Source organism: Camellia sinensis, chromosome 2 (genome assembly GCF_055761805.1).
Source record: "Camellia sinensis isolate YWXY chromosome 2, ASM5576180v1, whole genome shotgun sequence".
NCBI lineage: Eukaryota > Viridiplantae > Streptophyta > Magnoliopsida > Ericales > Theaceae > Camellia > Camellia sinensis.
In genome coordinates, this window is record NC_138962.1 from 37,089,443 (window position 1) to 37,233,621 (window position 144,179).

General features: G+C 36.1%; 1 protein-coding gene, 1 long non-coding RNA gene and 1 other non-coding gene across 5 annotated transcripts in view; all 3 read left to right on the forward strand.

Moving 5' to 3' along the window:
• Window positions 1-22,578: 22,578 nt before the first annotated feature.
• Window positions 22,579-32,256, forward strand: LOC114309064 (nucleobase-ascorbate transporter 4-like). 3 transcript variants are annotated; one of them, XM_082914106.1, is made up of 14 exons: window positions 22,579-22,675; window positions 24,684-24,781; window positions 24,896-25,072; window positions 25,174-25,274; window positions 25,374-25,449; window positions 26,327-26,386; window positions 27,027-27,223; window positions 28,732-28,828; window positions 29,163-29,249; window positions 29,345-29,403; window positions 29,889-29,980; window positions 30,078-30,155; window positions 31,311-31,471; window positions 31,588-32,256. In XM_082914106.1, exons 1-14 carry the CDS (start codon window positions 22,594-22,596, stop codon window positions 31,804-31,806), a joined length of 1,584 nt encoding a protein of 527 aa, XP_082770232.1. In that variant the 5' UTR covers window positions 22,579-22,593; the 3' UTR covers window positions 31,807-32,256. The 3 variants fall into 3 exon arrangements, with proteins under 3 accessions (XP_082770232.1, XP_082770231.1, XP_082770230.1); XM_082914105.1 differs by having other exon boundaries at window positions 22,650-22,679; window positions 24,896-25,051; XM_082914104.1 differs by having other exon boundaries at window positions 22,661-22,679.
• A 7,154-nt stretch (window positions 32,257-39,410) lies between these two features.
• Window positions 39,411-108,691, forward strand: LOC114281097 (cyclin-D4-1). The gene is made up of 5 exons (XR_014360279.1): window positions 39,411-39,694; window positions 39,791-39,878; window positions 106,743-107,033; window positions 107,118-107,230; window positions 108,160-108,691. It is a non-coding gene; the product is annotated as a cyclin-D4-1 (transcript).
• A 35,027-nt stretch (window positions 108,692-143,718) lies between these two features.
• Window positions 143,719-144,179, forward strand: part of LOC145819526 (uncharacterized) — a 698-nt gene continuing 237 nt past the window's right edge. Inside the window, exons 1-2 of the long non-coding RNA XR_014360280.1 lie at window positions 143,719-143,936; window positions 144,044-144,096. This is a non-coding gene — a long non-coding RNA (uncharacterized LOC145819526). The remainder of the gene's footprint in view (window positions 143,937-144,043; window positions 144,097-144,179) is intronic.

Below are 144,179 nucleotides of genomic sequence, written 5' to 3' on the forward strand. Positions count from 1 at the left end.
GATTATTTTATATAGTTTTAAAAATTACATCCCGCTCTTTCAAGTTTGACTCATTTTATTAAAATATTATTAAGTCAATTAATAATTTTTAATGATATCAGAAATATATTTTAATTAGTAACAAAAAAAAATAAAGAAATGTAGTTTAATTAACAATTCAAATAATTTTATTACTGTGCAAGATAATAGTTAAAAAAAATTATTTTTATTAATTTTTTTAGATAAAAAAATATAAAAAATATTATTTATAATTTTTAAAATTATATAAAATATTTCATATTTAAAAAAAATCTATAGAAATATATTTGTACCATTTGTGTTTTGGTTGTCCAATACAATTCCACTGGCAAAAATACTCCAAAAAAAAAAAAAAAAGACAAATGGAAATGCTTAAGAGCTCGAAACTCCTCAGGCTCGAATGGCCCGAAATCAAAACGACGTCATTTTGAATTTTTTTTTTTTTTCCCTCTTTTATCTGTGAAACGCAACAAAGAAAAGGAGGGAGAAAGAGAGAAAAGAGAGAAGAAAGAGAGAGAAAGGGAGAAAGAGAGAAAGGGAGCCGATCTTTCTCTTCCACTTCGTCGCCGTCGATGTCGCCGCCGTCGCCTCCGTCACCTCTTTGTCTTCCACTTTGTCGCCACCCCGTGTGTGTGTGTGTGTTTTTCATCGATTTAACTTCCAGATCTGTATATGTGTGTAGGGCGGAGGGGGTTTGATTTGTGGGTGACTTTTGATTTTCGAAATGATTTGTGTATGTGTGTGTTGATGATGCTTTTGATTTTCCAGATGATATGTGTGTGTGTTGATGGTGGTGGTGGTGATGATGATGCAGATTTGTATATGATGATTTGTTGGTTATTGATGATGATGATGTATTGATGATGTGTTGATGATGATGATGCTGTCTTTGTGTTGATGATGATATGCTATCTTCTTCTTCTTCTTCTTTCTTCTCTTCTGTCTTCTTTCTTCTTCTATTCTATGAGTCAGAAAGGATGAAAACAAAAAAAAAAAAAATATCCAAAACAACATCATTTTAAAATTTTAGACCACTCAAACCGCACAAAATTCAAGCAATCAAACGGGATTTAGTGACAAAAATACTCCATATGCTGCTGAGCCTAATGGCTAATCATTGTCAAAATACTGTGAATCTTTGTTATTTCCAGCCAAATCAAATGTCTAATCGTAGAGAATCTTGACAGTTTTTTAAGTCAAAATAACCAACAAGACTTTGGAGTATTTTTTTTGAAACGGGGGGCGGTGCTGAAAATTTTATTATACGCATTTTATATCATATTTAATTTTAAGGTATGTTGTTTTTTTTATTAGAATATTTATCTATAAATTTTAATTTATGAATTTATACTTTTAAAAATTTTAATTAAAATATTTTTGATTTTTAAGCTCTATTAAATTTTTAATAGTCGAAATTACCTTTTAAATAATGATTGTTTATTATTTAAGATTATATATAAAGAAATATGATGATTTGATATTTATTTTGGTTTTTAAAATTTTAAAATATTAATTTTTAAATTAAAAAAACTAAAAAAAATTTATGTGCCAAAAAAAAAAACACCAAATTATTTTTTTGTGCAAAACTAGGTATTTTGTGTTTATAAAAGAGTAAGATAATGAAACATTGATGTGCGAAATTGAAAAAAAAAAAAAAAACTTTAAAAATAAAAATATTTATGATGTTCTCGGTTTTAAAATTGATAATATTTTCGATTTTATTAGATAATTGAATCAAATCAATAAGTAGAAAAATAAAAACGTTTAATCTCATGGTTTTTTTTTTATTTTTTTATCATTTAGTGATACAATTATCTGGAACATTACTATACAAAATTGATAATATTCTTAGTTATAAAAATTGAAAAAAACTGATAATATTATCAGTTTTACTAAATAGGACTTATTGGTTCAAAAAATCTTTAATATGACTTAAGCTACCATAACATTTGTAAATAAGACTTTTAAGTAATTAACAATTTTTTATTTATGATTGTTTTTTTAATAATGACTTTATTTTAATTATGAGTTATAAGATTTTTGATTATATCTCCTGTATTGTCTGGTTATGATTTTTTTTTAATTATAACTTAAAAAGTATAAAATTATATCATTTTATTATTTAATTATAAGATGTATACGGTACATATTTTTTAAGATGTATGTACAATATAACAATTGAAAAATAGATAATACAATATTTTTAAAAAAAATTACAAAAAACATGAAAATTTTAATTCTTTTCAACGTTATTTGATTCTTGATGAATATTTGAACTCATAATCCCATGTGCATATTCAAAGTTATTACTATTAAAGTAAGAAATGTTTCTATCAAATCAATTAAGAATATAATAGTAAAAAAATTACATATTAATGAAAATAAAAAATAATTACGAATTTATGAAAATACAAGGTAATACCAGTGAGAATTATGTTGCAAATGATGACCACCTCTTTTGGCAATTAGATTAAAAGTTAATTTATTAACTTTTTAGTTTTTTTGGTCACATTATCAATTTATTTCTTTTCAAAAAAATAAAAATAAAATTTAAAATTTGACTTTTAATTCATTTTTGAAAATAGGTCGATTTTCGCTTGGATAGGACGATCACTGACTTATTCATAAATTTAAAATTATTTTTCAAATTGTGAATCGATTATTGTTTCTTTATTATGAGAATATTGCACTGAAATAATTGCCTCCCATGTGATTTTTCATGTATCTTGACGAGTTATATTATTTTTTAAATATGGTGAAAATTATTTTCTATGTGAATATCCGTTTTGATCCACCTTTTTTATTTTTTTAAAATAAATTTTTAATCCATTTATAAGTTTCAATTTTAAAAAAAAGGTTGGGGTTGTTTGGGCTCATGGGCTCACTACCACTCCGTTTCGATGATCTTAACTATTTATTTTGTAAGGTCTTCTGTATATATATCATTTATGAAAAAAATTAAATCGATTCGATAATCGTATCATTTTTATTTTATTATATTTTTCTTTGAAAAAAAAGACGACAAATATATTTTTAAAAATAATTTTTTTTTTTTTGTTGGAGACGAACGAAATAGAATTAAAAGACTATAATTATTAAATTAATTAAATTTTTTAAGGAGTTGTTTGGAGTGTCCTAAATAAGTGTACTTTTTGTCTTTTTGGACTAAAAAGTTGAGGAAAAAAATATGAATGTTTGGGTTAATTTTTTGACTTTTTATGAAAAAATATGTATTAAAAAATTATATAAAAAAATGTATAAGAGAAGTTATTGATGGGCGTACAGCAGTCTGGCAGAGCAGTGGCATATTGGACATAGGAAATTATTGTCTACTTCTCGGGCTTAAATTGGCGGTGTTGTCTGGCCCTTGGGGGCCATCACGGGTCACGTTTTGCTAATCGGAACCGTTAAATGTGTAAAATTTGTCGAGTACTATATGTTTATACAAAATCATGATGATCGAATATCGATAACTATCTGATCGTATTAGTTTTTTGTCAACTATTAACTATAACACCATCTATTTTTTATACAAAACTAATTTGATCATATAGTTAGCGATATCCGATTAACATAATGTTTTATAAATATATAGTACTTGACGAGTTCTACACATTGAACGGTTCAGATTATCAAAAAGAGATCTGTAATGGCCCCCACTAGCCCAATATTACCCTCCAGTTTAATGAATAGATATATATATATATATATATTTTTTTTTTTTTACCCCATTGACGACTCAATAAAGTACACTGCCATCACGGGTACCACTAGTCATGTCTTTGTATGGTAATATTGTGTAAATTAATATTTTTATATTTTTAATTGATGAATAATAATAACTTTTTAATTTTTTGAATAATTTTTTAATTTTTTAAATTTTTCATGGGTTGCCAAATTTGGCCGTACAAAATAAATTATTCGAATAATTACACCGGGGGAGACTCAATTCTAAAAGAAAAAAAATTATAAGCACCAAAAGGAATGACAAAACTGGATAATATCATGAGCGTTGAGTTTTATTATTTATTACTTTTCTAATGAGAGCTGTATTTAATTTATTAAGGGCCTCTTTGGTAATCATTCTATTTTCAGTTTTCAATTTATATTTATAAAAATTTAAAAAATTTGTTTGATAATTTTTTTAGTTTATGAAAGGTTGTCTTAATTTATAAATTTGGGAAAAAAAACATAAACTCAAAAAATTAGTTTACATTTTCAATTTTCAATTTTTTTTTTCAATTAACTTTTTTTCAAATAATTTATTTTCAATTTTTTTTTTCAAATAAATTTTTTTCAATTAATTTTTTTTTCAAACATATTTTTTTTCCCAATTAATTTTTTTTTTCAATTATTTTTTTAATTAATTTTTTTTCAAATAATTTTTTTTCAGTTATTTTTGTTCAATTAATTTTTTTTTCAAATAAATTTTTTTCAATTAATCTCTTTTTCCAAATATTTTTTTCCAATTAATTTTTTTTTCAATTATTTTTTTAATTAATTTTTTTTCAAATAAATTTTTTTCAATTAATTTTTTTTAATTATAATGTGTGTGATCTCATTGTCATAAATAACAAAAATAAATATAAATATTTTAAGTCCGAACAAATATATTTTTTACTTTATACTTTTAAAATTTTTTACGTATTTTATTTAAACCAAACGTATTTATAATTTATATTTTTTTAAAGATAAATAAAAATTAATTTATAATAATTTTATAAATATAAATAAAAAACGTAAACGTTATCAAAAATACTTAAGAAATTAAGCAAATCCTTCGCTGAAGCAAGCAAGCGAAGGATGGACAAATCTCCATGTCCAAATTCCAAATTTATGCCCATGTTCCCTTCTCCTCTCTCTCCACTGCACACTATATGGGCATATCAAGTGCAACTGAGACTTGACAGAGAGAGAGAGACCAAAACGATCATGCAAAAAGTCACCAAAACGGTTGCGCAAAAAGTCAGAAACACAGTAATGGTAGATAATCTAAATAATCTATCAAATATTTTCTTAAATTTCTCACGTAACGATCATGCAAAAAGTCACCAAAACGATTGCGCCAAAAAAGGAAGACGTATAATTTCTCACAAAGAATAATGACAGAGACTCTAAATAATTTATTATATATTTTATTAAATTTTGAGTGGTGATTTGTCCCATTAATTTTTGGATTACTAATAGCTCTAATGAGTTTAAAAAAAAAAAAACAAACTCAAGCCAAAATATCACATCACTTTGGTGGGGTCACTGTGCCACATCATTAGTGATGCTCTAGAGCTCCCAATTTAGTGCTCTAAAACATTATTCTTAAATTTTTTATATGAGTGTGAGATTTACACATATGTAGATTTGTATGGATTTTACACTCATATAAGAGATTTGATAAAATATTTATACTGTATTTAGTTGAGGAATGTGAGAAGAGATTTGGAAAGAAAAATAAGAAGGGTAGGTAAAATATAAATAAAATATGCCTAAATTTCATCTAATTTCATATATTTTTTTCTTTTTTCTTTTCAAATTCTTTTATAAATCCCCTAATCAAAAACAACCTTAGTAAATTATTTGAAATACCTACAGTATCATTTTCCTCACAGAAAAACCTGTATTTGTGTTGGGTTGAGGAAGTCACGTTTATTGCTGATGTTAGGTTGCTTTCCAAAGAATATACAGAGAGAGACCCATTCGCAAAGATATTAGCCTTCCCAACTGCTTAGAAAACAAAATATAATTGGTCGTTGGGGAGCCTCTTTTAGTCCCAACGTCCCTCGCCTAATCTTCCATTTCCACATCTCCATCATCATCATCATCATCACCCCCCCCCCCCTCTCTCTCTCTCTCTATATATATATCATCTCCATCATTTCCAAATATATTCGTTCATATCTCTCTCTCTCTCTCTCTCCTTCTGCTAACAGATATGTCTTCCTTAACAGATATGTCTTCCTTTTTTGACTATGTTTCTGACTTTTTGCGCGATCGTTTTGGTGACTTTTTGCATGATCGTCTTGGTGGTGGGGGATGGAGAGGGGGAGTGGGAGGGGGAAGAGGGGGAGGGGGAGTGGGAGTGGGAGTGGGAGGGGGAAGAGGGGGATGGGGTGGTGGAGTGGGAGTGGGAGTGGGAGTGGGAGTGGGAGTGGGATGTGGATGTGGGTGTGGATGTGGATGTGGAGGTGGAGTGGGAGTGGGAGTGGGATGTGGATGTGGATGTGGATGTAGAGTGGGAGTGGGAGTGGGAGTGGGATGTGGATGTGGATGTGGATGTGGATGTGGAGTGGGAGTGGGAGTGGGAGTGGGAGTGGGATGTGGATGTGGATGTGGATGTGGATGTGGATGTGGATGTGGATGTAGAGTGGGAGTGGGAGTGGGAGTGGGAGTGGGATGTGGATGTGGAGGTGGAGTGGGAGTGGGAGTGGGAGTGGGAGTGGGATGTGGATGTGGATGTGGATGTGGATGTGGAGTGGGAGTGGGAGTGGGAGTGGGAGTGGGAGGAGGGGGAGGTGGAGTGGGAGTGGGAGTTGGAGTGGGAGGAGGGGGAGGTGAAGTGGGCGTGGGAGTGGGAGTGGGAGTGGGAGTGGGAGTGGGATGTGGAGGGGAACAACTTCCTTGTGTCGACTACTGTGTTAACAGCAATCCCTCATGGCGTGCGTCTCTCTCTCTCTCTCTCTCTCTCTCTCTCTCTCTCTCTCTATATATATATATATTCTATGTATCTTATTCTTCTAAGCATTTCTCCGTCTTTTTTTTTTTTTTTGTTTGCTGAATTATTATCATGTTCTCATTGTCCTTTGTCTATCTGCTGATCATGTTAATGTCGCATTTTCTGTATATTCAAGGGCATTTGTACACACACATATATTTATATATATATATATATATATGTAAATGTGTATATATATATACACGGTGACGGAGTCAAAAATTTAGTGAAGAGATGGTACAAATTAATGACAATATTGATTTTGTTTTTTTTCTTATAATAAACAACAATGAGATATTACTAAACGTAAATATTAAGAGTTTATTTGGATTGATGTGAATTTTAAATTAAAGGATTTGAAGTTAAATTTTATACAAATATTGTGGAGTAACTATTTTAGATAGATTGAAAAATTAAAAAAGAAGATAAGTTGAGATAGAAATTCTATTTTTTAGTAGAGAAAATTTATAAAACACACCGCAAAAAAAAAAAAAAAAAGTCTATCATATGTCACAATAATGATCTTTGTGGTAAGTTATGACACATTACTATGAGTATTTGGGAAGTGGCTATTTTAGAGGCCTTTTGATTTTTTGGCTATTTTAGAGGCTTTTGATTTTATGATATTTTAGTAAGTTATTTTAATTTTTGTGTTGGAAATATATGATGGATTTTTATTTAGGTTGTGTATTAAAAAATGTGTTTGAAATGATATTTAAGGCTGAAATGACAAATTTGTCCCTAATTTCACTTTTTCCAAAATAGGTCTGAAGGGCAAATTTTTTCATTTACTTTCCGAAATGATGGGGCTGTCACTACTTGTGCCTGACAGTGTAGGCTGCGCCCACTGCTGAGCTATATATATATATATATTTTTTTAAATCAATGGGTTTGGGGGCATTAAAAGGCTTTTTTTATATTTGAGGCTAAAATAGCATATGGCCAAGGTTTCCAAACACCGCCATTATAGTGTTGGATATAAAAATTAGTTATAATTTCTTTTGATTGTTATTTTGGTTATGATTAAAGAAATATTTGATTATACATCAAGTAATGATTAGTAATCACTCATTCTGACATTAGTTATGACTTATTGTAATTTTTTTTTTCTTTTTGTTTGTTATAATTGAAGATGTGTTGTTTGGTTATAATTTATATAGTAGTTATTTTAGTTATGAAGAAAAATAATTTGGTTATGCAAATTTATAATATCAATATCATAAAGTCATAACTAATAGATGATACATTCCTTTTGAAGGTATATAATAGAATGACTCATTTTAGTAGGTTCATTATAATTAGAAAGAAAATTTATAATAAAGAGACTGTTATAATTTTAAGAAGGGATATTATTATAATTTTATAGAAGATATATATGATATAATCTACATATATAGGGATACCAATATAATTATCAAAATTTGAAGGGAGGGGAGGGGATGTGCCCTCGGGCATACACTACCTCCGCCTGTATATATCTATATATATAATTGCCCTGCCTTTTCTCTCTCTAAGGGGTGATTTGGGATGTTTTAAATAAGCGTATTTTTTGATTTTTTATTAAAAAAAAATATGTTAAAAAGTAGAAAAAGTAGATAAAAAAATAGAGAAAAAATATTAATAAATGTGACCTAAATAAATATATGTATGCAAAAATAAATAAATAAATAAACTTTTTTCGTGCATACCAAACATCTACTTAATTGCTCTGCTTACATTCGTGTTTTGTTGATGACAAATTCATGTGCCATGATAATTTCTTGGCTTGTGGGTCCGTTGTGTGAACCGATCGTCCCCTCTAGTTTTCTCTTCTCATTGAGTTTTTTCCTGGAATGTTTTTGGTTACATTTGTGCCAAACAAACTCTTGGGATGTGGGCTAATTTTTTAATTTTTTGACTATTTTAGTTTGGAGGTAAAAAATGTGGTGTGAGAAGGACTTTTTGACTTTTTTAACTTTTTGTGAGAGAAATAATATAATGATTATAGGTTGAATGTGATGTTTTATTTTATTGAATTAAAAAAATTATTTTATTTTTTTGTAGCTAAAATATCTCTAAACCTAACCCAACCCAACCCTTCTACCCTAACGAAGCGTAAGTTTTGCTCTGCTGGGTTTAAAAGATGAAAAAAAGAAAGAAAAAAACAAGGGGGCTTCTGCTAAAGCAAAGTTAGTTAATGACTTAAACTAGTGCAAATAAGAACAGTAATATGTTACTTGAAAAGTGGCCCGTTCTGGTACGTAGAGCGGGAATGTGATACACTGCCTGCCATAAAATGTACTACTATAGACTTGTATTGATTACACATCTTATTATATAAAGGAAATGGACATTTTAGTGAGACAGCTTGTGGCTCATCTTAAAAAGTGAGTTATAATTCACTTTTTAGATTATAGTCTACTTTTTCTTTTACAAAAAAATTACTTATAGATATCTTTTAACTAAAAAAATGATTATAACTATCTTTCCAAAATAGCTGTGTGAGAGCCCTAAAGTCTCATCCTAATTTTCTTAATTTATTTAATTTAAAAAAATTCATTAGTTAGATTTTATTTGATAATCCCACATTAAAAAAAAAAAAAAAAAAAATGACATGTTTTACTTATATAAAGGAAATCTTATACTCTTATCCTATTTAGTGAGGAGCCTTATGAGAGTTGCAATATCTAATACTAATTTTCTTGATTTTTTTTAATTTTAAACAATTAAGAAAATAATTAAGAAAATCTCTATTGGTTAGCTTTTATTTTATAATCCCACATCTGAAAAAGAAAAAAAAAATGAGTTGTTTTACTCATATAAAGTAAATCTTATACTCTCATTCCATTTAGTGAAGAGTTTTGTGAGACTTTCAATATCTCATATTAATTTTCTTGATTTTCTTAATTTTAAACAATCAAGAAAATCTCCATTGGCTATCTTTTATTTGATAATTTCACATTGGAAAAAGAATGAAAAAAATGAGTTATTTTGCTCATATAAATTAAATCTTATACTCCCATCCCATGTAATATTGTAGTGTTGTACATGTTTCAATTCAATACAGTTTAAATTTTAAAAATTTTAATTAATTAATTATGACTTAACTGATTAGCCTAAATCATTTTTGATTTGATTGATTTGTTGGTTTATTTGCGATTTTAGCAATTTTATCAAAATATATTGATTAGGTTTGTTTGATTCGAATAAACTAAAGATTGATCTGATTAAATATTGAAAAACTGAGATTACTTGATTAGAAATAAACTTTTCGTCCAAATAATTGTTAACTTTTATTTTATAATTCCACATCAGAAAAAGAAGGAAAAAAAAAAGTGAGTTGCTTTACGTATATAAAGTGAATCTTAATAGTGTAGTATTGTGTATACTTCAATTCAAGACAGTTTAAATTTTAAAATTAAAATAACATTTAAAATTTTTAATTAACTAATTTTTATATAAGTTGGTTAGTCATTTGACTTAATCGATTAAGCTAAACCATTTTGGATTTGATCGATTCGTCGGTTTAATCGCGATTTCTCATATTGATTTTATTAATTTTAAACAATTAAAAAAATTTCTATTGGCTAACTTCCATTTAACCATATAAAAATAAAACTTTAATTAGTTTATGATTTATTTTATAATCCCATATCGGAAGATGAAAAACAAAGCAAAATTTGTTTCACTATCTATCTATATATTATATAAGGAAAATTGGGTTCTAGGGAGAAGCCTTCTAAGAACTCCAAACTCTTATTATAAAATTATTGAATTTTCTTAATTTTAAACAATTAAGAAAATTCATGCTAGTTAGCTTCCATTTACCCTTTATTTTACAATCTCACATCGGAAAAAGAAAGAAAAAGTGAATTGTTTCACTTACATAAGGTGAATCTTATGCTTTCATTTACATAAGCAAAAAAAGATTTTTAGTGAGAAACCCTATAATCAATATCTCATACTCATTTTTTTTTTATTTTCTTAATTTTAAACAATTAAAAAAATCTTCGTTGGCTAACTTCCATTTAACTTTTATTTTACAATCCTATAAATAGTTTTGATTTTGAAAATAATTTTGTATGAGATTTTGAAACTCTCATAATATTTAACTTTAAAATAATTACAATTCTACATCAAGAAAAGAAATAAAAACTGAGTTGTTTCACTTATATAAAGTGAATTTTATACTCTCATTTAATATTATAGTATTGTGCATGTTTCAGTTCAAGATGGTTTAAATTTTAAATCAAATTTTAAAGGTTTTAATTAATTAATTTTGTTGTAAATTGGTTAGTCTTTTGACCTAGCCGATTAAGCTGAATCGTTTTCAGTTTGACTGGTTTACTGGTTTAACCATAGTTTTAGCTGTTTTATTAAAATATATTACTTAGATTTGTTTGATTTGAAATAAATTAAGATTGACCTTATTAAATATGAACGACTGAGATTGCTTAATTAAAAATGAACCTCCTATCTAAACAACTGTTAACTTTTATTTTACAATCCACATCAGGAAAAGAAGAAAAAAGTGAGTTGTTTTACCATAAGGCCTTATGCTCTCATTTAATATTGTAGTGTTGTGTATGTTTTAGTTGAAGTCAGTTTAAATTTTAAAATTAAAATAAAATTTAAAAATTTTAATTAATTAATTTTTGTATAAGTTGGTTGGTACTTTGACCTAGCAGATAGGGTGAACCATTTTTTTGGTTTGACTGATTCGTTGGTTTAACTGCGATTTTAGCGGTTTTATTGAAATATATTGGTTAAATTTGTTTTATTCGAAATAAATTAAAGATTGGCCTAATTAAGATTAAACGGTTAAGATTGTTTGATTCGAAATAAATTTCATGCCCGAATAATTGTTAACTTTTAAACAATTAAGAAAATCCCTATTGAGTAACTTTCATTAAACTTTTATTTTATAATCCCATATCGAGAAAGAGTGAAAAAGTGAATTGTTTTACTTACATAAAGTGAATCTTATAGTCCCATTTATATAAGCAAAATGAGATTTTTGATGAGAAACTTTATGATCAACATCTCATACTACTTTTTTTTTATTTTTTTAATTTTAAACAATTAAGAAAATTCTGATTGGCTAACTTCCATTCAACTTTTATTTTACAAAATATAAAAAAATTAAATATTATTATCATATTTTTATTAAATAATATATTATTTTATCTCGTATATAGCACGAGTGATATGCTAGTTTAATATAATTCTAAATGAATTGTTTTTTAACAATTAGGCATCTAATTAAATGTATTTTTATTTATTTATTTTTCTTCAAATTAGTTGTGTAGCAAAACATTTTTACAAGCATTATGATCCTTTTTTTTCCCTATCAAAACTTATCTAACTTTAGATTTTCGTTCATTATATTTCATTTCTTCCCTTCGTAACGAAATATTTATGTTGTATATATTTGGGTAAGGATTTAGAAAAGAAAAGTGAAAAGAAAAAAATAAGTGAAATGTGAATAAAATATAATTACAGTCCACCTATATTTTACACATCTTTTTTCTTTGTCTTTCCAAATCCTTTTTCAAATTCATGAACCAAATACATCCTTAAAGAAATATATTGGAACGAACTTTTAGGATGCCTTTGGATCACTAAATTTGAGTTTTAGAATGAAAGTATATCATGTTTTACAACCTACATATCAAAATATAATTTGGCAAGGTATTAGTATTTTCTAAATCTAGTAACACAAGCCTTACTATATCTGCCTCTAATTTGTGGCAATTAGTTTTGCCAATTCATTTTGAGTGGATGTGTATGTTTTATGAGTTGTATCGAAGTCCAGCAACGGAAAATTTTGGATTCTAACATCTTCTAACTTAATGCAGCTGTGGCCATACATCGGGTTTTCAGCACTCTGGTAATGCTTGGGAGATCATAATATACTTTGATGGTCCTGCATGCTATTTTAAGGAGAATAACAAGTCTGTATATATTTTGAAACAACCCACACCCCCCCCCCCCCCCCCCCCCCCCCCCAAAACCAAAAAAAATAAAAAAATAAATAAATAAATCAATGATAAATTTCGTAAATTTTAATTATTAAGACTATAAACTTCTCCATATATATATAATTATTTTTTAAAGATATAACTGATTTGTAATTTTACCTTATTTTAAAAGAAAACTACAATGGCGCGGAATATAAGGCAAATTATTACTAGTGAACAGTTAGCAAGTGAAAACTTCGGACTATTTTAAAAATATGATTAAAAGCTGTTTTTTAACTTTTTGTTAAGAGAAGAAAGTTGGCTAGAAGCTGGGAAGTGAGTTAAAAATTGGGGAATGACTTTTAACCCACTTCTCAAAATAATCCTTTATTTACAAACATTTTTTAAAGGACCTCTTGCCTTTTTATTTTTTTATTCTCTACTCATACTTTTTTTCTATCAAAATTTTCTCTCTTTCTCTCTCCTTCCTTATTTTTATTTTTTATAGTTTTATTTTGATAAAATATGTGTAACTTTTAAAATATACACACCGTAACTCACATCAACAAATGCAATGTAAAACTCATATAAGGCATTTTACAACTTAATGTCCTAAAACATATTAGCCCCATTTTGTATAGTTATGAAAAGGTGATTATAGATTATACCTTAACAGATTCTGAATTATAAATTTAAACATAAGCTATTAACCTGTTTGGTACGGCTGTAGGAATATAGATTTAATCACTAGAGTAGTGTTTGGTTGAATAAACTGTACAATAGCTTTTTTGCTGTGTAATGTCCTTTTTTGTCCTTATAAGATATAAAAATTGTGATTTCATTTACAATACTTTTTTCTCTCGTTATTTTCTTTTCTCTTCTTTTTTTTTTTGTGTTAATCTTTTCTTTCTTTTTGTTAATTTTGTTTAATTTATTAATTCATTACAATTAATATCCATGTATTTATATTAATGTTGTGATGTCATTACATGTTATTTTTCTTTATATTAATTTCAATTAGTTATTTAATAGAAGTTATAATATTCATATTCATTTTTTTATTTCATTTAATATAAGATATTTCATTTTGTATTTCATTTCTTTTCTTCAATTTTAATTTAAAAAAAAAATCGTGATTTTGTTTTTATTAATTTTTTTTCATTACAATTAATAATATAACAATTGTTATTTTTTTAATTTATTATTTTTTTCATTACAAACCCTAGCTACCACGCGCCGGTGGCTAGGGTTTCACATCGCAGATCGCGATTGCGATGACGGCGATGAGATCTGGTTCGTCACTATTAGGCTATCTTGCGAAGCCGGCAAGATCACGGAAGGTTGATCGCGAAGAGAAAAGAAGGTGGGCAATGACAAAGAGAAAGAGAGGAGGCGGCGATGGCGATCGTGGTTAGGTTTTCAGATCGTGATCACGCCATCGATCGCTGTGGTGACGGGAGATGGCGACGGAGCAGATCATGCCCTAGCCACCGCCTCTAGTTTGTGAGAGAGAGAGAGAAAGAGAGAGAGCTCTGGCTTGTTTGCTGAAAATCTTCTGTCGGAAATTGCCTCATCGCCGAAAATTGCCTCTCTGCTCTCTCTCAAGTGAACAGTATTTGAGATATGGGGTTTATATAACTGGGTTTTTTATAATAGTTGAGATTGACAAGGGGCATTTAAGTAATTTTGCCTCTCAATTTTTAGCTTTACGCTTAAGTTGAATCCGAAAAGCACCCCTTTTGCCACTCAGCCAAAAATTACTTTTTTGGCTTAATTTAAGCTACAAAAAGTGATTTTAAGCTCTACCAAAAGTGATTTTAAGCTCTACCAAATATACCAAAACAACTCAGAATAATTTAAAAGCTGAGTTAAGCTAAAATTAAGCTCTACGAAATAGGCACATTGTAAATTTGTGGCCTATGTTGTTTTGCTTGACTTAGAATCAACGTGCTCTAGCTAGGGATACCACATTTTTACTCCATTAAAAAAATTATTTAGACCAAAAAAAAAAAAGGATGAATCATGGAAGGAAAAGAAACAAGCTAGCTAAATGTATATTACTTAAAATGGTATTATGTATTTTATGGATTGAGTCCATTTTCGGGTACTTATAGCAGTTGTTAAAATAAGAAAAATAATATAGGTCTCAAATTTTTTACCAAACAAATAATTAAATGTCTCAAATGATCAAAATTTTTATCCCATACCCATGTAAGACATTTGATTATTTATTTGATAGAAAATTCCTAACATTACCCGTTAAAGTAATGTACCACTATTAATGCATTGACAACGTTATATTATACCTATTGTTTTGGCGATAATAGATCAATTTTATTTTAAAGGGGAATTTATTGTGCAGTAGAACATGGGGAAGTTAATGGTAACTTTCACAAAATTCTAATAGCAATGGCATGTAAAAACTATGTATTAAAAGGGTTATATATATATATATATATTGCTTTGGCGATAAAGTCTACATTATTCTTTGTTTAATGGACCTTTTTTTAACCCTTTTTGGTTTTATTTTCCTCGCACACTTTTTTCTATCAAATTGGGTGCAGGCGCACGCATTCTCTCTTTTCTTATGTATAACTTTTAAAATAGAGAAATGCTTTAGATCACTAATTAGTGGTGGCTCTAATGATGTGACAGTGGGTCACAGTGTGTTTGTGTCTTGTTTTTTTTTTTTTTTTTTTCAATTGCCACCTCACTAGTGGTGGGATTAGTGATGACAAATTAGTGGTCTATAGCATTGTTCTTTAAAATGTAACACTGATTTTTATAAAATTAGTACTATTGAGTAGATATTGATGATAGCTTTAAAACGAGATTAATGTTAATTATATTTAATAAAAAATTATATTATTTTGAAAAAATTACATAATTAAAAAGACGTGTATGGTTGAAATTGTGTAACAAAAAAAAAAATTATAATACGAATAATAAAATTATCTAAAATTAGTTAAATATAAAACATAATTTTCAATCTCAAAGTGAAAAAAAATGAGAATGTAGAGATCAAAAACAATACAGCTGTGTTGGGTGCAAGTAACACAGATGTTATACAAGCTAATAAATTTTTTGTTCATAACCAATGTGTCATGCAATAAAAAAAATTTAAAATATAAAACATTACCCACTTCAATAATGTAATAAGTATCACATTAACAAACAATAATTTTTTAATAAAATTATTTAATTTATATAGTATTAGAAAATGGCTACATGGTTGCACCCTCTAAATTATTGCAAGTGCTTAAAATGACTCCATTGGATGACTCTTTTGTATTGAAATAGGTCATTTTATGGCTTGTTTTTGGCAACTCAGCTAAAAGTCATTTTTTTGGATTATATCACCTATTTTATATTTATACATTTTTACAAAAAAAGTTTAAAAAAATCAAAAAATCAGGGTTTAACTTATTTTTCAAAACAAGCCTATATCAAAGTTGAAAAGAAAAGAGAAAAGAAGAAAAAAGAGAGAAAAAAATAAAGGAGAGGTTATTAAGAGGAAGACTAGGCCAAAAAGAGAAGAGAAAGTAACAATCATCATATTTTTTGTTTGTCAAATTATGGAATAATCTACTTTACGAAAACTTTTTTTTTTTTTTAATATATATATTTTTATATTTTAAAAACCCTCTATTTCTACTTATCATTCTAGCATTACTCTAGCTCTTTCAACTTGTTCTACATTGTGTAATTCCACGTCACTCATAAGCACAAAGGTAATCCCAAATATGCTTTTGTTAACTATCCTACAATAGTCTTCATTTTCAAATCCTAATATGCTCTTTTTTAAGTCTATTATTTAGATATTTGATTCAACAAATCGTAATTTTCATATTTAAGATATTTTATAAACAATTTCACATTTACAAATATTTTTTTGAACGTTTAGTAATTTGGTGATGTGAACATTGATGTGTGAATTTTGACATTGAAACATTGTTAATATGAATATTATTATTAGAGATAATTTGATAATTATGTTACTCATAAGACTTATTAGAATATAATAAAATAATTTAGATTAATTGAAATATAAGTAGATGAAGAAGAATTTATGAATAAATGTCCATATTTTTAGCATGTTGTAATATTTATTTTCCAAAAAAGAAATGAAATAAAAGTAAAAAGACCCATATACATATTCATCAATTTTTTTTTTTTTGTGGTAAATGATAAATTATTATTTTCATTATTATTACAAATCTCTATTCATTTTCTTTTTATTTTTTTAACCTTTAAAAAAAAAAATAGCATAGTCCACTTTATTTTCTAAACTTTTTTCTTTTTTCTTTCTATTTCCCTTAATTCAAGATCTATATTAATATAGGTATATGAAAAAGGGAACAAGGACTAACAAGTGAAAAAGTTCCTCGAGTTAGCTAATAAGTTGCCTTCAACAATTTATTTATCTACTAAGCAAAAGGGTGAAAATATTAAGAAATAAAAGTTGTTTATTATTAATTTATTGGGTAGAAATAATTATATAATAATATGTGAGAGGTTAAAATTGGCACCATATGTGAAACTAGCTACAATTGGCGTATCTCATTAAGAAGTTAGTGGTTCAAAACTTTTCTACTTGCGTGTGAGTTTTGTTGTATTAATTATTGTTATATTTGATTCATGGTTGAATCAGATTAAAAAAAGAAGCAAGACATGTGGAATAGTTGAATAGGTCCATATGCAAAACTAAGTCAGAAATGACTTGTTTAACAAATATTCTATTGATGATGACTTCACTATTCAATTACTTCTCTTTTAGCACTAGTTTGGGATACTCAAAAAAAATTAAAAAGTTAAAAAAATTATTAAATTTTTTTAAAAGTTATCATTATTTATCAAAAAAATAATAATAATTTTACACACAAATTATAACAACATAGTCTGAACCGTTCCACAGACTGTTGTTGAGTTGTTGAAATGATTTTGAAAAATTATACTTGCTGGGTGCACAAACAACACAGTGCTGTTCGGCCAGTGGGGGCCCATCACGGGTCCCGTTTTGATAATCTAAACCGTTTAATATGTAGAACTTGTCAAGTATTATATGTTTGTAAAAAATTACGTTGATCGGATATCTCTAACTGCATGATTAAATCAGTTTTGTATAAAACAAATGATGGTGTTACAGTTAACGGTCGAAAAAGAACTAATCCGATCAGATAGTTATCAATATCCGATCAATGTGATTTGTTACAGGCATATAGTACTCGACGAGTTTTACACATTGACGGTTCAAATTATCAAAACGGGACCTGTGATGGCCTCCACGGACCGAACAGCACAGTCCAATGCAATTTTCGAAAAGTAGGCAACCATTTCTAATCATCAATTCACTCTCCTAAACGGTACGACTTACTGTCCTTATCTTCTCATATACACTACTTTATACAAAATTTTAATACATATTTTCTCGTAAAAAGTCAAAAAGTTAACCCAAACAACCATATTTTTTCTCTCAACTTTTTAGTTCAAAAAGTCAAAAAGTGCACTTATTTAGGACATCCCAATCAATCTCTTGGTAAAAGTATTTATAATATAAAAAATTACAATCAAATAATTATATATACATCAGTCCAATAATTAGCACCATAATAGAAGGGGGGAAAAAAAAAACCAGTTGGACAAAGTTTCATAATAGGAGAAGAATTATCGATCTTTATCTTTAATAAGTTGAATTTTTAGATAGAAGTGTACAACCATAATTAACTGAGTTAACCCAATTAGGTTCCAATTATCAGTTAGTTGTATCCAATTTTTATTTTTTATTTTTATTTTATTTCCTTGACCAAAATTTGGTTTAAAATTAACTGACGTTATAAAATGAAGTTGTAGGTTCAACTCAAATAAAAAAGAGTTTAATATCTTTTTGAAGTGCTTATTTTTTCAATTATAATGAAGAGAATTTCAATTCAATTGTAATATTTATGAAGTTGCTCATAATATATAACCACTTAACTAAGGGGAGAATCATCAATGAAATTCAACATCATCAAATCTATAGAGTACAAAAAAAAGCACAAATAAAAAAAACAAAGTGCATGATGGGATATTTTTCATTGAATTTAATGTATTTTTTTTTATTAAAATTAATACATTTTTTCTAATATTTTTACTTATTTTCGAAATATTTTCTTAGCTCAATCCTAATATTAACCAATGTCTCAAGACATTTATTAATATGTGCCTAAATTTTTATACAATTCATATCACATTAAAAAAAATATTATTAAATACTTGTAACTAAGTTCATGTTAAAATTATTATGCATTATCTTTTTTTTATTATTTTGGGCTACATTATAAATGCACTTTCTGATTTACTTAAAATACAGATTATTCTATATAATTTTAAAAATTATATCTTGCACTTTCAAGTTTGACTCATTTTATTAAAAAATTATTAAGTTAATTAATAATTTTTAATAATAACAGAAATTTTTTTAATTAGCAACAAAAAAAAAGGAAAGAAATATAGTTTAATTAACAATTCAAATAATTTTATTACTGTGCAAGATAGTAGTTTAAAATTTTTATTTTATTTTTATTAATTTTATTAAATAAAAAATTATAATAAAAAATTATTTTTAATTTTTAAAATTACATAAAATAATTCATATTTAAAATAAATCTATAAATATATTTGCACCGTTTGTGTGGTGTGGTCTGAGATTGTGTTTTGGTCGTTCAATACAATTTCAAAGACAAAAATACTCAAATAAAAAAAAAAAAGAAAAAAAAAAAACTCTATATGCTGCTGAGCCTGATGGCTAATCATTGTCAAAATACAGCGAATCTCTGTGATTTCCAGACAAATCATATGTCTAATCTTTAGAGAATCTTGACAGTTTTTTAAGCCAAAATGACCAACAAGATTTTGGATTAGCTTTTTTTTTTTTTTTTTTTTTTTTTTTTTTTTTTTTTGAAAAGGAAGGGCGGTGATTATTTGATTGTGAAAATTTTATTATACACATGTTAAAAAAATATTAAGAATTTTAAATGTTTTGTTAAATATCTTATGAGAGTGTTTGAAAAGCTGAGTTTGAGGTTAAAATAGTTTAAAATAAAAAATAAAAAATAACCAAAAAACTCCTAAACCAAAGGTTAAAAAGAAAATAGTCGGGTTTTTAGGCTGTCACAGTGACAGTGTGATAGGTTGATAAATTATAATTTTGTCCCTTTAGATTAATTTTGAAAAATGTGAGGTTAGGAATAAATTTGTTATTTTAACTTCAAACATCATTTCAATATATTTTTTAATACACCAATTCAAATAAAAATCCATCTCATCTTCCCAAACACAAAAACTAAAATAGCCAAAAAGAGTCTAAAATAGCTATTTCCCAAACACCCAATATATGGTATGGGACTCATATCATGTAAGTCTCATGTGATTCCACATCTGTGTGAAATATTTGGTAAAATATTTGAGATATCTATTATTACTCTACATTTTATATCACAGGCATCTTTAAGGTATGTTTTATTATTTTTATTTATGACTAATTTTTTTAATTATAATTTTATTTTAATTATGACTCATAAGATTTTTGATTATATACATATATTGTTTGGTTACGATTTTTTTATAATTATAACTTAAAAAATATGAAATTATGTTATTTTATTCTTTAATTATAAAGTGTATACGGTTCACATCATTTGAGAGGTATATATACGATATAACAATTGAAAAATATATATTAAAATATTTTTAAAAATTACAAAAATACATGAAAATATATATTAAATTTTTAATTCTTTTTAACGTTATTTAATTCGTGATGAATATTTGAACTCATAATCCCATGTCATTTATTAACGTTAAAAAATATTACAAATTAATGAAAATAAAAAATAATTACAAATTTATTAAAATACAAGGTAATACCAGTGAGAATTATGTTGCAAATGACGACCGTCTCTTTTGGCAATTAGGTTAAAAGTCAATTTATTAACTTTTTTAATTTTTTGGGTCATGTCATTTCTCTATCTTTTTTGTACATTTTTTCAAAAAATAAAAACTAAAAATAAAAATAAAAAAACTGACTGTTAATATATTTTCTAAAATAGATCACTGACTTATTCATAAATTTAAAATTATTTTTCACGTTGTGAATCGATTATTATTTTTCATTATGAGAATATTGCACCGAAATAATTGCCTCCCATGTGATTTTCTGTGTATCTTAACGAGTCACATTATTATTTTTAAAATATGGTGAAAATGATTTTCTATGTGAATGTCCGTTTTGATCAAACATTTATTTTTTTTAAATAAATTTTTAATCCATTTATAAGTTTCAATTTAAAAAACAAGGTTGGGGTTGTTTGGGTTTATAGGGCTCACAACGGATGTGTTTTGATGATCTTAATTATTTATTTTGTAAGGTCTTCTATATATATCATTTATGAAAAAAATTAAATCGATTCGATAATTGTATCATTTTTATTTTATCATATGTATCTGTGAAAAAAAAAAGACAACAATTGTATTTTTGGAGAAATTTGGTCAAAACCCTCTCATAATAAAATTTTAATGCATTAAGGATAAGCACAAAATTTTTTTATTGAAAAGTCCAACAAATATTACTATTATTAAAATATTAAATTTTAAAATAATATAACTTTTAATGTAAATGTCGGTTTTTAATAAAATTAATATTTTTAGAATTTTCTCATCATGATCTATCAAATAAGATTCCTGTTGACTATGAAATTCTTTTTTTTGAAAAATTATTACCGTTGAAATTGATGTAAACAGTAACATATCACTCTGTTTGACAATAACATGTTACTCTATTTGACAATAATACTTTGGCAATATTGTCTAAGAAAGAAAAAGAAAAAAAAAAAAAAGATATTTTACTTTGTCTTTACTCAATTATGCATTTTTTCCTCAGTGAGTTTATAAAAATAAATAAATTGGATTGCTCTATTCACCAAACAAGGGTCTAATTGAGGAGTTTTGGCTAAATTTCTTTTTTGGAAATAGACTTCTTTTTTTTTTGGTTGGAGACAAACAAAATAAAATAAAAAACTATAATTATTAAATTAAATGAAATTTTTTTCATGAATAATAGACAAAGAGATTACAAAATAAATGATTCGAATAATTGAATTGGGAGAGACTCAATTCTAAAAGGGAAAAAAAAAATGAACACCATTAAATTAGAAAAAAAAATTATAAGCACGAAAAGGGTTGACAAAACTGGACAATATCATATGAGCGATGAGTTTTATTATTTTATATTTTTTAAATGAGAGTTTAATTTAATAGAAATATTAAGAAATTAGGCAAATCCATCTCCCAAGCAAGCAAGCCAAGGATGAACAAATCTCCTCGTCCAAATTCCAAATTTATGCCTGTGCTCCCTTCTCCTCTCTCTCTAGAGGAGAAGTTTCTTGCTAGTTTCACACAAAAACCTGTATTTATCTTTGGGGGTGAGGAAGTCACGTTTATTGCTGATGTTAGGTTGCTTTCCCAAGAATATATACAGAGACCCACTCGCAAAGATATCAGACTTCCTAACAGCTTAGAAAATAAAATCAAATTGGTCGTCTGGGAGCTTCTTTTAGTCCCAACGTCCCTCGCCTAATCTTCCATTTCCACATCTCCAACATCATCATCCTCCCTCTCTGTCTCTCCAACTTTTATTGTTCGCTCCAACACAACCACATTTCTGTGCTTATATATATAGATGGGTGATGATTGAGACTCCCTCCAATTACCACTCCCATCATCTCTACATACACGTGGCGGGTGGTGATAGGAGAAGAAGGAAAAAAAGTAAAAAAAAAAAAAAGAAAAAGTAACCGAGCAGGTGAAGAGGGGCATGGGGTGAAAAAAAAAAAGAGTCCAAGTCATTATTGTATATAAATACATATACATATATGTAGAGCGAGAGAGAGAGAGATGGCGAATATATTTGTTCCACACCCTGTCAAGGAACAACTTCCTGGTGTCGACTACTGTGTTAACAGCAATCCATCATGGCATGCGTCTCTCTCTCTCTCTCTCTCTCTCTCTCTCTCTCTCTATATATATATATATATATATATCTTATTCTTCTTAGCATTTCTCTGGTTCTTTTTTTTTTTTTTTTTTGGCTGAATTATTGTTATGTTCTCATTGTCCTTTGTCTATCTGCTGATCATGTTAATGTCGCATTTTCTGTATATTCAAGGGCATTTGTACGCACATATATGTATGTAAATGCATATATATAAATAATCGCCCTGTTTTTTCTCTATTTAAATTGCTCTGTTTACATTCGTGCTTCGTTGATGATGAATTCATCGGCCGCGATAATTTCCTGGTTTGTGGATTCGTTGTGTGAACCGATCGTTTCCCTCCAGTTTTCTCTTCTCATTGAGCTTTTTCCTGGAATGTCTTTGGTTACATTTGTGCCATCACGGTGCGCGTGGTCTCTTTTTATTACTTCGACGGATCTCGAATTCGGATTTCATGAATTCCTTTTGCGATTGATTTTGTTTCTACGACGAGGTTCATTGTCGATTCTCAACATCCTCGAGTGTTTCAATTAGATCGCTATGGAATCATGGTTTTCTCAATTTTAGTTGCTTAGCCTCTGTTTGGCTTATTAAACTTTTTTTTGACTACTATTAAGTTTTGCTCTACTGGGTTTATAAAGAAGAAAAAAAGAAAAAAAACAAAATGAAAAATGAAAAAGGGCTGCTGCTAAAGCAGAGTTTAGTTTGGGGAGGGATTTCTGGAGGCTGCTTTAGACCTTCCGAGCTGAGACAAAATAACAAAAAGTTAAAATATAATTAATAAATCATAAAATTTTTCTTTCATCAGTTTCAACAAATTTTTTCTAAATTAATTTTTTGCCAAATTTGTTACAATATCTCAACAACTTTGTTGAGCCATTGCTCATTAATTACATGATTTTTTATTATATTTTTTAGAACAAAATTGAGCCAAAATCTTTAAATTGGTTATCCACCCAGATGTCCCCCTAGATATCTTACCGAATATTTCGTGAGTGCCAGTAGCAGAAGAAAAAAAATGTCCAAAATTAACCTAACCGGTCAATCGGTCAATGGCAATTTTTTTTTATATATTTTTTTTTATATTTTTTAAAAATTATTTGGGTGGTATCTCATCAATTAAATAAAAAAAATAAAGAATAATAAATACAATAAGAAATTAATATTTTAATAAAATTGAAATAGAATAGAGAGATTGATGGAATTAGTAATAAAAAAGTGACTAGCTAAAATAACAAAAGTGAATTTGAGATTATAATTTGACTATTATAACTCAAAATTTATTAATACTGACCGAAATCCTCTTAATAACTTAAACTAGTACAAATAAGAACACTAATATGTTACTTAAAACGTGGCCGGTTCCGGTAGAATGTGATACACTACCTGCCATAAAATGTAGTACCATGGACAATGTAATTCTAAAGTAATTGTTTTTAACCATTAGACATCTAATTAAATGTGTTTTTATCTATTTATTTTTCTTCAAATTAGTCATGTAGCAAAATATTTTTACAAGCATTAGGACCCTTTTTTTTTCCTATCAAAACTTTACTAATTTAAGATTTTTGTTTATTATATTTGATTTCTTTTCCTCATAACAAAATATTTATGTTGTATTTAATTTATAGATTTGGATAAGGATTTAAAAAGAAAAAAAAAATTAAATAAGATGTGAATAAAATATAATTATAATCTACTTACACTTTACGCACCTTTTCCATTTGTCTTTTCAAATACTTTTCCAAATTCATTAACTAAATACAGTCTCAAGTAAATATAAATTTTTAGGATGCCTTTTGGATCACTAAATTTACCTTTTGAAGGATTAGTGTTTGTTAGATCTAGTAACACAAGCCTTACTGTATCTACCTCTAATTTGTGTGAATCAGTTTTGCCAATTCATTTTGAGTGGATGTATATGTTTTATGAGTTTTATCGATGTCCAGTAAAGGAAAATTTTGGATTCTAACATCTTCTAACTTAATGCAGCTGTGGCCATTCTTCTGGGTTTTCAGCACTATGTGGTAATGCTTGGGACCACTGTTATCATTCCCTCAAGCATCGTTCCTCAGATGGGTGGTGGTTATGTAATAACTTTGTGACACTTCATTGTACACTTGCATTTTTTCACTTTCTTTTCTCCTCTTGGAGTATTTCCATGGTTTCAATTTAAGGTTCTTCTCTTCTTTTCTTTGTGGCAGCGAGAGAAGGCTGAAGTGATACAAACTTTGCTATTTGTCTCGGGAGTGAACACTTTATTACAGACTTTGTTTGGAACTCGGCTTCCAGTGGTGATAGGGGCTTCGCACACATTTGTTTTTCCTATACTTTCTGTTGTGTTAGCTGATAGATACAGCGTATGTGTCGATCCTCATGATGTGAGTTTAGTCATTCTCATTCCCCTTCCTTTGAGTTCTGATTGTATTTCAATAATTGTTCATTCCTGTCCTTACATTGGGGGTGTGATTAATTTCTTCAGAGGTTTAAAAGGTCTATGAGAGGAATACAAGGAGCTCTCATGATTGCATCCATTCTCCCTATATTAGCTGGTTTTCTGGGTGTCTGGAGAATCTTTGTGAGGTAGGATTTTGCAGAAATGGCATGGTGAAAGAGCAAATTATTGTTCAATGTGTAATTCATTTTAATGACTACACTTTCAATTGTCTGATAATGCTATAGGTTACTCTCTCCTCTTTCTTCGGTTCCCCTTATTACGCTAGTTGGTCTTGGGCTCTACAGGCATGGTTTCCCACAGGTAGGAATTCTTAAGCCTTCATTATATTATTACAAAATATGGATGGTGGTTATTTAATTCAACATTTTGTTCTATTTATGTTTTAATGATAGTTTTGTGGTTGTCTCCTAGTCAGCAGCTAGACTGATTTGAGCACTGTAATCACACTGATGAGACAGGATATTTCATGTAAAACCTTAGAATTGGACCTAACCATCATAGTTGTAATTAGGGAATCCTTGTCTCATAGAAGTATTCATTGCTTGTCCAAAGGAATTCTGACAATCCATTCCTTCGGTTGAGAATAATGAAACTGGTCATGGCTAGATCTTATTGGGAGGCACAGTTGCAGATGTCTCCATAAAAATAGTTGGCCAGCCCAAGGATTGAACCCTTAGTTTCTAACTGATCAGAGATATTTTAGTCTTGTTGCATACAGATAGGGGTGTAGTAGTGAAAGTGTAAAGCATGGAAGAGGGTTTTCCATCAATTATGACCCACCTATTTTGTATTGCTGGTTATTCTATTCAACTCGACTTGTAGTAGTTAACATCATGATAGCCATCTCATTGGCCTTAAACTTTCAAGCTGGCCAAAATGATCTGATAAGTTGGATAGTTCCCAGAAAGCTAGCAAAATGATATAGAACCTCAGGTCATCTATTTAATTGAATAGTTAGGCCCAAAAAAACATAAGCAGGAGCCTTTACTGGTTGGGCTGTCAGTGCAAGTTTACTGCAAGTTGGCTTGGAGTATATTATGCCACATGTTGTAATGCCTGGAACTTGATGATATTTGTTTGCTGCTGTTACTTATATAACATTTTTTTAAATGTATTCTGTTTCATAAAGGTATTCATATGTTTACTTTGTGCTTTTCATTTTTGCTGATGGTTGTAGCTGGCGCATTGTGTTGAGATTGGGCTTCCAGAGTTGATTGTACTAATTATTTTAGCTGAGGTGAGCTGGTTCTTGATTACTGATTTATTTAATCAGACTACTATTTAATTTCCCGTAGTTTGAGATGCTATGACATATTTACATATATTTATTTATCTGAATGCTATGTTATGAGTGGATGGTTCTATTTGCTTTCCTACTCGATTGAAATTTGTGTCCAGAAAGCAATGCTGCATGAACAGGGCCTTGGACCAGGCGCACCATGGAAGTATTTTTACTTTTTCACTTTACAAAGGAAGTTTGATCAATCAATTTTTAGAAGGAAAGTGAAACATATTAACAAAACTGCCAATGGACTTGAGGTTAATGATCATTCAGTTTGGTTTATCTTTTAAGTAAAACCCTGAAGAAAGATTGGAATAGTTATGATCATGGATGGATTTTGTTTCACTGGGAACTATTCAGCTGTATGTAGTATAGATTGGCTTTCAAAATCCCCTCCTGTGCTCAATTCTCGCTGCACTTTTCAGTTTAGTGATTGGAATAAGTTCTCCCATGATTTAACCCATTTTTATAAGGGATCTGATTTGGTTTTTGGTTATAAAATTGCAGATTTATTTCAATCCTTTGTTTCTTAAGATAGACTTCAACGTGAATTTCTTGAGGCGATATTTGATTTGGGTGAATAAATATTTTGCAGTATATTCCTCACTGGTTTAAAACCAAAGGAGCCATATTTGAGCGTTTTTTCGAACGATATGCAGTCCTTTTATCGATAGCAATTATATGGCCATATGCAGCACTTCTAACTGCAGCAGGTGCATATAAAAATAGACCCCCAAATACTCAGTTTAGTTGCCGTGTCGACCGCTCTGGGCTTGTTGAAGGCGCTTCTTGGTATGATCATTCCTAAACTTGCATTTCACTTGGTCACTCTTTTAATCTTGGGCCTTGTGCATTATTCAATATATTTTTCCATGCTAATTTACATTTTGATTTTGTTTCTACTTTTCAGTTTGGTATTTTGCTTCCTAAAACCCAGTTTCACAATATGTTATGGCATGGTCAGTGTATGCTATGAAGTATTTTCAGTTATTCTAGTTGACTTTGCTTGGCTACTAAAGACTTGAAATACTCATTCAGTTCTATGAATCAGGGATGTCTAGGCATGTGTTGATGAATTTCATGTTAAGTTGTTTTGCAATGTGGGCACTAGGAATCTAACATTTAGCAAACTCCGGACTTCGTGTTTTTCAAAAAATAATAAACTCTCTTCAGTGTTAATAAGGCCTGTAAAGTAGTATTAACAAAATTTCTTGCATGATTAATTTTGTACTGATCTATCATTTGTTGCAGTAACTAAGGCCAAGTTTGGGAAGACTAAATAAGTGTACTTTTTGACTTTTTATGAAATATGGGTTAGATTTGGGTTGGGTTTGAAGTGATGTGTTAAAGAGGTGATGTGACTTAAATAAGATGATGTGACTTAAATAGGATAGTGACTTTTTGACTTTTTGAATTTTTTGGAGGATGCCAAACTTGGCCTAAATGTGTGAAGGAATAAAATTGAATAATTTCCTCTTTTTTTGTGTGTTTTTGTTATTGTGTGTGGTTTATTAATTTTTTGTTTGTTGTTTATTTTTCCTCCATGCATCTAAGTTTCTCCAAAAAAAATTTTTAAAAAAAGGGAAACAATTGGAGCAGGAGTGATGGTACCAATACTAATACAGGGTAGAAAAGCTGTTACTATGGGCATTGGCTGTGCTGTTCAATCTCAGTGTATCTACTTCTATTATGATCAAATAAGATTTGGCTGAAAATTAACTTGCTGGCTAAAGTTGTGTTATGAATATGATAATTGCCGAAACTAGCATTAAAACCCGGAAAGTGCTCTCTCTCTCTCTCTCTCTGTTCTTCTCCTTCTTCTTTTAGTACTAGAACACCTTAAGTTAGTCTTAAATTTTTAAATTTGAAGCACAATATTCTTGATTTCTTACTTTCTAATATATTTAATGGTAATTTACCAATAGGTCCTACTTTTGGGACTAATTACCCATTAACTCCTATTGATAAATTTGTCAAGTGATAAATTTATCAGTCTCTCTTATTTTTATGAATAAATTTACAGTGATAAATTTATCTACAAGGACTTGTGGGTAAATAAGTCCAGTTAATAGGATTGATTAGTAAGTGCCCCTTTATTTAACTTCCAATATTTTTCTTCATTCTGCATTTTTTCAAGGTTTTACATGCATAATTCTAACGTCAAAAAATGAATTATCTGTTTCATATCATGCTCTTGGGGGACATGAACATTATTTAAGCACTGCAAATGATTTTCCCTTGCCAACTTTGGTTTTATGCTTCACTTGTTATAAGGGCTTCTGTTACTTCTCAACATGCAGGATAAGGTTTCCATATCCATGGCAATGGGGGACTCCCACTGTAAATGCTACGGATGCTTTTATAATGATGGCTGCGGCTATGATTGCTCTTGTTGAGGTTGATTTATTCTAGTGAATTTTTGAAGTCTTTTGATTTTATATATAGCTGGTGTCTTGATTTTTATATTTTTCTAGAAGTAGAATGAGGATGCAAGGTGTTTGATAAATGGCATAGATAAATTTCTTATCTTTGTTGTGTATTTATATAACGGATGAGCTGGATTCTAATGTTAGGACTCCTTAAATGAGTTACCCCCATATTATTTCCTCATGTTCTGTCCATGTGATATGATTGTTGTTCCTTTACTTTTGGAGATGAATTTGGGATTCATATTGACCTTATTTCAATAAATGCTTCTTTTTTTTTCTTTCTTTGATTATTGTTATTGCAGTCTACCGGCACATTTAAAGCAGCATCAAGATATGGGAGTGCCACACCTCCACCACCTTCTGTTCTCAGCCGTGGTGCAGGGTGGCTGGTAACAACGGATCCTTCGATGGATTATTATTTTTTGTTTCTAGATGTCATATGTTCCACAAATCTGACTCACCACTCCTTTTTTTTGTGAGTTAGGGAATCGGATTTTTGCTGGATGGTTTGTTTGGTGCTGCAAGTGGTTCCACTGCATCAGTGTAAGAAGTTTAATCTTTGAACTGAAAAGACTGAACATTGCTTTCACTGGAGGATACTAAGATGAAGACATCTGTTACTCTAATATCTAGTTTACTCAACCTTTTCATACACCACGGATTTCAAAAAATAAAAGACAGGTGGGATAGCCATGTCTAGATCATCTGGATTGATTAGTTTGTGAAGTAGAAATTTACTCTGACCAATCTTTAGATGAATCTCACAGCTGGGTCCACTTATGAGTAGATGTCCCGATCCAAGTATCTATTTTGCCTATCCAAAAATGCTAGAGACCCACAATTTATATCCCAAAATTCACTCACAATGACGTGGCAAATGAGTTGGGCATTATATGGTTGAGTTTGTGACAAATCAAAAGTTGACATGCCATGTCATTGTGGGTCAAATTAGGGGAGGATTTTTAGGGGTCTTGAACATTTTCCTTTGTCTATTTACAGGATCTTATTATGTTCTGCAATGTCTTTAGTGAAAATGTAGGTCTTTTGGCAGTAACACGAGTTGGAAGCCGAAGAGTGATTCAAATATCAGCAGTATTCATGCTTTTCTTTTCTGTATTAGGTGTGTTTAAATCAATCTTCTAACATCCTTAATAACCACGAAAAATTGGGTATTTGTTGGTTGGGCTTATTCGTGTCATTCTTTTGTCCATAACCAGGAAAATTTGGGGCTATTCTAGCGTCTATACCATTGCCAATTTTTGGAGCTATGTACTGCATCTTGTTTGCCTACATGTGTATGTTTCCTTTCTCTTTTTAGGAGATAATACTACTGAAATTTCTTTTTGCTAATTTTTATGTTTGGCCATAATACCTTTTATGATCTAACAAGGGATTTTGACAAAGAAGCATTTCTGATTTTCAAAGGAAAACATTTGAATACTTCCAGAAAATAGAAAGAATAAATGTTTAAATAATCCAGTGCTACAATCTATTTGTGGAATGAAAATGAAGGCTTGCAACCATTGCCAAATGGGTCCTAGTCATCAGGAAACCAAATTTTATTTTCCTCCATTGGTGAAATTATTTAGCGTTAACATGTTTTTTGGCTCAATCCATCAGCAGGCAATCAAAGCTGATCAGTAGAAATCATGTTTTAAACTAACACAAATTTACTCGGTTTGACAAATTCAAACAAAACTACCACCACCATAGTTTTTTCCCCTAATCATGTATTCTGACCAGACGGACTGGACACTAACAGAATATTCTTATTCCAATCCACACATTAAGATAATGAGGCACAAACATCATATGGCATATAGGAAAAATAAAATGTATTACTTTGAATTTATGTTGCTTCACACCCTCAATCAACTACCAAAATTTTTATCACTGAATAAAGTATGACAAGCATGCTCCTACTGCACTGGGCTTTTCTGAAAGACGTGCTATTAATTTGGCCAAACATAAACTTTCCAGTTGGTCATCATCATGATAATTTGCAATTTCTAGTCAACAACTTATGACTGAGTGCTTCAAAGATGATGTAGAACAACCAAGATAATCCCTTACAGTCATCTGGATATGATATACAAGGCGAGGCAGATCAGAAAGAAAGAACTGTGTTGCCGGAATTGAGAAAAAATCATTGGGTGCTAAAGATTTAGAATGTTGTAGATGGAGTCAGAAACTTGATTATTTCACTGAAACTGTCTTGTTGGTACTGATTTCTTGAGTGATAATTGATCATCAATTCTATTGCTCAGAACAATTGAAAATTGTTGTGCAACCTTGTATTGCATTTGACAAGTTTTATGCCTTTTTTAATGTCCTTCTGGCCATTATTAGAATTTTTTAATTGCATTTTTTTTTAAAAAAAAAATTGTATATGCAAATAATTAATTGTTAATACAAATTTGGAAATTAATATGGTATCCATGGTGGTGCAGCTTCTGCTGGTCTTGGTTTGCTTCAATTCTGCAACCTCAAAAGCTTCAGAACAAAGTTCATAATAGGATTTTCAATCTTCATGGGTCTCTCAGTGCCACAGTACTTTAATGAGTACGTGGTAACTTCTGGCCGCAGTCCTGTTCACTCTAGTTCAGCATGGGTATATAGATGAAATTTAACTTCGTCTGATTAATTCGTTTTTAGTAGTTACTGAGAGAGTTTTATGTTTGGAGAAACTAAATCTGATTTTTTTTTTTTTTTAAACATGATTTGCAGTTGAACAAAACTATGCAACTGGTTTTCACATCCCCGGCCACTGTGGCAGCTATAATCGCTGTGTTCTTGGACTGCACTGTTGCTCGTAAGCATTGCTCAACTCGAACAGACAGTGGCAGGCACTGGTGGGAGAAGTTCAGGTATTTCGATAAGGATCCAAGGAGCGCAGAATTTTATTCACTACCTGGGGGCCTTACAAAGTACTTCCCATCTGTCTAGCATCTTGAGTTCTTTTTGGTGAAAAAAACAGAAGATATTACTAAAATTCATTCTCCCATTGAACTCTCAATACCAGGGAGAAAATCAAGAAAGGCAAAGTATATTGAAATATATAGAGGAGTAGAGAGAGTGAGAAACCTACTTGATCTGGATACAAATTCCGTATATTGACAACCTTTTAAGATACAGTGGTCTAAAATGAGTTCTCAACTTCTGATGATAGTAATTAGGTTTTCTATGTAAAAGATGAAGTCCTGGACAAATTTATATGAAGGAATTTAATGCTGTGAATCATTCTATTTAGTGATATTGTTCCAATTTTCTTTTGTAATTGGTTTTATGCTTTCAAATGCTCTAAATCAGAAGTGGGGTTTGGTCATTTTAAGTGTGTCCGGATGATGGAATTTGGAATGCTATGTTTAAGTGAATGAAACAGAAGTAATAATATTACCTGATGGATCTGTGCCCTATTAGTTGAACATTCATGGAGATTAGAATAAAGAGAATATATGAATTGGGTTGTCGCTAAATTGAATTTGAACAAATGAAAAATGACATATATGCTTACTTTTGGCTAGAAACTAATTGATGTGTTCAGCATTGATTGTTCAAAGCTATGTGCTCACTTTAGCACTAATCAATCAGTACTAGACCCGTTAATTTATTTCAAGTTCAGTATTGGCTTCAATAACACTGCTCCCAAACACATACAAGGTTGTTTGCATCAATGAGAGTTTCTTTTGTGGTAATTTGATTGATGAGACTGGACTTTTAAGCATTGTAGTTCCGCTATGTGTTGGAAGTGCTAGCATAGTAGCATTGCCTATGACAAATCAAGGTTTTTTTCATTAAATCACTATGGCAGTGCTAAATGAATAGAATTATTCATGAACAATTTAACTAATAACTTGTATGTTACTATATTCTTTTTTGAACGATACGTTTCTATATTCTAACTGAGCTTCTTGGAGTATAAATTACAACTTGATTAATAGAAACTGAGTTTGATCTAAAAAAAAAGTTTCACTCAATTAAAATATAGACATAAATAATAGTCATATATGTATATAATAATTAAGGATTTAGCTTTTCTTAAGTTCTCATTTCAATTTGAGAGAAAGTTTGGGCCTGATAAGTCTATTTTAAAACTGATTTTGGTAATCTAAATCGTTCACTTTTTAGAACTCATTGAGCATAATATTTATGCAAAAAATAAGATAATTGGACATTGGTAACTATATGTTTGAATAATATTGATTTTTTAAAAAAATAGGCGACAAATATAATTTTAAGAATAAACATTTATTTTTTGTAATACAAATTTGATTAAAATATACAGTTATCAACGCCCGATAATTTTTATTTTTTGCACGAATATTTCTACTTAACAAGTACTAAAGAGTCACTACAACATTTTCTTAGTTTAGTGACATTTAAAAGTGCCACAAAACAATTCTTCTAATGACATTTTTTGGTCTTGTGGCATTTTGAACAAGTGCCACTTCTATCGGTGCCACGGTAGATATGAGTGCCACGGTAGATACTTGCAAGTGTCACTGCACCATCATGGCTGAAAACTTTCAATGACATTTTAATGTCATGGTAGATATTATTTGTGGCACTATCAAGCGCCATTAAAAAAAGAGTTAGTGACACTTGTAAGTGTCATTACACCATCAAGACTAAAACCTTTCAGTGACACTTTAATGTCATGGTAGGCACTATTCGTGACGCTATCAAGTGTCATTCATGACGATAATTCGTTGTAGAACAATTTGATCCGCTCTTGCGGAGACTCGAACCGCCAACCTTCCGCACCATAAACCTTATACACCACACTCTTCCCACTACACCTCTATAGCACCACATGATTATATATGTAACATATATTATTTATATAGTACATACATCCATATTAATATAAAAGTATATGTATAAACATAATTATTTTATTGAACATAATTTATGTAAAATAAACAATTTATTACCAAAATAAAAAAAAGATCACTTTTGGTGACTAAAAATATTTTTTAGTCGCCAATTCTATACTTTTGGCTACTAATTGTTTTTTAGTTGCTAAAAAACTTAACTTTTGTCGACCAAAATCGGATTTGGTCGCCGAAGATGAACTTTCAGCTACCAAAATTTTGGTCACCAAAAAATTTTATTCCCGCCTTAGGATTTTAGTTCTCCCGGGCTAAAAATGACCACTTTTGGCGACTAAACTTATTTTTTAGTCGCCAATTGTAGACTTTTGACTACTAAAATTTTTTTTTGCACCAAAAAGCTTTACTTTTGGCTACTAAAATTTTTTTAGTTGGTAAAACCCATATAATCAGCGACCAAACTTATTTTTAGTCGCCAATTGTAGACTTTTGGCTACTAAATTTTTTTAGTTGCCAAAAAGCTTTACTTTGGGCTACTAAAAATTTTTTAGTCACTAAAACCCATATAATTAGCAACCAAACTTAGTTTTAGTCGCCAATTGTAGACTTTTGGCTACTAAAATTGTTTAGTCGCCAAAAAGTTTTACTTTTGGCAACTAATGCTGTTTTGGTCGCTGAAAGATATAGTTTCAGCGACCAAATTTTTTTGGTCAGGGAATTTAATTGCCGAATATGTTTTTTCCTGTAGTGTATATTGAGTTTAATTCATTTATTTTTAATCATTTATTGCATTTTAAAAATTTAGAAAATATATTGGCATTTTTTGTTTTTTAAAAATGTCATTATAAGCTTGGAAAGTTTTTGGCTTAGTGGCATTTCTCAAAATGCTATGAAATATTTGTTTATGACACTTTTCACCTAAGTGCCATAAAAAGTAATTTGCACTTACCTAGTGTCCTGACATTTTTTAAAAAATGTCATTGCAAATATTCATAAAAATTTTTTATAGTGACATTTTTATTGTAGTGAAGTGACACTTTTTTTTAATTGAAATGCCACTAGAGTCTTGTATGTTTGTTGCTCTATGACATTTTTCTAAAAAATGCCACCAAATATTCTTTTTGTGACATTTTTTAAAAACATGCCACTAGTATGGTATCACTAAAATATGTTTTTGTTGTAGTGTTGTGACACTTGTTCATTGAAATGTCACTAGAGCCTTTTATGTTTGTCGCTTTGTGGCATTTTTCAAAAACGTGCCACTAAATATCATTTTTGTGGCATTTTCTAAAAATATGCCACTAGTGTAGTGCCACTAAAGTATGTTTTTGTTGTAGTTTTGTGACACTTGTTCATTGAAATGTCACTAGAGCCTTTTATGTTTATCGTTTTGTGGCATTTTTCAAAAACGTGCCACTAAATATCGTTTTTTGTGGCATTTTCTAAAAATATGCCACTAGTGTAGTGCCTCTAAAGTATGTTTTTGTTGTAGTGAGTGAATGATTTGGGACACCCTATTTTTGACCGACCTTAAGACTTGAGTGTATGAAAACTTCTCGGTGATGAAATAGTAATTATTTCTGTTTTAGAGATGCTTAAGATTGATATGAGCTGCTGTATTACCTTGTTTTAGCCAAAAATATTTTTTTTTTCAAAAATGACCATTTTGTTCTTGAACTCATTTTTATCCAAAACCTAACTTTTTTATCTCACTTAGAGGTAAGGAGTCTGGATGAATTCAAATTGATGAATTTTTTTAAAATATTGACCAATTTTGTGCAAAAATGTCAATTGAGAGCTAAACAGACCTACTTAGGCAGTAGGAGGGTCCAAAAGACTAAAACCACATATTTATAAACAAAAATGATTTGGACCACTAAACAAAGACCTCTAATGCATCTTTAATTTGTCTTTTTCTTCCCTCTTTTTTGTCTCTTACTTCACTGTTTTGTTTTGTTTTTTTTTTTTCCATGGTTGGACAGCTCATTAAAGCTGTACTGTTGCAGCTCTAATTAGAGTTTCGGAACATGACCAATTTATAAAATGCATGCATGGAGGAGTGATTTGGCCGTACGCCGGGCCGCACATGGGTCGCACAGCTACACAAGTTATGCGAGTAGGCTGTGCGGCCGCACAACCTATCGGCAGTGTAGAGTGAATTTTGGATGTGAATTGATTGGGAGGTGCAAGGAGAAAGTAATGGAGAAATCCTAGGAACCCTAGGGTGTTCCATAACCTTCCTCAATGCTTATAAAATAAGACCCCTACCCCCTACTTGAGGGACCAAGCTGTTAGATAATTTTAAAGTGTTTTAAGTGACTTCTCTCTAACCCCAACCTCAAATCCGAAAATACATCATACAACTTTAATACAACAGCTCTACAACTAAAAGTAGAGCTAGGGTTTTGATGAAAGTGAATTAAATCAAAAGCCTAAACTTGAGGAAAGCTTTCAAGCAAGATTTCTCGCCTTTTTTTTTTTTTGCTCTTCAGTTTGTAATCAAACTAGCAAGTAAGTTATTCTTTTTATGAATTTTGATTTTAATTGTGTTTTTATTATTAGATCATGGTTAGGGTGTTAGTAATCATAGAGCATTATGTAGGTTAATAGGTTTGCATGTTTTTTGCTTTTGCTTTGCATGTTCTAATTAGATGTACACTTGTTGCATGTTTAGGTTAGTTTATACATGATGTGATCATGCATAATACCCAGTCTAATATTCTGCATATTTATTTTTATGTGTTAATTGCCTTGTTTGCATTAAATCATGTTAGTAGCCATTAAACCAGATTTAGGTTTGCATCAGTGTGTTTAGTAGCATGCCTAGGATCATTGTATTTTATTTATTCATATCTTACATGTTGGACACTTTGAGGTGGAATCCGGGTAAATTTCTTGATCTTTATAACATATTGCTTGTGTATTTGCATTGCTATTTTAAATAATGCAAGTTAAGTGCTTTCCGTGCTCAATTTGTTGTTTTGGATACTTTGTCATGAATATTGCTTAGTTTGGTTGTGTTTATAGCCATATGATTTAAAAACTTTCTTTTTGTTGGAAAATCATGAGTTTATGGAAAAGATATGGCTATATTCATTTATTAATAATTAAGTGGTGTTTATATTATTCAAATTATCTAGTTGATTAGGTTTAGTAGATGATTAGGCTTAATAATGAATTTTGTGGAATAATTAATTATTTTAATCTCATAAGATAAGAAATGAGTAGAGGCCAATCATGTGATTGAGCAAGAAGCCGTTCATCATATAATGACCTTCCATTCTTGTATCTAAGTTTCCGAATCTTGATTATTTGGTTATGACAGACTGGTCTTTTATTTAGTTTTCATTGTTAAAGGTTTCTTAGTTTTTTTTAAAAATTAAGGGATATTTTGAGAAGATGGTTAAAAGCTGACTTTTTGATTTTTTGATTTGATTTTTTGACTTTTTTATGTGAGAGAGAAAGTGAGTTAAAAACTGAGAAGTAGCTTTTAACCCGCTTCCCAAAATAGGCTTCAATGGCGACTTTTGAAAGTAAGTTGGTACAATATTGGATGGAAACACGCCTTATACCTAAAAAGGCATGGTGTCCACAAATGGGCCTATCAATCCCAAACTCTCTCAAATTGAAATGGCCAGCTTGATATAGTAATTTCATTGAGCCAAGCTTACAGTGCAAAAAAAGCAGTTTATTGACTTTTTGACTTATTTGAGTCATATTATCTCTCTAATTTTGTATGTCTTTTTGTAATAAGCAAAAAAAATTAATTTTTTTTACATTTCCCAAAACAACCCTAATAATTAACGAGTAGAGCTGGAATGCGTTTTTACACCAAAAATAAATAGATATAAATGAATTTAATTATGCATAAATGATAAAATCTACTAATACAATGTGCATAAAAAAATTTTCAGTGTACACTTAAGCCTCGTTTGAGAACAAATTATTTTAATAATTTTATAATTTTTTACGAAAAGATATGCATAAAAATAAAGAGAGTGATGCGACAACTTATAGTGATTTTTTGATTTTTTTTACTAAAACATGTAGTTGCCAAATGAGGCCTTAGCCAAATATGTAGTTGACATTAAGGTTAGACCCCACATAATAGAATATTTAACAAATCAAAATTTGACACTTGTCAGACATATCATTAGGTGTAATTTTTAGGGATAATAAATTAAATGTCTTAAGCATTTTATTAAAATAGAATAAGAGACTAATATTTTAAGACGAAAAGAATATAACTTATTTTATTTTTTTATCTATTACAAAAAGACGTGAAAAAAATTAAAAAAATAATATAATTCAAATAAACTAAGAAATAATAAAAATTTATTAAATACTCCCAAAATATCAACTCTCCATAAACAACTTATTTTGTGATTTCGGCACTCAAATGTAATTATTAAGAAAATCAAAGGTAGTGTATAGTAGAATTTTAGAATTATTATTTGAGAATAGAATTATATTTTGAGTTTGTGAATTTTGGAATTATAATTTAAAAAGAGAAAATTTGTTTGGTTATGAGTTTTAAAAAGAGTTTTGAATTGAGTTTTGAATTTTTAATATGACATAAAATGAGAAAATTTGTTTGGTTATGACTTTTGAAAAGGGTTTTCAAAACTTAATTGAAAAACTTATAACTCATAATCAAACACAGAACTCAAAACTCTATTAAAAATTCTATTCAAAACTCATAATCAAATTCTTTTTAAAATTCAATTCAAAAAAAAAAAATCACTTTGGTCTAAAAAATAATTTATATATTCAAAAAATATCAAAAATAAATATAAATTTTTTTTCCAAATAATAGGTGGTAATTGGCTATTCAAAAAAAAAAAAAAAATTATTGTTCCGGTCAACCGATTGGATATCCGAGTAGACGACTAGATAAATCAAAAATTTAAAAATTATCTGCTTTACCAAATATATTTTCAAAATATATTTTTAAATTACTTAAAAATTATAATTTAAAAACTCAAAACAAACATAAAATTAAAGTGTAAAAATAGAGTTAATTTTATAAAACTCTACCGAACAAGGCAAATATGTGCAAAACAAGATTGAGCAAAGCAAAGCAAACTCAAGTCAATTAATGTGTAACTGAGAATAATTTTCCCATCCCGTGAACAGTCGCTAAAGACAGTTGTTCCACCCGAAGATCGAAATATATATGTATAAAAAAAGAAACATGAATAATCATAGGCATCATCAATCATTAATCATACATACTCCACACAGAGTGGTGGTGATCAGATGTGTGGTGGTGATCAGATGAATCGCAACAGGCAGATCACAACCGTCAATATCCCCATCTCTGAGCCCACGCTACAACGTCCTCCACGTGTTCTCTCTCTCTAGGGTGAGGCAATTTAGTGAGAGAGTGTGGAGAAATTGAATAATGCTATATATACCAATTAATATATTAACTAGTGTACTAATTGATAATGTAACATAATTTAAGAGATTTTTGGTATTTATAATATGATTAATGAGTAGAATCAATAATAATATCATAACTAGTATTGGTATATTAATTAGTACACTCATTGGTACATACACACTATAAGAAATCAGAGTGTAGTAGAGAGAGGGAGAAAAGCGCTAAAAACATGTTTCTGCCCAAACCATAAGCGACATGGGTTCCTTCTTCACCAATCTCACCTCCCCACCTAAGGCGATTCTTGGTATTCACAATGTCGCCGTCACTACTCCGCCGTTAACCACCGCATCCCTGTTCGATCTCTGCCGCCACAATGTCTCACTCTCCTGATCACTCCGCCTCTAACTTCTACGCCGATGGCGATGTCTCCGATGCTGACATCGGGATCTTCGATTTGCAACCGTCCGATCACTTTCCACCGCCTGATGAAAGTTTGATCAAACGACTCATCGATTCCGAACACCATCACATGCCCCAACCTGACTATCTCTGCTGCTGCACAGACCGTTCGATCGATCTAACCACTTGCCAAGACTCCATCTACTGGATCCTCAGAGTAAAATTAAATGTTTGAAATCCAATACAGTTTCTCTATGATTGTGTGTATAGATACATTTTTTTCGATCTGTATTGATGATATTGGTGAATACAGGTGCGTGCACATTATCGTTTCAAACCCGTAACAGTGTTTCTCTCCGTCAATTACTTGGACCATTTCCTTTCTTCTCATTTCCTTCGGGGTGTTTGTTTTTGAAGGATTTTGGACCCGTTTGGTAGAGTTGTAAAAAAGTGATTATAGATTATAGCTTAACAAATTATAACTTATTGCTGTGAACATAAGTTGTTAACCTGTTTGGTGTGGCTGTGGGATTATGAATTTAAGCAGCAGAGTAGTATTTGGTTGATAAGCTGTAAAATAACTTTTTGCTGTGTAATTGTCATTTTTGCCCTTATATAATATAAAAATGATTATTTTATCATTTTTTTTCAGTTTTAATTTTTTTAAAAAAAATTATTTCATTAATAAAAGTTGATATAATTAGTATTACAAAAATCATTATTTTCATTAACAGTATCAATTGTTAATTTTGTTTAATTTATTAATTCATTACAATTAATATCAATTCATATACATGTCATTTCATTTAATAGAAGTTATTATTTTTTTGTTTTTATTAATATCAATTAGAACATTTTTTTTAATATTATTATTACAATACCAAAGATTATTTCATTAATAAAAGTTAATATAATTAGTATTACAAAAATCATTATTTTCATTAATAGTATCAACTGTTAATTTTGTTTACAAAAATCATTGTTTTCATTTTTTATTATTTTGTTTTGTTTTCATTAATATCAATTAGAACAATTTTTTTAAATATTATTATTACAATACCAAAAATTATTTCATTAATAAAAGTTAATATAATTAATATTACAAAAATCATTATTTTCATTCACAGTATTGTTGGCTCTTCTGGCTTTCGAAGGTTACTATTGTAATTGTGAGCGTGCCAGCAAGGATCAATAAATCCTTATAGAATATTAATTGCCAACCAATTATCAGACGATTGTGTTTTAGTTCTTTCAGCCTCAATGAAGAGGACTATTACTGGTGGCTTTGTTTAGGAGAATTAAATAGACAATGATTAAATGAAGAACAATTGTAGCATTTCATTAAGTAAAATGAAAGACTTACAAAGATCCAAATCAGCCTTGTAGAGGTTTACAGCAGCAAATTACTTGAAACTACTCCTATGAACGAAGTGCAGTGCAGTAATTGAAGTACAGAAATGTAAAGAACAAAAAATGTAAAAACTAGAAAGGAAATAAAGTAGAATAAAATTGGTTTTTTGGATCTGAGTCTGGGGCCACTTTCTGGGGTCTTCTCTGCAATTTATACTTCTCAATGGCAACCGTCGAAATGCAATTCTAACCGTCGAACCATTCCTCCATGATCGCTGATCATGTTGCCTTACAGTTAGTTTCACTATGCCATATCTGCAGTTAGACTTCCCTTATAATTTTGAATTTAAATATGAGTAACCGTTGATGCCATGTCACCTTGCATCTTTTTACTGATCTAGTGCTACGCAGATCTACAAAAACCAATGCTAACTGCCACGTGTGTGATCATGATTGAAGACTTGAATTGCCTTCCCGTATTGCCCTCATCTTGCCACGTGTCGAACTGTAATTAGATTACACAAAATATGTAGCCAACATTACCCCTCGCACTAATATACCCAATACTTGGTGATATTAGTGGATCAAGGAATTTTACCCACATCTTATGACATGCATGGGCTCTGCATTTTCCAGAAATGCAGCTGCCGTTCATCAATGAACATTTGTATTAAATTCTTTTCTACTCCTTGAACACTCCCACTATCTCAGTATTCGAAAAGACTAATTCAGCTCTCATGGCCAAGCAGACCTTTTCTTACCTCAATCAAGCATACGAAGAATTGTTTGATAATTGTAACGCCCCGGTGTCCCATATCGGGAATGGCGGGGGAGTTCCTGGGCTATAAAAGTAAAACCTGGACCCTTATATAGCATCGAGGCCTTTTCCCAAGTGGTGAAATCCCTATTAGAACTCCCCAGTTAAGCGTGCTTAGGCTGGAGTAGTTCTAGGATGGGTGACCCACTGGGAAGAACAAATCCGTGCGGGCGTGGCCCAAAGCAGACAATATTGATGACGTGTAAAGGGTCGGGGCGTTACAAATGGTATTAGAGCCGACTCTCCAGAGTACCGAGTGTGGGCCCCTGGCGTCTCTCGGTGTATGTGGGCGGGCTTGCGAGCTGGCAGGCTACTGCACGGGGACGTGCAGCCTTATGGGGGGTGGATTGTAAGGCCCCGGTGTCCCACATCGGGAATGGAAGGGGAGTTCCTGGGCTATAAAAGTAAAACCTGGACCCTTATATAGCATCGAGGCCTTTTCCCAAGTGGTGAAATCCCTATTAGAACTCCCCAGTTAAGCGTGCTTAGGCTGGAGTAGTTCTAGGATGGGTGACCCACTGGGAAGAACAAATCCGTGCGGGCATGGCCCAAAGCAGACAATATCGATGACGTGTAAAGGGTCGAGGCGTTACAATAATGTTGTTCATCCTCGAAAGAATCTTCATGCATTGATTAGCCACCTTTACCCACCTTCTTATATTCAAGTCATGGAATCTTTTGCAAATTATCAACCTTTGGACTACAAACCTATTATTCACAACTCCTTAACCCAAAATTTTGCAAACATGGATATTGGAAGCTCTTCTTGTGACCCAAAACCTTCTGCATGGGATGAAGCTGCTGCTTCTTCTTCTTCTGGTGCTTCTGGTTAGAGAAGCTGGCCAGAACCTGAGGAGTCTAAGTTAAGGGAACGAATCAACCATCATTTTGTCGAATTCGTTGATCCTTTAACTTTCCCTCCCTTTGCTTGAAGTTCGGTGGTTTACCCGTATGTACCCATGGACCGCCGACGCCGTTTAGAAGATAACTTACTCGTAGCATGGTACACGTTTTCCATGCCTACGAAGATAGTTCAAGCCACCCCTCGTCCAGAAGAGGCCCAAGGATACAGCCCATCATTCTTAGCTCAAAAGGCTAAACTTTGCTCTTCTGACTGGCTTGACATTGTCAACAACCCTCAATTTCCTCCTTCTTTCGAGATGGAAGCTCATGCGCCTCCTCTTCCGTAAAATCCTCACTGGATGGAGGAACTGAGACTTACTCTCTTTGAGGATTGGTTTCTCCCCTTCTATCATCCTCCATCTCCACCTACCAAACATCAATGACAGCAAGCCCATCTTCTACTTGCGGCCTTTTCACACTTGCCCTTCAATGTTCTTGAGGACGATGTTCCTCTCAAGAACTTTCGATGGGCTTGTGATGTTATGACCCGTGGTCATATCCTCAACCCTATTACCTAAGCAGAGCTTCAAATGTTTTTAGACCAGCTCCCATTACTTCTTCATTGGCACCACATTTTTGTGGCCACCACTCGATCCTTGGATCAAATCTCAGCCCGTCGAGTTCATACCCAGTATGAAGCAGAGAACCTCATCGACAAATATAATGATTTCAAGAATAAAGACTCTGCATACTGGGATGACTTGGATATGGACGAATTGAAACAAGGGTTAAAGGAAACAAAATTCGAAATGAAGGCTGAAAAGCTTTTTTTATCAAGTTAGAGCATATCAACTTCAGAAGCCCAACCTGGAGAAGATAGAAGATAAAATAAAGAAAGAACAGAAGTTCATTGCCCACAGTTGGAGCGAATTCCATGACCTTGTTATTTATTTTGTTCCTTATTTTTATGAGCTTGAATATGTAGCCAAAGAAGACCTATGATGTAATTGCTCTTATTTTAATAAAGCTAAGATGTTTTCTTTTATTTGGCATAGTCTGATTTTACCTCATTTGTCAAAGTCAAACAAACTTAGGGCTACGAAGTCAACAATTTCATCATTCGAATCTCAATTCAATCATTTCCAATGGCAATACTGAAAAACCAACCTGAACTTTTCCAACTTATGGAGTGTAATTAACAATTTTTGCTGGTTTCCTTTTAGAATCAGAGCTTCAAATTCACCAATTTTGCCTTTCGAAACTTGATTTGATCATATCCAATTCCCCAACGTATGGTTAACACAACCAAGGACTTTCAAATCAATTTTGTTTCGAACAAACAGTCTATATTTTCAAAGTATGGAAACCTCTGCTAAATACTGCACTGTTTTATTTGGAAAGATTAATTTCTTCTGTATATTATCAAACTAGCTATTGGTTTGAGACACAATTTCCAGCCATACAGTATTTCAAATTTTGCCTCGAAAGACTTTATTCTCATTAAGAAACCTAAACAAGTCTCTAATCTCTTTGAAGTAAACAAAAACTAAACATTCTTGCACCGTTAAGCATGGAATGTGCTTCGAAGCTGGCTTTCGACATTCGAAGCCGTTTGTCATTTCATTTTGACACCAAAATTTGGCTTCGAAGCCAAATATTTTATTTCGAAACTGACATCAGTATTTGAGATGTGTTTCCTTCCATAATTATCAATATAGAAACAAACTTTTCACATCTGTAACTTTAGTACTTCTTTGTGAATTTTGTTCGTGTAACACGACTAGGTGTATTTTTTCAGACACAAAAGTTTTAAAACCCTTTTATTTCGTGCTTTGAATTCACATAAACCCTCTATCTCTACTGACCTTCATTTTCCTCTACTCTCTTTCCCGACTTCGTCTTCTGAGAAAACTCTCTATCAATGGCTTCTTTTTCTTTGAAAATACCGGTCGTGGAGCATGCGAGTCCGTCTGTGACCTTGAAAAGGATTATTGATGCAGAGTGTGAGAAGTACAAGGCCGATGAGAAAAGCGTCATTGATGGACGCATCTTCATTCCTCGTCGTCATGAGTAGCAAGAGTATGTGCTTGGGCCCATCTTCAAGGAGATTCCTACTGAGCTTCCAACTCTATATCCACATCTAGAGGACCATTGTCTCCTTTACGAAGGTGGTCTTGACTAGGGAAGCTGGAGGATGAACCGCTCCCATCACTGCTGGCCCACGGTGAGACCAGAATGGCAAGAGTGGTATGATCGAGTTGTCCCTGATAGGACTCTGGATCTTCAAGAGCTTTGCCTTTTCGACGCTCTCCAATTATCTAGGTTCACTATTTCAAAGGACCCTTTCTTAATACCTGCTGCCCTTTGCTTTTGGAATTCTTTTTTTAATTTCTTTCAATTCAAAAGTGAGATGATGGCCCCTACTGTTCTTGATATCTGCCATCTATTAGGATTGTCCCCTACTGGAACCCCTATTGGTCCAAATTATCCTGACCTCAAAACCCTTTTTTCCCTCCCCTCTCTTAACTTATCCTATGTTGACTTTGTCAAGACTGAGAATAAAAGAGAGGGCCTTGTGACTGATAAGGAGTTTTTTTCTTTTATATTATATTGGCTATGCAAGTTCCTTTTCTGCACCTCTTCTCAGAAGATCATGCCTGAATTCGCCCTTCTTGCCAAAGCCCTTGTCTTACAAAGAAAGGTGGTCTTAGCTCCATATGTCTTAGGTCATGTATATAGAGCTTGTTCCCCTTTTTTGTGAGAAACCCTTGGATGCCAATCAAGGAGGTTCATTTTGGATACTTCAGCTTTGGCTTTTTGCATATTTTACTGAGTTACAATCTAAATGCCTAAAGTTTTTAGAGCCAGACCCTACTACTCATGGCATGAGGTTAGCCAATGTTTCACTCTATCCTTCCACCTTCCACCTTCCACCTTCGCTTTTTACTTTTCTTTCTTCCACCAACTCCCAGCATCCCTTTCTTCCCACAGCTTTCATCCTTTCGAACCTACCAACATTGGCCCATCCTGGTTGAAGACTTTTCTGAGTGATAGGTTCTGCTCTTCACCCCAACACAAGAACATATGGGCCTCTATTCTGATCCCTAGAGAGTTATTCATTGAGACTATGAACCCCAGAGCTTACAAATGCATTGCTGAGCCCTATTGTCCTGCTCAATTTGCTAGGCAATTTGGCTTCTCACAAGGGGTCCCAATACCTCTCTGCAGCCAGACCAATTTAAGTCTTACCAGCAGGGACTTCAAGGTTCGAAGATCCAGATTAGAAGAAGCAACTTCTAAATTCATCCAAGACTTTATTGACTTTGAGTATTTCCCTTTCATTCCTCAAAATAACATATTGAAAAGGTGCCAGAACTGGTAGGTGACCAATATGGAGGTATTTTTGGCCATTCCTCCCCAAGACCTATTAATGGTACTGGACGTGCCTCAACCCAAATCGAAAGGAGCTAGAATTGTTACTTCTTCCACTGCTCCTACTACTACAGTTCTTGCACCTGTCATTACAAAGCCTATTCCTGCTGCCTCAACTATTCCTAGAGTTACTCGAGCTGCCTCGAAGAAAGGTATGTACCCTTGTTTCTTTTCTCTTCTTCTTCTTTATAATGCTCTTAGCCTTACTTTTAGTTTTTCTTTTGGTGTAAGTGGTGCGGGTGTCTCACAGGGAGGTTCTTCCCAAAAGGTCCAAGCTTTAAACCTTCTCAGGAGCAAACAGCAACAACAAAAGAAAAGAAAGCTTTTACTTGATCCTGAAGAAAAGGCACCTGGGGTTCATGCAGCAGAAGAAAAAGAAGCAGAAAAAGAAGAGATAGGACAAAAGCAAGAGACACCCTTAAAAAGAATAAAGAAAATGACTGTCTCTCTTGCTGATTTCACTGGAGATCCCATCTACAAAGCATCTGCTAAAGCAGTGCAAGCAGAGCATTTTAAAGAGGTTATTGTATTTCAAAGGGCTGAAAAGAGGAAACAACAACAAATGCTTAGAGATGAAACTGCAGCCGCTGATGCACTCCAAAAAGAAGTTGTAAGAAAACAACAAGCTACTGGACACTATGCTCTTCGCAGCTCTCCAATCATAGCCACTACTTCTGAAACCAGTAAGTCCCTTCGTACTTCTATTCATCTTTCTCGAATTCTCAATACTGAGGCTTGACATTGTTTTGTATTTCTTCTTTTGCAGCAACAACTAATCTGCATATTCTCCCAATAAGGATGTCTTCAGTTTCGACTGAAGTTGAACAACCTCAAAATGTAGAGCCCATTCAAACAATACTCCCACTTCCTGGCCCTATATTTTTCATACCTTTCTTGAGGCCAAGTATTCCTGCATCTCTTTCTTTTGGCTTAACTCCATACTTCTCTCATTTATCTTTTAATTCCACTCAATTTACTCCCCTTTTAAGCCTTGCTGCCTCTTCTCCTCCTGAGAAAATTCTAGCTAATACATTATCTCCAATGATAGCTGATTTCCATAGAAAGGACACTGGTAGCTCTCCAATTCCTTGCTCATTATCTCTGTCTAGCTTCAGTCCCTCCTTTCTCGATTTACTGGTGGCCAAAACCATAGAAACTGCTAAGGACACTCCACATTCTCCTCCTATTCCTATGCAATCATTTCTTCCTTCTACTAGAGCTCTTTCTGCTCCTTCCATGTCAATGGATGAGGTGGATATCTTCGAAGCTAGGCTAGCTAGTCTCTTTGACATACCTTCCACCTCTCCAACAGCTAGCAATGAGACTGAGCCATTAATTCTAGCTAATTCTTTATTAGAAATTTTTTAGAGCTCTTCCTCCAGTGGTAAGATTTCCTTACCTCTAATAGACTTGGACAGCTTCCTAGAGCTGCTAACATCCTTTTCGAGGATTCCTTTCGAACCCTTACAAAGGCCTATAATAAAAAATGGCTTCCTCTAGTGCTGCAAGATTGTTGAGCAATCCGGCATGACTGTTTCAAGTCATTTATCTCAAGCACCAGCCACCATCGATCTTTACATCAACATCTATCATACTGCCAAGGCTACAGGGGATAAATTGTTGAGAGATCAGAGTTTTATCTCTAAAATACATGCTGAAGTATTAGAATTGAAAGAGCAACGTTTCTCTATCTCCCAATTTTAAGCTCAACTGTTGGAAAAAAAGACTCAACTTGAAAAAGAATTATCAGTAATCAATCAGGCTTTGGATCGAACTGCCACCAAGCTGCAGATCACTAATCAAGAGCTGGCTAATCGAAAGCAAGAGATGACCACAGCCATTCAGTTGTTCCCATCTCTCAAAAATAGAACATTTATTGTAAAAGAACAATTGAAAAACTGTACTGACTTTTGGACCAATCTATGGCTACATGTACTTAACTCATTATGAAATAAAATCCTTATTCATCATTTGAGTGTTTTCATGTTCTTTTACTTAGTATTTATTCTATTCTTTGTGTTTCCCATATGGTTGGAAAATAAGGCTTCAAATATCTGCCATTAATCCTCTTGGGATGTACATATCCATTCAAAATTTTCAAATGATATGCTCCTGAAGGCAAGACTCTATAAATTTGATATGGTCCTTCCCAATTAGGTGACCATTTTCCAAACTTGTGGCTTTTAATCCCTATTGGGAGTATTGTCTTCTATACCAAATCACCTTCATCAAAGCTAATGTACTTGACCTTCTTATTATAGTTTTTGGCTGCTTTCTTCTTTTGGAAAAGAATGCTATTTAATGCCAGAATTCTAGCTTCATCTATACTTTCTAATTCTAAGCACATACTTTGATGGTATTGCTTATGTCACGACCCGCTCCCCGTACCTAAGGGTTAAGCATCGTGATGGCAAGTAATTGAAGTTACCTCCGACCAAATCATAAAAAATTAATAAACGCAAGCGGAAGTAATATTTAAATGAGGGTACCAAAATAATCATTGGAGCTTCTATTTTTATTACAAAATATATTGACCAAAAAGGCCGATATTTACATATAAAAATATCATAAAAGTGTTGTGTGTGTCTATTCTGCAGCCCTACGTCTAAGACTTTCCAAAAGCTATTTCTGAATTACACGGTTTCCTGAAAATTGGTAAACAACTATAAGCACATGGCAGAGTGAGAAATATTATACCAAGAGTATAAGGGACACGAAATAACCATGGATAGTTAGTTAGGCCAAAACATTTACATAACTCAGTTTGGTAGATAAATCATTTAAGTGGCAGAAATTGAAGTACAGAAATTATGTAAGTAAATGACCATAACCACGGTATTGAACAGAATAGAACAGAGGTCACAGAAGTGATAGTCAGAACAGAGGTACGGATTCAAGAGGTGGCTCGTACGGATTCTAGAGGTGGCTCCCACAATAGTGTAGCACTTAGCTCCACACAGCACTTTGATCCGCACAAAACAGAGGTACGGATTCAAGAGGTGGCTCGTACGGATTCTAGAGGTGGCTCCCAAATAGTGTAACACTTAGCTCCGCACAGCACTTTGGTCCGCACAGAACAGAGGTCAATGGATCCATGACAAACAGAGGACCACGAAGTGGTCAAATAGAGACCAATGGTTATTTAAGTCCCCCAAGGCGTGGGACTACCGTGGTGGTACTTACAAAACATAATTGTATATAAGGTTATAGTCAAATATTCTTTAAAATATAAACAAACATATCCATGGATTTCCTTTTAAGCAAATAAGATTCAGAAAATAATCCACGTAACTGAAATATTTATAAAACATAACTTTTATTAATATACTAACAAAACATAACTTGTACAAAACAGATTTTGGTAAGTCAAAACATATGTAAAGTACTTTATGATGACTCAAAATATAATATAACTCACCTTAATTTTAATACCTTACTATTTCTCTCCACTACCAAAGACCATTCTGTCTTCCACTATTCTTTTCTTCATTCTCTCTCCCTTTCTTTCTCTCTTCTTTTCTTTCCTCGTTCTTTTTCTCTCTTTCCTACAAACTAATCCCTTCCTCCCTATTTATAAAAAAGTGACGCCACTAGCAAGCCAACACGTGGCCAATCCGTATCTCCTGCGGATCTGTTTCTTAATTCACATGATTTGCTTGTTATCAACTTAGATTTGTATTTATCTTATATTTAAGATAATTATATTTTGACCCAATATTTTAATATAATTATATAAATTAGTTAATTCTTAATTAAATTATACTTTATCGTATACCAACAGAAAATTAATTATTTATTTTACTACCACATCTATTAATATTATTATTATTAATAATATTATTATTATTATTATTATTATTATTATTTATATTTTGACCCCTAAACTTTTAATAATTATATTGTTTTACAAAATTACACATAATAATATATAATAAATTATATATTTTCCTAACTGTGATTAAATAATATTAGCATAAATTCTACAGAATAATTAAAAATCTGGGTTATTACAGCTTAAAATCTAACTGATCCTGGCATCCACCCTCAAGGACTTAACATTAATTTCCACAGGTAACACCGCATCATGCCCATATACTAGGGCATAAGGAGTGATTCTTGTACTTGACCATGGAGAAGTTCTATAAGCCCACAATACATCCAACAACAAGTTATGCCAATCTCTAGGATTGTCTTCCACAACTTTCTGTATTCCTTTTTTCAAAGACTTATTGGATAATTCAGTTTGACCATTGGCTTGTGCATAATAGGGGATAGAATTAATAAGGCTAATTTCAAACTCTGCCGTAAAAAATTTTACCATTTTCCCATCAAATACAGTCTCATTATCAACAGTTATAGTCTGTGGGATGCCAAATCTGTGAATCAGTTCTTTAATGAATCCAATAACTTCGATCTGATCTATAACTTTATATGGCTTAGCTTCGACCCATTTAGTGAAGTAATCAGTGGCCACTAAAATGAAACAATGATGCTTCGAAGAGGGTGGATGTTTTTTCCCTATCATGTCCATAGCCCATCCTCTAAATGGCCAAGGCTTTACAACTGCATATAGATCAGTTATGGGTACATGTCTTATTGTGCCATGCTTTTGGCATGCCTAACAGCCCCTAGCATATTCTATGCAATCTTTAAAGATGGTTGACCAATAGCAAGAATGCCTTCGAAGCAACCATCTCATCTTCACACCAGGCTGATGAGCACCACAGATGCCTTCATGAACTTCAGCCATGGCTGTCAATGTTTCCTTTGGGCCTAAGCATTCCAATAATAACCCATCTGCCCCCCTTTTGTAGAGAGCATTACTATACATTATGTATTGCATAGATTGTAATTTGATCTTCCTGCTGGCTTTCGAAGATAGGCTAGCTAGATACTGCATTATTGGATGCCTCCAATCTTGTTCTTGCTAGTCATTATAATTGACTTCTAAAATCACATTCCTTTTATTTAAGGGTGGTATTACCTTTTAATATGTTGTTTGGCTTATGTTTATTTGAGTATTATCCCTTCTCTTGAAATTCGAAACTTTCTGAGCCACATCATTAGCTTTATTATTCATAAATCTTGGAACATAAGTTACATTTGCCATCTAAAATTGAAAAAGCAAATGTAATGCAACAACATAGTATAGCAACATGTTCACACTTTGACACTTGAAAATTCCTTTCACCTGGTTAACCACCAATTGAGAATCCCCAAATATATCTACTGCATGAGCTTGTAATCCAATACGTATTTCCAGTCCCATTATTAAAGCTTCATATTCAACTTGATTATTGGAACAAGTAATTTCATCCACTCTGAAACCATGTGTAGTTTCTACCCCTCGTGGCGACTTAATCACCACACCAATTCCAGTTAGACCATTGGTTTTTGATCCATCGTACCACATTTGCCATGACTCAACACTAACCATACCAAGATCTATTATTTCTTGGCTTTCTGTTTGGCATGGATGATCTGCCAAGAAATTAGCTAAAACTTGTCCTTTTACTGTTTTTTGGGGGACGTATTCTACATGAAATTCTAATAAAGCTAATATCCATTTGCCAATTCTTCCTCTCAACATAGGTCTAGATAACATATATTTAACAAAATCTGTGGTTACAATTATTTTTACGGGGAGCAAATATTCTAGCAAGCCCGTACTCCTTTCTTCCAAGCTCTCTGTCTGTCCGATCGACCTGCGAACACAACGGCGGTGAGCTACTCGGCGGTGTGTGGCCGGAAAACCCCTTCGATGGTCAAATTAGCACACACGCTCAGGGATAGAGAGAGAGATGAGAGAGTTGAGTGTATCTCACCCAAAAAATGATCATCTCCAGCATGGGGCGCAAACACGCTTATATGCCTTCTGCGCCCCAAATTTACTTTCATTAGTCTCTCGACACGTGGTGCTGCTATCCCATCTGTCAGCATAAATCCAGCAATCGCCACCTAACCAAACTGTCAGGCTATCTTGGCGGAACCCGGCAAACCGGCGGAACCACCTCGGCTTCTTGTAACCACGCTGCGTGACATATCTGAGTGATCCCCTCGCCGAACCCCGGAATGATCGAGCTTGGTTGCATTCCGACAAGCCGAGCTTGAGGTAGGTCAAGCCGGTTAGCTGTGGGCCTCCCTGCCGAGCTAAACGCACGAACCGTGGAATCCGGACTGGCAGGCGATCATCTTGGTCGAACAACATCAAGTAGCTCAGTTTTCTACACAAACATGCCCAAGTATCTCGGTCCAATATGGTCTTATGCCTTAACCGAGCACAACCTCTCTGGACGAGCCCAAGCTACCGCGGCCCAAACGTGTTCGGCGCTCAACTTGCCCGGCCTTGCCATGGCCCATTCCGGCTCATATAATCTCCCTCTCAATTGCCCCTTAATTCCGTCTGCAAACGCGTGACCGGGATTACATGATCCGATCGGGATAGATTCTTACTTGGTCATTAACCTGCAAATCCTCAGCCGTGCTAAATGCTGTGCTCGGTGTATCAACTTGCTCGGCTGACGCCTCGACTCGCCTTCTTGTCTCTTCAACTCTAACGTCGCCGTCGTTTGGGACATGCGCTCATCATTTATTGACCCTCGAGAAGCCAACCCAGCTGTCCCTTCGTATTCAAATTTGGGTGCCTTTTCATTCCTATAAACACGCCAACTCCCTCTGTATTTTCCTCTTACTGACTCTCCTTCATTCCAGACGTCCCAGAGCTCCAGTGCCTGCCCTCCATTCCTGTTCTTCTTCGTTCGAGCCTGAAGAAGCAGCCTCTGCCTCTAAAGTGGTAAGTTATTCGAATTCTCTTTGTTGCTTTTGTTTTTATTCGGTATTGCACATTCTAGGGCATAAAATCCTTAGGTTTTAGGATATACCCCCCAAAAACCCTCTCCTGCCGCTGTTCCCTTCGCTATTCTTCAACTCCAGTGATAAACACAAGAAAATCTGGAGCGGACCGGGCTCCAGGTCTTCTTTAGATCCCAAAAATCATCTAAACCAAGCAAATTTCAAGTTTGTAAAAACCCCTATAGAAACTGAGGTAGGCAGAGGACTTGACGCTCGACCGGGCTAACATCTGGTCCGCTTGAGTGGTCGAGCTCCTAGGTTTACCTTTGTGACCGAGGTGGTCTGGCACAATACCTGACCGAGCTAAAGTCAAGCTCGTTTTGCGCAACCGCGCTCCCACTTACACTTACCCTCCTTTTCCTACAGAGTCCAAGGGGACCACACACCAATACCGAGGCTCTCAAAGACCGAGCAGCCATCAGAAACCAGTCTGTGGTAAACCACCTCAGCCGAGCTAGACCAGCCGGCTACATATGGGGCGCTACCGTTTCCTTGTCGACACTCCGGTTGCCCTGGTCGCGTTCCGAGAAGAGTACGGTATCCCGGCCGACGTACAACTAGAGCTCGATGCCATTGACACAAATCCATGGGGCAGATTAGACCAATGCCCCTTCACCATGCTATCCATCATTGAGGGCAGCCTCCGCTTCCCGGTTAACCCACTCATGACCAAATTCTTGCGACGCACCGGGCTAGCACCTACCCAAGTCTCAACCAACACTTACAGAATAATCAACGGGATCCATGAGCTGAATAACTAGCTAGGGACCAATTTAGGGTTAGCCGAGATACTCCGCCAATACACCCTAGGGCACACAGGCGACAATCTCGCCTACTACTTAAAAATTAGACCGGGCAAAGAGAAGATAGTGACCGGCACCCCGGACAAAGACTTGCACGATGACGACTTTTTCTGGGTGTCCGGCAACTATGAAACAGCCGACGTACTGGGCTGGTTCATTAGCAAGAACTTCGGTATTCTGTTAAGTCATGCTACTTGTTCGGTCAAAATAACTATCTTCACTATTCTATACTTAACATTTTTTCTGCTTTCCTTTGCAGCGATTGAAGCTCTACAAGCCCACTACCATTATCCCGACAAAGCAGCTATCAGAACCGTGCTTCGATACCGCAACCGGGATTGCCACGAGCTCCTCAGCTACACACCGACTTACAGATATTCTGCTCCACGTCGGAGTAAAGTCATAGACTTTCTTCGCGCTCCATCTACACCTCCCGATCCCACATTACCGGACGTCCCACTCATCCGGTTGACTAAGGCAGAAGAAATGGACAAAAGAAGCCGCATTAAGAACCTTATCACCGCCACCTCCACCGAGATACCGAGCATCCAAACCCACTCTCCCGCTGCCGGGCAATCCAGTGGTACCGTGGTTGCACTGGCGTCTCCCACCGCTGAGTAAGCCAGCAAAGATACCTGTCGGGCAGCCAAAAGGCCACGTGCAGACCCTTCTACCGAGCTAGTTGCGGAGCTCACCACTGAGCAACCTGCCGTGGTAGCTAACCCAACCCCACCATGGAGGCTGCAACTCAAGTACCGGGGTAAAGAGATCCCAGCGACGGCTTCTGTCAAAGGCGACAAGGAGCATCTGCTCGCCTTTGACCTTTCCAAGGCCTTGTTGCTACTGAGCGACGTGGTCGACAACAACCACGTGCCGGACATCCGTTTGGTGAAATCCTCGGTCAAGTCTATGACCAGGGTAAGAACTTTGCACATTTTGCCAAAAAATTTCCAAGTGTTTGTTCGGTTTCCTTTCTAATCAAACCTTCTTGTAGGCTATCCAGAAACAACACCTAGTCATGGAGTGCATCCACCGTCTCCGGCAGAAGGCCACCGACTCTTCCAACTAGGTGGAACACCTTCAAGCTGAGCTCTGCCGGGCAAAAGCATCACTGCAGATGGCAATCTCTGACAATTTAAGGTTGCTCGGCCAGCTTGGCGTTGCTGAGCAAGAGAGGGATGCGCTCAAGGCCAAGCTTGAGGTGTTGAAGCAAGCAAGAGAGAAGGAGCTAGAGGATGCAAATAACGCCGGCTTCAAGGAGGCCAAGGACAACTACACAAAGTAGGTCCACGCCACGCAAGACATCTACTTCAAGGCGGGCTGGAAGATTGCTTGTGAACAGCTCGGCCAAGGACCTGATACCGAAGTGTTTGCATCTCCTCCAACTGCCTTCGTACCGATCTACCTCGTGCACTACGCGAACAACGTCTTCAGCGCGCTGCAAGCCGAGGCCGAGGAAGAAGAGGCTGAAGGCGTCGAGAAGGATATGGAGGGTGACAACCGCCCAAATCTGCCCGGCCAGGAGAAAACCGGCGCCCAGGAGACCACAACCACGGTCGACCTGGAGGTCGCAACCGGGGATGAATTCATTGACCCTTCCCCTCTAGCTTAGTTTTCTTTGTCGTTTTTTTTTGTTTGAATATGTAACCGGGCTATCTGCCCCTCATCTTGTAATTATTTTCCGTATCAATGAAAAAGTTCAATTTTCATCAAATGTTTGCATGGTTTTTGAGCTAAATAACTTCAACCGGACAAAATACTTCGGCAAAACAAACCATTTTGTTTAACTCATTTGAACGAAAAATACATCTCGATTTTGAATTATAAAGTTGAGTAAATCATCAACTTAGTCAACCGGAGCGAAGCATCTCGGTTGAAGTTCAACGAAGTTAAGTAAATCATCAACTCAGTCGACCGGAATAAAACATCTCGGTTGAAAACCTTAAAGTTGAGCAAATCATCAACTCAGTCAACCGGAATAAAACATCTCGGTTGAATACCTTAAAGTTGAGCAAATCATCAACTCAGTCGACTGGAATAAAACATCTTGGTTGAAAACCTTAAAGTTGAGCAAATCATCAACTTAGTCAACCGAAATAAAAACATCTTGGTTGAAAATCTTAAAGTTGAGCAAATCATCAACTTAGTCAACTGAAATAAACACATCTTGGTTGAATACCAAAAGTAAAAAACAATAATCTGAATGCTAAATCAAAGATGGGACACTCCTATTATATTGACAAAAAGAATATTACATTCTGAAGTGTGAGGCAAAAAGTTCCTTTGCATAAAAAGAACAAAAAAGCTAAAAATAGTACAGTTTGAGGTTGGCCGCATTCCACGATCGGGGTATTCCTCTTCCCTCCAAGTCCTCCAAGTGGTATGCCCTCCTGCCCGCCATACCAGTTATCTTGTAGGGTCCTTGCCAGTTTGCCCCTAGTTTGCCTTCACCTGGCACCAGGGTGTTGCCCATGACCTTCCTCAAAACCCAGTCGCCTACTTTGAACGGTCTGGGGTGCATCGTTTTGTTGTATTTTCTTGAAAGCTCTTGCTGGTAGGCGGCAACATGGATGAGAGCCTTTTCCCGGCGTTCTTCCACTAGGTCCAATTCCAAGGTAATAGCTTCGGCGTTCAGCTCGGGCTCAAAACTTTCACTTTGGAGGGTGGGCATACCGACTTCCAAAGGGATGACCGCCTCCATGCCGTATGCCAAGGCAAAAGGAGTTTCCCTGGTGGATTGCCGTGGGGTCATTCGGTATGCCCAAAGAATGCTTGGGAGTTCCTCGGCCCATTTTCCCTTGGCTTTCTCAAGCCTTTTCTTCAACCCATCAAGAATGGTCTTGTTCGATGCTTCGGCTTGACCGTTAGACTGCGGGTAAGCCGGGGTAGAGTTGTAGAATTCAATCTTCAAATCTTCACAAAATCCTCTGAAAAGGCGGCCATCAAATTGGGTGTCGTTATCAGAGATCAGAATTTTGGGGACGCCAAACCGCGTTACCACATTCTGCCAGACAAACCGTTTGACGTCTTTCTCTTTGATTGTTGCCAAAGGCTCAGCTTCAACCCATTTGGTGAAATAGTCTGTAGCTGTAATGAAGAACTTCCGATTGCCTGGTACAGTTGGGAGTGGTCCCACTATATCTAGCCCCCACATCGCAAATGGCCAAGGGCTGGTGAGGGGAAGAAGTTCCCTGGCTGGCTGGTGGATTTGGTGGGCAAATTTCTGGCACTTCTCACATTTGCGAACATACTTCTGCACGTCTACTTGCATGCACGACCACCAATACCCTTGCGAGATAGCCCGGTAGGCGAGAGATCTGCCCCCTATGTGACTGCCGCATATGCCTTCGTGAATTTCGTACAGGAAAGCTTCCACGTTACTTGGGTGTACACACTTGAGATAGGGACCGGTGAAAGACTTCTTGTATAAAGCGCCAGATGGGGAGAGCCAAAACCACTCTGACTTCATTCGGACTTTATGTGCTTCCTTTTTGTCGCTAGGTAGGGTCCGATCTCTGAGGAAAAGGATAATTAGGTCCATCCAAGAAGGACCTAGCTCGGTGCAGAGTACTTCCGTCTGCTTGGCTTCCTTAATGCTAGGCCTCGGAAGGAATTCAATCAGGAGAGGGCTGGGAGATGTACTATCGACCATGGAAGCAAGGCCGGCTAATTCATTTGCTCGGCCGTTGTCTTCTCGACCAATTTGTTGTACCCTTATTGCTTGGAAGCGCTTGATGTGGTCCCTTACCAGGGCTTGGTACTTCATCATTCTATCGTCTTTAGCTTCGTAAACCCCAGAAACTTGGTTAACCACAAGTTAGGAATCACTATAAACCATTAGCTCGAATGCGTGCATTTGAAGCGCGCTCTTAAGCCTGGCCAAAAGCGCCTCGTACTCAGCCTCATTGTTTGATGCAGGAAATCCAAGGGTGATAGAGTGTTCAGTGGTGAGTCCGTCTGGTGAAATCAGAACTACGCCTAGCCCGGCTCCGTGGCGGTTGGAAGCCCCATCTACGAAAAGTTTCCACATTTCGCCCACAAAGAGCTTCCAACATTTTGAGGGGTCCTGGGAGGCTTGCAGGTGGATAGGTGCGTGGTCGCTCGGCTGTCCACCATTAAAGCTTGGCTGTGCGGCGTCGGGTTCAATGCTGATTGGTTCCACTTCCTCCCCTCCTGGCGATGCGGCACCGGACAGAGTAGGTTGGTCGGTAATACTCAACTCCGTTGTCGCATCGTCGGGCGGTAGCATCATACTAGCTGAAGGTTCTTCGGCGAGGCGCGCAAGTTCCGCGTCGCCAGCATCGCCTTGCTGTGTTACTTCGGTAAAATCTGCGCTCACCTTCTCTGCTGCTACTGCAAGATCCACTGGGCATACGGGATGAGTCCCGGGTGAGCATTTAGCAACAAAATCTGCCAATGTCTGGGCCTTTATGGCAGTGCGCGGCTGGAACTTGACGTCAAACTGTCCCAATTCGACCGCCCACTTAAGAATTCGACTGGAGAAGTCCGCCCGCTCGAACAAAGCTTTGAGGGGGAACTCGGTCAAAACATTGATCATATGAGCATGGAAGTAGTGCGCCAACTTCCTAGAGGCCATTATTAATGCCAGCGCAAGTTTTTCCAATGGCAAGTATCTGGACTCCGCCGGTAGTAAGGTTTTGCTTACGTAGAAGATAGGGAGGTGCTTGATTCCTTCCGACCGGACAAGCACCGCGCTAACTGCATGCTGAGAAACGACCAGATAAAGGTAAAGCTCTTCGCCGGGCTTCGGTGTTACCAACAGTGGTGCGGAAGACAGATACTCCTTAAGCTCGGCCAAAGCCCGGTCACATTCTTCATCCCATGAGAACTTTGACTTCAAAGCTTGAAAGAAAGGGCGACAGTGATCTGATGACCGATTTATGAACCTGTTAAGCACGGCGCCCATTCCAATCAGATGCTGAACGTCCTTTGCCGAGCTGGGCTGCTTTAATTCTTGTATGGCTCTGATTTGTATGGGGTCGGCCTCGATGCCTCGGTTTGTGACTAGGAAGCCTAAGAATTTTCTAGATCCCACGCCAAAGGCAGACTTAGACGCATTCAGGCGTAGCTTGTGTCGTTTGAGTATGGCGAACATCTCAGCCAAGTCGGACAAGTGGTCTACTTGATGCCGGCTTTTGACCACCATATCATCAATATAAGCCTCCATTGTCCGTCCTAGCAGAGGAGCGAACATCTTGGTCACCATCCTTTAGAAAGTTGCCCCGGCGTTCTTCAAACCAAAAGGCATGACTCGATAACAGAAGAGTCCCCTTAGAGTAGTGAAAGATGTGATTTCACGGTCGGGGCCATGCATTGCAATCTGATGATAGCCACGGTAGGCATCCAAAAAACTGAGCCTATTGTGTCCGGCCGTTAGATCGACAAGCTGGTCTATTCTGGACAGAGGAAAGCTGTCTTTAGGGCAAGCTCGGTTGAAGGTCTTGAAGTCGACGCAAACTCGCCACTTCCTATTCTTCTTAGGTACAACAACCGTGTTCGAAATCCACCGAGAGTAGTGCACTTCCTGAATAGCTCGTGCCTCAAGCAAGTTCTTCACCTCCTCTGCAACTAACTCGGTATAGTGTAGCGCCGATCTCCTCGTTCTCTGAATGACTGGCTTTGCCCCGGGAAAAATGTTGAGGTAATGGCAAATAAAACTTGGATAGATGCCGGCATGTCGTAAGGTGACCATGCGAAGACTTCGATATTTGTCATAAAAAATTCCACCATCTCGGTCCTTTCTTGGGCGGTAAGGCTTGATCCAAGCAAGAAGAACTTGTTCGGGCTGTCTGTATCAATCCGTACTTCCTCCAACTCTTCAACGGCTTTGTCCTCAGCCTTGGTGGCCACGTCGTCAAGGACTCCCCGGTCTTCTGGTTCTTCAATCATTTGGACGAAACCTTTGGCAGCTCGACTCCCGTTCACTGCCACGAAGCATTGCTTTGACATGACCTGATCGCCCCAAACTTCCTCAATTGCCCCCATAGCCGAGGGGAATTTCATCACCTGATGGTAGGTCGATGCTACGGCATGCACAGCGTGAAGCCATCCCCTTCCAAGGATCATGTTATATGTTAACGGCACTTGCAATACCCAGAACTCCACTTGCTTGACCACGGATCCCGCTTTGACCGATAGAATAATTTTTTCCAAAGGCCACTCCGGTTGCGAGTTGAAACCAACCAGTGGCGAAGTTGCCGGAGCCAAGTCTGTATCTCGGAGTTTGAGCTGTTTGAATGCGTCATAGTACATGATCTCGATCGAGCTTCCCTGGTCGATCAAGATGCGCTTGACATCGAATTCCTTGACGCAGAGGGTGACCACTAAAGCATCGTTGTGCGGCGTCTGAATGCGTTCTAAGTCCCTTGTAGAGAAATTGATTACGTCTTTCTCTTCGGTCTTTCCCCTCTTGATCGCGGGCTGGACCGACAAAACTTCCCTCATGTGTTATGCCTTCTTGATCATACCTCGAAGCTTGCATACACGTGCCAGTTCCACTATGCCGTGGATGACATTAACAACTCCTTGTGGGGGCGCCTCCAGGTTATCCGGTCCACGTGGGCCAACCAGAGCTTGATGTGCGGCCATCACACCCCCATCAATGTAAAGGTCCAAGTGTCCGGCTGCGACTAGCTCCTCCAAGTGTTGCTTCAGAGGCAAACAGTCCTCTATAGTGTCGACGCTCCCGGTGGAATGTACAGCGGTACCGCGGATTGAAGCCTTTTTGCGCATCACCTAACTTAGTAGGAAACCTGACGTAATCCTCGTCACGGATTTCACTAAGTATGCGATAGATTGGAATCTTAAAGACCGTGGTGATGCCCGTCCGAGCTTTCAACCTTCTGTTTGCATCAACTATGTCATCGCGAGGGTATTCCTCTCGGTCATTCCGCCGACCCCTACCCCGGTTCCGACGATTTGAGCCTCGGTCGGATTCCGCGGCGCGATCATTTGAATGGTCGGTCTCCTGTCCGACCGCGTGTACCTTGCTAGCCGTCCTTTTGTTTGTTGCTACCAGAATTGCCTTCGCGGTAGACGTTGCCGCATCATCCTCTACTCGGATGTGCTCGTTGATGCGCTACATTAGTTGGCCCATGGATGTCGGCTGGTGCATAGTAAGCGAGTCCCGCAATCTATGTCCGAGCGGGAGACCACGCTTATATTGTGTGATTGCTAGGTTGACCGGGCAATCCAAGATCTCGTTAAAGGTTTCCCAGTATCTGGAGTTGTACGCCTTGAGTGTGTCGCTCGGCTCCATCTTGACACTAAGAAGGTGGTCAACTTCCTTTGGCGTTCTGGTGTTTGTTTTGAAACGCGTCACAAAGGCTTCCGCCAACTACTGCCACCTTTCGATGCTCTCGTCCGGCAACCTCTCAAACCATTTCAAGCCCAGCTCGCCCAAACTTGACGGGAAGATGAGGCACATAAGAGTGTCATTCCCCCTATGTCCGGCCATGACCTGTCAGAAGTGGCTTACATGCATGTATGGATCGGTTTTTCCATCGTAGAGCGTGAACTTTGGCTGGTGGAGGCCCATGGGAAGCGGTGTTGTTTCTATCTCCAGGAAGAAAGGAGTGGCACTCAGCCTCGCCAAATCCGTGTTTGGAGGAGGGGGCACAATTAGGCAGGGTAGAGGCATTACGACCTCTTCACTGGCGCGACCCCCATAGGATAACCGCTGGAACGCCAGCACCCTCTGAGTCTCCCACCGGCGAGCCCGCTCCTTGAGGACTGCCCGCAAATCCTCTAAACAAGCGGAGCAGGAGTATCTCAACGTCGTCGCCGGATGTGAGGGTCGGTATGTGCTATCTTGCGCGCTAGACTTTTCGACGGGCCCGTCGGAATCTCCAACCTTGTAACTTCTGGTGATTGAGAGGGACAGAGTGTGCCGCTAGCTCTGATTGCCTGAACGGCGGGGTCAGGTGCGCTCACTATGGTCTCTCACTCCAGCTACACCCTTCCCTTTGACATGCTGCTTAAGATCCTCCATCTCCACCGCCATTCTCCGGATGACGGCACCTTGGTCCCTTAGCTTATGTTCCAGACGTCTGGCGTGCGATTCTCTCTGCCGCCAGTAATCGTATGGACTACAAGAATGACCAAAGCTTCTTCCATGCTTATCCTGCGCGTCTCTTGAATGTCCTCCTGGAGAAGCCTCCAGGTCCGCCAACGGAGTAATGATGGGGTGTCCTTCTCTCCATCTGGCTGACTCCGGGGTAACCCCATCGATGGCGGACAACGGAATCTCGTCATTGTTCGCCATGGACGGCGATCGAATAAGCTCAGAAGACAAGGTTTTGTCTATAAGATTCCCATAGACGGCGCCAATTGTACAAGGAGCAAATATTTCGGCAAGCCCGTACTCCTTTCTTCCAAGCTCCCTGTCTGTCCGATCGACCTGTGCACACAACGGCGGTGAGCTACCCGGCGGTGTGTGGCCGAAAAACCCCTCCGACGGTCAAATTAGCACACACGCTCAGGGATAGAGAAAGAGAGGAGAGAGTTGAGTGTATCTCACCCAAAAAATGATCATCTCCAGCATGGGGGCGCAGACACGCTTATATACCTTTTGCACCCCAAATCTACTCCCATTAGTCTCTCGACACGTGGTGTTGCTATCCCATCTGTCAGCACATATCCAGCAATCGCCACCTAACCAAACTATCAGGCTATCTTGGCAGAACCCGACAGACTGGCGAAACCACCCCGGCTTCTTGTAACCACGCTGCGCGACATATCTGAGTGATCAACTCGCCGAACCCCGGAATGACTGAGCTTTGTTGCATTCCGACAAGCCGAGCTTGAGGTAGGTCAAGCTGGTTAGCTGTGGGCCTCCCTGCCAAGCTAAACATACGAACCGTGGAATCCAGACTGGCAGGCGATCATCTTGGCCGAGCAACATCAAGTAGCCCAGTTTTCTACACAAACAAGCCCAAGTATCTCGGTCCAACATGGTCTTATGCCTTAACTGAGCACAACCTCTCTGGACGAGCCCAAGCTACCGCGGCCCAAACGTGTTCGGCGCTCAACTTGCCCGGCCTTGCCATGGCCCATTCCGGCTTATAAAATCTCACTCTCAATTATCAAGATAGTTGTAGGCAAAGGATAGTATCTTAATTTCATTGCAGCAAAAGACAATGCAAAACACAACTTTTCTACTGCTGAATATTTACATTCACAAGAATTCAGAAGCCTACTAAGGTAATAAATTGCTTGCTCTTTGCTTTCTTCATTGTCTTGGGCTAAGAAAACTCCCAGCGAATCTTTTACTGCAGCTATGTACAACTTCAAGGGCTTATCGCCCTTTGGTGGCATCAGCACTGGAGGGTTGGTCAAGTAGGCTTTGATTCCTTCGAAAGCAGTTTGATGCTCTGCTGACCACACAAATTCCTCTTCATCCTTTAACCTTAATAAGGAAGACAATACTTTAGTTTTCCCTACAGTATTAGAATTAAATCTTGAAGAAAATTAACCTGCCCAAGGAACTTTTGTACTTCTTTCTTACTTGATGAAAGTCTGGCTTCAATGATGGCTTTGGCTTTATTTTGATCAATCTGTATTCCCTTCTTGTGTACTACACAGTCCAAGAAATTTTCAGCTGATACGCCAAAAGCACATTTGAGAGGATTGAGTTTCAACTTGAACTTTCTCATTCTTTCAAAAGTTGCCTCTAAGTGAAACAAATGTTTCTCCATGGATTGGGACTTTACTACAATATCATCAATGTAGCACTCTAAGTATCCTCCAATGAGATCATGAAAGATTGTGTTCATAACTCTTTGATACGTAGCTCCAGCATTCTTCAGATTGAATGGCATTTTAACCCATTCGAAGGTGCCAATGTTCCAAGGACATCTAAATGCTGTCTTATGGATATCCTCTTCTGCAATGCAGATCTGGTTATAACCAGAGTGCCCATCCATCATTAATAAAATTCAATGTCCTGCTGAACTGTCTACCAATAAATCTACTATGGGCATAAGATACTCATCTTTTGAAGTTACTAGATTCAGATTCCTCAAATCGATGCATACTCTCATTTTACCATTCTTCTTAACTACAGACACAATATTGGATAGCCATTCAACATACCTGGTGTAGACACCCCATTTTTGACCGTCCTCAAGACTTGGACGTCACCATTGGAACACTTGGTGATTACCCTTGTTCGTGTTCGTTTGGAGTTCCCGGGGGTCTCGGCTACGCACCTTGCCTCAGGATCTCCGAATTCGAGCGCGTTGTGTCTGGTTTTGCACCAAACACTTGTGTTTTGCCTTGGAGGGGCAGGGAATGCCTTGTGAGACATCCCCACACATCACCGGCCATGGCTTGAGGCCACCGGCCAGTGATTTTGTGCCATCGGCAATGTATATTGCCGGTCGGCACTCTTTATTGCCGGTCGGCCATTTATTTTGCCAAAATGGCAATTTTGAATGGCCGATCACTGTTCATCTGCTTTTGGTAGATATTTTGTGCCAGCTGTGATAGCTGGCACCCACCTTTTCTCCCCTCCATACACGTGTATGGAGGGATCTCTCTCTTGACAAGCTTATTTGACAAGCTTTACAAGAGAGAGCTCTATAAGAGAGAGTCTCCTCTCTTGGTTTTAGGGTTACAAAAAAATAAAGAGGAAGCTCTGGTTCTAGGGTTAGGATTTATATATATTCTATCTCTATATCTCTCTCTCATTTTGCCTTTGTGTGTGTATAAGTGTGTTTGTGTCTTACTATTGCACACAAACACACAGTGCTACACCTTTTCTTGGTTCCTTGAAGGACCAAAGGTTGTCTTGGAGGTTTTGGAGCTGGTTTCAACCTAAAGAAGCTGCTGGAGCTCCATTGTTGAATAGGGTCTTCAAGGGTAAGAATTTTGCCCCTTTTTACCCCTTTCTTGCATTGTATTTTTTCCTACCTTACAACTGTTTTTGAGCCTTGTGTATAACATAAAAAAGTTCTGTTTTTAGGCCCTCTAAATAGTTTGTTAAGGGTGTTTTGTGATTTGAGGTTGTTTGACCCCTCTTGAGCCTTGTAAGGCCCTTTTTTGTGCCATTTTGAGTGAGCTCCGGGACCATTGAGTTTGGGCCTCCTCACCACTGAAATCTTGAGAGATTTTAGAGGTGAGGATGGTGCCTTGAGGTCCTAGGAAGGAGAGGGCCACCCCCTCTCCTTGTTGTCCTTGAAAAGGATCATTTTTGGCCTCTTGAGGGAGCACCATGTTTAGGTTCATGTTAACCATACCTTAGCTGATTTTTGTGCTTATTATGTCATAATATGCCTCTGTTTTCAGTTGGTTTTGGTACATCATGCTTGCTTAGCATACATGCCTTGTAATGCCATTTTGTTGCCTTAACACGCCTTAGGTTGTAAACCATTGTTCTAGCATGCTTTAAGCTTAGCTTTGTGAAGCTTTCATGCTTATTTTGCCATGTTTAAGGTCTGTCCTTAACCATTTTGGTCGACCATGGCATGCATTATGTAGCCCCTTTGCATTTTTGGTTTGTTGGCCTTAAGTGTATGAGTGTGTTGCATGCATCACTTGCTTCGATTTAGTGGGTTGGGATCATTTTCCATGTTATTTCAGTCCCTTTGATATGCTTGTATGCTTGCCTTGGACACCTCTTTAATGCTTTGACAGCTTATGCTGTATGCTCCATGTTTTGGCCTTTGTGCATACTTTTGAATTTGAGCCACTTAGATGCCATCTAGGGGGTCCCTTTACATGGTTTAGGTCTGCCTTGGACCTGTTTTAAGCCTTCTTGGCCTTGTGAGGCTTGGTTGGCTTAGCCATGGTTTAAGTCCCCTTTGACTTGCTTTAAATGCTTGGACCATTTGCATGCTAATGTTTGTCTTGTTTAAGTTGGTTTGGCACCTCTTATAGCGTGATTTTCAAGGCTTATAATGCATGCCATATGTCCATGATTATTCCTTTTTAAGTGTGCTTAAAAGTTGTCCTTTGATGCTTAAGCGTTAGGCCGTAATATGTGCATGTGTGTATGTGTGTTTGGTCCCTTTTTCTTAAGCATTTGGCCACTGGTTTGGACCTAACTTAGAGCTGTCCAATTAGTGTAAGTCCATCCCTTGCATGCCATTTAAGTGTTGTTACATCATCCCATGTTTGCATGCTTTGGTTGCACATGTTACATGCTTGAAATCACTTGCATTCGTCTCGCATTCCATTGGTCAAGTTGCTAGCATGTTGCGTGATTGGATTACATCTTGCATGCTCTAGTGGTTTGCATAATGGTGGCATGCTTGTTTTCTTTGTTGCTTAGGTTGTGTACCTGTAGACACCCCATTTTTTACTGCCCTTAAGACTTGGGCACTACTGATAGTTTGCTCGGTGTTGAGAGATGTGCAGGGCAAAGATTCAGTTTCTTCGGCAAGAAGAGAGGCAAATCTTTCAAAACACTTTTTTAGGGGTTTGGAGTTGAAGAAAAGAGGAAAGGAGAGGAGAAAACTGGTCTGGGAGAAGTTCGACATGAATCCGGGTAGGGGAGAATCGAGCAGCCCTCGCTAAATCGGGCTTATTCAATTGCATACTTGGATTTAAGCTATGAGGCCACCACCATTGGAAAGCTTACTTTCGGGGCTTCATTTTGCACTCAAGAATCTCCTAGAGCCAAGTCCGGGTGGGGGAGGTATGATCAGTTGAAGTCGGGCATCATCCCGGTTGGATCGAATCTGCGCGGCTTCACGAAAAAGGGCATAACGTTTTGCACAGGAGGAATTTTGATGCAAGGTTTGCGCCATTGGAAAGCTAACTTCCGGGGCTTCAATTTGCATACCCACCGGCCATTTTTTGACCTTGGAATCATCTATCGGCAATCTATTTTTCCGACCGGCAAAATATTATGCCGACCGGCACTTTATTTTGGCCGACGACCAAATTTTCTGGCCGGTTTGCACCATTTGCACCCTCCAAGCCCGGTGCATCCCAGCTGTGCCAGTTGGAATGCACCAACACACTCCCCCGTGCATATATGTTGCTATTTTGAACCCTTGACCACCTTTGGACCTCTCTTTTGCACCCTTTACTCAAGGCTTCTTGAGGAAGCCTTGACCCCTTATCTTGGCTTCCTCAAGAAGCCTACCAGCTATCCAAGCTTCTCCAATAAGCCTTGACCTCCCCTTTAAACCCCTTTGACCCTTTGAAGCTTGTCTTAGAAGCTTAGCATTGCCTATATAAGGAGCCTCTCCTCCTCCATTGTTTGGGTTGGATTTTTGGAACAAAAAACTAGAGATACATAGATATATCTGATATATACATACATATATCCCTTCATCTCTCACTATATCTCTCCCATTCAACCATCAAACACCCTTGTTCTTGGGCCATTTCTTCATCAACTCATAGCACAAGGCATCCAACGCCCATTCCAGCAGCTTGAGGCTGTCCTCCAGAGGTTAAAAGCTCCCAAACTCGGTCCAAAGGTTGCTAAAGATTGGTTCTACAAGGGTGAGTCCCACTTTCCCTCTTTTGTGCATTTTTTTTGGCCTATATCTTAGCTCCTTGTGGTTACATCTTTGGGCTCCGACCCAAACTTCAAATCATCATATTTTGAGGTCCTCTTCATGTTTGATTGAGGACCTCTTGCTGTTTGAGGACAGTAGCTAGCACTTCCTTCTTTATCTCTCCTTTAGGCCCTAATCTTGCATGTTATTTTTGGCCTATGTGTAATCTGTTTTGAGGCATGTTATAAACTGTGATTTCTTAATCCATCTTTCTTCATATATATGCTGCTTCCGCCTTTTGGTATCAGAGCCATCTTGATGTTGTATCCTGTTTCTAGCTGCTTAGTTTCTTCCAATTAATCCATTCTGTTGTTTATTTGATTAATCACGTTTTCAGTTCATCTTAATCACCCACAAGCTCGGTCTGTGTTTATCCACCTGGTTTGAGTCACCCACTTTCGTTCCCTGTCCAGAGTAAGTCCTTAGATTTAGGCAGTGTCGGACATAGGGGTCTCCCGAATAGGGTCTGTACTAAAACCATTTGGTATGTGGTAACATGACAAGAATAGGGTATGTATTAAGATATCTGTAAAACTGATTAATTAAACTAAAACAATGAATCGATTATTTAGAAGTAACTCATCAGTCAGTTCTAGGTCAACTGCCTTGCCCTCAATACCTAATCCGGGATTAGTCATTAATGAAGAAGATGTTAAAATACAAAATGATAAAATTGATTCTGGATGGAATATTCCCAAATTATCAATTTCAGAAATTTATAAAACTACTTTTATACAAAGTGTTTTTAAGGTCTCTCTTCATGTTAAAACTATTGAACAAGTTTATGCTTTAGAAAAACCCAGGGAAACCTGCCAGTTATTTGATAAAAAACTAATCAAAAGACATTTAGATAATGGTTATAATTTTATGCATATTGGTCTAATCCAAGTTGGTGTCAATCCATTAACCCTTGTTGGGAAAAATACCTCTGTTTTATTATGTTTAAGAGATGCTCGTTTTCTTAATTATAATGCTAGTTTAATGGGAATGATGGAAACTGGTCTTAATAAAGGTCCTGTACATTTCAACTGTTTTCCTGATTTTACATTAAGTTTAAGAGATCCACATATTCTCAAAGCATTAACATTAAACATTCAATTACATGGTGAATACACTGAAATGTTAGATTCTTCACATAATATTGCTTTAATTTATCGCGTTCATTATAAATGTATGCAAACCAATTTAAATGTCCATGCTTTACGAAAAAGTCCAAAAGATAAAACCTTATTAATCCAAAGTAGTAGTAGTGGTGAATCCAATATTAATATTCCCCAAATGATTGAATGGAAGGATATTAATCTACCTGAACAATGGGTTACTGTAAATGAAAACTACAAACATAAAGATCAACAATCTTCAATCCAAGATATTCATAATATCCAACAATATAATGATGGTTCAGTTAGCATTAAATTTAATCGCAGTCAGTCTTCTAGACATAGTACATCTAGTGTCCCTTCTGAAATATCAACTGAAGATGAAATATTTAACACTCCTCTATTTCGAAAAAATAGTCAAATACATCTTGGTCAACCCAATCAAAATAAATTAAAAGGCATAGAAAACTCTACAACTTCTCAGATTAGTAAACCTGTTTATACTACTCACACACATTTACCAAAAGAAGAAATAGCCTTAAATACTTCCCCAACTCAAACTGATTTTGACGAATGTATACCTCCAGTAAATCCTCAACTTATGACAATCAAAAAAGATTTTACTCCTGATTTAGACAGATTACTTATTGACTTTAGAACCAAAGAAAATAGGTCTAAACGACATGCTTATCGAGCTAAATATGATTCTGCTCAACAATCTCGAATAACTAGAGAATGGTATAATTTTATGGTTCAATATGGTTTTGAATTATCTTTCTTTGATTATATGGATCAATATTATAAGAAGATTAATACAATCACAAAACATAAATGGAAAACTTCTCCAAACACTTCTGTTAGCTCTAATCATCCTCCATTAGAAAATATAATCATTGATCACCAAGGATCTGAAGTCTCAGCCTCTCCTTTTAAGTTACCTGGCACTGATCCTGAAATCAAAAAAGTTATTGAACAAAATAATTATACTAACCAATGTTTAAAAACAATTGGTAAACAATTAGATAAATTAGAAGTTAATCTCGACGAACACTCTACAAAATCTGCTAAATCTCTAGATCAACCATTACTTAACCTACCTAGTCATCGTTCGAAACAAACCAGTCTAGTTACTAATAACCAATCTACCGTCAAAGCTATTGAACAATTATTTACTAAATTAACTCCCAATGATACTTCTACATCTAAAGATAAAGGTCTTTCTGTTTTGAATCAACAACCTACTCTTAGTCCTATATCTGATCAATCTGAAACTGATACTACTGATAATGAAATAAATCAATTAGCTCAACAATTTCAACCTTCCCATCTGAATAAAATTCACTATCCCAAAGTTAATCCTCACAATACCAAAAACTGGTATTCTAAACCAACTCCTGTTGACCTCCAATTTGAAGACACCAATATTAGTAATCAATTTTCTGTTTCTGCTAAAAGATTATATGAATGGAATATTGATGGTCTTAGTGAAGATCAAATCCTTCAAAAATTAAATCATCTCTCTATGGTTGCCAATAGTTATCTTAGTAATTATCCTCAATATTCTCAACCTGAAATTGTTTCTTTACTTACTTCTGGTTTTACTGGTATGCTCAAACCCTGGTGGGAAAAATATCTCACTGAAACAGACCGTGACTCTGTTATTTATGTCAATCAAACTGATGACAATGGTCTCCCTATTTTTGATGAATCTATAGGATGTTGTCACCCTGATGGAATTAATCAATTAATATATACAATAGTTCGACATTTTATTGGTACCCCTACCAATATTTATTCTCGTATCCATGATCAATTAAGTAATCTTAACTGTCCAACCTTAAGTGATTTTAGATGGTATAAAGATGTATTTACTTCTAGAGTTATGTTACGAGAAGACTGTACTAAATCATTTTGGAAAGAAAAATTTATTAATGGATTACCTAGCTTATTTGCCCATAAAATTCGAGATGTTCTTAGTCAACCTACTGGTGTTATTGAATATGATAATCTCACATATGGTGATATAATTAGCACTATTCAAAAAGAAGGGTTAAAAATGTGTATTGACCTTAAACTTACTCAGAAAGCTAATAAAGATAAACATAAAGCTAAATATGAATTAGGCAATTTCTGTGAACAATATGGTTTACCTCCTGTTGCACCCTCTCGTAGGAAACCACACAAATACTCCAAACATAAATCATCCTACAAACATTCCAATAAAAATAAATATAAAAAGCATTATACACCTTCTCAATCCAATGATAAATTCTATACTAAACCCAAAAAGAAATACCATAAATCTAAATCCCATCCGAAATCTAAATCAACTAAAGATGTTACTTGCTATAATTGTGGTCAAAAAGGACATTATTCAAATAAATGTAAAGACAAACAAAAATTAAAAGACAGAGTTAACCAACTCTCACTTGATGGTAATTCCAAAAATCAATTATATGAAATCTTTCAATTAAATCAAACTAGCAGCAGTACTTCTTCTTCTGATCATCCAGATACTTCATCTGATTCCCAATCACCTAGTGATAATTCTGATAATGATATTAAAATAGGTTGTAATGATGTTTGTTGTAAACCAGTTAAACAAATTACTGTCCTCACCAAAACTACTCAAGAAGAATCCGCTTTAATCGATCTAATTAGTAAATTAGATGATCCCAAATTAAAACAGAAATGTACTGATAAATTAAAATCACTATTAATCCATTCGGATACCAAACCAAAGTTTGATAAACCAATAATCAGTCTATCCAAAACTTTAGAAAGATTTAAAAATAAACAAAAAGAAGTCACCTTACAAGATTTACAACACGAGATCAATCAGATTAAACAAACCATTAAAAAATTACAACACCAAGATAAAAAATTAGAAGACGAGATTATTACTCTAAAGCTTGATAAAAATCTCGACAATTTCCAAAATCATGAATCCCCTCACGAATCTGAACATGGGACTGATCCTGATAATTTCGAATGTGATAATGATCCCTCTCAATCTCATGATCCTGAAGACAAAAGATTAAATCTTATTAATAAACTTTACATTCAAAAATGGTATTCTAAAATCAAAATAATTGTTAATGATTTTGAATTAGAATTAATTGCTTTAATTGATACTGGTGCTGATTTAAATTGCATACAAGAAGGATTACTTCCTACTACCTATTATGAAAAATGTCAAGAAAAATTAACTTCTGCTAATGGTACTAAAATGCATATCAAATATAAATTACCCAAAGTACATGTTTGCCAAGATAATGTATGTTTTAAAACCTCTTTTGTTCTAGTTACTAATATGACTGATAAAATTATTTTAGGATCCCCATTTATATATCTCTTATATCCATTTACTACATCTAGTACAGGAATAACTACGCATGTTTTAGGACAACCTGTTACGTTCAAATTTTTATCTCCTCCTGAACTATTACACTTAAACCAATTAAAAGATTGTTCTATTTCTCATCAAATTAGCCGCCTGACTCGACATTTAAAATTTCTTAAAGAAGAAATAAATCACAAACGCATTGACCAACAATTAACTAATCCAGTTCTTGTTTCTCACATCAATGATTTTAAATTAAAACTTGAATCGACTGTTTGCTCCACTTTACCTACTGCATTTTGGCATAGGAAAAAACATGTAGTTACCTTACCATATATTAAAAATTTTAATGAACGACATATCCCTACTAAATCTAGACCAATTCAAATGAATCATGAATTACTTGAAATGTGCAAAAAAGAAATTAATGACTTATTAAAAAATCGAATCATTAGCCCAAGCAAATCACCATGGTCTTGCTCTGCTTTTTATGTTAATAAAAATGCTGAATTAGAACGCGGTGTTCCTCGACTAGTTATCAATTATAAACCTTTGAATGATGTTTTAGAATGGATTCGGTACCCTATTCCTAATAAAAAAGATTTAATTAAACGACTTAGCCAAGCTGTTATTTTTAGCAAATTCGATTTAAAAAGTGGTTTTTGGCAAATACAAATTCATCCTAAAGATAGATATAAAACTGCATTTAGAAATCAAAATAAGCAGCTAGAAACAGGATAATCAAATAAACAACAGAATGGATTAATTGGAAGAAACTAAGCAGCTAGAAACAGGATACAACATCAAGATGGCTCTGATACCAAAAGGCGGAAGCAACATATATATGAAGAAAGATGGATTAAGAAATCAAAATAAGGACTAGCACAATAAATTATATTTTAAAATGAATACACATAGTTAAAAACAAAACATTTTATTAAAGGAAAATAACTTACAATTCGAAGAACTGCAAGGATCTTTAATTGGGTACAATGGGGAATCTGGTAAGGCTCTCAAAACACTCTGTTTTTTCTTACAACAATGAGGGAGAAGAAAATTTTCGAATGCCCGAGAGCTTACAATTGATTACAATTTAAAGAACATAAAAAGCAAAACAGTAAACATGTGATTTCTGAAAGCAGCTGGCCGAGCATGCGAAAAGCAGATGCTGTCGGTTGCTTTCGGTGGATTCATTGAATATTTGAACAGCTTTCAACAAAAGTCGACTAAGTGAATAGTGAACAGTAAAAGTGAACAGTAACTTTTACTATTCATCACTTTCGGTGAATTATGGAATCAATACAAATTGGCAGCTTTTCTCAAAAGAGTATTGATTGAAGCTAATTTGTATCCATATGGAATCCAAAGTTGGTTAAACGAATGGATCCTGAGCATCTTGAAACTCGGGTCCTGAATACTGATTGGTTGATTCTTCAGAGGAATGGATCTGAGCTGAATCGTCTGATCTGTCTGAATCGGTGGATTGAGCTTTAGCTTGATTTAACAGTTGATGGGCTAACTGGATCATGTCTTCTTTGGATGATTGGGCTTTACCTTTGGATCTGTCTTTGGGCTGAACAAGAGGTGGAATGGGCTTTGCTTTGACTGTGGATTTTGATTTGGGCTTAGGTTGAACTGGCTGAGCAGCAATGGCTTTGGGCTTTGATTTGGAGGATTTGGGCTTGGAGCCACTAGATGAGGGGCTTCCAAGATTGACTGGAGGAAGACTGGGCTGACTTCCTTGAGTAAATGCAGCAGTTGGGTTCTGCTGGGCTTGAGCAAGAGCAGGAGTTGGAGCACATTGATCAGGTGGAAATTCTTCTTGAACAATCTCAAGAATTCTGGGAACATTGAACTTAACCCACCATTTAACTGTGTGTTGGCGGATGATGATATTATCATCAATCCCATAATGCCACTTGAATATCCATGGAATCTTGTATTTAGCAATGAATATGAGTAATAAGGGAAATTGCTTCTGGTGAGTAGAAAATGGGTACACAGAGTTGAAATAATGAACTATATGTTTGAGATCATCAGGAAGGATAGCTGAAATGGCGCCATAGTGAGACCACCATCTCAGAAACCAAGTTGGTAACTCAGATTTGAATTTTTGATCAAATGAGATGAACCAGGAATGACTAAAAGTTTCATTTTGGTACAGGAAAATCTTGAACCAAGCATCAACGTAATCATGATAATTATATGGAATAGAATGGCTAGGTAGATCACGAAGCTGATTAGGATTACCCCATTCAGCCATGGAAACAATGTTGTGAATATAAAGTGAATGGTATAGGACCTTATAGGCATAGGTGCGGTCCTGAATTGGCTTGATTAAGATGGAATGGTGATTGATTAAAATATCCTTGTAATAGGCTAGGGTTTTTTCTGGATGGGAAAGAATGAAATGGCATCCAGAGCCAAAATGGAATTTAGCAATGTCATTGATGGGTTGATTTCGTGGGTGACTGGGTTCTTTATAGAACAGGTTGGTAACATGTGAATTGGTATATTCAGACCGAGATGATTTAACAGGATTAACTGGGAATGGAGTAACTGAAACGGATTGGCTAGATACAAAAGGATCAGAGGCCAATGCAGATGAATAATCAAGGCGCTGAATAGTACCAAGAGTTTGGTAACGGTTAATGAGGTCAAGTGAATAAGAGGGGGTAACTGACTCCAAAGGAGGAGGGACAATGAGTTGATTTGGTTTAGTGGAAGAGGAGGCCAAAGCCTTGGAAGGAGGCCTTGGACGAGACATCTGTGAAATAATAAACAGTAATTAGCAACCAGAAAGGAGATCAAGATAATCTTGATGACGATGTAAACAATTGTAGTTGTGAGCAAGTAAATTGCGGCGAGCTAGAATTTGGTGGTAATTGATGTATTGGGGTCTTTTGGTAGTGGGTCTGGCTGATTTGAGGCGGTGAATGCGATGGGTAAGCTGTTTAATGAGGGTTTTGAAATAGGTAATTCGGGATTTATGGTAAGCAGTAAATGGTGTAGTCATCCCTTACCCCCCTGTAAAAATTCCCGGGTAAGAAAATCAGGGAGGGAATTTTGACAACCAGGGATATAGGTAATATCAAAATCAAAAATACTTAAAATAGCTTGCCAACGAGCAAAAATTTGTTTACTAGCAAGATTTTGAACATCTTTTTCAAGAACATATTTAGCAGATTTACAATCAACACGAAGTAAGAATTTTTGATTTAAAATATCATCTTGAAATTTTTGAATACATAAAACAGTAGATAAAATTTCTTTTTTAATAGTACTATAATTGAATTGTGCTTTATTCCAGACACCAGAATGATAGCGAACAATTTGTTCAGACGATTGAGGAGTAAGTTGCTGAAGTAGAATGCCGCCATAACCAATATCGGAGGCATCAGTTTGAATAATTTTGAATGAATTTTCAGTGGGAATACCAAGACAAGGAAGGGACTTGACATATTGTTTGACTTGTTGGACAATAGAAGTATGAACAGAAGACCATGGGGGAGGATTATCCTTTAGCCTATCAAATAGGGGTTGACAAGTTTTCCTAAGATCTTTATAAAATTCAGCAATGTAATTGAGGGAACCTAAGAACCTTTGCAATTGAGTTTTATCAAGAATTTCATCAGGAAATTTGGATGCAAATTCAATTGATCGACTAATGGGTAGGATGGTATTATGATGAATATCATATCCTAAAAAGCGAACTTTAGTTTGAAATAATTTAATTTTAGGAGCAGAAATAACAAGACCATGACTTTTAATTGTATAAAAGAATGCAGTCAAATGTTTCCAATGTTCACTAAGTGATTTGGAAAAAATTAATATATCGTCAATGTAAACAATGGAAAAATGACTAAAAGGGTTGAATATGTCATTCATGATATGTTGAAATTCACTAGGAGCATTTTTTAAACCAAATGGCATGACATTCCATTCATATTGACCAAAGGGTGTATTAAATGCAGTTTTATATCTATCTTTAGGATGAATTTGTATTTGCCAAAAACCACTTTTTAAATCGAATTTGCTAAAAATAACAGCTTGGCTAAGTCGTTTAATTAAATCTTTTTTATTAGGAATAGGGTACCGAATCCATTCTAAAACATCATTCAAAGGTTTATAATTGATAACTAGTCGAGGAACACCGCGACTGTTGATCTTTATGTTTGTAGTTTTCATTTACAGTAACCCATTGTTCAGGTAGATTAATATCCTTCCATTCAATCATTTGGGGAATATTAATATTGGATTCACCACTACTACTACTTTGGATTAATAAGGTTTTATCTTTTGGACTTTTTCGTAAAGCATGGACATTTAAATTGGTTTGCATACATTTATAATGAACGCGATAAATTAAAGCAATATTATGTGAAGAATCTAACATTTCAGTGTATTCACCATGTAATTGAATGTTTAATGTTAATGCTTTGAGAATATGTGGATCTCTTAAACTTAATGTAAAATCAGGAAAACAGTTGAAATGTACAGGACCTTTATTAAGACCAGTTTCCATCATTCCCATTAAACTAGCATTATAATTAAGAAAACGAGCATCTCTTAAACATAATAAAACAGAGGTATTTTTCCCAACAAGGGTTAATGGATTGACACCAACTTGGATTAGACCAATATGCATAAAATTATAACCATTATCTAAATGTCTTTTGATTAGTTTTTTATCAAATAACTGGCAGGTTTCCCTGGGTTTTTCTAAAGCATAAACTTGTTCAATAGTTTTAACATGAAGAGAGACCTTGAAGAAGGGCTCAACACTGTTTGGATACTCCATGTGCTACTTTCTTTGAAATCCATGTTTTTGGCCTCATTTTGCATGTCTTTTTAGCCTATTTTTATTCTATTTTTGGACCATGATCAGAACTGAAAGTGGCCTTATTTTGACCTTATTAACATGTTTTATTAAGGGTCTTTGCTTGTTTGGTGAATGCTTTGTATACCTCATGTTATAGCCGCTTTTGAGCCTCATTTTGCATTGCATTTCTAGCATGTTTGTATACTGATTTCGGGGCTTACATGAACTGTAAATGTTCATATTTTGGGTCCTTCTTCAATGTTGTTGAAGGGCCCTAACATGTTTGGGGTCAGCAGCTGTGAGTTGCTTCATAATCTCATGTTTAGGGCCGTTTTTGTATGCCATTTTAGCCCTATCTTTGCTTGCTGTTTGGCCATGTCATAAACTGTAAAAATGCTTATTTTGGGGCTGCCTTGATACTGTTTATTCATCGCATGTCCATATTGTGCATGTTTGGTATAGCTACAGGCCATTTCGGGTGCCAAAATTCATGTTTCGGGACTATTCCATGCATCGGGTGTGCTTTCGCCTCATTTCGGGGCTGTTTTCCCCCACATTTCAGTGCTGGAATCCCATTAGCATGTTTGCATATCATTTTCCATGCCATTGCATTGCATATGCCATTGCCTCGGTTTGCGTGCCCGTGTGCACGCATTTCGAGGCACTTCATTTTCATCTTATGGCCTCCTATGTGAGTGTGGCTGAGGTCCACTTGTATTGGTGTAAGCCCATCTTGCATTATGTATGCCATGTTTCAAAGCGTTGCGCATGTTATGTTGTTAGCATTGTGTATGCCATGTAGTTGCATAGCATGTTGCATCCTTAGCTTGCATGCCTAGGTTGCATTGCATCTTGCATGCATGCCTTATTCCTTGACTCGATGATAGGAATTGGGCCTTAGTTTGTTTGATTGATTTGCATTTCATTTGACATGAAAGTTGCATACTTGATCCCTTGGGCCATCATGCATGGAAATGCGTGATTGGTGGTCCGAGAATCGAGACACATGCCCCTTTGAGTCATTACCATGATAAGGGACATGGTTGGTGCATATATGCCTTGAATTGTGCTGCCATGCTTTGCCTTGCCCTCTGTTGCTGTCAATTGCAGGTTCTGCAGGCATTCCTTGCCGACCGGCAGTATATATTGCCGACCGGCAGTAAACAAGCAGCCGATGGATTCATCTTGTGCCGGTGACTACACCACACTGCCGGTGGTAATTCTACTCAGCCGGTGGCACTCCTCAGTGTCCAAGGAAGCAGTCCTGAGGTTTTGGTAGCCTTCAGAGGAGCAGAGGAAAGAAAACAGAGGCAACCTATGCATGGCGGCGCATTTCCCGAGGCGGTTTACCTGTTTTCCTAGATTAGTTAATTTGTTAATTAATTAATTAATTTGTAATATTTAATTAGCTTGCGTAGTTAATTAATTTGTAATATTTATTCGGTCCCTCCGAGCGAGGGCATATTTGTAATAAGTGTGCGTGCGTGTGATGTATGTCTTCCAACCCCACTTCTCTCTTCCCTTTTATTTACCTGCTTATGATGGTAGACTAGGGCATATTTAAATTAGCATAACAGTATGATAGCATGCATGCATCCATACATCTGTCTTACATGCACCGGGCTCGGCACATCATGCTAACTGCACTTGTATTTCAATTCCAAGTTGAGAACTTGTTAGTTGCAGCATTTCATATGCCATCTTTAGGATAGCCGAGCCTGTTTAGATTGCATCTTTGCATGTGTTGCATTAGTCATTTTTAACATGAACTAGGATCATGCATATGATTACTGACTAGTTTCTGTTTTGGCTCGGAGTACTAGGTAAGCTTTTATGCTTTAGCATATTGCATGCGTGTGAGTGTTGCCATGACAGTATGATTACCATGAGGCTAGCTGCTTATGTGATATAACTGCTTGAATGCCTGTGGATGGAGGTTGAATTACCTAAATTGGAATAATGCATTAAAACTGTGAGTTTTAAGCCCACTAGATAGTGGCAAAATTATCTTCTCTAAAAGCCCACTTGAGGGTGGCAAAATCTGCATTTTAGCCTACTTGCGAGTAGCAAACCATTTTCAAAACAAACATGAAATGTTTTATTCCAATTTGGACGATTTGGTCTATACTTGTTTGCTGCGCACATAACATAGTAATTCTAGGCTAACAATTGGTTTAAGAACACATAAAGTTTTCAAAAACGGATATCACGGTTAGTAGAGGCCGGTCTTCGGACCGGGCGAAATGGGGTGCTCATAGCTGACCTTCCCCGATCGTACCCAAGCTCCCGAGCCGAGACAACTCCGGTGATGACGGACATGTGGCCTTCGGCACCGAGTCAGGGTTTCCTAAATTTCCCCATTAAAAAATATTTAGGTGGCGACTCTGTATCTGGCAAAGCAGTCCATGTTTGGCACTACTTTTTCAAAAATCTGTTTCTCAAAACGATTTGCCAGATTTGGACTCTTTGGTTCAGATTAAGAACCGTGACACAAATCGAGTCCGAACTGTAGCATGAGGCCCACACGGGCGTGTCTACAGTTTCTGGCGACTCTGCTGGGGATTTTAGAGAGCTTGACTCGAACTCATGATATCCTGTTTTGGTTTCGTTTATGTGTCTCTTTGCATTGCATGTGCATTGGTGCGCCTAGGACACCGTGTTTGCCGTCTGCCATTCCTGAACGGTTTGCCGGAGGCTTGTCTTGTCAAGGCATGACCATAAGGCTGACCGGTTATGGGCTCTGACAGTATGGGAACACAAACCCCGGTTTTACCGGGGCACCCTTTTTGACCATTCGACCTAGTGCATATTCGGAATCCATAGTGACCATTCCAAACTAGGACAGGTTGCTTACCCGATGCTAAGTTGTTTGAAACCGCTGTGTGCGTAGTGAAACCCTAGTTCCTGACAAAATAGGACAGGGAAACCCTACCCCAACATAGGGGTGTTTTGGCTCTCTCTTACTTGCTATGTGCTTTTAGAGTGTATCTCTATAGGAACGCATATACTAGTTTACAAGTCTGGGTATCAAGCCTGTGGGCATCAGCATCAGTTTTTGGGGAATCAGTTTTACCTGAGGGTATCGGTTTACAGGCAGAATTTAGGGCATAATTCAGTAAAGAGTGCAGTCATTCAGCTCTGCTCATATGGGTTATTGTGAAATCGGGCTGAGATGCTGTCTGTTTTCCCTTTTGCTAAGTAGTCTTGGAACTATAGCATCAGAAGGGTCTGATATCCCCCGGGTACTCTGGACCTGTGTTGTTATGTGATCGGGGGATGAACCACTTGCTGGCAGTGCTCAGTTTACTCCAGATGTGATGGATAGCACGCACTATTTTGAGCATTTGTGAATGCTATTTATTCTGCTTTCTGACTTGGGTATTGAGTCTGTCTTGTTGTATCGAGTCAGTCCTGTTGAGTCTGTCTTGTTATATCGGGTCAATCCTGTCGAGTCTGTCTCATTGTATCAAGCTAGTCCTGCTGAGTCTGTCTCGTTGTGTCGAGTCAGTCCTGTTGAGTCTGTCTTGTTGTATCGAGTCAGTCTTGTTGTGTAGGAGTCAGGTGATTCCGGGGGTGTTACCTCGGGCATCACTATTTTGTTTTGTGTTTGTCTTTTTGCCTTCTTTTGAGTCTGTTTCTGCCTTGGAGCCAGTTATGCCAACAGATTTGAATGGAACAACAGTGATTTTCACACTCTTATGTTTGCTTCTGCCGTGTGCCAGTTGTGCCAGAAGTATTGAATGAAATGACAGTGCTCTTCGCCTGCCTTTTTCTGTGCCTTGAAATCATTGTATCGACCTAAGTTTTTTAAAACTTTTTTTGAACACTGCGGTGAAAACGAAGAGGAAGGAATTCCTCGGGATTTGCAAAATTTGATCAAACTGAGGGAAAGAGAGGCGTGCTAAGCCCTTAATGAATGAGATCATGCTTGTTAATGTGAGTACTGAGAAGGATCCTGGCTTGATCCAGATTGGTCCCACACTGTCTTCAGCGCGAGTGATTTGTCGCTTTCTTAAAAACTTTCGAAAAATGTTTTGCGCAGTCCTGTGAAGACTTGTGTGGAATCGCTCTTGAGATTGTGCAGCCTAGGATCGCTCTCAGCCTCAAGATTCTGTCCATTTGTTTTCAAACCTCGGACTTAAATTCAGAATGTTCAATGGTCAACCGCCGTATGAGGCCTGTGTGGCCAGATTTGAAGCAGCCCTCGGACAAGAGGCAAGAAAGTCAGATCAAGAAGATTAGACCTCATCAGAAGAAGCTTGCAAAGCTAGAACAGAAGTACCCTTCAAACTAGGGGCAAAGATATCAGACGTGCTCGGAGAGCCGAAGATGAGTCCTCTTGCAAATCAACAGCCACTCTCCTGGATACGGATGGCTTCAAAATCCTACAACCATTTGGCATGGACCAAACTACGCTTTTACCCTTTGAGAGGCTCGCTGGGCCGAAAACCTGGAAGGGCGACCCAGGCAAAAGTTAGAGCAAAAGAAAAATACAAAAAAGGAAAAAATGCAAAGAAAAGAACAAAAAAAGAAAATCAAAAAAAAAGAGGGAAATGAAATGAAAAGAAATGAAAAGAATTGAAAAGAAAAGAAAAACAAAGCTCGCAAGGTCGAAAACCCGCATCGGGCGCCTTGGCAAAAGTTAGAGCCTAAAAAGGAGAGGTTAAATACCCGAGTGTACCTTAACCCCGAACTACGTAAGGCTTGATTCCCATGTTTGGGATACGTAGGCAACTTCATTCTGAAGTCCAGCCCTAAAACACTTCAAATTCAACTGTGTCCATGTGATGGTTCTAGTCATCTTTGTCTTTTCTGTATCCGGGAGTTCGGTTGCAATCATCGCTCTGAGGACTGATTGCAATGCACTACGGTGCCATTCAGACAAGGGGCAACTTTCCGTTGCCATTCAATGCGCTACGGTGCCGTGCAAACAAGGGGCAACTTTCCGTTGCCATGTAGCTCTCTTCGAGCAAGGGGGCAATTTTCCTCCAAATCTGAGGTTGTGCGTCTCAAGAGTGGGTTCCGTGCTTGTTAACATTGGTCGTTTGCAAAAATAGTTTTTGAGAATTTTTACTGAGGTTGACTATTCTCTCGAAAATTATTCCATTTTTCCAAAAAACTGGACCATTTCTTGGACCCAAAAAAGGAAAATTTTCAGTGCTCATAGCCTGACTTGCATGATTTCAAATCAAAAATCGAACAAGTGCGTTAATCTAACTCTCATATTGGTCAAAAATTGTTTTCGTAGAAAACCAAAAAAGGATGGTCAAAATGATGAACTAGGGGCACAGTTGAGTCAGGTGTTTTGTCTTTCCCCCGTCATCAACTACCCGCTAAGAAGGGCACCCGACCTGCCAAGAAGGGCACAACTGAAGTCAACAACAAAGGGCTAAAAGCTCTCTCATCCTCCAAGCAACGAGGAATCAAGTCAAGTACGACGCACGAACTGGGATGGGGCGAGATATTCCACTCCCTCATCTGGACAGATCTAACCACGTCCAAACTCCCCAGCAGGGCATCATCAACCGATGTTAGCTGCAGATTTGCTACACACCCAGTTGTAGCACAACCCCTCTATGGGAGAAACTTACTGTTGTGAACAAGAGTCTAGTGAAATACCAGGGGCAAGAGCCCACAATTTCCAGCTTATCCATCAACCACCCAGGGGAGGGATGAAAAACTAGAGATTAAAGAATAGAGAGATGTGCGCTGAGAGAAAAAGAGAGAAAAGGGTTTTGAGAGAAAAATCAAGCTTAAGAGCCGAGTGATGTGAGAATCACAAATAAGAAATGGTGGGAATAATACCCGGTGAAACAGGCTCCCTGTGCACGTCTGTGTGTCGTGTCTTTTGTTTTGTTTGTCTCGATTCTTGCTTTGAGTCGTTCCGAGCGTGTCTCGACGTGTTTAGGTTGTTTACCTTTTGTTTTCCGTTGTTGAGTCTTTCTCGCTGTGTTCAGTTATAGGCTCAATACCTGGTCGAAAACTCATCTCTCAATTTCAAAAATAAATCGTTTTGTGCTCAGAGTGCTGTGCCATCCTTCACGTTTGTGCAAAACAAGATTCATTTTTTTTTCCATAAAACTGCAGGGTCCACCCCCGATAAGTGTGAACGGTGAAACCAGGACCTATCTGAAGCTATGATGGTTCCAGACTGCAAAGCAAAGACAAAAGAGCGAAAATCGAAGTATCTGAGTTTGTGTCAACTTCAGAAAATTCCGTGATTGTACTCCGGACGTACCTCTTCAGGGCCTTGTCAATGCTCCGAAATATGAGTGTACCTCTACCTCAGGCGCAAGATCAATCCTGCTTCAAGGTTATGCACTCTTCCACTTACATTGTTATGCATCCACTTCACTTGCATTGTAATGCATTACACCTATCAAGTTTCTTCCTCAGTCATGCACGATATTGTATGCACGGTTCATTCAAAGAAGTTCCGTTTTAAGGTCATTCACTTTTGTGTATCAATCACACACACTCACTTTAGTGTATCAATCACACTTCATTTGCTTAGTGTATCAATCACACTTCATTCGCTTAGTGTATCAATCACACTTCATTCACTTAGTGTATCAATTACACTCTAATTTCAATCACACTCTAATCTACTTAGTGTATCAATCACGCTTCAGTTACGCTCTCATTCATATAGTGTATCAATCACACTTCATTTGCCTTAGTGTATCAATCACACTTCACTCGCTTTGAGTATCTACCACCCACATTCTCATTTAGTGTATCAATCACACTCTCTTCACTTAGTGTATCAATCACTTTTCTTTCATTTTGTGTATCTATCACACACATTCTCGTTTTCTGTATCACACTTTCAGTGTATCAATCACACTTCATTGATTTAGTATATCAATCATACTTGTTCACATAGTGCATCTATCACACTTTGTGTTCACTTTTAGTGTATCAATCACACTCTGTTCACATAGTGCATCTATCACACTTTGTGTTCATTTTCAGTATATCAATCATACTTTGTTCACATTGTGCATCTATCACACTTTGTGTTCACTTTTAGTGTATCAATCACACTCTGTTCACATAGTGCATCTATCACACTTTGTGTTCATTTTCAGTATATCAATCATACTTTGTTCACACTGTGCATCTATCACACTTTGTGTTCACTTTTAGTGTATCAATCACACTCTGTTCACATAGTGCATCTATCACACTTTGTGTTCATTTTCAGTATATCAATCATACTTTGTTCACACTGTGCATCCATCACACTTTGTGTTCGCTTTTAGTGTATCAATCACACTCTGTTCACATAGTGCATCTATCACACTTTGTGTTCCCTTTTAGTATATCTATCATACTTGATCACTAAGTGCATCTATCACACTTCGTGTTCACATTTAGTATATTAATCATACTTTGTTCACTTAGTGCATCGATCACACTTTGTGTTCACCTATTGTGTATCCATCACACTTGTTCACTAAGTGCATCTACCACGCTTTGTATTCACCCTTAGTATATCCATCATACTTTGATCACTAAGTGCATCTATCACACTTCGTGTTCACATTTAGTATATCAATCATACTTTGTTCACTCAGTGCATCGATCACACTTTGTGTTCACCTATTGTGTATCCATCACACTTGTTCACTTAATGCATCTACCACACTTTGTGTTTGCCTTTTGTGTATCCATCACACTCTTTCTCACTTCATTCAGTTAGTGTATCAATCACACACTTTCTCTTTGTGTATCTATCATACTATGCTCATCTTGTGTATCCATCACACTTTGCATAGTACAGTGTATCCATCACACCACGCTTACCTAGTGCATCCATCACACTCTCTTCACTTTTGTGTATCTATCACACTTCGTTCACTTTTGTGTATCTAACGCACATGTTCGTGAGAATTGCATAATTCTCTTACATCTTTTCTGCATGAGATGCAGTTTGGTTCATGTCTACTTGCTGGCATAGCATTCGCTTAAAATGTTGCATTTATTTTGCATAATTGCTTCATCACAGCTACATTCGCGCTATTTTGGCATCGCACTGTTTTGTGCAGTTTACATTCGCGCTATTTTGCGCACCTCACTTGTACTTGTTAGTACATTGCATTGTTTTGAGTGCAAACTGGCTTCGCATGGCGTATAAGTCCAATTATCAAAGTCTTCCTGCATATCATTTGCATCCTGCCCCTGAACTACGCTGGTTTGATTCCTTGCAGAGGGATACGTAGGCAGCCTGTGGGCACAACCATTTATTTATCGGTATTTTGTTTGTTTGTCCAAGTCTTTGGCCTTGTCAAAAATAGGTCGTCTCTGGGCTTTGACATTCACTCCCGTCATTCTTATGACTTCCGAGTTCTGTCAAAGAGGGGCAACTGTAGACACCCCATTTTTGACTGCCCTTAAGACTTGGGCACTACTGATGGTTTGCTCGGTGTTGAGAGATGTGCAGGGCAAAGATTCAGTTTCTTCGGCAAGAAGAGAGGCAAATCTTTCAAAACACTTTTTTAGGGGTTTGGAGTTGAAGAAAAGAGGAAAGGAGAGGAGAAAACTGGTCTGGGAGAAGTTCGACATGAATCCGGGTAGGGGAGAATCGAGCAGCCCTCGCTAAATCGGGCTTATTCAATTGCATACTTGGATTTAAGCTATGAGGCCACCACCGTTGGAAAGCTTACTTTCGGTGCTTCATTTTGTGCTCAAGAATCTCCTAGAGCCAAGTCCGGGTGGGGGAGGTATGATCAGTTGAAGTCGGGCATCATCCCGGTTGGATCGAATCTGCGCGGCTTCACAAAAAAGGGCATAACTTTTTGCAAAGGAGGAATTTTGATGCAAGGTTTGCGCCATTGGAAAGCTAACTTCCGGGGCTTCAATTTGCATACCCACTGGCCGTTTTTTGACCTTGGAATCATCTATCGGCAATCTATTTTTCCGACCGGCAAAATATTATACCGACCGGCACTTTATTTTGGCCGACGACCAAATTTTCTGGCCGGTTTGCACCATTTGCACCCTCCAAGCCTAGTGCATCCCAGCTGTGCCAGTTGGAATGCACCAGCACACTCCCTCGTGCATATATGTTGCTATTTTGAACCCTTGACCACCTTTGGACCCCTCTTTTGCACCCTTTGCTCAAGGCTTCTTGAGGAAGCCTTGACCCCTTATCTTGGCTTCCTCAAGAAGCCTACCAGCTGTCCAAGCTTCTCCAATAAGCCTTGACCTCCCCTTTAAACCCCTTTGACCCTTTGAAGCTTGTCTTAGAAGCTTAGCATTGCCTATATAAGGAGCCTCTCCTCCTCCATTGTTTGGGTTGGATTTTTGGAACAAAAAACTAGAGATACATAGATATATCTGATATATACATACATATATCCCTTCATCTCTCACTATATCTCTCCCATTCAACCATCAAACACCCTTGTTCTTGGTCCATTTCTTCATCAACTCATAGCACAAGGCATCCAATGCCCATTCCAGCAGCTTGAGGCTGTCCTCCAGAGGTTAAAAGCTCCCAAACTCGGTCCAAAGGTTGCTAAAGATTGGTTCTACAAGGGTGAGTCCCACTTTCCCTCTTTTGTGCATTTTTTTTGGCCTATATCTTAGCTCCTTGTGGTTACATCTTTGGGCTCCGACCCAAACTTCAAATCATCATATTTTGAGGTCCTCTTCATGTTTGATTGAGGACCTCTTGCTGTTTGAGGACAGTAGCTAGCACTTCCTTCTTTATCTCTCCTTTAGGCCCTAATCTTGCATGTTATTTTTGGCCTATGTGTAATCTGTTTTGAGGCATGTTATAAACTGTGAAGTTTCTTCTTTTGAGCCCTTCTTCAACATTGAAGAAGGGCTCAACACTGTTTGGATACTCCATGTGCTACTTTCTTTGAAATCCATGTTTTTGGCCTCATTTTGCATGTCTTTTTAGCCTATTTTTATTCTATTTTTGGACCATGATCAGAACTGAAAGTGGCCTTATTTTGACCTTATTAACATGTTTTATTAAGGGTCTTTGCTTGTTTGGTGAATGCTTTGTATACCTCATGTTATAGCCGCTTTTGAGCCTCATTTTGCATTGCATTTCTAGCATGTTTGTATACTGATTTCGGGGCTTACATGAACTGTAAATGTTCATATTTTGGGTCCTTCTTCAATGTTGTTGAAGGGCCCTAACATGTTTGGGGTCAGCAGCTGTGAGTTGCTTCATAATCTCATGTTTAGGGCCGTTTTTGTATGCCATTTTAGCCCTATCTTTGCTTGCTGTTTGGCCATGTCATAAACTGTAAAAATGCTTATTTTGGGGCTGCCTTGATACTGTTTATTCATCGCATGTCCATATTGTGCATGTTTGGTATAGCTACAGGCCATTTCGGGTGCCAAAATTCATGTTTCGGGACTATTCCATGCATCGGGTGTGCTTTCGCCTCATTTCGGGGCTGTTTTCCCCCACATTTCAGTGCTGGAATCCCATTAGCATGTTTGCATATCATTTTCCATGCCATTGCATTGCATATGCCATTGCCTCGGTTTGCGTGCCCGTGTGCACGCATTTCGAGGCACTTCATTTTCATCTTATGGCCTCCTATGTGAGTGTGGCTGAGGTCCACTTGTATTGGTGTAAGCCCATCTTGCATTATGTATGCCATGTTTCAAAGCGTTGCGCATGTTATGTTGTTAGCATTGTGTATGCCATGTAGTTGCATAGCATGTTGCATCCTTAGCTTGCATGCCTAGGTTGCATTGCATCTTGCATGCATGCCTTATTCCTTGACTCGATGATAGGAATTGGGCCTTAGTTTGTTTGATTGATTTGCATTTCATTTGACATGAAAGTTGCATACTTGATCCCTTGGGCCATCATGCATGGAAATGCGTGATTGGTGGTCCGAGAATCGAGACACATGCCCCTTTGAGTCATTACCATGATAAGGGACATGGTTGGTGCATATATGCCTTGAATTGTGCTGCCATGCTTTGCCTTGCCCTCTGTTGCTGTCAATTGCAGGTTCTGCAGGCATTCCTTGCCGACCGGCAGTATATATTGCCGACCGGCAGTAAACAAGCAGCCGATGGATTCATCTTGTGCCGGTGACTACACCACACTGCCGGTGGTAATTCTACTCAGCCGGTGGCACTCCTCAGTGTCCAAGGAAGCAGTCCTGAGGTTTTGGTAGCCTTCAGAGGAGCAGAGGAAAGAAAACAGAGGCAACCTATGCATGGCGGCGCATTTCCCGAGCCGGTTTACCTGTTTTCCTAGATTAGTTAATTTGTTAATTAATTAATTAATTTGTAATATTTAATTAGCTTGCGTAGTTAATTAATTTGTAATATTTATTCGGTCCCTCCGAGCGAGGGCATATTTGTAATAAGTGTGCGTGCGTGTGATGTATGTCTTCCAACCCCACTTCTCTCTTCCCTTTTATTTACCTGCTTATGATGGTAGACTAGGGCATATTTAAATTAGCATAACAGTATGATAGCATGCATGCATCCATACATCTGTCTTACATGCACCGGGCTCGGCACATCATGCTAACTGCACTTGTATTTCAATTCCAAGTTGAGAACTTGTTAGTTGCAGCATTTCATATGCCATCTTTAGGATAGCCGAGCCTGTTTAGATTGCATCTTTGCATGTGTTGCATTAGCCATTTTTAACATGAACTAGGATCATGCATATGATTACTGACTAGTTTCTGTTTTGGCTCGGAGTACTAGGTAAGCTTTTATGCTTTAGCATATTGCATGCGTGTAAGTGTTGCCATGACAGTATAATTACCATGAGGCTAGCTGCTTATGTGATATAACTGCTTGAATGCCTGTGGATGGAGGTTGAATTACCTAAATTGGAATAATGCATTAAAACTATGAGTTTTAAGCCCACTAGATAGTGGCAAAATCATCTTCTCTAAAAGCCCACTTGAGGGTGGCAAAATCTGCATTTTAGCCTACTTGCGAGTAGCAAACCATTTTCAAAACAAGCATGAAATGTTTTATTCCAATTTGGGCGATTTGGTCTATACTTGTTTGCTGCGCGCATAACATAGTAATTCTAGGCTAACAATTGGTTTAAGAACACATAAAGTTTTCAAAAACGGATATCATGGTTAGTAGAGGCCGGTCTTCGGACCGGGCGAAAGGCGGTGCTCATAGCTGACCTTCCCCGATCGTACCCAAGCTCCCGAGCCGAGACAACTCCGGTGATGACGGACATGTGGCCTTCGGCACCGAGTCAGGGTTTCCTAAATTTCCCCATTAAAAAATATTTAGGTGGCGACTCTGTATCTGGCAAAGCAGTCCATGTTTGGCACTACTTTTTCAAAAATCTGTTTCTCAAAACAATTTGCCAGATTTGGACTCTTTGGTTCAGATTAAGAACCGTGACACAAATCGAGTCCGAACTGTAGCATGAGGCCCACACGGGCGCGTCTACAGTACCTAACGTGCATTGCATGTTTTTATGCTCCCTTTTATGCCATGTTGCATATTAGCTAACATGCTTAGGTTGCATCGCATTGAACATACATGCCTTGCCTCTTGAAATCAAGTGATAGAGGTTGGGCCTTTATGTGTTACTTGGTTTGCATTTCATTTGACATGAAAATGCACAACTTGGTCTCTTGGGCCATCATGCATTGAAATGCGCAATTGATGGTCCGAGAACCAAGGACCATGTCCCTTTGAGTCATACACATGATAAGGGATAGGATTGGTGCATACATTGCTCGAATTGTATTGCCATGCTATGCCTTGCCCTCTGCTGCTGTCAATTGCAGGTTCTGCAGACATTCTTTGCCGACCGGCAGTGTTCAGTGCCGACCGGCAATCCATTGGTGGCCGATAGCTTCACCAACAGCCGATGATCACATACTACTGCCGGTGGCTATTCTACTCAGCCGGTGGTGTCTCCCAATGTCCAGGGAAGCAATTTTGAGACTTTGGCAGTCTTCAAAGAGGCAGAGCAGTGAAAACAGAGGCAGCCTATGCATGGCAGTGCACTTCCGAGCAAGACCCGAGCACACGCGCATCGGACCCTCTTCCCGAGGCCCCCCTTTTATTGCTTTTCTTATGCTTAGTTAATTTGTTAATTAATTAGGTGATTTGTAATGATTAATTAGCTTGCGAGTTAGTTAATTTGTATTATTCTTTCGGTCCCTCCAAGTGAGGGCGTATTTGTAATAAGTGTGGGTGTGTGTGTGCATGTCTTCCAACCCCCACTTCTTTCTCCCTTTTACTTACCTGCTTTTATGGTTAGTATTAGGTCATGTTTACTTTAGCATACCTTATGTTGTGCATGCGTGCATCATTCATCAGTACTACATGCACCTGGCTCGGCGCATCATGCTAACTGCATAAGTATTTCAAATCTAACTTGAATACGTGCATCAAATGGTTGCATTTCACATGCCATTTTAGGATTAGCCGAGCCTATTTTAATTGCATTCTGTATGTGTTGCATTAGCCATTTTAACATGAACTAGGATCACGCATGTTTGCTAACTAGTTTCTGTTTTGGCTTGGAGTACTAGGTAAGCTTTTATACTTTAGCATATCACATACGTGTGAGTGTTGCCATAATTGCATGATTACCATGAGGCTAGCTACTTATGTGATATAACTGCTTGAATGCCTGTGGATGGAGGTTGAATTACCTAAATTGGAATAATACATCAAAACTGCGAGTTTTAAGCCCACTAGATAGTGGCAAAACCATCTTTTCTAAAGCCCACTTGAGGGTGGCAAAACCTGTATTTTAGCCTACTTGCGAGTAGCAAACCATTTTCAAAACAAACATAAAATGTTTTGTTCCAATTTAGGCGATTTGGTCTATACTTGTTTACTGTGCGCATAACATAGTAATTCTAGGCTAATAACCGGAATAAGAACACATAATGTTTTCAAAATTGGATATCACGGTTAGTAGAGGCCGATCTTTGGATCGGGCGAGAGGGGGTGCTCATAGCTGACCTTCCCCAATCGTACCCAAGCTCCCGAGCCGAGGCAACTTTGGTGATGACGGACACGTGGCCTTTGGCACCGAGTCAGGGTTTCCTAAATTCCCCCATAAAAAAATATTTAGGTGGCGATTCTGTATCTGGCAAAGCAGTCCATGTTTGGCACTTCTTTTCAAAAAAATCTGTTTCTCAAAACGATTTGCCGGATCTGGACTCTTTGGTTCAGATTAAGAACCGTGACACAAATCGAGTCCAAACTGTAGCGGGGGTCCCTCGCGGACGTGTTACACCTGGCTGTCCTAATAAAGCCTGCCTTGAGGAGCCTAAGGATTTCTTCCTTGACCTTCTGAATCACTTCAGAACTCATCCTTCTTGGTTTTTGCTTGTATGGTTTGAAATTAGGCCTCATAGGGAGCCTATGTTCTACTAATGATCTATCCAACCCTGGTAGCTCATTATAAGACCATGTAAAACAATCTTTATATCTCTTCAAGACCACCAACAACTAGTCCCTGTTAAGAGCATTCAACCAAGCACTTATATAAGTGGGCTGCTGTATAGAACATTCCCCCAAGTTCACTTCTTCCAAGGGGTTTTGCATCTGAGGACTTGCTGATACTTCTTTTTTGATTTCTTTTACCTTCAAAGCAATCTCCTTGCTTTGTCCTACCTCCAGTTTCTTTGATTCAACCTCTTTGCCCTCTTCCTCATAGACAAAGTCTGTCCACAAGGCTTTTTCTTTCTGTATCTCCTGGACTTTTGTTTCAATGTCCAATGCACAATATTTACCCAAGGCCAAAACTCTGATCTGTTGCTGCTCCTGCTTACAGCCAATTGCCATGGCTTCTTTTTCTTGCCTCTGCACCTTCTAGACTAGTGATTTTATATCCAATATTGAGAACTTAATTAAAGCCAAAGATCTGGCCTCTTGTGTGTCATCTTTTTGCATACAACCAGGCATCATTGTCATATTTGGCAACAAACTCCTCATCAGCACTTTCTTGAACTAAGTGCTTCAGGTGTCCTAATTCCTAATTAGCCGCCACTTTGGCTGATCCATCAGGTTTCATCAGTACACTGAGCTGTGCCACTCCTTCATTATACAATTTGGCCTCTGCAAAATCTGCATAAGCTATAAAAGGTTGAGGATCTGCATTGATTTCCTCTGTCTCTCCACTGCCCAAGGCCATCATTATTTTCTGATGTAGAGAGAAAGACACACATTTGTTAGTGTGAATCCATTCCCTACCAAGTAAAGCATTACTTAGCATTGCTGTCAATAACGAAGAATGTAGTCATACAGTCCCTGGTTCCCACACTCAGGTTAATGGGCAAAATGCCTTGAGCCATCTGTTTATCTCCAGCGAAACCAGTAATGGTTGTACTGGTTGGGATTAGTCTGGGATTCCTTTTTCTTAGTTTCTTCAAAGAAGACTTCGGAAGCAGGTTTACTGCTGCCTCATTATCCATCAATACCCGATTCATCTGTATCCCATCAAAGAAGGCCTTAATATACAAGGGTTTGACATACTGTGTCATGGATGTCATGGGATACTCAAAAGGATATGAGAGGTTGATACTCACCTCTTCCTCACTATCATCTCTAGTTTTCATTGGTATGGCCACTTCAGATTCATCTTGCACCATACTCATTTGTGAGTCTTCACTAGAAACTGGAATTTGGTCAATTTCTTGACCCTCTTGGTTCTCATCTTCAGCTTGGAATTCCTGTGGTAGTATATGTACCATATTCACTGATACTGGAGGAAACGAGCCAAATTGGATGGCTGGCTGTACCTGTTTCTCCTCCTGGCCAACTTGTTCAATTACCTTAGAAGCATCTTCCATGCTGCATTCTGGCACTTCATTACTAACAAACTCCTTCGAATGGCCTGTTTCTACTGGCTTTTCAACTAAAAATGTCTGTTCAGCCATGAATGCTTCAAACATTTCTTCCTCAACTATCTCTTTCCTTTGGCCTAGGCCAACTTCTCCCTCTATGTCACTATCACTCTCCATCAAACCCTTTTCCAATCCTGCCAAACTAGATCTCTCTTTGGCCCTCAGTTCAGAATGAATTTTGGCCAATTGCTCTCTGCTGCAACTCATTTTGTCTTGAGGAGTTGAGTGGGGACTATGATCTGACTTTGGATTTTCCTTTCCTTCTATCTGGCCCTTTGACTGGACCAATGAAGAGCTTCCTCCACTTTCTTTCAGATCCTTCTGGTACTGAGTGTACCTTCGCTGGATCTTCCTCCTTTGAGATCTAGAAATCACTGGGACCATATTTGGTTCCTTTGTTTTCGGATGCTTTAGTAATACCCAATTGTTAGGAGCTACTAAAGGAGATTTAATCATCCTATCCTGGTCTCTAACAATATTTCTCTAGGTAGACATTTCCCTAGGTTTGTTCTGTATAACAAACCAATCTGGAACTCCAGGTACCCATGAACTCGCTAGCTCAGTTGTCGAGCTACCTCTTTCTCCCTTCGAAGCCAATTTTGAAGCTGGCTATGAAGGCCACTGCTTTGCCCTGACCTCCTGTTTTGGGCCTAATTCAGGCTTTCTATGAGGTTGACCACTTTCCATCATGCGTAAGGTCTCTTGCCCTTGGAGTGCATTATGGTGGTTGTTGGCTCAGCTATTGATGGCTGCTGCCTAATACCAGTTGGATATGGCCTTTTGTTATAAGCACTGGTTGGTTTAGGACGCCTCTGCGCGTCCTTATAATACTGCTTGCCATTAATCGGAAGCCCTTTCAACCACTTGTAGCTCAATCTGCATCTGGGACACATCCTTTGCATGACAGTTGCCTCTAAAGCATCATCATCTAGTGCCTCTTCATCAGAGTCTTCCCTCTGACCTGCAACACCTTGTCCAACAACTGGTAAACTTCTAGCAACTTTCTCGACAGTGGTCTGGCTGGCAACATGCATTTGCACATTGACCTCTTCCAATTCTTTCAAGGACAAGTTCTGGAAGTCTGGCATAATAACATTGGCTACCACTTCTCCAATTTCTGGGAATGAATTAGTATCAATCCCTATGGCCTTTTCTAGTTTAGCTGGGAATTTTAAACTCCCTTTTCGAATCTACTCTTGGATCTTGTCTTGAAAAACAATGCAGTTTTTAGTTGAGTGAGACCAAGAATTATGCCATTTACAGTATATTTTTCCTTTAAGTTGCTCTGGAGAGGGAATTTTGACTCCTTTTGGTAACTTCAGAAAGTTGGCCGTAAGCAAATGATCAAAAATGTCATCTGCCTTTATTAAATCAAAAGAGTATTTCCTATGAAGGTCTTTCTTTTTAAACTGCTGGTCAATTGTTGTGTCTTTTTGAATTAATGCCTCACAGCTCACAGGTTCTTTCCCCACAATCTCTGCTGCATCAATCTCATAATTAGGATCTCTATAATATGTCTTGTATGATGCATTATTTCGATCTTGTTCTTCCTCTAGTAATGCTTCATACCTAGACACCTTATAGCTTAGTTTCACTAAGTCTCTAAACTCAATTGAGTCAAACTTCTTTCGAAGCCTAAACTCTGAGCCATTTTGAGCCAATCTCACGAATTCTGGCTCTGGTAGGATGATCCTATATTTGTTTCGTGCTCTTTTGAATCTGGCAATAAATTAAGCACCCTTTTCATCAGGCCTTTGACTCAACCTTGCCAAGTCTGCTATGGAAACTTCTGGCTCCGTTTGGTAGAATTGGACATGAAATGCCTCCTCCATTTGTTGCCAAGTCTGAATAGAGCTAGGTGTAAGGTTAATATACCACACGAAGGCTGCCCCAGTAAGAGAATTTGGAAATAATCTTAACTTCATGTAGTCATTATTGGTAAATTCACCACATTGAGCAGCGAATCTAGCAATATGCTCCACCATCGACTGGTTTCCATTCCCATAAAAAAGGGCAAAGTCTGGTATCCTGAACCCTCTTGAGTATTTATGTACCCTATCTACCCATTCTGGATATGGTTTCCTGTACACAGGAGTTTGAACCCCCCAAGCCATCGGTCCACATATCTCTCTAACAATATCAGCAATTTGGTCCAGAGGGACCATATTTTGTGCTTGTTAAACCACTACTGGAGGAACAAACACAGGATTTGGTGGACAACCTTGTGCTTGAGGTCCTCTTGGTCCATAGGGTGGTATATTTGGGACTGGTTGTTCCTGTGGTACTGGTTGCTGTTGAGGGTATGGGTGACCCCTCTGAGCCTGTGCTGCAAAAAGACCTGCGAAAGGTGCTGGAACAGGTGGTGTGTCTCTTCCAGTTACAGGAAACCCTTCTAACCCCCCAGGTATAAATTCAAACAAGGGATTAGTGAACCCCCTAGTGCCAGGTATGGCTTTGAACATGGGATTTGGAAACACTCTTATGCCATTTTCTTGTGTTGGGGCAGATCCACCAATTTGTATGGCTTGACTGTTAAGTAATGAGGCATTTTGATTTGTCAAAGGCCTCGATATAGGCTCATACCAAGACTGAGATGATGGTCTCTCATAGTTTTGGTTACTAATTTGACCATTAGTATGTCCATTACTCTGCATAGGCTATTTATCTCTAGCCAATCTTTGCTGAGGGACATTTGTAACTTCCTCTATGTGCCTTGCATTAGTTAATTGATGAGTATTCATTTGATCCAAAAAGGATGTTGCCCATCTTTCCATTGTGTTCATTAACTGCTGTCCCATGGCATCTACTAAGTCTCTCCATGGATTCATTGGTTGAGTAGATGGAGCAGTGGATGGTCCAACTCCTTGGCCTCGTCCAATACTCTGAACATGTGGTACTTGCTCCGAAGTGCTGGTCTGTTCAATCATAGGTTCTGATAAAACAAGTACTTTCATAGGATGTGTCATCACATTATCCTCTGGATTAGGTATTTCTACCTCTCCTTCCACGCCTTTTCCCAAGCGTTCATTTTTTCCTTGTCTCCTACGTCTAGCCATTTTAATTAGTCCCACCGGGCATGCCAAAAATATATGTTGGCTTTTTTGGCTTTCGAAGGTTACTATTGTAATTGTGAGCGTGCCAGCAAGGATCAATCAGTCTTTACAGAATATTAATTGCCAACCAATTATCAGATGATTGTGTTTTAGTTCTTTCAGCCTCAATGAAGAGGACTTTTGCTGATGGCTTTGTTTAGGAGAATTAAATAGACAATGATTAAATGAAGAACAATTGTAGCATTTCATTAAATAAAATGAAAGACTTACAAAGATCCAAATCAGCCTCGTAGAGATTTACAGCAGCAAACTACTTGAAACTACTTCTATGAACGAAGTGCAGTGCAGTAATTGAAGTACAGAAATGTAAAGAACAAGAAATGTAAAAACTGGAAAGGAAATAAAGTAGAATAAAACTGATTTTTTTGATCTGAGTCTGGGGCCACTTTCTTGGGTCTTCTCTGCTATTTATACTTCTCAGTGGCAACCGTCCAATCATTCCTCCATGATCGCTGATCATGTTGCCTTATAGTTAGTTCCACTATGCAATATCTGCAGTTAGACTTCCCTCATAATTTTGAATTTAAATATGAGTAACCGTTGATGCCATGTCACCTTGCATCTCTTTACTGATTTAGTGCTACGCAAATCTACAAAAACCAATGCTAACTGCCACGTGTCTGATCATGATTGAAGACTTGAATTGCCTTCCCGTATTGCCCTCATCTTGCCACGTGTCGAACTGTAATTGGCTTATACAAAATATGTAGCCAACAAGAATCAATTGTTAATTTTGTTTAATTTATTAATTCATTACAATTAATATCAATTAATATACATGTCATTTCATTTAATAGAAGTTATTTCATTTTTTTATTATTTTGTTTTGTTTTCATTAATATCAATTAGAACAATTATTACAAATTTTTTTTTATATTTTTTTTTAATTATTATTTATTGATATTAATTGAAATAAATTTATTTAAATTGTGCAATTTATTTTAATTGATTATTTTTTTTAATTGGTAAAGAAATTACCAAATAAATTTATTTTTGTTTTTAATTATTATTTTTATTATTTTTCTTTTAATTATTATTTATTGATATTAATCGAGATAAATTTATTTAAATTGTGCAATTTATTTTAATTGATTATTTTTGTTTTTAATTGGTAAAGAAATTACCAAATAAATTTATTTTTGTTTTTAATTATTATTTTTTTAATTTTTTTTTCTCTTCCTTCCTCATGAACCATCCGTACGCCGGTGGTCTGCAACCTTAGCCACCGCCGCGATCTAGAACGGCAGAGAGGGAGTGCCGTCGCTCGTCACCGTTCACCCACCTGAACAACGCCGGAGATGGTTTATTGGTTCGTGAGAAACAGAGAGAGAGAGAGAGAGAGGGGGGGAGGGAGAGAGAGAGATAGAGAAAAATGACGGCAGATCGCGATGCGTAGGGTTTTGAGATCGCGATGCCTTGAGATCGCGATGACGACGACTCTGGATCAACCTAGATCCTCATCTTCATCAACGAGCAACCCAGATCCCGTTGTGTCGTCATCCCCGTCGCCATCGCGCTTTCAAACTCTATTGACCCAACCATGCGCAAAGAGAGAGAGATAGATTGCAGGTCTTCATCTTCATCGACACCAACCCAGATCTTCATCTTCATCGAGATCTTTATCTTCATTGAGAGAGAGAGACAGAGAGAGAGAGATAGAGAGCACAACGTCGGAAAACACCTCAACACGCTGGAAATCGCCAATCACTCTCCAAGATGAGCGAACAGTGTTTTCATTGTTGTTTACATAGTGGCATTTAAGTAAATAATGGCGATTATGAGGGGCATTTAAGTCATTTTAGCACCCACTATGCAGCTGTGCGCTTAAGCTATAAACTTAAGCATCCCCAGACCCACTTTCCAAATAAGTTGAAAATTAGCTTCATTTAAGCTATAAGTTGGTGAAATAAGCTAAGCCAAACACATGTTTTTAGCTTAAATTAAATTAAAAACTGAAATAAGCTGCTTATAAGTTCTACCAAACAGGGCCTTTGCATGGGATTGGACTATTAGTCCAGATGGACTAATAGTCCATTGTTTGTTTCAAAAGTTTTGCTCCGAACTGTTAGTCCCATATTTGTGGGACTATGCTATCCCGTGAGGGGTGTGATAGAAACCATGGGATAACTCATGGGATGAGATTAGCTATTAAAATTATATTTTTGCCCTCTGGTATTTAATTATATATTATATTTAGTAAAATTCAATAAAATTTAAATGTTTCAATTTAAAATAAAATAATTTTATTTAATTTTTATTTTTGTTTTATTTATTTAATTTTTTAAAATAATTTTTTATAGATATTTTATTGATGTTTTATTTTAATTTTTTTTATATTTTATTTAATTTCATTATTTAAATTTTAATAGATGTTTTATTTTCTTTCATTATTTAATTATTATTTTTATTTAAAATTTTAATTAAACATTAACATATATTTTTATTGATATTTAATTTATTTAATTTTTAAAAAATAAATTTATTTAATTGTGCAAAAAATAAAATAAAATAAAATTTTATTTAATCTAGCTAAAAATAATTAAAATATTAAAACTATGTTTAATATTGCTATTACTTAGTAAATATTTGAAAAGGATAAAATAGTCATTTGAGCATTTATCCTTCTCCATAATATCGCAAACAAACATTGGATTTACCAAAATAGTTCAATCCAGACATCTAATCCCATGACTAAACAAACATAGGATACAAATCCAGTTCAACTAAATAGTCTGGGGATAACGTATCCCAAGACTAATAGTTCGATGGATTACAATCTCCGCTTATCCAGTCCGTCTAAACAAACACACCCTTCCGGTACTGTGAATATCTAAAATAATATAAGTAGGATTAATTATATTAATGATCTTTTTAATGGTGTGAAATTTTATATTTGGTTTTTATAATTTTAGCAAAAAAAATAATATTTCGTAGCTTCAAAAAAATTGGCCCAAAGTGGCTCGAATACCCAAAGCAGCATGGGTGGATGGCTTTCTCTCTCTCTCTATCTCTCTCATATATATATATATATATAGATGTGTGTATAGATCTGTGTATACACACAAATCTGGTGTTGATGATGATGATGTGTTGTTGATGTTGTTGATAATGCTGATGATGATGTGTTGTAGATTAGGAAATATGCATCATCCGGTGTTGATGATGATGATGATCTCAGGTTGCTTTGTTGATGATGAATCATCTGGTGTTAATGCTGACAATGATGATGATAATGATGTGGTGTTGTTGATGTTGATGCTCTCTCTCTCTCTCTCTCTCTCTCTCTTTCTCAGTTCCGTTTTCTCTTATCTTCATCTTCATCTTCATCTTCTTCATTTTCGCCAGAGAGAAAAGAGAGAGAAAAAATAAAAAATTTCAAAACGAAGCCAGTCGGGCTAGTGCCCACTTAGGTCCCACAATCATGAGTATTATATAAAGCAGCACTGCAAGGTAGCTCGAAATGCCTTTGGCCCGACTGGCTCAAATTCCAAAATGACGTCGTTTTGAAATTTTTTTTTTCTTTGAAGATGAAGAAGATAAAGAAAAAAAAAGAGAGAAGAAAGAGAGAAGAGGGAGATGGGGAACCGAGAGAGAGAGAGAGAGAGAGAGAGAGATAGCATCCACATCAATAACAATACATCATCATCTATAACAACCAACAATCACAACACATCATCATCATCATCAACAACACATCATCATTATCTTCCTGCATCTGTTCTTGCTCTGTTTTTTTTTTCTTTTCTTCTTCCATAACTCAGAACAAAGAGAGAGAGAGAGAGAGAGAGAGATCTATACACACACAGATTTGGGAACAGAGAGAGAGAGATACACAGAGAGAGAAAGAGAGGTACACAAATCTATACAGATCTGTGTATACACACAGAGGATGGCGGTGCCGGTGATGGTGGCGCCGGTGATGGGTGCTCTCTCTCTTCCCCCTCTTTCTTTTCTCTTCCTTTTTCTCTTCTTCTCTCTCTTTCTCTCTCTCTCTCTCTCTCTCTCTCTCTGTTTCAGAGATATAAGAGGGAAGGGGGAAAAAAAATGCCCAAAACGACGCTTTGGGTGGTCGGGCCATTCGGGTTAATGGAATTTCGAGCTACGAAGGATTATTCTATATAAAATATTTTATAATTTATTTGTATCTTTATCGTTGCTCTGATTTTATTAATCTCTCTACTTGAGTGAAATTTTATATTATCTCTTATAATTCTAATTTTTTTAATTGAATTTAAATTATGTATTTTTATTTTTGTTTTAATGTCGTTTATTTGTCTTAATATTTTAGACAAAAAAAATTTTGAAATTAGAATGCCTAAAATAAAATTCAAAAGAAATTATAAAAAACGTCACTAAATGTAAGTTTTACTAAAATATTAATGATGAACTTTATTAAAATAAAATTGAAAGTGTAAAATTTAGCCAAGCTTGGATGACAAAGAATGAATTGGCAGAAGAAAGTAATTTCTTCTGTTTATTTTAATAGAAATCACATTTCTAAATTGAATGGAAGTCTAATTCTCTCCCTTGTTTAGGAGAATCTCATATTTGTATAACAATCTCATAAATTAAATAGAAATCTAATTTTCTCACTTTTTTAGGAAAAAAATAGTGAGTCCACATTATTTATTTTTTTCATTTTTATTAAAAATTCTTATAATTGAATATGAAACAAAAAATTTAGAATTTTAGGATAAATTAGGTTGATTTCTTTTGAAATTTGCAGAAAATACAACAAATTTTAAAATTTTGGTATTATTACATCAATCTCCTTTTTAATAAGGTTAAAGTTAATACGAATTTACTAATAAACAATGAAAAATATATATTTTAGCATAGAAAAGAATCAAGTTTAATATGAATAAAACCTTAATAAAAATCTCAAAATCAAACAGAGGTCAATGAGATTCTTTACTACTAATAAGATTTATATTCCTTTAAAACTTTTGTGGTTTAAAGATGGTTTTATGTTGATGAATAATAAGTCCAAAAATAGATAGGACTAAATACAGAGATGACTAAATACAGAATAAGTTACAAACGCTCACAATGGGTAAGGTCCACATAATGTGAGACTCACATGTGGGACTCAACTGACATTTGCGTTTGGTCTTGTGTTTCTCTCCTTGTTGGTTGATGAAATGACGAGAAAGTGAACTATTTTCTTATATTTGATTTATAAGTTGATATAATTAGGTGAGGAATGGTGAGAAAGAAGAATTCTTTGCAAAGGCTTGGTTTGGGGACGTAATAAATAAGCTGCTTATAGGCTTATTTCAGTTATATCATACCCAAAACAACCCTAAGACTATTCAGCTTGTTTGGTTTTGGTTTTGATTTTGGTTTTGGTTTTTAAAAAATAGTTTTCAAAAATTTTAACTTTTTATTTTCCGTATTTTAATGTATTCAATGAATTTTTTTAATATTTTAAGCACTTTTTTTAAATTTTTAGACATACCTAATATAAATACATTTAAAAAGTATAATATTTGTGAAAAAAATCTTTAAAAAATTCACTAAATATCAAAAAATACAAAAATTCAGTACATTTTTTTATATTTTGTATATTTATTAATTTTTAAAAATATTTTATTATTTAGATACATCTAAGCAAGGTGCATCTAAAAAAGTAAAAAAAATGGCTTAAAATTTTAAAAAATATTCACTAAAAATAAAAAAACATGAAAAACAAAAAATTTCAATTTTTAGAAAATTAAATTCAGAAAACTAAAACCAAACACACTGATTTCATTTCTCACCAAAAGTGGGTGAGAAAGAAATTGATTTCCACTCATATCCTTCTCTCATATGCTTTGCTTTCTCACACATCCAAATATGATAGTGAAAAAACACTCTGTTTGGTTTGGTTTTTGAAATGAGTTTTGAGTTAATATTTTAAAAGATAAGTTTTTGAAAAGAAAAAAACTTGTTTTTATTATGAGTTTTAAAAAGAGTTTTAAAACTAATTTTTGAGTTGTATATTTTGAAAACTTATTTGGTTATAAGTTTTTAAATGAATTTTGAAACTAAATTACTTCTTTAATTTATGTTTTTAATTTTTCAAACAAAATAATTATTTTATTTTTTAAAAATTATTTAAAAAAATTTAGAAAAAAGTTATTTAAAATTTTTTAAATATTTATTTTACTTTATTTTTGAAAAAATTATTTATTTTTTAAATATTTTAATTCTTTAAATATATTTTTTAAATCTTTTATTTTATTTTTAAAAAATAAATTTTTTAAATATTTTTTATTTTTAAAATATTTATTTTTTTTAATTTAAATTTTTTTTGGATTGCCCATATATGTCAAAATCATAACAAATTATTTGGCCAATACTTAAAAAAATAACAAAATATTTTTTTTGAAAAAATAAAAAAAATTTCAAAAATAAATATAATTTTTTGGAAAAATATTTTTTAAAAAAATAAAAAATAAATTTTTTTTAAAGAACAAAATAAAAAAAAATAAATTTTTTTTTTTTTTTTTCAAAAAATAGAGTTTCTAAAATTGTTTGGTTATGAGTTTTTGAAAAGAGTTTTCAAAATTTTGTTTAGTTATAAGTTTTGAAAAAAAATTTGAGTTTCAAATTGTGATTTGAAAATTAACCAAACGTTACCATTTTTTTTTTTTTTTGAAAAATGATTCGTAACTCGAAAATGTTTCGGCTCGAATGGCCCGACTGTCCAAAACGATGTCGTATTGAGCAGTTTTTTCTTTTTTTTCCGTTTATATCTGAAATAGAGGGCAAGAGAGAGAGAGAGGGAGGGAGAAAGAGAGATGAAGAGAGAAGAGAGAGGGAAACAGAGGGAGAGAGAGAGAGAGGAGAAACCGAGTACAAAGCCAGCCACAACTTTCGCACATCAACAGCACTGCAAATTATCTATCTTCATTATCATCTTTGGTTCTTGTTTGTTGATTTTGATTTGGGTTTTTCTTTCTATTGATTGAGCTTATTGGGTTTAGATTTATTTATATATAAAATTATATATATATATATATATAAAGATATGTATGTGTATAGATGATGATCTAGTGTTGATGATGATGATTTGACTCATTTTTTATGTTGATGATGATGATGATGATGTATAGATCTCTCATATATATATATATATATATAGATATGTGTGTGTATAGATGATAATCTGGTGTTGATGATGATGATGATTTGGTTTTGATTCTCTCTTTTCTCGTCTCTCTTCTTTCTTTGTTGAAGAAGAGAAGACACAGATCAGAACAAAGAATGAAAAAAAAAAAAAAAAAAATCAAAACGACATCGTTTTGATTTTCGGGCCAGTCGAGCCACGCCGATTTCGAGCTATGTAGTGGGACTGTTTTTTTTTTCCCAATTACATGAGAAATCACAATAATTTCTTTTATTTTTTCACCCTCCATTTCAACCGGAGTGTAAAATTGTTAGAATTACAGATTTTTTTTTTTTTTTTTTTTTTGTTGAATCATGTATATAGTGTAAAGGGTAAATTACACCTATACCCCCTGAGATTTGAGTTTAATATATATCACTCCTAACGTTTGAAAAATTATACTGAGCCCCTGCCAGTGTAATTATTTAGATGGAATTAACGTTGGTATCAAAAGACATTTTTGCCCCTAAACCTTTATTTGCAAAAATTAATAAAATAACCTAGATATTTTGTTGCTAGGATTTCAGAGAAAATGACAGCTATTGTGATTGGACCATTTTCTTTATGGTATATTGGTAATTTTGTAACAACCCCGACCTCTGATTAACGTTAATTCATGATTAATTATGCCTAACAGTAATTAGGAGGGAATTAGGCTTAAATTGCATGTGCATTGCATTATTTATGTGTCTTTTTATCTGTTCAGTGTCGAAAGACCTGTTCACATTTTAGTTTCGGGTTACGAATTGAAAGCCTTATCGGCATTCGAATCAGAAATTGACTAGATTTATGTGCTAATTAGAATTTATAGAATTTTATGGTAGGTTTAATTAAAATTCGATTCGGAACAATTAAATTTGATTAAAATAATGCCCTTTGATTAGTTTTGTCAAATCACATTATAAGGCCATTTTTGACCTACTAAGCCACTTTTTCATTTTTATCTCTCCCATTTGTTTTGATGCCCAACGTGAGATAGAGAAAGGGAGAGAAGAGTTGAGCTCAACAAGGAAATTTCTTGAAGGTAGAGGAAATTGGAGAGAGTTTGGAAGATTTAGCTACCACACTTAAGAATCCAAGACTTAAGGTAGGCATTCACCCTCTTAACTGTAAAATTGATCTGCTAGTACAAGAATTCTAGTGAATTAAATGGACTCATGTGGGGATTAAGCTAAGAATTGGTGAATTGAAGCTCAATATATACATGCATGTGTAATTCATGGCATTTAAGGTTGTCTTTCTAGAGCATCCTTGCATGCATGTCATAATCCAAGCTTTATTTTAGAAATTCTTCATGTTTCATGTCATATTGTTGTAGTTGATCATGTTTTTGGGTTGAACATTGCATATGGTCATGTTTTGGAAGATTTGGATTCAAGGAATTGCATACGAGTCATGTTCTTGAATTATCTTTAAGTTTCAAGTTGAATTTTGTACATTTGGGTTGCTCTTGGGCCATGATTTCTTGAATTGATGCTTTAAACATGTTGTTTCATGAGTCATTAAGTGTTTTCCAAAGTTTTGGGCCCAGAAAATAAAGTTTGGTACATTTTGAGTTGAATTTGAGCTTGGTGATCAAATCTGGAAATTCCAGAAATTTGATCCACGCTCGAGCGTGGAACTCTACGCTTGAGCGTGCACTCTGAGTACATGCACATCCGCTCGAGTGACGGAGTTTGCGCTCGAGCATGAAATGCATATACCCATAAGTTCTTGTGTTTTACAGTCCGCTTGAGCGAGGGAATACACAGTCGAGCGGGGGCCGAGCGTCAATCGAGCGTGAAAATCATGCATCCAGCATTTTTCAAGAGTTTCCAGTCCGCTCGAGCGAGGAAATTCACGCTCGAGCGGGGATTCATTGTCTGTATGTCCGCTCGAGCGAGGAAAGCCTCGTTCGAGCGTAGACTTTATTTTCAGCAAGTTTTGAGAAATGTTTTCCAGCGCATTCTTGCATCCTCATTCCATCCTAGGCATTCCTAGGCCATGTTTTAGACTCCATAATGAGGATTAAATGTTAGAAACACACTTAGAGCAAACAACATAAGTTATATACAATTCGAACGTGTGTTTCAAGTATGTATCTGTTATGTGCCATGTAGGTCACGTGCCGCATATCGTTTAACCAATCTGCTCCGTCTGTCTGTTTCAAGGCCAACTGTGAGTAATAACTTAGTAAAGTTATGTTTAACTGTATTTATTTTCTGTGTGACAAAATGAGATCTGTTTCCTGAAATGATATGTTATGTACAATGAATGATTGTCCAATTTTCTGTTATGTATTCGTGACATCCTTAGCATCATGTGATATCTGTTGGCTGTTACCTGGTATCGGAGATTCCTTTATGGAACTTAAATTTGTTAGCACTCTGTTACCCGTACCGGAGGCCCCGTCATGAGGGCTTAGCGTATCTCTGCTCTGTTACCCGGATCCGGAGGTTCCTTTATGGAACTGGTCATTCGTGACCTTCACGTGTCTGCATCTGTTCTGTATCTGCTCTGTTAGTGCTAATGGATGTATCATGTAAGCTTAAGCATACTTTATGATTTATGTATATGATCTGGACAAATTATGAATTTGATACAAATTGGAATTATGATTTCTGAATCTGTACGGACTCATTTATTGAAACCCCTTTACTCTGTTATTATTCACTGGGCTTTCGCTCACTGCTTATATTATATATGTAGGTGAGCTGGCGTGTGACCAGGGCCAGAGTTGACGGCCTTCGTCTCTGTTTTTGTCAGCCAACCGTTGTATCTCTCGAGGAGGTTCCGATTGAAGTCCAGTTTTATGGCTGTTTTTGTACTTATGCTGGTCTCTGTCTGTTTGTAAAGTCAAATCATGGGAATTACACTCTTGTATATGTTTTGTAAATATGGTATCTTTGACCGGCATGCTGATGTATATATATAAGTTTTGAAGTTTACTGTCTCATGTACGTTACCACAGCTCATTGGACCTTGTCTATTTTGAATTATTGCTTTCGCAGCCCCTTATTATATGCTTATCTGTTCAGAGGCCTTTGGTAATCTACGGATTACTGGCCGGTTACGATGCCTAATCTACAGGGGCAGGTTTGGGTCGTGACAAATTTTAAATAGGATATAAGGCTACAAAAGACATTTTAAAGTCCCAGAGGGAAATTCAATCACTTTTCCTTACTTTTTGTTTATTTCATCAAGATTCTCCTAACAGGTCTAACGTCCACCTCACGGCAGGAGGGTTTGTGAAATAAGACTATTAACTGTAGGGGTATGAATGTAATTTCTAGAACGTCAAGGATGGAATGCAATCGGACCAAACCTCAAGAAGTGTCAGTGTAATTTACCCTAGTATTATAAAATTATTTATCTATATCTAATTTATCTATATATATATTATTATTAAAAGTGAACAACTCACTTGTGTCTGAATTTTGATAACTTCTCCTTATAGAACATGTCCTCATTTTCCTATTTGAAAGAAAAGTACTTGAAGTTAGGACCTCAAGTTTGATAAACAAAACTTTTACTCCTTACAAAACATATATAGTAAAAATTTTGTTTTATTTTTATTTATTTTTATCATATACGCATTGCATGCACAATCTATTAATGAATATATATATATACATATGTATATTTATGCTATTATATTAAGTGAGATTGGACTTGGTATCTAAGCATTCTTCTTATGGCATATGTTTCTATTTTTTTATATAACAAATAAATAAATAAATAAATAGGTGAGAAAGGGTGACAATTTGAACATTGGCCTTCAAATTTAAAGAAGACAACTCTTATTACTTGAATAATATATAATAAATATTGGGCTGGGACTTATCACGGGTCTCGTTTCGATAATTCGAATCATTCAGTGTATAGAACTTGTCAAGTATTATATGCTTGTAAAAAATCACATTAATCGGATATCGATAGCTATCTCATCAGATTAAATTTATATCAACCGTTTATTTTTTATCGTTCATTTTTTTTTTATACAAAACGGATTTGATTATATAATTATCGATATTCGATCAACATGATTTTTTTAGAGGCATAGAGTACTTAGTGAGTTCTACATATTAAACGGTTCATATTATCGAAACAGAACTTGTGGTAGACCCTTACGAGCCGAACAATACTTTCTAATCTGATCACGAACTAAAAAAAAGTCAGCCCCTAAATATTTTATTTTATTTTTATTTATTTAAATTACACGCATAGTTGGTACATATGTATATTAGTTGGCCGAGGGTGAGGCAGTGGTAATTTGATGACAGAAAGCAAAGGGGTGGCCGTTTCAGCTTCTAGCGGTGGCGTGTCTGCCTCTGGCAGCCAAAATCTAGGAACCATGCGTTCCAGTGATCCTAGATCTCCAGGTGTTGGAACCCGAGTTCGTCTTCGACCCCAAAACGGTTCAACGAATGGAGCTCTATGTCATGTCCAATCTCCTGGAGGCTCCCTTCGACTTACTCGACTACTTCATCTCCAAGCTCCCTTCTTCAGCTTCCAATTCCAATTTTCTTGGCCCCATTCTATCATCTTCTTCCGAGATCATTCTCAACACCATTCGTGGTAATTTCGAACCCAAACACTCCTTTGATTATCCTGTTCTTAATTAAATCAATTAATTTGATTTTTTTTTTTTTTTTTTTGCAGTGATTGATTTCTTGGGTTTTCCTCCGTCGGCAATTGCAGCGGCCGCCGTGCTTACCGCCGTCGGTGAAAGTGTCCATTTACCAGAAGGCGGCTTTTATGAGAGAGCAAATAAAGTAATTTTTTATGGTTTGTGCTATATGAATATAGTTAATTACATATTATTAGTTCTCAAAATATACATTTTGTTACACTTTTGTTCTAAATTTTTTAATTGTTGGATTTTGGTGTCTATATCAAAGTATGCGAGCTGTTACATTTTAATTCTTAATGTTAGTGCAGTTCAAAATTAATAACGGGAGAATGAATAATTTTTTTAAATTTTACATGAAATATCAACAAAATCAAAATGATCAAATATATACAATTTCAAACTGTGCATTTTTTTTTTTTTTAAATTTTTGTATTTTCATTCTTGATCTGCTAATTTTGTTATTTTGATTTCTTATAAAATTTAAAAAATATTGTTCCCGTTACTCATTTTGAAGAGTGTTGATGTTAGGAACTAATGTGTAGATTGTATATTTTGAAGACTAAAGTGAAACAATCAAAAGATTGATGAGTGACATACTCTTGAATCCTTTCATTAAATATTTATTAAATCAAAAGGGAATTCTTTTTTTCTTAAATTAAGAACTCATCAAATTTTTTTATCAAATTTAAATTTGATAAAAATTTAAAAAGATGAAGTATATGAGATGATTTTTTTTTCATAAATTTTATGAAAAATGAAATTTGAGATAAAAAAGAATTTAAAAAAAAATTATGATGAAAGAATTGCAATAATTTATATTAAATCAAGTTTTTAGTCAAATTAGATTAAAAAATTAACGAAGAGTTGAAAATATTCTAAAGCGTAACAAAAATGTATATTTTGAAACTATTTGTGTAATTAATCCATACGAGTGAAATATTGTCGCTGAAATGTAAAATCTTGATTTCATTAGGACTGGTTTGTAAATAGATTCGCGAGATATTCTAATTCAAAGCATAAAAAGCTGTGTAAAATTTCGTGGGTAATTAATTAATTTTGTGTTGGGGACAGGAAATGGTGAGAAGCTGTCACCAACTAATGGAGGAATACCTAGTGGACACATGTCCTTCGGCTGGCTTTAAACATCAAACAGTCGAGCCGCCTTCACCGTTGAGCCCAGTCGGCGTGCTGGATGCGGCGGCGTGTGCGAGTTGCGACACTCATTCGGACAATCGGGTCTCTCTTTCCGGGTTTGGGTCAAGTCAAGGTGAACCTCCGAACAAACGGCTCGATCGTCTGCGTCGGATGTACAGTAGCATTGTGAATCCTTTTTTCAACTTACATTTTGCGGAGAAAAGAAAAAACAAAGCCTCTTTTTGTTGTCAATCTCTTTGCCGTTGATTGCATGTCATGAACGGTGGGGATCGTAGAGGCTATTTTTGTAATTTTATCTTTATTTATTGTTCTTAGTATTATATTAGTATCATAGTATATAAATATGGTGAGTGGGATATTTGAAATTTTTTGAAAGATTAGAAGAATGATGTGGAAGTGAAGTGAGAAAAAATTCATATGTTAATATTTATTGATTAAAGTTGTGGAATTCACATGTGGTCTTAGGCCGGGGCTCTGCTTGAGGTTATTCTGCATGAGCAAACATTATTTTTTAAAACTATTTAAATTTAATTAATATACCCAATTAATTTTAATTTAGATATTTTAACATTTTTGATATGTGACTTCAAATTGAGATCCACGATGACATAAGTATTCTTGATATTTTTTGTAAATAGATATTTTACATGATGGGTTGTTGGCACTTAGACCTCTTTAAAAAAAAAAGGATAAATTATAAATATATCTTTTGAAATTTACTTAAAATATAAATTATTTTCTATAATTTTGAAAATTATATCATGCTCTTTAAAATTGTTAATTTCATAATAAATGTGTCATTTTACAAACAAATCATCAAATCAATTAACAGTTTTTAATGATGTCATAAATATATTTCAATTAATAATTTACCTAAATTTATTATTGTATAGAAGAATAGTTATAAATTTAATTTTTTAAATTAATTTTGTTAAATAAAAATTTCTTACAAGAAAGTATTTATAATTTTTTAAATTATAAGAAATTAATCATATTTTAAATAAATATTAAGAGATGTATTTATAATTTATTTAAAAAAAAGAAAAGAATTAAACCTAATACAATTGAGGGGAACTGATGGGTCGTTGAACACACCAAAATTAAATACTAAACTATACCAAATTCTATCAGAATAATGGCAAGTCCAGATATCGATCCACAGGGACTATTGTGAAATTAAACTAATTTAATTGTCAAATTCCTAAATTAATTTTGATAAAAAGATTGGTTGTTTATAACCTAATTTAATAACGAATAAATTAAACTAATAAATTAAATTATCAAGAATAATTGAATTTAGGTTTACTGAATTGGGAAAAAATCCTAAGGCAGAGAATTCACCACTAACCACATAATTAGAGTTTCCAATTGAAATTAATTATGCTATGGTTTGAACGAATTAATACTTCACAACTACAAGCTCAAAGCATTTAACAAGAAGATCATCACATTCAATGTACGAGCACGAACCATCTCAAGTAATACGAATCGTTCACTCTAAACTAGGGTAGTGATACGACTCGTTCCTCGTAGCATGGTTCATCCCATACCTTGAATGTGAAGGAATAGAAAACTCATGTATGGATAATATTCAACAATCACAGAAAGTCAAATATTTGAAAAGATAATGAAAATTATATATAAAGAATTTCTAAAACACCATACAATGGTTCAAACCTTTACATAATATAAAATCAAAAAAGAAAACTACATAATTACATGACTAGGGTTTCATCAAAACCCTAGAAAAGAAGACTAGCCACTCATGGAGGAGTGGAAGGAGGTAGAAGGAGAAGGAACAACCATGGGAGACATCTTTGAAGCTTCTTGTTTCTTCCTCTTTTTGCAAACCCTAGCCTCCCTCTTTAGGTCAAAACAATTTCAGAACTCTAATCCAACATTTTACTTGCCCTTTTATACTTCCAATCTCGTCCAAACAGGTTTAAAACGTCGATTTGACTTTCCTAGAAAAAGTCAACGCACGTGCGGAAAAAGTCAACGCACGTGCGGAAAAGTCAACGCTGCCCAAATTCTGTCTTTTTGCTCATTTTATGCTCCGATGATGTACAACCTGATTGACACTCAACACACATAAAATATACAGTTTGACCAGCAAGTGAAGTTAAGAGATTCTAATTAACGGTCTCAATGATGTACATTTCGGCCTTAATCACATCCCTCAACTTACTACTTGCTAGTCCTCAAGCAAGTAAAATAAAATAAAATTAAACAAAATCTATCTATTTCCTCTTTCGTGGGAAAACGGTTGCATTTAGCATATGCAACAAGCCTTTAAACCACAAGGTTACCCCAAGTAGACGAGTAAAGTCTCGTGAGGGTTTCTAGAAATGATACCCACAAACATTAACATATTCATATATACTCAACAACAAATGACCACATTACTCCACCTAACAATCAACTTATGTGCCACTACAATGTGATATTTAGACATCATGAGTCATTAAAGACACAGTGGACAAGCATGAAGGAATCTATTGAGTCAAAACCACAATTCAGTTAATACAAAAGTAAAGTTCACTATACTTGTGCATGCTAGTAGACAAGTCATGAGTACCCTCGGTGTAAAGTGCAATCTCCATATTAGTTAACTATCCACTATAATAGCCCAGTGTAACTCATAATAACACCCATCATATACAGAAAAACTAACCTGTTGCAGCTAAGATTTTCAAATTTTTTTTTTTTTTTTTTAAATGACTGTGCAATGTCTTGATCCCTTAAGCTTTCTAATCAACCCATGTAACGAGCATTGGGCCAATGACTCCCAAACCAGATGGTTTTAGGGCACTAGGTGTAAAGACACCCGTACGGGCTTAATAACTCGAGTTGAAAAGGCTACGAATCCGAACAAGTCATTCTTCTTATTTTTCCTTAACTGTGCAATGTCCAAGTCCCTTAAGCTTTCTAATTAACTCATGTAGCAAGTTTTGGTCCAATGACTCCCAAACCAGACGGTTTTAGGGCACTAGGTGTAAAGACACCCCTACGGGCTTAATAACTCGAGTTAAAAAGGCTACGGACCCAAACTAGTCAATTTTTTTTTTTTTTTTTTTTTTTTTTTTTTTTTTAAGAATCTTGGCTCCTCATTTATTCTTTTCTGCAACTCTAGCTATTATCAATGATGTACACTAGGGATTATAATAAAAAGATCATTGCTATGATAGTGTGTTCATGTGAATTAAGGCATACTCATGACAAGTGCACTAATACCACAAACATAGACAACTCTCCTCGTGCAAACATGGCATGCAAGTATCTACCCAATAAACCATTTTCATACAAGTCTACTATGCTATCTAATTAACATATGCAAATATCATCACTGTACTAGCAAAAAGTCACATCAGGTGAAGTAATGCAATCAAGTGAAAACAGGTATAAGCATGAATTATGAGCCAAATAGGAATGCACAAAAGAAAATATAACCCTCATCCCCCAACTTGAATATGACATTGTCCTCAATGGAAAAGTAAAGAGAAATGAGAGAAAATTACCAGAATTGTAGGTGCACATCCAGGTAGGCAGAGAGTAACATATACACACTTCATTTTTGTTTTGTTTTTTTTTTTTTGAAGAAAAGAAAAAAACGAAAAAGAAAAAGGAAAAGGAAAATAAAAATAAAAATAAAAGAGACAAAGCAGTATACAGGCGGGTACTACGGAGAAGCCGGTGGTGGTGGTGGTGGTAGGAAATGCTGGGCAAACAAGGCTTGCATCAAAGCGCGCGTCTCGAAGGTGTCATCCTAACCCTGTTGCTGGATGGCGAGGTTGTCGGCGTGTAGCTGATCGAAGCGCACCTGAGAATAGTCGCAATGAGCCTGAAAATCCGTGCGCAACTCCATGAGACTCTGGTGGTGATCACGAAGAGTACGGTGGACCTGATCGACAGAGTGCTGAAGCTGTAAGTACTCCTCGCGAGTCATGTAGAGTGGGTCCCCTTGGGGAGGCACGGGGGGAACAAGATGAGCTGGGTGGTCATGTACGGGGTCCTGGGCCTCATCAACTGGGGCACCTACCGGCTGCGGGATGCGAGATATGCTGTGCTGCCATTCCCGCTGGCCGAATGTCGGATACCCTCTATCAATCTCCTCATCCTCAGCAATGGGGAGGTGGTTCAGCTCAAACACAAGTGTCAACAAATTGGCGAATGGTAGGGGCCAAGTCAGGTTCTGCAGAGGAGTAGGCCGAACTGCCTCACATAGAAATTTCTGCAAATGCATCAAAATGAAATCCTCAAGCGGGACCTGATAGCCAAGCTGATACCCGTGTAAAACCCGCACAAACTCCAAACGGCGTTTAGCTCGATGCCCAAGTGGGAGGACATTCTTATGGACCATGGAATCAAGGAAAAGCAAGCGGCTAGGTAGCTTGCTCCGCCGCAGGCATGTGAAACTGTTGTCACCGTGGGCTCCCAGGAAGTATTGCTGGATGAGGCGATGGATGGATTGTTGATCCTTAACTTTCGGGAAAGGCTGATAATCTGGTTTGGCGAAAAACTCTAACACTGTGGCAATCATGGCTGAGGTGATGTGGACAACTTGACCATCAATGTTAGAGAGCAGTCCAACCGTGGTGGGTGTCTCATGCAGGTTCTGGTAGAATAATCGGACCAAGTGAGGATAAGTGGGCGCTGCCACAGCGCAAATGCCCAACTGTTGCCGGAGTCGGAGCTGCTCAACCGCCCAAGTAGTGTCCTCGTCATGCTGGAAAAATGGCAGGTTGAACTACGTGAGCTTGTGAAGAGGCCGTGAAGCCCACTCCGGCCGTGGCAAGTCTCCTGGTGGTGGTGGCGAGGATGGTGGTGATGGTGGTGGTGGTGGCGCCGAAGAGGAGGCACCCCTGGCCTTTTTGGAGGCCCGAGCAGAGACACGGCGACTCATATCCTGCACACACCAACAATAAATACAGATACCCGTGAAACCAGCATGAGAATCAAATAAAATATGAAAGAACAAATTTGCCCATTAATGTACCACATGCAATTCCCATTTTTTTTTTTTTTTTTTTGTGTGTGTGTGTAACAACGAAATTAAGTAAATAAATGAAGTAAAATGTCATTAAATTAAATTAACTAAACTATAAAATAAACTAAACTAAACTAGACTATAAAATAACTAAACTACAAAATAGACTAAAGTATAGAATCAAACAACCAAAACTAAACATGTTTATTTATTTATTTATTTATGTTTTGTTTTATTTTGTTTTGTTTTGTTTTATTTATTTATTTATTTATTTATATATTTTTTTATTATTGTTATTATTATTATTTTTTTAATGGAAGAGAAGAAAATTAAATAAAACTTCAGAAAAAAAAATAAAATAAAAACTAAACTACTTAGTAATTATATGAACAATGACATCATAGAATAAGATAAAAATAAAATCATTAACTACACAAGTATAAGAAAAATAAAAATAAAACCAAATTTCACTAACTAATTAAATTAACCCAGAATCACTACGAAGCAATTTAAACTAAACAAATATAATAAATAAAAAAAAAACTAAATTAGGATTAGTGTTAGCACCATACTTTCTGAGGTTCACGTGCGGCTTGGTCAAGGATCACTCCCCCGCACTTGCTTATTTGGCGCAGTGCCCAACCATGTTTTGGTGAGATGGTGCCGCATGTGCGTGCACAGTGCCGCACATGCGGGAAATTGTTTTATTTATTTATTTATTTATTTTTTTAAAGGAAAAGACAGATTTTGTTTTTATTTATATATATATATATTTGTAAAATTGAACAAGTATAACACCCTTCTTTTTTTTTTTTTTTTGAAAGAAACTAACAAACATGCATTCTACAATTAAAAGAGCACAAATAAAATAAAGAAAATAATAAGCATAAAAAAAAACAAAAAAGAAAAGAAAATAAAATCATAATGACCACTAAAATATTAAAAAGAAGTAGATCAGTCATGGCTAAACAATTTTTTTTTTTTAGATGAACACTAGATCAAGATAAAAATAAATAAATAAATAAATCAAAAACTCTACAAATTGATTCCTACCTTCACAAATCTATGCAAAAGAAAGAAAAGAAGAAAAAGAAAAATTTACCTTGAAAAAGTGGAGAAAGAGAGAAAAAGAATGGAGGTTCGCCAGAAAAAATGGTGGTCGCCGGAGTTTCGTCGGACGGAGAGGGAAGTGATGCCAGCGGTGAGACGATGGTAGTGAGGAAGAAGAGAGAAAAAGAAAAGGGAATAAGAAGAAGAAGAAGAAAAAGAAGAAGAAGAAGGTGGGTTTGTGGGGTTAAGAGAGAGAGAGAGAGAGAGAGAGAGAGAAAGAGATAGAGATAGAGAGAAATCTGAGAGTGAGAGTGATTGGGAGAGAGTGAGTTGTGTTAGATAAGGTTTTTTTTTTTTTTTTGGGTACGAAAATTAAAAAATAATTAGTAAATGAAAATAAAAATAAATAAAAATAATAAGAAAACAAAACAAAATTAATTAATTTTTTTTTATTTTTTTGTTTTTGAAATTTCTCCGCCCCGCACGTGCGGGAGTCAAGGCCGCACGCGCGGCGATTCCATCCCCCGCGCTTCTCTTTTTTTTTTTTTTTTTTTTAAATTTCTTCGTCCCGCACGTGCGGGAATCAAGCCGCACGTGCGGCTGGTCAACGCACGCCCCTTCGCACCTGCTTATTTAGCAGAGTGCAAGGCTGGTTTTGCCAAATTTTCCCGCACGTGCGGGGCCCAGGCCGCACGTGCGGCGATTTCTTTTTTTTTTTTTTGAACAAGTATAACCATTTTTTTTTCTTTTTTTTTATATATTATTTATTTAAAATTGATCAAGTATAAACACAGAAAATAAACATGAAAGCATGCTTTTAAACACTGAGAATAAACATTTCTACCTTTAATTGACATCCGGAATAAATATAGCGCAAAAGAACATACAGAATGCCCATTAAAGGTATAATCTTCACGCGAAAATTTCGGGTACTACTTTTCTCCCTAACTGTATTTGTAACTTTCCCTATTCTCCAACAGGGTGACAGACTAGGTTGATTTGGTATCCAGAATCGAGGCGCATAAAGCTACCTCAATCTATGGGGCTGCCATACAGAGTTCAAGCCGAGGTAGTTTTGAAGCAATCTCCACACCCCTGGGTATTTAAACCAGACTTTAGTCTCGGAAATCCCAAACTTTTGTGTTCTAGGCTTTGCCATTCGAACTCTAGTTTCCACCGTCTCAGTTGGTCTCCTAGGAACTCACTACAAACACGGTTAGGTGGCTACACCAGACCGTCAGATGCCGTTCGGGCATGGCAAACACCAAAGGAATTACACCTTTAGAGGATTTAAAGTCTCCTAGACACAAGTAAAGCATAACGAGAACAAAGAAAAAAAAAATAGCATAGAAGGGAAAGAAAAGAGAACAAGAAATCAATTTATCAATCATAGTAAAATGGGTCCATCAAAGCAATTGACTCAATCATATCCCCATTCCCAATCCCCTCTATATATGGTTTCAATCTTTGGCTATTCACTTTGAAAGTGTGGCCAGTTTTTGGATCTCGCACCTCAACGGCGCCATGACTAAATGTCTCAACAACCTCAAAGGGGCCATCCCATCTTAATCTTAGCTTACCTGGAAAGAGTCTCAATTTTGAATTAAAAAGCCACACTTTTTGGTCGGGTTCAAAGGATTTTCTATTAATGTGCTTGTCATGGAATTCCTTAGTCCGAGCTTTAAAAACTCTCGAACTCTCATATGCATCATTCCGGATTTCCTCCAGCTCATTGAGTTGCAATTTCCGGTTGAGCCCAGCCGCGGCCATATCGAAGTTAAACTTCTTTATGGCCCACAATGCTCGATGCTCAAGTTCAACCGGGAGATGACAAGCTTTGCCAAACACCGCCCTATATGGTGACATCCCAATGGGTGTCTTATAAGCAGTGCGGTAAGCCCATAATGCATCAATTAACCGTTGTGACCAATCTTTCCTATCCGGTCTCACCGTTTTCTCAATTATGTGCTTTACCTCCCTATTTGAGACTTCTACTTGGCCACTAGTTTGAGGGTGGTATGGAGTGCCAACTTTATGGGTGATAGAGTATTTCTTAACTACCGACTCAAAGAACCGGTTACAAAAATGTGTACCCTGATCATTTATTATGGCTTTAGGAAACCCAAAACGACTAAAGATATTTTCATGCAAAAATTTGATTACCACTCTATGATCGTTTGTTCGAGTAGCTATTGCCTCCACCCACTTAGACACATAATCTACTGCCAAGAGAATGTACTCAAACAAGAACGACGACGGGAAAGGGCCCATAAAATCAATCCCCCAAACATCAAATATTTCTACCACAAGAATAGGGGACGTTGGCATCATGTCACGCCGAGACATCGAACCCATTTGCTGATAGCGCAAACAAGTTCTACAAAATTGATGGGCATCTTTAAAAATTGTGGGCCAATAAAACCCGCTTTGTAAAATCTTGGCGGCTGTTTTATGCCCACTAAAATGACCGCCACATGCAGAAGAATGACAAAATGTAAGAATGCTATGCACCTCACTCTCCGGCACACACCGTCGAATCACTTGGTCGGAGCAATATTTAAACAACTCCGGATCCTCCCAAAAGTAATACCTGACCTGTGAAAAGAATCGGTCTTTGTCTTGCTTAGACCAATTCTACGGAGTTTGCCCAATGGCCAAGTAATTCACAATATGTGCAAACCACAGGGGGCTCGCTTGTGATAGCTCATAAAGCTGTTCGTCCGGAAACGAATCATGCAAAATAAGAGGGTCGCTGTTATACTCAACGAGGATTCGGGAGAGATGATCCGCCACCACATTCTCAGATCCTTTCTTATCACGGATCTCTAAATCAAATTCCTGAAGCAACAAAATCCATCTAATCAACCTAGGTTTGGTCTCTTTCTTAGATAGTAAATACCGCAAAGCGGCATGATCAGTGAAGACTATGACCTTGGAACCTAGGAGATAAGACCGGAATTTGTCTAAGGCAAAGACCACAGCTAGCAACTCTTTCTCGGTAGTAGTGTAGTTCAATTGAGCATCCGAGAGAGTGCGACTAGCATAATATATAGCAAATGATGCCTTATTGACCCTTTGGCCCAACACAGCCCCGACAGCATAATCGGAGGCATCACACATGATTTCAAAGGGAAGAGACCAATCTGGTGATTTCATGATTGGGGCGGTGGCCAAGGCCATTCTTAGTGTTTCGAATGCCTTTAAGCATGCTTCATCAAAGACAAAAGGTGCGTCCTTAACTAGTAAACTACACAAAGGACGTGATATCTTACTAAAGTCTTTGATGAACCTATGGTAAAAACCAGCATGCCCTAGGAAAGACCTAATTTGACGCACGGAATTGGGTGGAGGAAGGCCTGCAATGAGGTCAACCTTAGCCTTGTCAACTTCTATACCTCAAGGGGACACAATGTGTCCCAACACTATACCCTCACGAACCATAAAATGGCTCTTTTCCCAAGTCAAGATTAGGTTTGCCTCAGTACATCGTTCTAACACTCTAGTCAAGTTCCTAAGGCATTCCTCAAAAGACGGTCCAAACACCGAAAAGTCATCCATAAAAACCTCTAAGAATTTCTCCACCATGTCAGAAAAAATGGCCATCATACACCGTTGAAAAGTCGCCGGTGCACTACACAGCCCAAAGGGCATGCGCCTGTAAGCAAAAGTGCCAAAAGGGCATGTGAATGTGGTCTTTTCCTGGTCAGCGGGGTACACCGGGACTTGATTATACCCCGAATAGCCATCAAGAAAACAATAGAAACCCTGCCCCGCTAACCGCTCTAGGATTTGGTCAATGAAAGGTAAGGGAAAATGGTCCTTCCTAGTCGAGGAATTTAGTCTCCTATAATCAATGCACACTCGCTACCCAGTAGTGGTTCGTGTGGGGACTAACTCTCCTCCTTCATTCTCAATAACAGTGATGCCCGATTTCTTGGGCACTACTTCTGTGGGACTCACCCACTTGCTATCTGAGATGGGGTATATGATACCCGCATCTAACAATTTCAAAACCTTCTTCTTCACCACCTCTTTCATGTTAGGATTCAGTCTCCGTTGCATTTCACGAGAAGGTTTGGTGTCCTCCTCTAGGTGTATATAATGCATGCACATGGAGGGATCTATCCCTTTCAAATCAACCACTGACCACCCTATAGCACTCTGATGTGCCACGAGAACACTCATTAACTGACTCTCCTACGCTGTAGTCAAGTCAGATGCAATGATGACCGGTAAAGTATCTTGGGGCCCTAAAAATGCATACTTGAGTGTGGCTGGAAGTGGCTTCAACTCAAGTGTAGGTGGTGTGACCAAAGATGGTGTGGTAGGCTCTCTCGACAGAGGAGGAAGTGACTCAAACCGGGCTTTCCATGGAGGAAAATCCGGTGTAGAAGAAGAATTGAGTAAGACATTCACCTCCTCAACTGACCCATCTATATCAAAATTTTCAAACCCAAAATGAGCTAGACAAGCCTCCAAAGAGTCCTCTACAAGAATGGAGGGCAAAGCCTCCTCAACAATCTCATCCACAACATCCACTAATAAGCACTCCTCTCTCTCATGAGGTTGTTGTGATGTTTGGAAAACATTAAGTTTCACTTGCATGTTACCAAATGAAACTTCCATAACCCCGGTCCGACAATTAATGCATGCATTGGCCGTAGCCAAGAAAGGTCGACCCAAAATCACCGGGATTTGTTTCCTCGAATTGGCTACCGGTTCCATATCTAATACCAAAAAGTCAACAGGGAAGTAGAACCTATCAACCTTAACTAGCACATCCTCAATCATGCCACGTGGCACTTTGAGGGACCGGTCAGCCAACTGAAAAGTAACAGTAGTGGGCTTCAACTCGCCAAGCCCAAATTCCTCGTACACAGAGTACGGCAACAAATTAACACTAGCCCCTAAATCCAATAAGGCCCTATCAATGAAGTGGTCCCCTATAATGCATGCAATGGTTGGGGCACCTGGGTCCTTAAGCTTAGGAGGTGTGTCATTCAACAAGATGGAGCTTACTTGCTCCGTGAGTAGGACCTTTTGGGACACATGTGTCCTAGATTTACGCTTTTGCGTACAAAGGTCCTTCAGAAATTTGGCATATGATGGTACTTGCTTAATCACCTCCAACAGGGAGAGGTTGATTTTTACCTGTTTAAAGACCTCCATCATTGCCTCCATAGATGCCGCCTTCTTATTAAAAGGGGACGGTGTATCAAGGCACTGGGGAAAGGGTGCCTTAGGCACATATGGAGTGCTAGGGACTAACTCATCCCTCTTAAGTGTTTCCCCCTCACCCTTGCTCTCACTTGGTGAACCACCGTGGTCACCCTTCCTAACTCTAGTTGCATCAAACGCAACTGATTGAGGCTCTAACTCCCTACCACTTCTTAAAGCAACCACCGCCTGCACTTGCTCATGTTGCTTACCATTCCCACCCAAACTCTCTGCCCCGTATTGTCCCTTAGGGTTGGCCACAGTTTGACTTGGTAATTTTCCCTCTTCTCTCCGATTCATGTTGTTAGCCATTTGACCCAATTGGGTCTCTATCTTGGCAATAGAGTGAGTGTGGGAGTGAACTATCGGTGCTAACCCCTTTAGTTCTGAAAGAACTTCCAATACCTGAGTCTCAAAGGCAGAGTTGCCCTGAGGAACAGGCGGGGGTTGTGGTTGACGGTATGGTTGTGGGGGTCTATACAGTTGCGGTGGTCGGTAAGATGATTGGTTGGCAAAATTATTGAAATTCTGCCTTGGTGGTGGAGGATTGTAAGAAGTGCCTTGTGAAGGGGGCCTCCATGAGAAATTAGGGTGATTTCTCCATCCCGGATTATATGTGTTGTAGTATGGGTCATTACCCGGGTTGGAGAATCCTTGAGCCGCATTCACATGCTCTTGGACTAACTCCGAAAATTGTGATGCCGAAGGGCACTCACTCAAGTCATGAGCAGGGCTCGCACAAATAACACATGCCTCGTGAAATTGAGGCTGATCATGTTGGGTAGGAGCATGTCCCGTAGCTAATAATTGGTCCATTTTGCAGGGCAATGCCTCTACTTGTTGGGCTAACTCTAGGTTTTGCCCGACCTCATAAATGCCCCCTCTTTTCGGGGCTCCAACTATGGGTTGCCGGACTTGCCGGGCTGCGGAGGCATGGTGAAGGGAATTATCACTTAGGTTCTCAAACAATTGTCATGCCTCGGCATCATTTTTAGACATAAATGTCCTACCACAGGACGAATCCACCATTTGGCGGTGTGGCTCAGTTAAGCCATAATAAAATGTTTGAACAAGTTGCCAATTAGGCACTTGGTAGTGAGGACACTGTTGGAGAAGGTCTCTAAGTCTTTCCCACATCTCATGGAATTGCTCGCCATCCATTTGAGCAAAGTTTGTGATGGCTCGCCTAAGCTGGTTGGTTTTACCTATGGGAAAGTACTTCTCCAAGAACCGTTGCTGTAATTGGTCCCAAGTTGTGATTGAATTAGCAGGTAAAGAATTTAGCCAGTGTTTGGCTTTATCCTTTAACGAGAATGGAAACAATCGCAACATTAAGGCCTCATTTGTGAAATTTTGGATCCTCACTGTCGAGCAAATTTTCAAAAATTCATTCAAATGCTTATAAGGGTCATCATGAGTTAGTCCATGGAATGATGGGAGCATTTGTATGGTGCTGGACTTAATCTCATAATAAGCAGCAGTGGTGTTGGGCAATTGGATGCATGATGGTGATGTATATACAGTGGGTGTAAAATAATCCTTAAGTGTCCGGTTAGGCACATTCGGGACATTAGGATCTGCCATCTCTAATGGCTCAATGTATGAATATTCAAGCCTAGGAATACAAGCAGAGGTCCTAAGTCTCCTAAGGGTCCTTTCTAGTTCAAGGTCCAAACTCCACAATTCAGGGCGACAAGAACGACGCCCGTGCATACACTACCCATACACTACCCAAACACACACAGCAAGTTCCGACTCTGTGCACTAAGTATGAAAACAAAATACCAAAGGAAAAAATACTCACAGCGGTTTAACGAAAACGCTTTACTCGTCTTGCGGATGCTTGACGTGTAGACGTTATCTCCAATCTCTGTTTGAGCTTTGACTTCCGTTTTAGCACTTTGGTGCTTTGCTTGTGAGTGTTTGCTTCTGTTTACTCACTTTAGCGCTGCGGGTTTTTTTTTTATTTTTAAAGCTCGGCTGCGCTCCGCTTGCACTTCAGTGATAGCTCCAATTTCAAACGCTCTGCACACTTAGCAACACCAAAAGCATAAAATCCTAAACTAAAAATTAAAATAAGAATGTAACTTTAAATTAACTAATTTCGCCAGAAGTCCCCGGCAATGGTGCCAAAATTTGATGGGTCGTTGAACACACCAAAATTAAATACTAAACTACACCAAATTCTATCAGAATAATGGCAAGTCCAGATATCGATTCACAGGGACTATTGTGAAATTAAACTAATTTAATTGTCAAATTCCTAAATTAATTTTGATAAAAAGATTGGTTGTTTATAACCTAATTTAATAACGAATAAATTAAACTAATGAATTAAATTATCAAGAATAATTGAATTTAGGTTTACTGAATTGGGAAAAAATCCTAGGGTAGAGAATTCACCACTAACCACATAATTAGGGTTTCCAATTGAAATTAATTATGCTATGGTTTGAACGAATTAATGCTTCACAACTACAAGCTCAAAGCATTTAACAAGAAGATCATCACATTCAATGTACGAGCACGAATCATCTCAAGTAATTCTAAACTAGGGTAGTGATACGACTCGTTCCTCGTAGCATGGTTCGTCCCATACCTTGAATGTGAAGGAATAGAAAACTCATGTATAGATAATATTCAACAATCACAGAAAGTCAAATATTTGAAAAGATAATAAAAATTATATATAAAGAATTTCTAAAACACCATACAATGGTTCAAACCTTTACATAATATAAAATCAAAAAAGAAAACTACATAATTACATGGCTAGAGTTTCATCAAAACCCTAGAAAAGAAGACTAGCCACTCATGGAGGAGTGGAATGAGGTAGAAGGAGAAGGAACAACCATGGGAGACATCTTTGAAGCTTCTTGTTTCTTCCTCTTTTTGCAAACCCTAGCCTCCCTCTTTAGGTCAAAACAATTTCAGAACCCTAATCCAGCATTTTACTTGCCCTTTTATACTTCCAATCTCGTCCAAACAGGTTTAAAACGTCAATTTGACTTTCCCAAAAAAAGTCAACGCACGTGCGGGAAAGTCAACGCACGTGCGGGAAAGTCAACGCTACCCAAATTCTGTCTTTTTGCTCATTTTATGCTCCGACGATGTACAACCTGATTGACACTCAACACACATAAAATATACAGTTTGACCAGCAAGTGAAGTTAAGAGATTCTAATTAACGGCCTCAATGATGTACATTTCGGCCTTAATCAGGAACATAGATCTTGCCCTTGCTAAACGGATGCCAAAATAGTCATGGAACAAAAGAAAGAAGAAAAAAAAAAATAAAACAACATAAAAAATAAAAATCTAGTGGGCCCCAGAAAAATATCAACAAAACACTAATACTGTGTTTGGTTAGGGGATTTGGGAAAGGAGATGGAAAGGAAAAGAGAAATGTAATCCCATTTTTGTTTGGTTATAATAAAAAATATATGGGAAAAGAAAGGGAGTGAGAAATAAATTAAGAAATAGGAGAACCCTCTAGAACATAAATTCTTTTTTATGTCTGTGAGAAAAGATCGAGAAAACTGAGAGGAAATTTATCGAGGAGAGAGAATTTCATTGTTCATGGCTTCTCGCAAGAGACCATTCATGAATAGCTTCAAAAAACCACCACCGACAAGTTTTGAAGATCTAACTGCGGTAGCAAACTCTGATTTGCAGCATCATTCAACAAACCCTTCCAATTAAGGATCATCATTTGCTTCAATTGGTAATCTTCAATCAATGAACTCGAGTGAAGATTTATTGCCTGGAATTTTCGATCAGGTATTTGTGCTCCTCTTTCATTTTCTCTTACCTTCTCATCAAACTTAGATCTTTATTGATTTCCACGAATTTGTTTATTTATGTTCAAGCTGCTTTACAAATTTGCTTCGAAGTGAAATTGCAGATCTAACTCTGGTAGCAATCTCTGATTCGCAGCATCATTTAGCAAATCGCTCCAACCGGGGATCATCATCTGCATCACTGAACTCGATTGATAATTCATTGCCCAAAAATTTCGATCAGGTATTTGTGCCCCTCTTTTGTTTTCTCTTCTCCTCTCATCAAACTCAAATCTGTATTGAAAATTCCATACATACACACACCTATATATGTTTTATTATGAATAAGAGATTATAGATACATAGGTTTGTTTATCCATGTTCAAGCTGCTTTGCAATTTTTGCTTTGAAGTGAAATTGCAGAAACCTTGTTTGTTTTCTAAGTAGTTTGATGATTTAATATCTTCTTTTCACTTTGCATGGGATTAAATTGGATTTACATTTTCTGTTTGTTTTATTTTATTTGTTTATCTGTTTGTTTGTTATGACAATTTGCTTGTTATATTCTGTAGATGTGTGCCTATTTGGTTTATTTCACTTTCTTTTGTTTTGTGTTTTTTCATGATTTCAAGCTTTATAAATTAACCCTTTCATTCTCATGAAATGTTTGATTGAATGTTTATTTGAAACATGAGCTTTTGGATGGTCTATTGTATTGGATTAAATTAGTTTTGGGTAATATGAGTATAGATTTCTTATGATCAAATTAATCATGTAAAACATTTCTAAGTGCATCCTATAATAGTTGAACTATTGATGCATTATGTCCCTAGTTTCTTCGATCTTCTCCTGCAAAAATTCCATTGTTTTTAGCATTAATATAGTTTTGTCAATGCTTTTCTTCATTAGGAAAAATAGAAAAACTGTTTGGATCACTCTAGATAGCTTTAATTTAGTATTTTGGTAAAAAATGTAATATATTTATGTGTATTGGGTATTTCTGGCTTCATGTACCTAAACACTTGTTGTTGACTATAGAGGTTTTCGTTCCACTAAGAAGCCTCTAATCCTATGGAATAGTGTGATTTGTGTTGTGCTTTCGGTTATTTGAACGGAAAGAAATACAAGATTTTTAATGATAAGTTTGAATAAGTTGCAGACCTATGAGGGAAGATTTTTTACTTGTCTTCTTTTTGGGTTTCAATATCAATATCTTTAAAAGAATGCCTTTGTTTTTTTATTTCTAGAGATTGGAAATTGCCTATTATTTGTAGTTGTGATTATTTTTTCTCTTCCTTTTCTTATGTTTTGATGGACTTCTTGTCCCCCTTAGCGTACTTTGTACTTTCTTTATTATCTGATTTTAACAATAAGTCAGTCACATGTGCCCCGAGCCAAGCGAATAAGAACCAAATATCAAAGTCTGTGATAATTACAATAGATCACTCAAAAAATATAATGCAAAAATGAATTGCTACAAATGCTATTTCAAATAATCAAATAATATATTTTCCAGTAGTTCCCTATTACTGCCCATATCCAGTAGAACATCCAAATAGTTTACCATTTGACCAAGGAAGAATTCAAATGTAACACCATATAAAAAAGATATAGTAGGCCTAGTAATTCATATTTCTGCATCAACTTGTTGTCTCCTATTCACTTTTACATGCTTCAAGTTAACCAACCAAATGGGTTGTCATTTTGAGTGTTGCCTAGTCTATGAACTTTTTGATGTATCATTTCAATTCTGGAACATTATTAACAAGTGGATGTGATTTTTTATATTAAAAAATTGTAGATACATGATCAAGAGGAGTGGGAAAAGTATAGAAAGTGGGCAGCCACTTGTGTAGCTATGTATGCTTCATATGTTGTCAGCCTTGTCTCAATTCTTCATTGTCGTGATCATATAAGGAAGTCAATTTCAGAACAAGGAGATTATGAAAGATGTGTCCTAATTAAACGGCTGCCGACTTTGGAAGATGCAGATTGTCGTAGCCAGTTACGCATGAGCAAAGATGCGTTTGCCACACCAGTTAGCATGCTTAAAAGAACTCAGTTTCTTAGAGACAATCCTCAAAGTAAAGTAGAAGAATAAGTTGCAAAATTCCTTCATATAATTGGCAATAATTTGAGGAATCATACGATCAAGTTCTTTTATAGATGATTGGGTGAGACTGTTAGTCGACATTTTCATCAAGTTCTTAAAGCTATTATATCATTGGAAGATATCTTTTTAAAGCAACCTGATGGATTCAACTGCCCTCTAGAGATTAGAAACAATCCCAAGTATTGGCCTTATTTTAAGGTAGTTACATGAATGCGATTAGGGTATATAATATTATATGTTTGGATACAAATAATTAATTTTTACAAGATTGTGTTGGTGCAATTGATGGTAGACATTTTCATGTAAAAGTGCCAAACAAAGATGCACAAAGATACCGAGGACGAAAATGCTATCCCACTCGAAATGCTTTGGCTGCATGTTCTTTTGATTTAAAGTTTACATATATCCTTCCGGGATGGGAATGATCTGCTTCAGATTCGAGAATATTAGATAATGCATTAACAAGAGAAATAGATAAATTGATCGTTCCTCAAGGTGATCACTGAACGTGTATATAAGCTAATGAATATAAATCTTATTTTGTTTTCTTTCAAACTAACATCATTTAGTTACTTGTTGGTCCTAGGGAAATATTACTTAGTAGATGCAGGATTTCAACTAAAAACTGGGTTCCTTGCTCCATATAGAAGTACTCGTTACCATTTGGAGTATAGTGTTCATCAACTAGAAAATTCTCGAGAGCTTTTCAACCTTCCTCATGCGTCTTTGCGAAATGCAATTGAAAGAGCCTTTGGTGTCCTAAAGAAAAGGTTTCCAATTTTAGGAAGTGGGACAGAGCCATATTATGATGTTGACACTCAAGCAGATATTATTTTGGCTTGTTATATTTTGCACAACTGCCTCATGGGTATTGATCCCAATGAAAGTCTTATTGAGGAGGTTGATACAGAGCTTAGAAGAGCACAAGTGCAAACTAACGTGGCTAGATCAAGTTTAGCTGAAGAATGTAGAGAAGGAGAATTGTTAAGGGAACGAATAGCTACTGACATATGGAGGGATTATGATATAAATTTTCAATGACAATAAAATTATAATATGGATCCTGGAAAACAGAGAGGGGCTGGAAGGGTTATTTGATGTTCTTGTTCTTGCGATGTACCCATTATGTACTCATTTGCTTTACATCAATATAATCTTTTTCTTTTGTTGATAAAACAAAAAATTGACAAGTTAACTATTATTATTTGAATGTTATCTTGGAATGAATTATATTTTAATTTGCTATTGTATTATGTGAAACATTGAGTTTGTTTGGGTAATAATTTGCTACTAGCTATGCTCTTATTCCGACATGTTTTATGGCATTTTTTAGTGTAGGTGGAAGGTGACCAAGAATGCTCAGTAGAAATTGACAAGAAACATTTGAAATGGAATAATCAAATGGATGTTGTTCTTATTGACTCACTCTTGGACCAAATGCTCAAAGGACAATAAATTGGTGGTAGTTTTACATCATCTGCTTATAGAGCTGCAAGCAATGCGGTGAGTACCAAGTTTAGTGTACATTGTGATTCCAGTCATGTAAGGAATCGGTTGAAGACTTTAAAAATGAATCTTGCAATGGCTAAAGATATGTTAACAACTGATAGTGGATTTGGATATAATCATTCAACACAACTGATTGAAGCTACAGCAGGTGTATGGGCAACTTACCTCAAGGTATATCTACTTGCAAGATTGATATAGTTCTGTACTAGAAAATTAAAATATTTGTTCATCATTATTTAATATAATATTTTATATGTTATTCTCTATAGGCAAAGCCGAAAGCTTCTCAGTTTCGACATGCTTCGATTCAAAACTTTCAAAAGTTATGTCAACTCTTCGAAAAGGATCGAGCAACTGGGAGTCTTGCTATAAGTTCAAAAGAAAAGCGACTTCGTTGGGCTGGGCAATAAATTCTTTTGGACGATGAAAATACTGATCATACAGAGTCACTCTCAGAGAATTTTGATGGGATTAGAACTCAAGATACTGCTGAAGTATCTTGTTCCTCTAACTCAAAGAAGAGAAAGAATAAATCAGGTGATACTCTGAGTGAGGAAATAAGGTCAATTAAGGATGGTCTAGATGCAATTGCAGCAGCACTTGATCGTGGTAACCTTCGAAACTACACAAACAGACAATTGTTTGAGGAGATTAAGAAGGTTAGTGGCATGAGTGATGCTTCTCGAATGAAGGTGTATCAAGTTCTTGCTAAAGAATTGAGTGATGCTCGAGCGTACCTAGAATGCCCTATTGAACATCGAGGTCTTTGGTTGTCTGTTAAATTCGGATCTTCAATCTTTGATGCATAGTACCATTTTTCTTTCTTTGGTACTTTTTTATTTGAATATTTCAGGCATTAGGCTTGGATTTTTTGTATGTAGACTCCCTTAGTTGCTTGCTGCATTTGAATGGTAGATTCAGGGCATGTATGTGTCCTTGAGATTCTAAATGGTCTCTGTTGCTTAATGGCCTCTGTTGCACTTCTTTATGATATTGTGGATATGAATGCTATGTACTGCTTATCAAGTTTTATTTTAATGTTTTTTATGTATGTTCTGCTTATGGAATGTAGTGGTTTCACTCTGGTTTATCTGTTCTGGTTCTATGCTTATATGGATTACACAGGGATTGAGGTCTGGTGTTCTGGTTTTGATGTGCTGCTTTGATGCACTGGTGTTGAGTTTGGTTTGGTGAAGGAGCCTGCATTGATGCACTGATGTTTTGTAGTATTATCTATTTCTGTTATATGTTATGCTATATGTTTTGGTTGGATGAGTCTGTTATGCTGGGTTTGATGTTTTGCATTGATGCATTGAATCTATTTTGGTGGATGAGTTTGTTATTCTGGTTGTGATGCATTGCTGCATTATGATACATTTATGTTATGGTTTCTATATTGGTGGATGAGTCTGGTGTCCTGGTTTTGATGCTCTGCTGCTGATGCTGGCTGTCTATAGGTGGTTGTAGGTGATCGATTTGTTTTTTCTATTTCGTTGGTTGGTTTTGGGCTAGTTTTATAGGTGTTAGCTGTTCAATTTGGTTCTTCCAATCATAAAATTGATAGACTATTTGATTTGGTTTTCAAAAACTTGTTTTCAATTTTTTTTTCCCTAAAATATTAATTAGGTGAAGGAAATAAAAAATACTTATCATTTTTATACAATTTTATTTTTTGGGAGGCTATAAATAATTTTTAAAATTAAAAAAATGATTTTTTATTTTTATCAAATTAATTTTTTATTTTTTATTTTTTATTTTTAAAAATTAAAACTTTTTTATTTTTTTCTAAAAAACAAACATCACTTTGATCATGTGCAGCCTTATTTTTTGTTGTTGCAATTCATACTACAATTTTGTGTGTGATGAAGGACAATGAGTGAGTTTTTGATAAATGATTTCTTTTCCTCTTTCGATTCTCAATGCAACCAAACATAGTTGGGATTTGGAATCCTATTAATTCTTCCTCCTTTTCCTTTCATTTTCATTTTTCTTTTTAAATCTCTCAACTAAACACTATATAAAACAAGAAGCAGATCCAATTGATATTCCATGGGTATACACAAAGTGGGAATTCCAAATAGTCAAACCACAAAGTTGTTTAGCTTTCGTAAAGAGTTTAGTTAGTGAAAAAAACCTACATTTGAATGAAGATTAGCAACGTGATTACTCGTATAATGGATTTGATTGACATAAAAATAACAAGTAACGACAAACTCACAATTTCTAGAAAGAATGGAAAGATTGCAATAAATCCAATGTCTAAGACAGCTGGCACTTAAAAAAAAAAAAAAAATTCCAAATTCACTTTTTTTTTTTTTCTTTTTTCTTTTTTTTTTTTTTCTTTTCTTTTAACAAAATCTTCTCTTCTTTACTACTTTAGCAAGGAGGCAGTTTCCAAGTATGGTTTTAGGGAGATTGTGTTTGAATAGTTTGAGATTTACGATTTTATATTAAGTTATAAAAAAATAATATAAAATATGATGTGATATTTTTGAAGCGCTTAATAATTTTTTTTTTTGCTATTAACTGAAATTAACTCTATTTTTACTCTTAAGTCTTGTTTGGTAACTTTTAATTTTAGTTAAAAAGTAAAAAAAAAAAAAAACCATTATAAGTTGTCACATCACTCTCTCTACTTTTCTGCATATTTTTTCGTAAAAAGTTAAAAAATTACTAAAATAACTTATTTCCAAATGAGGTTTTAGTTTGCATTTCTGGTAGGTGTGATGCTTGGAATCGAGTAATGTGTGTATGTGATGTAGTTTTCTTTTTTCTTATATTTCTCTAATCAATTGTGAAAAAAAATAAATTAAAAAAGTTTGTATTTGTTTGTCAACAATATGTATGTATCTAGATTAATTTTGAATTTCATGTTGCATAAAAAATTGAACATTCAAAGAAAAAATTGAGTAAATCTAATTGTACAGATGATAATAGAATAAGACACAAAAATAGAATGAAGGAATCCGCCATTCGTCTAACATCTACATCTCACTTTATGAAAATCTTCTACCATTATAGCACAGGAAGAGAGTGCCACTTAAAAACTCTCCCATGGTTGGACTTGGACTTGGACTTCTAAAGAGTCCACAAAGCCTGGGGTTGTACTTGGGCCTGGAAGACTTGGGCAGTGTCAGGATAGGCATAAAACCAATATGTTCAATGAGCTGGGCATGAACAGTTGGGCATGGACCAAGATTTGCTATTCAGTCTCAACTCAATTCAGAAAAATAAAAGGATAACTTACCTATTTGCTTGTGAACCTTAATATATAGCCCCCTTTTTTTTTTTTACATAGAGATCTCTATTACATAATAAATAGGTAAGAAATATCCGTATCATTATATGTTTATTTTAAATTAAAAAAATTATCAAGGAGAGTTTTCAAACTTGAAATGACATAGTACTTATAAACTATTGATTTTGAATTTAAATGATAGATTACAATCTTATGAAAAAATGAAATGGAGATGCAAAGAGGATTAGAGTCCTAGAAGGGAAATAGCAGAAAATAATTAACCACACTCCCAGCAGTTAGATTCATATTCAAACATCATGTGTGTGATAAGGAGTGCCTCATTTTTTATTTTTTATTTTTTTTAACAGAGAAATTAAGACAAAACAGTAAAACAAACACTAAGCCTTCGTTTAGCATAAGTTAAAATAAAATTTTTTGGCTAAAATAATCACAAAAAAAAATAAAAAATAAAAAAAATTAGCCCAATAAGACAAAATGTCACATTCAAAGCATAATCATTTCATTTTTTCTCTTACTAAAGTCAAAAAAGCCAAAAAGTCCATTCCAAATGAGATTTTTTAACTCCAGGTTAAAATAGCTAAGCCAAAAAACCAACCCACGTCCCAAACGAATCCTAAGAAGTATCAATTAAAGAAGCAAGAGCAAGATGGGGGAAAGAAACTTGCAAGTTTCACTACACCATCATGATTAAAGACTTTCAATGATATTTTGATGTCATAATAGACACTATTTATGACCCTATCAAGCGCCATTAAAAAAAGATTTAATGGCACTTCAGTGACACTTGTAAGTGCTATTACATCATCAAGGCTAAAGACTTTCAGTGACACTTTAATGTCATGTTAGACACTATTCGTGAAGCTATCAAGTGCTATTAAAAAAGACTTACAATCTAAAAAATGTCACTACATAGATTTTTAATGGCACTTGCTATGCCACAATTGATATTTTTAACAACTTCATAAATGTTACTAAATCCAATTCATTTGTGCCATTAAATGGATATAAGTGCCATTGTCACTTATTCTAGTGACACTTTGCAAAGCTACTACCACTATTATGAAATGCCATTTATATGTTCTTTTCATTGACACTTTTAAAAACCACAACTAAGCATGCGTAAATGCCTGTAAAAATTGAATCAAGTTTATAAAAAATTGAATATTAATTGCTACATTCTATATTAATTTGACATCCATTCATCCTGTAATATTTTTGTAATAATAAACAAATATTACCACCATAGGATCATCACGTCAAAAACAAAAAAAATTCAAACCACAATCATTTTCTTATCTAAAAATATAAATTTATTAATATTGCAATACAAATCATAATCAAAATTATAAAATATTCTACCACACTAACAAAGTTAAAGCAAAAAAAAAAAAAAAAAAATTAAAAGAAAATTATTCCAACCATAAGTTCTGAAAAGCCATAATGATATCCATCTTTCAGAAAGACAAATTATCAAAACAAATTCAGTTCCCAAATTCTCAACCTCGCTTGTATAAATATTCTCGACTAGCATCCATGACTTGCTAAATCTGCATTTAAAAGATCAACATATAAAGGTAATTAAAGCTATATTAAGTTAATATAAATTTGTTAGTGAAATTAGTATTTACGAAAGAAATATACCACAAATGGAGCAAGCCAAGCAACATGAGCTCCAATAGCTTGTTTAATTATTTTGACAAGTCCATATGATCGGATCAAGCTCTGATTAGGTTTGACTAGCATTTGATCATGTACCTCCCAATAGTCGGGTCCTAGTTCTTCCCCTTCTACTTCTTTAGATGGGTTTGAGCTTTTAAGTATTCCGATTGCAATTGTTTTTGTTGGCCTAATGATACTTTTTAGAACAACTATATCTCTCACCTGTAAATCAAGATTTAACTACTTAAGTAATTATATATTTACAATTAATAAATAATATTTAGAAAATAAACTAGTGTAAAGTGCCAAAGTAAAGATGATCATAATTGAAACTGATATGCATTTCTCTAGTAGATAAGCAAGTCCCATGATTTAAATACTTAATTGAGACTTTTAGAAATACCATGTTTACGAATGCAAAAAATAAAAAAATAAAAAAATAAAAAAATAAAAAAATAAAAAATAAAATATGGGGCTTTAGAATCTTTCTTGAAGTGTTGATGTGAAAATAGATTAGTATTATTTTGTCATCTTATTCATCCTTACAAACAGAAAAAGGGTAAAAATAAATAAATAAATAAATAAAAATAGAGCAAAATAATGCAAAATCCCTTTAATATTTAAACAAACACTTGAAAGACATTATATAAAATCACAACATAAATATAATAATAGTAAATCACAACTAACCTTTTATATTAAAAGATGAATATTAATAAATTCATGAGTTAAAAGGTTAAATTTTCCAGATTGTATCAAGTTTTATGTCTAAAACAAGCAGATCATAAATAAGTGACAAAGATAGAGGTATTGCGTGTGTTTGATGAGAGTGAGAAAGAGAGAAAGAATACCTAATGAACTTTGATCGTAGAAAATGAAAACACAGCAAATGTGTGGTGTAGATGGTAGATAAGGATGGCATGAAAGATAAAGAATGATAAACCCTTGCTTCATTATTTGGCTCCCGCCTCGTTGTCCTACCAGAATAAAATTTGTTTCACCAATTTCAAAATTGTTGGACTTCTGCCTCTGTTTCTATCTCGATCTGCTCTGTAGATTTTGCCTCATCAAATTTGGTTTGTGTCACACCCCAAAATTTGGACAATTAAATATTAAATTAGAATTAAACCCCAATCAATATTCCATCATCCAAATCCTAGGGATGAAACAAAAATCTAAATATTTTTGTCCCAATCTGGTTTAAGTAAATTTCAATGCTCAAAAAAAATACAAGGGATAAAAAAAAATAACAAATGTCAACCAAACCATCCATCATAAATTCATGACTATCTAATACCTCCAACATTAAAGTAGTAACAAATAGTCAAAACAACTTAAATAGTGTAAAGTTAGAAAATAACCCACAATGCCAAACTATCAAAATACTAAGTCATAAAATAAATAAATAAACTAATATTGACCCTAAGCTCCAAAGAACAAAAGAAGTCCGAAAGACATCTTTTACAACCGTAGTTATTTTTCGTCACCATTTCCAACTAATTCTGTAAAGGAAGCTCGCCTGCACTCAAATAGAATGCATCTAAGATGCTAAGAGACAAAACGGGTTAGTATACAAGTATACTTGTATGAGCATAAGATTTGACACCCACGTGTCCACTAGACACAAACAAAAATGCATTTAATTCTTGTTACGGGACAAGACAAGCAATTTCATCCGCACCAAGACGAAAAAATAGTTTCCAGAGATACGGTAGCATTTAATTTCTTACCCGTACACAACTAAATATAAATTAATAATAATAATAATAATAATAATAATAATATTGTGGATCAGTCCTGCATAAAAAGTTAGTAAGACCCACCATTCTGCAAAAAATAAAGTTAGTATAATTTAATCATAAGTAAATTATTGAAGAAGTATAAAAATACACTGTTTCATGCTTAAATCATTCGAATTGACCAAAGCTCAAAGAAAAAAAGTTGTACAAAATCAAATTTCCTAAAAAACATCGTGAGCGAATTTAGTAGAAACTGAATAGGTTGAAAGAAAAACTTGATAGAAGAACCTAGACGGAATTCAACCGAAAAATCTGAAACTGAAAATGAAGCAAAACTACCCTAAAATGAGTTTTTTTTGGAAAAGTTCAAAATACAAAAAATGTTCAGAATAATATTTTACTTAGGTTTACGTGAAATCAATGAAAATGAGCTCGTTTCGTTGGTTACAACAACATCTAAAGTTTGTATTGCTAAAACGAATAAAAACTATCACTACAAGAAAAGTGGGTTTATGAGACGGAACTATTTGCGACGGCACACTTGCCGTCTCAAAAAAGTAGAGTATTTGCGACGGTATTCGCAAATACTGTCATTTTTTGAGACGGCAAATTGTGCCGTCGCAAATACCGTACTGTCGTTTTTTGAGATGGCAAATTGTGCCGTCGCAAATACTCTGCTTTTTTTAGACGGCATTTTCTGCCGTCGCAAAAAGTGACTTTTGTGTTTTTTTTTTTTTAGTGAATATTTTTAAAATTTTAAATATTTTTTTAAGATGCACCTTACTTAGATGTATCTAAAAAAAAATTATGAATTTTTTTAAAAAAATTAATAAATACATAAAAATACAAAAAAAAAATGTATTGAATTATTGTATTTTTGGTATTTAGTGAAGTTTTAAAAGATTTTTTTACAATTTTTTTTTTTAATTTTTAGGTGTATTTATGTTAGGTGTGTCTAAAAATTACAAAAAATACTTTAAATATTAAAAAAATTCAGTAAAAACAATATAACACGGAAACAAGAAAATATAATTTTCTCAAAAGAGTTTTTGGAAAACTCTAACCTAGCATAGTGATTGTGGTTTTGAGACAGCTTCATATATATACAGTCACAAAATGGTTTGAATAAATTCAACGGTATTTTTCTATCGCAAAAAAAATTTAAAAAAACAATGTCGTCTTACTCTTTTGATATAACATTTCTCTTTTCATTCATTTTTTCATCTTCCTGTCTCTCTGTATCTCTCTCTCTCTCTCTTCTCTTTATCTTTTTCACTCATCACTCTTCTTTCTCTGTCTGTTTGTTTCTCTCTCTCATTTTCTCTCCGTGTCTCTCGCCTATCTCTCTTCTCTCTATCTCTCGCATTTGTTTTCTCTCTCTATCTCTCTCGCTCATCTCTCTTCTCTCTATCTCTCTCATTTCTTTTCTCTCTCTCTCTCTTATCTTTCTATCTCTCTCGCTCATTTCTCTTCTCTCTCTGTCTCTCTCTTTTTCTGTGTCTCTCTCTTTCACTCATCTCTTTTCGCTCTATTTTTCTCTTTTTTTTTGTCTATCTCTCGTTCATCTCTTGTTTCTCTCTTTTTTTCTATCTCTCCCTCTCTCCATCTCTCTCCCTATCTCTTTTTCTGTCTATCTCTCTTTCACTGTCTCTCTCTCACTCATCACTCTTCTCTTTCTCTCTCTCTCTGTCTACTTGTTTATTTGTCTATCTCTCCCTCACTATGTTCGCCTTACTCACTTTATTACTCTCATTTTCTCTATTTATCGAGCTCCTTCTCAATTTATCGATCCACTACAAACGATGTCGTCTTACTCTTTTGAACATTTCTCTTTTCACCCATTTTTTCATCTTCCTATCTCTCTGTCTCTCTTCTCTTTCTCTCTCTTATTCATCACTCTTCTCTGTTTGTCTCTCTCTCCCTTTTTCTATGTGTCTCTGTCTCTTTTCTCTCTCTCTCTCATCACTCTTCTCTTTCTGTTCATCTCTCTCTTTCTCTCTGTCTCTGTCTCTCTTCTTTTTCTCACTCTGACTCATCACTCTTCTCTATCTGTCTGTCTATCTCTCTCTTTTTCTCTATGTCTCTCGTCCATCTCTCTTCTCTCTATCTCTTTCATATATCTTCTCTCTCTGTCTCTCTGTCTCTCTTCTCTCTCTCTTATTTTTTTCTCTCTCGCTCTCTCGCTCATCTCTTTCTGTTTCTCTCTCTCTCTCTTATTTATCTATTTTCGCTCTTTTTTTTCTCTCTCTCTGTCTCTCTCTTTGTCTATATCTTTTCACCCATTTTTTCATCTTTTTCTCTCTCTTTTCTTTCTCTCTCTTATTCATCACTCTTCTCTCTCTCTCTCTGTCTATTTGACTCTCTCTCTCTCTCTCTCTGTGTCTCTCATTCATTTATCTCTTCTCTCATCTATCTTCTCTCTTTTTCATTGACCACAAAAAATTAACTTTATTTTAATGGAAAATATTATTCCTACTTTTACCAAATAAAAAAATAATAATAATTTTTTATTCATTAAAATAAATATAAAATAAATATAAAACAAATAAATTTTTAACTTTACCAAATGAAAAAAAAAAAATTCATCAACTATAAAAATTATTTTAATTATTTTTTATTTTAATAAAAAATTCATTAACTATAACATTTGTGGGTGTGTGGGTGTGTGTAGGGTTTTGTTTGAGAACACACACACAACACAAACACAACCCAAACACAACAGAGCCGTCCTTCTCCTCATGCTTGCTCTCTCTCTCTCTCTCTCTCCATCTAGGGTTTCGCCTTCCTCTCTCTCTCTTTCACACAACGACGGCGCCAATCATCCGTCACCACCGATCCTCCCTCATTCCCGATCCTCCCTCATCGTCGCTCGTACCTCACTGTCGATCCTCCTCCCTTACCGCCGCTGCTGCCTCCCTCTCTCTCTCTCTCTCAGAAACGACGTTGACGGTTGCTCGCCCCTCACCGCCACTCCTCCCTCACCGGCGATCTTCCCTCACCGCCGATTTCAAAGGGTATCTCTCTCTCTCTCTCTCTGTGTCGGGATTTCGGATATAGGGGGTTTTCATACACACACACACACACACACACATATATATATATACATCTGTGAGTGTATATAGGGGGGTTTTTGATCTGTTACATATATATATATATATATGATCTGGTTTTTTTTCTTGATCTGTTTTTCCCATACAGATCTGCCTAGTACTGCTACTCATACCAGCCTCTCTGCTGTGGACGAACACGACAGCCTTCTTTTAGAAGTAATTGGAGAGTAATTGATCTTGGGAAATATAAATAAATATATATATATATTATTGAGTTTTTGATCTGTTACATATATATATATATATGATCTGGTTTTTTTCTTGATCTGTTAAATGTATATATATATATCTGTTAAATATATCATTCCCTTTTTGATTTATGGGGATGCAATGTCATCTTGGTTAAGCTATCTTGTGATTCAGAGTGTGTTTTTTTGGTATTGAAGATCGATTTTTTTGTTGTTAGGCTTTCGGTGAAGAGAGGTGCTCCGAGGTAAGCAACCAATGCTTGGAAAATGACTCTTACGTTTTCAGTTGGGAATTATCCCGTGATGGATAGAATTATTTGGTATATTCACTGATACAGCTTTCTTGCAATTGTCATTTTTTATAATATACTTAATTAAGATGAAGTGAATTTATTTTTTATAATATACTTAATTAAGATGAAGTGAACTCTATGCATGATAAAGAGAGTTTGAGTTTTTGTTAGTATAATGCTTATAGACTTGGAAAGGAAATTTAATTTTGTTGATGAGAAACAATTGGAGATGGAAAGAATTTTGAATTTGATTAAGCCTAATGTAATGCTTAGGCATGGAAATGAAATTTCATTTTGTTGATGAGAAGAGCAATTAGGGAAGGAAAGAAATGAGAATTTTGAATCTGATTAAGCCTAATACTAGCTCTGCATGTGTGGATTATTTTTACAATTTTCATTATTGGTTTTATTTTACATTCATTGTAACTGAATGTTAGTTAAAGTAAAACATATAGCTAAATTATGCTTGTTAGAACTGGTATCTTGAATATCCTTGATTACTAAATTGGATTATGCAAAGAGGAACTCTAAAATGGGTAAATAGGTGGAAATTCTTATAATGACTATCCACTTTTGTGTGTGTGTGTGTGTGTGTAAGGTTCTTTTCGGTTTACTATTCTTGATCACGCTTGTTGCTTTACTTCCCTATGTTTGGTCAGGACATCAATTTCTTGTCTAACATCTGGGTGATTCCCCATTACCAACTTTTTTCCCCTTGAAAGCATAAAATGTGGTCTTATCCTAGCTTTGCACTCCATCAATTTGTCTAAGAAATGAGATTCTTATGATGACTATACACTTTGTGATATATATTTAGAGGGAGAAAGGTTCTTTTCGGATTACCATTCTTGATCACGCTTGTTGCTTTACCCCACTATGTATTCCTCATGATTCATGATGTCAATTTCTTGTCTAAAATCTGGGTGATTCCCCACTACCAACTCTTTTCCCTTTGAAAGCATAAACTATGGTTTGAGAAGGAATTTTTTTCTTAAATTCTAGAAACATAAATTTTCCTACAGTTATCCCTCAACAGGCAGAGAAAATGGGCTTGAGGAAAATGAGTCAAAGAAGTTGGGCCATACCTTGCTTCATTTAAAAATGTTGGAGTGGACTAACATACATTTGTCGCTTACAGATTCTTTCTTCTAATATGTAGAGGTTAGTAAGGTACTACGCATACAAAAAGCTTCAAGGAATGGATCTTCTATATACTTATCTGATAGTGAGCATGGTTATTCAGCTCTAACCATGGATGAGTGTCGTCTATGGAAAGAAACTAAAGATCTTGTATCAGTGTAGACGTCCCCCGAACGCCCCGGGAGGGTGAGTCCCGTTCTGTTCATTTTGGGGTCACTACAGCTCAGGACTCTCAAATTTGTCACGGTTCTAAGTCTGAACCAAAGAGTCCAAATCCGGCAAATTGTTTTGAGAAAACAGATTTTGAAAGAAGTGCCAAACATGGACTGCTTTGCCAGATACAGAGTCGCCACCTAAATGTTTTTTTAATGGGAAATTTAGGAAACCCTGACTCGGTGCCAAAGGCCACGTGTCCGTCATCACCAAAGTTGCCTCGGCTCGAGAACTTGGGTACGATTGGGGAAGGTCACTTCGTGAGCACCCCCGCTCGCCCGATCAAAGATCGGCCTCTACTAACCATGATATCTATTTTTGAAAACATTGTATGTTCTTATTCCAGTTTAGTAGCCTAGGTTACTATGTGATGCGCACAGCATACAAGTATAGACTGGATCGCCCGAATGGGAACAAAACATTTCATGCTTGTTTATTGAAAGATGGTTTGCTACTCGCAAGTAGGCTTAAAATGCAAATTTTGCCACCCTCGGGTGGGCTTAGTAAAGATGGTTTTGCCACTATCTAGTGTGCTTAAAACACACATTTGATGATTTATTCCAATCCAGATAACCCAACCTTCACCCACAGGCATTCAGGCAGATATATCATGTAAGCACATAGCCTCATGGTAAGCATGCTATCATGGCAGTCACTCACACGCATGCAAGGATGCTAAAGCATAAAACTTACCGAGTACTCCAAGCCAAAATAGAAATCACATTAGGAATCATGCATGACCCTAAGTATACAGAAATGCCTAATGCAACATATGCAAAAATGCAACCTATAGTAGGCTCGGCTATTCTAAACATGGCATATGGAATGCTACAGCTAACATGTATTCAATTTGGAATTGAAAATACAATGCAGTTAGTATGATGCGCCGAGCCCGGTGCATGCAAAATGGATGAATGATGCAAACATGCTGTCATACTGTATGCTAATTGAAATATGCCCTAATCTAACCATCATAAGCGGATAAATAAAAAGGAGAAAGACGTGGGGTTGGAAGACATACAACACACACACGCACAGTTATTACAGTTGTGCCCTCGCACAGAGGGTCCGAATAAATATACAGTCCCGAATAAAAGACTATTACAGTCCAAATATTTCATTCCAAATAATATACAAATTCCTAATTAATTAATAAATTAACTAAGAAAACTGTAAAACTGGCATGCAAGCCAGGGACTGCCTTGCTCCTGATGAATGATGCATGTCTGGGCTGCTTTGCACAGAAATCCACTGGGATGCCCCAATTAGCCTCTGTTTACACTTTTTCTTGAAATGCGTGCCAAGCCCCGAAAAGTTACTGATTCTTCATTTTGCTGCAACAGAGAGCAGGAAAGGGGCATAGCAATGTATTTTCACAAATATATGTATGCCTCGATCCTCGTGCCACCAATCACGCATACCGAGGCATGATGGCCGAGGAGTCGAATTGCACAACTCAATATAGAATGAATGCACATGAAAACACAACAAGACCTAACTCCATCATGGATGATCCGGAGTGTCGGTGACTGGGGAATTGAGATACATTCCGTCACTCGGAGTACGAAATGCACCTCGTTTCCCGTGCCCGGGCTGACTCCTATCCCGAACACGATGCAATATGCATGATGTGCATGAATGCAACTAAGATACAGCCTAGTATGCACAATGCTATGAAAATGAGATGCCTCGAAATGCGTGCACACGGGCACGCAAACCGAGAAAATGACATACGCAACGCAAATGACATGGAAATGTGAAACGGGCTTACACTAACATGAGAGAGCCTCAGCCACACTCACATAAGAGGCCTGATGGATGAAAATGAAGTGCCTCGAAATGCGTGCACACGGGCACGCAAACCGAGGCAATGGCATACGCAATGCAATATGGCTAAAATGGCATGGAAAATGCAACATGGACTTATACTAACATGAGAGAGCCTCAGCCACACTCACATAAGAAGCCGATGGATGAAAATGAAGTGCCTCGAAATGCGTGCACACGGGCACGCAAACCGAGGCAATGGCATACGCAATGCAATAGGGCTAAAATGGCATGGAAAATGCAACATGGACTTATACTAACATGAGAGAGCCTCAGCCACACTCACATAAGAAGCCGATGGATGAAAATGAAGTGCCTCGAAATGCGTGCACACGGGCACGCAAACCGAGGCAATGGCATACGCAACGCAATAGGGCTAAAATGGCATATAGAATGCAACATGGACTTATACTAACATGAGAGAGCCTCAGCCACACTCACATAAGAAGCCGGTGGATGAAAATGAAGTGCCTCGAAATGCGTGCACACGGGCACGCAAACCGAGGCAATGGCATACGCAACGCAATAGGGCTAAAATGGCATATAGAATGCAACATGGACTTATACTAACATGAGAGAGCCTCAGCCACACTCATATAAGAGGCCGGTAGATGAAAATGAAGTGCCTCGAAATGCGTGCACACGGGCACGCAAACCGAGGCAATGGTATATGCAATGCAATGGCATGGAAATGATATGCAAACATGCTAATGGAATTTCAGCACTGAAATGTGGGGGAAAACAGTCCCGAAATGAGGCGAAATCACACCCGATGCATGGAATCTCTCCCGAAATGCAAATTAGGCGCATAGAATGAACTACAGCTATACAAAGCATGCATAATTGGTGCACAAGATGAAAAGACAGAAGCAAGGCAGCCTCAAAATAAGCATTTTTACAGTACAAATCATGGCCAAACAGCAAGCAAAGATAGGGCAACAATGGCATGCAAAAATGGCCCTAAACATGAGATTATGAAGCAACTCACAGCTGCTAACTCCAAATAGGTTAGGGCCCTTCAGCAACATTGAAGAGGGGCCAAAAATAAGCCACTTTACAGAACTGTAAAAACCTTAAAAACAAACATAGATATGGCTAAGCTCTTATGCAAGAAAAAGGGCCAAAAGGTGGCCAAAGAGGCAAGTGGTATATGCAAAGCCCAAACTGAAAAATTCCCTTCTACAACATTGATTAGGGACCAAAAATAAGCATATTTACAGAACTGTAAAAACTCCAAAACAGTATACAAACATGCTAGAAATGTAATGCAAAATGAGGCTCAAAAGAGGCTATAACATGAGGTATACAAAATATTCCACAAACGGCCAAAGACCCTTAATGAAATATGAAGAATGGGCCAAAATAAGACTATTTTTAGTTCTGTAAAATGACCAAAAACCGAAGCATAATAGGCTGCCAAAGCATGCAAGAAAATAGCATTCAAGGAAGATATTGAAGCAAGTGCAAGATGGGGGGCTCAAACAGGGTTGAGCCCTTAAGAAAAAGTGAAAAAGAGCTCAAAATAAGGCCACTTTCAGTTATGGCCGGAGCTTAAAGCAAAAAGCATATATGGCTAAGAAATGTTGCAAAAATAAGCTCAAAAAGGGGGAAATGGCAACTCACCCTTGTAGACCACTCTTTGGTTGCTTCTTGGACCAAGTTGCAGCACCTTTAGCCTCTGAGAAGCCCTCCTTGCTGCTGGAAATGGAGTGGTTGTGGTGGTGCTTGGTGTTGATGAAGAAATGAGGTGTAGAACTTGGATGTTTTTTGAGAAAATGAGAGAGATAGAGGGAGATTTGGATGCAAGACTTGAAGACAATTTTTCTAACCCCTTAACTCTATGTTGCCTGCTGATTATATGGACAAAAAGGGGGAGTAGAGGAGGGGCAAAGGTGGGGGAAAATTAGGCAAGTTTTCCCCCACAAAATATCCCCCGGATTGGGATATTTTCTGGGGGAAACAGCTATACAGCTGTAAAGTGGATGTTGTAAGGATCATGGCCGGCTGGTTTTTGGAGCTCCAGGTGGCCGGCCGGCCACCTCCCTTAGCCGGCCGGCTAGGGGTCAAAAGGGTCAAGTTGAAATAGTGGCCGGCCACCACTTTTTAGGGTCCTCCCATGTGTGTACAACACAAATATGTGGTCCAAAGTTCAAGAAAGAGGGCCTAGGCTGTTCAACATTAGCCCGGAAGGAGGGGGTCAAAAGGGTCAAGTTGAAATACTGGCCGGCCACCACTTTTTAGGGTCCTCCCATGTGTGTACAACACAAATATGTGGTTCAAAGTTCAAGAAAGTGGCCCCAAGGTGTTCAACATTAGCCCGGAAGTGTGAAAAAACGGGCATCGGAGGGCGTCGGAGGATATATAACTGGTTACTGTAACAATTACTGGCCTCCCACCCTTCTACGGCCTTCCCAGTGATAAAACAGAGGTACCTGCCAAAAATGAACGAAAACCGTTGCAAAACGAATGTTCGGGGGCCAAAACGCGCAGTTCGGGGTCCCGAAAATGGGCTGTTAAGCACCGAAAGTGGCATTCGGCCACGAAGTGGGTTTCTCAGACCCCAGTGTCCCTCAAAAGGGAGTAAACAGGAGGTATGCCAAAAATCAGAGCAAATGGAGATGGTTAAGCGGTCCCGAACCGAGGCACACGGCCAACGGTTCCGAAAAACCGGAAACCGGACTCCGAAATGGGCAAAATGGCCTATGGCCACAAAATGTAGCCCACGGCCACTAAGAGATGGTCTACAGGACCTCTCCCTCCCCTCAGGAAAAGAAACAGAGAAAATCGAGTCTGGTTCGCAAACCGAGGCAAGGCACAGAAGAGGGTTCGGAAGTCCGAAGGCAGGGCTCGCAGCCAAGACTCTGAAACTTCTGAACGAGCACATTATGCAATATCACCAAGTGCTCAACTGGTGACGTCTAAGTCTCAAGGTCGGTCAAAAATGGGGTGTCTACAATCAGCCCTAACAAGGGAAATAGCAAAGCAACTATACGTGAAGCATGTAATCTGCCCACTGTTAGGTCCTGAATATGTTGATGCTGGGGTACGTTGCCATAGCATTGTAGGTTTTACCAAAATTTACTTTATTTGTATTTCTAATTTTGTTGAGTTTTGATGAGAAGTTAAAAAGCAGAGACACTTCTAAGAGGGGAGAGTGTTGTGTCCAACACCGTGTCCGATACGACACTCATCGGACACTTCCCAACAATTAGACAAATACGAAACACATTACAAGTTTGAATAAAATAACTTATAATCCAATGATGAAATAAAAACAATGTGAATTATGCATATTCTCCTCCTTTAGAGTTTAAAAATCATTAATTTTGACTTACATATTCATATATATGACATACAATATATAAAATTATATATTTTACACCCTGTTTTTTTTATTTTTTCGTAAAATTTTTTTCGTTACACCTGATTAACTACCATATATAGAGTTAATTGTAATCACATATTAGTATTCTTCTCACAATTCTTTATGATGGACCCTCTGCATGTGAGTTCCTACAAAATAAATTTGTGTATTCTACAATCCAAGACAGGTAGGAACCCTTTAAGTCCAACCCTTCCCACTCCCATCAGACATGAAAAAATTCCCCAGGTATATTACAATAAGAGTTTATTACACTATTTTGGACTACAATGAATTCCATTATTATTATTATTATTATTATTATTATTATTATTATTATTATTTTTTGTGAGCAGGGAAAGCTTTGGTTTCTCCAATTGAGAGATTTGCAGTTGTTCCTGATGACAACGTAAGTGTTCTTTCCACAATCTTCATTGTCTTCATTACTGGTGTTTAAATAGTTGGTTTCTCCAAAAGATTATAATTTGCAAC

Coding starts and splice junctions, on each gene's coding strand:
- LOC114309064 (XM_082914106.1), top strand. CDS start 22,594: ATGGCGAATATATTTGTTCCACACCCTGTCAAGGAACAACTTCCTGGT. Junction 24,782..24,895: donor CTCAGATGGGTGGTGGTTAT/GTAATAACTTTG, acceptor TCTTTGTGGCAG/CGAGAGAAGGCTGAAGTGAT. Junction 29,981..30,077: donor GCTTTTCTTTTCTGTATTAG/GTGTGTTTAAAT, acceptor GTCCATAACCAG/GAAAATTTGGGGCTATTCTA.